This window comes from Topomyia yanbarensis, chromosome 1 (genome assembly GCF_030247195.1).
Source record: "Topomyia yanbarensis strain Yona2022 chromosome 1, ASM3024719v1, whole genome shotgun sequence".
Lineage (NCBI taxonomy): Eukaryota > Metazoa > Arthropoda > Insecta > Diptera > Culicidae > Topomyia > Topomyia yanbarensis.
The window spans coordinates 39,915,499-40,056,523 of NC_080670.1; the positions used below are offsets into that span (position 1 = coordinate 39,915,499).

The 141,025-nt window shown below is 39.5% G+C and overlaps 5 protein-coding genes across 12 annotated transcripts; 2 read left to right on the top strand and 3 right to left on the bottom strand.

The window, feature by feature from the left end:
* Positions 1–7,425: 7,425 nt before the first annotated feature.
* Positions 7,426–11,769, bottom strand: LOC131677418 (protein O-GlcNAcase). Its single transcript, XM_058957229.1, has 5 exons — positions 10,376–11,769; positions 9,401–10,314; positions 9,091–9,164; positions 8,507–9,030; positions 7,426–8,443 (listed from the first exon to the last, which is right to left on the bottom strand). Exons 1-5 carry the CDS (start codon positions 11,529–11,531, stop codon positions 7,641–7,643), a joined length of 3,471 nt encoding a protein of 1,156 aa, XP_058813212.1. The 5' UTR covers positions 11,532–11,769; the 3' UTR covers positions 7,426–7,640.
* A 4,578-nt stretch (positions 11,770–16,347) lies between these two features.
* Positions 16,348–114,411, bottom strand: LOC131677419 (3-hydroxy-3-methylglutaryl-coenzyme A reductase). Of its 3 annotated transcripts, XM_058957230.1 has the most exons (6): positions 113,484–114,411; positions 58,573–59,275; positions 20,660–20,747; positions 19,597–20,169; positions 17,208–18,899; positions 16,348–17,148 (listed from the first exon to the last, which is right to left on the bottom strand). In XM_058957230.1, the coding sequence occupies exons 2-6, from the start codon at positions 58,904–58,906 to the stop codon at positions 17,034–17,036; spliced, it is 2,802 nt and encodes a 933-aa protein (XP_058813213.1). In that variant the 5' UTR covers positions 58,907–59,275; positions 113,484–114,411; the 3' UTR covers positions 16,348–17,033. The 3 variants fall into 3 exon arrangements, with proteins under 3 accessions (XP_058813213.1, XP_058813215.1, XP_058813214.1); XM_058957232.1 differs by lacking the exon at positions 58,573–59,275; XM_058957231.1 differs by lacking the exons at positions 58,573–59,275; positions 113,484–114,411 and adding an exon at positions 29,691–30,657.
* On the top strand, positions 84,603–88,916 carry LOC131694986 (uncharacterized). The gene has a single exon (XM_058983527.1). The coding sequence runs from the start codon at positions 84,603–84,605 to the stop codon at positions 88,914–88,916; it is 4,314 nt and encodes a 1,437-aa protein (XP_058839510.1).
* Positions 114,412–123,130: 8,719 nt separating the features above from the next.
* Positions 123,131–125,723, top strand: LOC131677420 (T-complex protein 1 subunit alpha). The gene is made up of 3 exons (XM_058957233.1): positions 123,131–123,334; positions 123,821–124,509; positions 124,565–125,723. The coding sequence occupies exons 1-3, from the start codon at positions 123,262–123,264 to the stop codon at positions 125,474–125,476; spliced, it is 1,674 nt and encodes a 557-aa protein (XP_058813216.1). The 5' UTR covers positions 123,131–123,261; the 3' UTR covers positions 125,477–125,723.
* Positions 125,724–133,027: 7,304 nt separating this feature from the next.
* On the bottom strand, positions 133,028–136,376 carry LOC131677421 (probable elongation factor 1-delta). 6 transcript variants are annotated; one of them, XM_058957237.1, is made up of 5 exons: positions 136,166–136,376; positions 135,787–135,897; positions 134,675–134,824; positions 133,892–133,972; positions 133,028–133,845 (listed from the first exon to the last, which is right to left on the bottom strand). In XM_058957237.1, exons 2-5 carry the CDS (start codon positions 135,874–135,876, stop codon positions 133,189–133,191), a joined length of 978 nt encoding a protein of 325 aa, XP_058813220.1. In that variant the 5' UTR covers positions 135,877–135,897; positions 136,166–136,376; the 3' UTR covers positions 133,028–133,188. The 6 variants fall into 6 exon arrangements, with proteins under 6 accessions (XP_058813220.1, XP_058813217.1, XP_058813218.1 ...); XM_058957234.1 differs by having other exon boundaries at positions 134,339–134,824; XM_058957235.1 differs by having other exon boundaries at positions 133,028–133,824; positions 134,339–134,824; positions 136,166–136,374.
* Between the last annotated feature and the right edge of the window lie 4,649 nt (positions 136,377–141,025).

Here is a 141,025-nt window from a genome sequence, read left to right on the forward strand (position 1 = left end):
CCTCCGCTAGTTGGACCGTTGTCCAACTAAAAAGCATCTGAACGTCAAAATCTCATGTCAAATTAACTTTGACAATCAAACTGACAATATTTACTACCCATGATCGCATATTTGTCCCGTTTTCTATGGGATTTCCTATCTTTATGGGACTGGTTTGCGATCATGGGCAGTTTAGAGATGTGAACAGATGCATTCACACTGACAACATTTTCTTTGGAGAGTTTTTGACATTTGTCAGTCGGTCCAACTAGCGAATCAAATTCGTTAGTTGGACAAGGCTGTGGCCCAACCAGCGAATCACGACTGTATCATCGCATCATTTCCGTTAAATTCCGGTTCTTCCTTTCAGCAACTTCGTTCTGCTGAGCACTTAAGATACCATCTGCTGAGTGCCGTTGTTTTTCAAAAAAACCTTCTGAAGACTGTTCTATCTGCCGTTATCCGATCGAATTATTCTAGGCGTGTGTGTGTTAAGGGGGTCCTCTACTCGCAAGGCCCAAATTGAGCACTTTTTTGAGAATAAATTGTAAAGCATCTACTCAATGGATTTTGAAACTTTTTTTTATTTTGAAGATACACTTTTGACTTTTCAATTTTACATTTCAAGGCGAAAAGAAACATCTCTAGCGAGCTTGAAAATTCATTGATGACATTGATGCTGAAACTGAATGAGTCCCGCTTAAGTAAAGTTCTAGCAAATTGGATAATCTGTGATCAGAAAACTCATATTTTTTATAATCATAGTCACGTTGGCTATGTTTAGACGCGAGGGATTTCTGTTAATTTTATAATTTGTAAAAGTTATGTAACGATTTGTGAAAATTTTCAATATTTACGTTATTTTTTGGCCTATTAAGGGCCCTAAAAATGGAACAAATTGACATTTTACAAATCCCTCTCGACCAAACATAGCGGTATATTTTCTGAACAGTTGGAGAAAAAATTATTGAAATCGAACCAGTACTTCTATGAAAAGTCTTGCTTGACCGCTTAAAAAACACTACTTTTGAGAAAACACGTTTAAGGTTCAAGTTACCTTTTTTGAGCATGTGTTAGATTTTAACGCTGGGTAGTATGGGTAAGAAAAATTGTGTTCAGCTTTGCCACCAGATTATCCATTTAAACCTTTTCAAAACTCTAAAAGAAGAATATCAGCCGATTTATTAGATCACAACGATTCAAATCATACAAAATAACTGCAGGAAAAACTATCGGTTTCGCTAAATGGTGCTTTTGAAAAAGTGGCTGTGATTTTTTGTCACACTACCACACCGTGCTGGGGTACGCAACACAACTGCGCAATGAAAAAATCACAGCAACTTTTTCAAAAGCACCATTCAGCTAAGCTGATGGTTTTTCCAGCAGATATTTTGCATGAATTGAACCGTGATGATCTAATAAATCGACTGATATTCTTCTTTTAGAGTTTGGAAAAGGTTTAAATGAATAATCTGGTGGCAAAGCTGAACACAATTTTTCTTACGCACACTACCAAACCTTGAGGTAACTTGAGCCTTAAAGATAAAGTACGGTGTATAATTCGATTGTAGTACCTTACTAGATAATCTATTATACCGGGTCCGCAGAGCTCACCTTCCTCATCATGAAAATGTTCTTGGCTTTGCACATTTTGCGCTCTCTCTCTCTCTCTCTCTCTCTCTCTCTCTGTTGAAGTCGGGCCTGTTTTGCCGCAACACCCACTTTGCTTTCAGAATGAGTTATACGTTCACTGTTGAGTCGAGCAGCACATCTTTCAGCTTCAGTCCCCAAGGTAATTCTCATCACCTCCATAGCTTGTAAGATCGATGAAAATCCTTGCTTGAAGATGCTAACTGCCAAATAAGTCACAACATTGACCACCTGCCTGCCAAAATTTGTGCATGTGTTTTGGCGCTAAGGAACAGATTCCATTATTCAGAGACTCATTGATGTTTTGGGTGTGAGCTCCTAAGCATCTTTCTAATAAATCATTAGATGATAGACTTTCGTACATCCTGACATGTTCGAATGTTTCTAAAGTTCCTTTTACTTCAGCCTGACGTCACTTGCACCAACTGTCCTCGCCGGGTGAACACTTTGAGTGTTGGGGATTTTCGTTCGATGGCGAGCAGTGTTCGAGGGAAGCTCAGAATGCATTTCGCATATGAAGACTTTTTTTTTCATTAGGTCCAATCTGCAAATGAGAGCCCTCTTTTTTCGCTTGCTCTTTCGTCTTTTACTGCAAAACCATAAAACTTTTTAAACATTTATCAGTATGTTTAGAAAAACCAAGGTTTTTACTAGCTTATTATGCAAACAGTTCAGGGGGAATCAGGAAGGTGACCGAGTATTTCACGGAAGGAAAGTAAACAAAGAGAGGCTCTCTTTTGTTGATAGGACCTATTAAAAAAAAAAGTCTTCATATGTTCTAAAGAATTTGAGTTTCTCCGAATCGCCAGCCCATAAAATTTTGTTAGCTGGCCGATTGATTTGTCCTCAACTTTCCCTTTCCTTTCCCACAGATACCTTTGTTTTCTTTCTTCAGTTATCGTAATCTCGTTCCCATACATGTCCGACACATTCTTTCTTCCGTACGATAATCTCGTCCCAAAAAAAGCAAGAAACCATTCACAACCGCTCACATATACATAAACCGTAAAGAATAGACCGGTGAATTCTTTAAATAACGATTTTTCAATAGACAAGCGCCATCGTGGTGCCGCCGCGCTTAGTATCTCAGAAACGGCCGGAGATGGGTACCTTTCGGTTCCCTGAAACATGCCAAGGAATATGATTTTCACCAAATCCTTTCTGTGGCGTATTCTCAGATACATAGGGTAAAGTGCCTATTTTCACCATACTAAGGAGGGTGCCTCACTGATTCATTAATTACTCGGTCTACAAACAATGGAATGCGTACTAATTGGTATCAACAGCTTTGCTTCGTTGTGTAGAACCATGATAATAACACACATCCGCTGAAAATAGTGAAATTCTCGTGTTTGAGCGCAACGAAAACACGAATCGAGTGCCCCTATTTGACTCAATGCGTTGAACAAAGATGGCAGACTAACCTACGGCTCTAACCAACGGCTTCAAATGGGTAGGGTGATAATAGAAACATAGCAATAATAGGCTCATCACCCTATAGATTGAAATGAAACATCGAAAAAAACTAATTTTTTGAAACCATGAGAGTAGAAGACCCCCTTAATCATCCTAACTTCCACTAGCTGGTAGTTAATGTACAGAAAAAAGGTTTTTGCATGTATTTAAACATATTCATGCAAATAACGTGGATCACGAATTTAGGTTGGTGTTAGCTAAATTGACTTTCCGATGACCCATTTGGGACCATCCATAAATGACGTAGCATTTTTTGAGCGATTTTTAACACCCCCCTCCCTCATCGTAGCATTTCGTCACAAACTTCTAAATACCCCCCCCCCCCTGGTAATTACGTAGCTTGACGGTAACTCTACCCCCCCCCTTGTCCCCGCAAAATTTAAAAATAAAACTAAAAAACGATGATAGTTATTCCCCTTTAAAAAGCTACGTAGCATGACAAGACCCCCTACCCCCCTGTCATCACACATCACAAAATACAAAACACCCCCCTCCCCCATATAATGCTACGTCATTTATGGATGATCCCTTTCGTGTACAGCGCCTGGCATGTTCCGAGGGCATCGTTCCATCAACCAGCCCCGCCTTAATTTAATGTTTGTTTCATTTGTATTTTAACATTACAGTAAAACCTTCGATTCCTTACAGGCAGGAAGAAATCGACGCGTATTTAGTGAATTGGTTTGATTTGTATATATCATTTTACACATGTGTCTTAGAAAACTTACCAGTTTTTTAGTGTTCTACCTTCATTCCTATCTTCTATTTATGGCTTTTTCAACTCCTATCCATATTTCCTACAATTCTTGTTTATTGAAGAAAGAAAAGAGAAAATAAATAGAATACCGATTGACATCGTATCTTCCTCAGCGCATTCGTTTGTCTTAGCCTGATGTCACTTCTTGTTGGACTTATGTAGGTCGTTCCATTGGAGATCTCCAAGGAAAAAAGAGCTGGCTGCTATCCAGCCGTATATAATTTTTAGAGTAATACATTATTATTTATTATATAACCAAATAAAATGTGTAACGCTTCACGATTTTGCGTGTATCTGTCGAACCGAAACTAGGACTATAGTCCATATATCATCGCTGTTGTGCTATCTTATGACAAACGCCATTTTGGGGTAAACTGAGTTAGATATGCCACATTACTTGTCTGAAAAATCTCTACAAAGTGGCGTTTTCAAAATTTTGAAATTCTACTTGGTTACGTAGATATAGCGAGAAACATGATGAGAAATTGAGTTTTTTGCTTCAAATCACTGTATCTAGGGATTTGCTCAAGTTCTATTGAAGTTTCAGATGTTTTTATGTGTAAAAATGTCTGAGGAACACAATGGCATAAAAATTTTCAAAAGAAAAATACACGAGTTGTGAGAAAACCACAGTTTAAGTTTTAAATTGGAAATGTAGCATATTTGGCAACACTGTAACCAAAAATAACTATTTTTTCTAGATTCCCTGACTCATTTCCATTAAAATGCATCCCACCAATTCTTTATAGACCAAATAAAACCAAAAATATGAATAAAAATTAAAAATTGATGATTTTTTTCTATGGAAAATTTTCCATGCACGATTATGACACATCATACAAATTTTGTCATTAATACACGTCTATGACACGTGTGAGTGCGACTTTTGTTTACATTCATAGTAAAAACTCGCAACATAGTCAACCGATCTTCGTAATATTTGAAATGTTAATACAGAGCAGATAGATGCATCAATTGTCTTCTTTGAATTGTTTTTACCAGTTATAAGTTTCAAGATATTCAATCTCAAACTTTAAAAATCGTTTTTCTCGAAATGTGCTAAATGGCGCCATGTCATAAGATAGCACAACAGCGACGATATACTGAATATAGTAAAATTTGATGTTAATTGGTTATAGAATGACTCATCTTTTTAAAATATGGCTAAGCAATCTGTTGAGTATACCTAGCTACCTGTAAGGATCAACTTGCGCCGCTGACAGACACCGACGGCACGCATGCTACCTCCAATCGAATTATTTTAGGCTTCTTCCCAAATTGGTTCAAGAATAACAAACTCCTTGATCCTTTGATTTTGTTTCAGATGCTGGAAAAAGCGCCCTCCTCATTTTTCCTTCGCAGAATACTTTACAAATCGATCGGATTCCTCAGTCAACTATGTCCAAGTTCGTGCCATTTGAGCCAATATATTCTGATTCTGATTCTGAGTTCGGATGACCAAATTTGCAATGCCGTATATGCTGTCAATTGTCCTGATAAAGGGTGTCCCACAACAAATTGCACCACGGAAAAAACGCTGTAGAAAATACCTAGTGGACCGATCCTTTTCAAACTTTCAGCACAGAGAACAGACATCCATGATCGAACAAAAATATTTAAAAAACGTGTGTAAACATTTGAATTAATATACGATAAACACTAGCGCCGCCACACCAACCTATCCCAACTATCCGTCCAATCGATTCCGGAACCGGTTCGAAATCCTGAATGGATTCAGCATGGAATCTAGCTCAAAGAAAACAACCGATTCCGACTCTATCGGTTGATGCATTTGAGCTGGAATTCATGCTGGAAGTCCGAATCGGTTCCGGACTAGTTTGACTGGGTAGAGGAATAACCGCTGTCAATTCTGTCGCACTCAGCCACAAAAAAAACATGACGACAGTAGCGAACCTGGTTTAGATATCCAAACTACCTTCGAAACCGTTAGAGATTTTACACAAGTTGAATGCTGAAGATGGACGTCTGTTCTCTGTGCTTTCAGGTAATAAATAATAACCCATTAGCAAGCTTTTGGTGTTTATTTCATTCAACTTAAATACCATAACCGTACGCTCGCATCTTACGCTTAACTCCACCCATTAGGTTCTGTATATCTGGCTGCAGCTTCTTCTGTATGGAAACCCACTTTTTATTCATGCCTTTCTCAGATTTGGTCTCCTTAAAAGGCTTTCATAGTGCCTGTGTTATATCCTTGGGTACGAAAGTGACCCCGTTGGCTTTATACCACTCCAGGACAACATTTGAATAGTGGCACGAAGCTGGATCCGCTCAGAAGATCGTAGCGTCCTCGTGTTCCTTCAACTGAGGAAGTATACGCTTCTGTAGACACATCTTGAGGTAGATCTTAGATAGGTAGATCCGTTTACAGTCTCGGTAGTCACGAACGGCGTACTCCGTTTGCCACATGAGCAGATCACATGCCAAATCATGGCAATTTGCATTTATTTGAAAGTTTCTGCTTCCTTATTTCATCCGGAACATCAAATTTGTGCTCCCAAGTGGTGAAGGACAGTAGCTCTGGTAACTGCTGGAAGTCCGCCTTGACATAAGTCTCATCATCCATCAGGAGACAATGCTGGCTTCGTCAGCATCTGGGCGTACAGTTTTCGGGCCCGTGGATTTCCCACCGTATTTTGCCGTTCATCACGATTTGGAGCCTTCTGCACTTTGTACGTATGCAATACCACCCGGTTCTTGGCTCTCTGAATGAAAGACTTGAATAGATTCAACTTTTTGGCCACATTCCTGGCCCAAGCATTGGGATTCCGCTTAAACGCTTTCAGTACACGCATGTGATCCTAATCACTAATTGAACATCCATTCTGACCGCATTACTCCTTCCATTCGATGCTCAGAGTTTGGTAGTAACGTTTAATCACAAAACTCACCGTTGACTGCGCGATTCCGAGTTGTTTTGCGATGCCGGATAAGAGGGTTGAGGATTTTCCAGGTGCTTACGCAAAACCCTCACAACGTTGCTTTTCGAATGACGCCATTTTTGGAAAAACTGACATCAACGATAAAAATACAGTGTAAACAATACACTCTAAAATACTTCTACCCAAATTTTCAAGAGAAATACCCAATGTGTCATTTTCTACAACGTTTTTCCGTGATGCAATTTGATGTGGGACATGCTTTATCCGGCATTTTATGAACTGACCAAAGCAAAGCAAAACTGATGGTTATAGAAGCATGCTTGCTTGTTGTACACTAGTATTCTAATTTTGTTTTCCTCTTGCTGAAATTGAAATAGTATATGAGTGAATGCGGTATTCAAGTTAATGACTTTCGGATAAGTGCTCTATTCTGGTTTATGGCATTCGAGTAAATGGTCCAATCTGAGTAATGACATTCGGGTAAGTAACTTTTTGGCGAACGTCATTCGGGTAAATAACTTTAGGGCGAATAACATTCGGATGAATGTCATAGAACCATTAGAAACACATTCGCTTTCCTTCATGTTACGGAATCAAATTGGGCCATTGGAAACGTGACATTCACACCACTAAACAAGCAAAGCAACGTATTTCCTTTTCTGAAAAAAGTTCTACTTTATTGAACTCAATCTCGAAACTTTCTTGCTATTTCGATATTCTATATTCACCATTTCGAAGAAAGTGATTAAAATAAAATGTTAAAATAGACCACCCTGGGAAAGCGTCCGGTACTGTAGGCAGTGTTATTGGACGATGACGTATCAACCGGTGGACAGCACAAGTGTTTGAGAAATAGTCAATAAAAAAAAGTTCTATCAAAAGTTTCTTCCTAGATAAACTTTTGAGTCATAGTCTTCCTTGTAAATTTCTATGAATCCGAGCTTGGAGTAAAACTGATTGAGGAACCTGTCGGAGCGGTTGATACATACATGAACCCCATATGATGGACCATTGGAGCGCAGTGCAGCCAACAGGACAGTGACCACTCGCTTGCAAATGGTTTCATCTTCCGCCAGATGAGACTTTAGAATGCGACAAGACATGACGGATGGGTGCGAATTCAGAACGGCTACCGGGTATTCGTTACTGAAGTTATGGAAATACATGATACAATCATGAATTTGTTGCGGGAGCGTATTAGTTGTGCTAACCGAGCCATCGATGATGGAGAGTGGGTACTTTAGACACATTTCCGGTATCCAGCATTGCTCTAGATTCCGAACGTATGTTGTGGTGTCAAGAGCAGCGCAAGCGTATCCGATCACATCATGATTGTTGTCCTCAATTACCATACAGAATTGAGGTGCAAGCGTCAAAAACGATCCAACATGTCGATCCGCCAGAATGTTTCTCAACCCATCCGGCAGGTGTTCACTGAATTCATCGCCATCCTTCATGGTACTGTGACAAACGTTATACACACTTGCCTCGTCCGTGTTTAAATAGGGTCGGATGGTGTACAAATTAACAGCCGATGTTTCGGGCAGCTTATACAGGAACAGATCGTTACCGGCATCTACCGGAATGAGACGTTGCAGATCAGCAATCAAACCACCTCGAAAAACCCACGGTTCCTGGTCACCGGACATAAATGTTTCTTTCCAACCTTTGCTGAACCCTGTTAAAGGAAGATTAGCTGGTATTATTTATCTCAATGTAGCTGTATAAGCGCACAACTTACATGTGTATCCTCCCTGGGTATACGAGTTGATATTAGTTGGAAAATGGCCCAGCGCAAGCCATTTCACGAATGCACTGAGCAACGAAAGCACGGCTACGATGTCCCACACATAGGAAAACAACTCGAAACAGATTTCTTTATTCGCGCAACGTGCAACTTTTCGTGCCATTCGAAAAATACTCTGGCAGAGATTCTCAAACGACTCCGATCGGCGCAACCATTCCTGCACTTCACTTTTATTACATCCATCTTTAGTTTCACTGATATGCTGAGGGCTGGCTCCATTCAGCTGATGACAAGCTACAGGCAGACTGGTAGAACTTGTGCTTCCGTCAACAGCATTCCTTGTCGTAACGGTAGTATTCTCCTTTCGTATGCGTCTGCAAAGAACATGTGCATTTGTTTTTAGCCAATAAAACTCCGTCAATAGCTGTAGCGCCCTGCTACCATGCTCAAACGGTAGGTAGAACAGATCGCACAGCAGCATAATGTCGTTGGTGGTGATGTCTTTGTCGCTGATACTTCTGGAAAGGAGAAGGAAAAGATTTTACAAACTGCAAACGGTGAAACTATGGCGACCATACTTATCATCTGTCATCTCTGCATTAGATGTGAGGGAAGTATCAGAACTCTCCACCTGCATGGCACCAGAACAAGTCTGCGAATGTAGAAAGTTTTTTGATAGCTGTAATTTCATTGAAAAGGTTTTCAATGATTTACGTCCAAGTGTGGCTTTTCAAAGAAAAAATCAAAATTCTGATTTCATTGGAGATATGCTCCAGAGCAAACGAAACATTTGATTTGATTATTTTTGAATCCGATGCAACTCAATAAATTACAATACAGAAAACCAAGAAAATTAACAAACAGAGTGGTATTGCCACAAACGCTCACCGAAGTAGTTTCCGACATCAGCACGTCGTCAAAATGTGTTTTCATCACGTGCTTGGGCGAAGTCAAATTGCTTCCACACTCCATTGGCTCGACACAGACTCCGACTGTTGTCGAGCACGGGCTACTACGGTTGAATACTTCATCGACCTTTACGTCATCATCTTCAATGTGTATTTTCACTTGGTTGACAATAACTTCATCGTTGACGGTCATCTTTTCCTCGCTCTCAGTCGCATCTACCATTTTCACCTCGTTCTCTTCTAGATCCAACATTTTAACCTCATCATCGGGTCTCTCTTCACCACCTACCATCATACCCAGTTCGGCCGGGTTGGGTCCTTTCAACCTTTTGGCCTCCTCTGCTTCGGCTTCCTCCTTTGTCTTGAATTCTTCGTCCACCAGCAGAGGAATATCCGAAGATGGCGACACGCGTTTTTCAGTCGATTCGTCTAAATGTTTTTGCTCTAGATCATTCTCGATTACTTCGTCCGCTTCCAGCGGTTCAATAACTCGACTGTCTGCATTAATTTCCAGCCCTTTGTCCTCGTCGGTGGCAGTTTTTTTGATTGACAAATCTTCGCATTCGGTTTGTTTGATACTCATGATCGGCATTGGTATACTGGACACCGGAATCGTAGTGGGAATGGCAATGGAAATAACCGCAGCCATTGGGTTAGGAAGAGACTCGTTAGTAACTACCTTCGTGGCGGATACAAGAGAATTCATAATGGGAGCGGAAATACTTTCCGGGGCACTTGTAACGGTACTGCAAACGTCAGCAAATAATTGTAACTGTGTGGTGTTTACTTCCGGAACAGGTAACGCATTGGTACTTGTAGTAGTCGAAGTGCTAGTTGAAGTCAATGTCATACAGGTGTTAACGGAAGGAATAATTGGAATAATTGGCATAACAACTGAAAGTACAATTGAAAACATTTTCCTATTGATATATAAAAAGATGCAAAGACAACTTACTCGTGACAGCCGGTTGAGGTTTACTGATCGGCCCCCAAGCTTCCTTTTCCTGATAAAATTCCGGCAACCAATTGGCGATTGCATTCTTCAGGGCCAGTCGAGGATGGTAAACATTTTTTGACAGGAAAGCAGGTGCATCCTCCTGACAAATACCTTCTTCGTTTTCCGTTTCCAGCTTCACATCCGAGGAAATGGAAGAGCTAATCTTGGTGTCCGCGCTACACTTACTCCAGAATGCGAGGGTCTGAATGGCAATGGAATTAGCATGGAATTCACAGTTCGGATTAGTTACAACTCCGCGAAGCAGAGGAATGAGTTCCGGCGAGCGACCCGAGTATGGGCCAAGAAAAACGCGTTTTTGATCATAGTCGTTAGCATGCAAATTGTCCCAGATTACTGGAGGTCGTTTAAGAACCTCTGTGATTTCTTGAATGCATTCCACGGTTAACAGCTTTGAAATAACTTTTTGTCCAGTCCATAGAACGTCAATATTACGAATCAGTTTAGATCCCAGCGTGTAGAGATACTCTGATTGCTTCACAGTGGGGACGGCTTTAGAACTGCAGTATTGGGTGGGACAAAAGAGGAATCGAGGGCAGTTCAAGTGATTGTATATTTCATTTGTAACGGAGACCTGGGCGTACGCAAAGGTTTGAAAAACCTCCTTGTCTGATTTGCACATCTCCGGCTCAATATCATCAAAGAGCAAAGCAAAAGCTTTACAACCAAATTGCGAAACCTGATCTAGTTTTCGTTTCAAAGTGGCCAATTCTTTGCTATTGCTGTAAGTTATATCCAATCCTGGCGAAAGCGCATAATAAAAATGAATGTTTTGCTCGTGGGCAGCCGATATCAATCCCGTCAAATGATCCGCTTCTTCAACCGTGTACAACTCCCTCCAGTATGCCCGATGCTTGTAATCATCTTTCGGAGCGTAAACGTAAGAATCCATTCCCCATTGTTTTAACTTTCGAAACAAATCCTTTCGCTGCTCCGTAGTCCATGGTCGACCATAAAAACCTTCCACTACCCCGCAAATGAAACCGTCCTTTCTTTCCCCATCGCAGCCCGTGTTGACTGGTTGCTTCATTGGAACACTCAGACCCGCAGAACCCGTCTGCTGTTGATCCAGTATATCTTTCGACATCTCGGCCATTACTGTATGCACTTTTGTTATCACACACCTTCTTACAAAAATTGAGATAAACTCAAGTTCAATATATCTAACAAACGTTTTTTTGTAGCTTTCAATCACAACTTTGCTTCAAGCATTCGTTTTCTTTAATTTTTGAGTAAAATATGAATTTTCAGCCGGACTTTGATAAAACAAAATTGCACAGTGTTTACGTTTTCCAAAGAAACTATTTTTTTGATCAATCGCTACACGGAAACGAAAAACTACCCAAAATTGAGTTCCTTTGACTCAATCTCTTGGTATCGTGGGGGAACTTAAAATTAGGTAAACCGTGTTGAAGGTAGTTTCCATTTAACCACGGCAAAAATTACAACTCATTGATAGGTTTTTTATACTCAAATTTAAGTTGAATTTACCTAATTTTGAGTTCAACCCAAACAACTCAAAAGTACCTTCCTCCACGGAAGACCTCGACTGAGTCGAATCTCTCTTTTTGTTTTTGACAACACTAATAAGTGCGAAAGCGACGAACAACTCAAAAGTAAGTTAAAAGAACTTATTCTGCAGGTTGTTTTATTTAACCGTGTAACTTCACTTTGACATTACTGCCGAGTACCGTTTTCGGAAATTCGTTCCATATCATTCTGGTCCTTCTGGTCCAATTCAATCCGTTCCGATCAGACCTATCAGAAATTGTGGCTGATTTCCATAATAATTCTGGCACAAATATAACCGCTTAAGAGCTAGAATCGGTTGTTGTATTAGAACAGGTATTATTAGAAACCAGTCAGGTTTCGGATTCAAATTACGGTTGTAGTTTGACTGGGGTAAAGACTACCGATAACATCACCCAGTTAAACTCAGGGACCCAGTTAAGCTCAGCCGGAAATGAACCGGAATTCTGGCTGATTCCAGTTCGTATTCCGGCTCCAGTGACATAACACGATTCTAGTTAGAATCGGTTGTGTCACTGGACCCCTTGTGCGAACTGGAACCAGCCAGGATTCCAGTTCAATTCCGGCTGAGCTTTACTGGGGATGATACCAGGTATATTTTTCAAATGTCTTCACAATTCATGAAAAAATGTTTTCATTTGTCTCCCCCGACCAGGGGTGACATTGCGCATCTCGAAACAAAAGGTTTATTGTATACAAGCCCAGCAAAGTTCAGCCGGAAACGAACTGGAATTCTGGCTGGTTCCAGTTTGTATACCCGCTCCAGTGACACAACCGATGCTAAATTCTACCAGGTAGGAATTACCATGATCTTTGCACAGTTTATGTCCGAGTTATGACAGGGTTTTGCTCGGTTCCTGTCAAAATTTGCCAGAAAACGCGAGCGAAACCGAGTTCGCCCTAGCTCAACTAACCCGACAGGATACGCGCAAAAATCTGACAGGGCTGCCAAACCAAGCCTTACAGAAATCTAGCAGAGTGGTCTCTGCCAGAAAATTTTCTCACTGGGTGTATCCCGGTAAGCGTGGCAAGCAGAAAGTTAGCAAAAGTTGAGCAAAGCGAAATTGATGCTGGCAGAGTTTCTGCGAGCATTTTGCGCGATTTGTGTGAGAATTCTGGCAACGAATTCGCTCGAATGCAACAACGCGGTTAAACCAACCCAGTAAAGTTCAGCCGGAAATGAACTGGAATTCTGGCTGGTTCCAGCTCGTGCACCGACTCCAGTGACACAAACGATTCTAGTTAGAATCGGTTGTGTCACTGGAACCGGAATACGAACTGGAACCAGCCAGAATTCCAGATCATTTCCGGCTGAGTTTAACTGGGAACCGATGCTGCTCACTTTTATCCAGAATCCAGTCAGAAATGTACGGCCAAGATCTCTGCACGCTTCCTGCCACATCTTTGTCAGATGTTTTGCTCGATTGGTGCTAAATTCTACCAGGTAGGAATTACCAGGATCTTTGCACAGTTTATGTCAGAGTTATGCCAGGGTTTAGCTCGGTTCCTGTCAAAATTTACCAGAAAACGCGATCGAAACTGAGTTCGCTCTAACTCAACTAACCCGACAGGATACGCGCAGAAATCTGACAGGTCTGCCAAACCAAGACACAGAAATCTCCCACTGAGACGTCCAAAAAATTGTTTCAAAATCGTTCGACACGGGTCCAACGATGGACGTTTGTTGAACGGTTATTTGGACGTTGTCCAAATTGGTCCAACGATCGTCCTTCATTGGACGATTTTGAAACCAACCGTTCTTAGAGGGCTAGCTGAGCGGTCTCTGCCAGAAAATTTGCTCACTGGGATGGTTTCCAACGCAAATGCGACCACCGATTCCGACCCAATCGGTTCCAGAATCGGTTGTTGCATTTGAGCTGGAATCCATACTGGTTTCATTCAGGATTCCGAATCAAATCCCGAATGGTTTGACCAGGTCCGAGTTGTGCCGGGGTTTTGCTAAGTTCCTGCCAGAATTTTCCAGAAAACGCGAGCGAAACCGAGTTCGCCCTAGTCCAGCTAACCCGACAGGATGCACGCAGAAATCTGACAGGGTTGCTAAACCAAGACTGACAGAAATCTAGCAGAACAGTCTCTGTCAGAAGATTTGGTGACTGGGCGTTCAATACTTTTGTCAATACAATCTAAAATTCTTTTTAGTCTCTCCGCTTGGGCGAGAGTGGCAGAATTTCCGCATGATAGCTGGCAGTTAAATAAAATGAAATGTCCGCTCGAATTTCTGGGGGTCTGGCTGGCTGAAATTTGGCAGCCTGCCGGCTCAAATGCAAAAACCGTTTCAGGCGGCATTTTTCGCCTTACGGTTTTTCCTGCCGGATTTCTGCCAGACACGCATCGGCAGCATCGGTTTAGTACCGCTTTGGGTTTTTTTTATATATCTTCTTATTCTTTTTAAATTTTAAATGTATTTATAATGAAAACATGTCTTCTTTAATAGGAGACATAAAATCTGTTTGAAAACCAATTGAAGACTTTTTTTTTCAATAGGTCCAATCTGCAAAAGAGAGCCTCTCTTTGTTTACTTTCTCTTCCGAGAATTACTCGGTCACCTTTCTGATTTCCCTTCAACTCTATGCATAAGAAGCTAGTAAAAACCTTGATCTTTCGAAACATACCAATAAATGTTCAAAAAGTTTTATGGTTTCGCAGTAATAAGCAAAAGAGAAAGCGAAAAAAGAGGGCTCTCATTTGCAGATTGGACCTAATGAAAAAAAAGTCTTCAATAATTGAATAATTATAATCATTCTGAAGTTTGAAGAAAAAATTGAGCTAGGGTGACCATACGTCCTGGTTTCCCAGGACATGTCCTGGTTTTGCATTGACTGTCCTGGTGTCCTGGGAAGTAGAGGAAAATGCTTGATTTGTCCTGGTTTTTATCCTGTAAGCCTAATATATTTCTATATTTATTCAGTCTTCGCTTTTCACTATGCTCCAGATCGCAGTTACGACCGAACGCAACCATAACTGCAACGTATACTTATCCTCAATCGGAATGCGACAAACAAAACTTAATACAGTCGAATCTCCCAATTGTACCTTCCGATGTTTAGGTAGGTAGGTAGAATGGAAAAAAAAATCGGTTTCCTTCTGAAACCGAATATGTCCGAACCTGAATGCTCTGTGTCGGGAGAACGAATGACGAGAGAAACTTACCAAACATTTCATTCATCGTGACAGGCGTGAACTGAATTTTGTTTTCTTTCAAGTTCACGCAGGGATGTCCATTTTTTCAAGCTAGGGCTCAAACTGATATTATTTACACCAAGCTATCCGCCAGTTTTCATATAATAATCAATTAAACGGAGAAATTTTTGGTAACGACGGAACGGTTTTGCAGTTCTCAAATCGAGAGATGATGGTTGTCATTGGAGATTTCCAGGCATAGAGCAGGGGAGCTACTTAGGATCGCTGATGTTTCTGATTTACGTCAATGTCGTGTTTTTAGTACTGAAAACTCCTCGCTGGTCCTGCACAGAACATCTCAGCATGAAACGTTTGCTGATGGTGATGTAGCAAGAACTGCCTTGGTGTAAATCTAAAAAGTTCTTGGTGATCGAATTCCGACGAGACTTTCTGGCAGAGCTCTTCCTCCCAGACTCCCAGAACCTTTTTACAATCGAAGCATGCAGAAAAGGCAATGCCGATTGAGAGGTAACGGGAGGAAGCAGTACCCTTTCGACTGTCCTGGTTTTTTACTCGCCTGATATGGTCACCCTAATTGAGCTATATCGATTTAAGTTACTAAACAATTTTATTCTTCTTTTAATAACCCATTTTCAGGATTTTTCTTCATACGCGCAAAAAATATAAATGTTGGATTTCACTTGAGTTGTTTCTGAAATGACAAATAATAGCACATTGCCTAATGACACAATTCTTTGAATTTTGTGTCCATTTAAATTACATTATAGATCCACTCCACATATTTATATATAAAAAATAAAAACAAATATATTAAGAAGGGGGTGGTTGATGGAACCATGGCTTCGGAGCACGGTTTGCCTTGTATACGACATGGGTCATCGGAATTCAATTGAGCTAACACCTACCCAAATCCTGGAGCTAAGTTATTTGCATAAATACATGGAAACAATTTGTTCTGTGAACCGACGCCAGCTAATGGGAGTTGGGATTGTTAACACACACACTCTAGATAACCGTTATCCCCAAAAAATATCTCTTCCAGCTAGATATGTCGCCACGATGGTTTTCTCCGGGTTCGGGTATACATTTTTGATCAATAAAAAGTGACAACCGCTTAAATGAAGGAATAGTAATCAATTTGCTTCATCGCGACAGACCCCCTTTCTTAGTGGCATTGGCAACTATGGATAGTTTTAGATGAAACAAAAACAGTAAACACATCGGCATCTGTAAGAATTGTTTGTATTTATTCTTACCTTTTCAATTAGCACCAAATATTCATGTTTAGTAGTTATAAATAGCTTACTTGTAAGTCGTTCCGTTTTGTCAAATGCCCCTGCAGTACATCTACTCTAACTTTTCCCTAAGGTTTGGCATACACTTCTCACACTGGCCAAACGATGCGATCGGTACCGTGTGCTTCTGATGTAGATCCGAGCCGTGCATTGGCGCAATTTTATTTTTCTTACGAAACAGTAGAAATTAGTCTACGTTATGTACAAAAGCAGAAAAATTTTCTAATGAAAAATGGTTTCGATTTTGCAAGCGATCATTTGCTTTTTGTTAAAAAAAAAATAAAAAAATAAGTTGGTTCTTCACTTGCATCTTATGCCTGGGGTCTAATATGTACAATATGACCGCAATCTTTTATACTTTTCGATTAAATTTTGATTTACTTCACTTGTCGCTGTACAGTGTTTGTTAAGGTTCTTATCAATAATTTATTTTCTAGATTTCGAACATTTGCATCTCTTACACAATCCCCGTTTTTCTGATATCCGAATTAAAAAAAATCCACTTGATTTCATTCGACAAAGCAAACTGCGATCATTTAATCAATGAGAACCTAGACATTGTTCGCATTTCTCGTTCGCATCTCTGAGGTAGTTCCCGCGAATTGTAAATATCAGTGAATCACAACAGACGTAGTGCTTGGACTGAGGCTGCTGCTACTAGTGGTGTTGTTGTTATTGTTGATGGATGGTATAGCCGTTATTCCGGGGTTCATAGCTACCGAGGATCTGTTGAAGAAAACAAAACTATTACTAAACGAACACGTTAGAACGGTTTGGGGATGTACCTATTATGCCGCATATGACTCTTGACTAGATCACTATTGACTAGGGCAGCCATTAAACTTAGCTCACCGGCCATTACAGTGGCACAGATAACACGAGCCAACTGTTTGGAATTCTCGGCCGGATGCGTCGGGTGAGCACCCCTCACGCCAAGCATATCGAGACAGGTTCCCTGGCCGGGCAATCCCGTACCTCCACCTACCGTGCCAACTTCTAGCGACGGCATCGTACAGGTCATGTACAAATCATCACCATTTTCTCCGTAACATTCCATGTTGGTAGAACAGTTGCTACTTGTCACGTTTTGAGCCGGATCCTGACCGGTGGCAATGTAGATTGCCGTAACCATGTTGGCGGCATGTGCGTTGTTTCCACCGATACTACCGGCCACTGCCGATCCGGTCATGTTTTTCAGTCTATTACACTGTACCAGTGTTCGGGAGTTGGTTTTCAAAATGCTTCGTAGTTTGTCTGCCGGTACTATAGTTTCACAAACGACTCGTTTGCCACGCCCCTTAATCCAATTAATTGCAGCCGGTTTTTTGTCTGAACAAAAATTACCACTCAACGAAATAATTTGCATATCCGGGAAGGCTCTTTGCACTTCGCGGAGAGCCATTTCAGATCCTTTCGAAACCATATTCATTCCCATAGCATCCCCGGTAAGTGCCCGGAAACGAGTATATAAAACTGGACCGTCCATAGCTATATGGCATTCCTGCAGACGGGCAAACCTACTGGTTGAATCGAATGCCTTTTTGATCATTGCGAAATTCTCCGTTGTCTCAATCCACCGCTTTGCTTGAGCTGCCCGTAGAACATTGGGGAACTTAATACAAGGAGCACGTGTCATGCCTATATCCTCCACGAAACTGGTTACACCACGGCATGAAATGGCTTTACAACCACGGTTGGTACTTGCAACCAACGCTCCTTCCGTTGTGGCCATCGGCACATAAAAACGAAGACCGTCTAGCATTAGAGGACCAGCGTAGCCAACCGGAATCTGCACATAACCAAGTACATTTTCACAGCAAACATTCATAACCTTAGAGTAGTCGTAATTCTTGTATGACAAATGCTTGAAGGCATTCACTGGTAAACCAGCCTCTTTCTGAATTAAATCTCTTCTAATTTTCACGCCTCGTTCCGCGTCACCGATAATGCTTTCAATCTTGTACAGTGGACAATGTCCATCTCCAGCTCTAACAATCATTTTGATTTCCTCATCTGTCAATTCTACTGCTCCTTCTTCGGATTCGTTCAGAATACTCAAACAGACATCCAGTGGTCTTGGTTCTTGTTCCACCAACTCATCGTCCAAATTGTCTAAATCCAGCTCGTCCTCTGCTCCCATACTTTTCGATCTCAGTCGTCTGCCTGACAGTAAACTGAGCTCGCTTTGGGTAGCCTTCTCGGCCACCGGAACCATTTCGGCTAGGGTGAATGTAGCAACGGGATGCTTCTCCTGTTGCCTGTTGCTGTTCTGTGCTTCCAGTTGTTGCGCTTCGGCATTTAGGACGAGCTGTTTCTGTCGTTTAGCTGCAGCAGCGGCCGCTGCCGCAGCCGCTTCGTTCGCTACCGAAAGCAGAATCTGATCGGACAGATTGTGACGGTCGAAAAAGACAAACTTGACGCCCAACGCGATGATCAGGATGTACGTCACGATCTGCTCGGTGCTGATCGAGAGCCACCTGGAAGATGGAAAAAATTGTTTTATAATACATGGTCAATGTTGAACAAAAAATATAAGGTTTATCAAAAGGATACACGCCCAGAAAAAAAGTCGTCAAAAAAATTTACCTTTTATAATTTTGTCGCTAAATATTCGATTACCGCATTTGGAATACCAATGAATACCGCTCAGTCCCACGCGCCATTCCATTCATTCCTTCATTAATACGGCACGGTTTAGACTATTAGATAATACATTTGAGAACGCCGGTAACACGTTCGTAAACAAGTTCGCAAATATTTGCTGCGTCGTTCGCTGATACCGAACACGGAAACGACAACAGAATGTCTGGTACCATCTAATGATATTCCCACCAACCTTGTGAAAAGCAGGAAGTCTTCTGACAAAAATAAAATTGGTGAAGTTCCATTGATAACAATTGATATTTAAGAGTGATAGGTACTTTCTACGTTCAACGGGATTCGTTCAGTTCAAAACATTCCACACTCACAAGTCATATCATTTTTCTTACTGTATACGAGAAAGATATTACTGAAAGGGACATGTTTTTTTAAATCAGCAAAAACCACTACTTGTGCGCCCAAAAAGAACAAAACCAAACAATCACATACAATGAGTTCCGATTACAAAAGAGTAGTTGACGATATTTGTACAAACGATGTTTAAGGATATTAAAAACAATTCAAGCAGCTTACCTTATAATAAATTCGGAGATTTCGTTTGGCTCAGTCTTGTTCAGCGCTGCCAAATGTTCGTGGCTATGAGATGAAATAATTTGCTCGGCCGTATCAGAATCCTTCTCGGAGATAGTTAACCGACTAAGCACATGAACAATCATCAGTCCGCTGGACATAATCAGCTTCACTCGCTGAACCACAGGGTTCGGTTTTTGATCTTCCTCGGTCAGTACACGAGCCAGCAGATTTTCCTTCTTATTTTTCTGTATCAAGTTGCCTGCGTTTCGTGAGAGATCAAGAATGAGGGACAGGCAAGCCGGATAGAACGTCATGAAGACGATGTAGTTGACTATAGCGGACAGGACAGCAAAGCCGCTCAATAGCTCCAACCGTTGCACACCGGACAGCGTTCCAACGCCAATGACCAACGCTTCGACCAGCGTGTCCAGTGAGATAGCCGGACCAAGGATTTCCATGCCTCTGGCTATGTTCGTAGTGACTTCCGACTGGCTCGAACCGCACAGGGCCAGCTGGGCAAGAATGCCAGCCTTGGATAGATCGATCAGAAGCAGAAAGAAGAACAAGGCGTCCCTGAAAACAAAACAAAAGAAGGGTATTTTATTCAATTATTAGAATTTAATTCTATTAAGGCAATGATTTAACGTAATTGTCACAATTTAAATAGGTAGTGCCATCCATTATGCTAACATAATCTTTCAGTGTCGCGCCATAACACGAAACAACCACCTTGTTGACATTGTAACCTTTTCCTACCGGTATTTCAATTAAGTGGATGCAACATTAATGGGCCATGAAACCTTTAAACTGCCAATAGTTTAACCCGGAAATTTCAAGCAAGTTTCTTCACCCCTGTCAAAATTGTGGCTAACACCAATTCCGCAAAGATCCATTGCAATCAAGAATACAACAGCTGTTTTTTGTTGCTTACCGTCAACATTTGAACCGGTCACAAAAAAACACTATTACCTAGCTGAAGGTCGCCCATCAGCCAGTATCTGAGCTACGCTACGAAAAATCGCTGACCAACTATTGACCGTACGGTATAATGACATATACTCACTTGAGATCGGAGACTTCACTGCCAAGGAAGTTGATCACCGTCGATGTGAATATGAAACTGGAGAACACCGTGAATAGTCCGGCAATGCCTGCGAAGGTAGATAACAAAGAGATCGAAAAAATTAGTTGAAGTAGGTATATACTAGTATGTAAACTATATTGGATGAGGCTCACTTCAATCATGATAGTAATTACAGTAAATGAAATTTAAGCACCGCAAGGAAGCTCCGAAAGAACTATGGGAATGATTTTTTTGTGGTACTGTTGCTATTTGAACAATTTTACATAATAGTAATAAATTAAAAAATGTTATCCACCCCTTGCATTTTTCTTGTACGGCCCTTCATCTATGCCGATTGTCATTCGTCTCCGATTATTACACGAAGCGACCGGCATTTGAAAACATTTTCCTAGATAATTAGTGAAATGAATATATTGTACGATAATCAACTGAATGAATAACATGAATATTTGAATGAATATTTTTTCTATTCACCGCGAGTCGCATCAGGTTCATTTTCAGCCGTCAAAAAAGAGCTTCGATTATTTTTAACTCTGCTCAATACGTTAGGAGGAGCCGTGGGTCTTTAATATTTTATGTGAAAAATAAAAATTACAATGTTATTAGAGCCTGTGAAATTCCGGCGCAACTGTGCGGATGCTTTTTTTAGCGGCGGAAAATGTTCGTTTTCTCGTCAACTTCGGGGTCATCCATGTCTTTCTCGTTATCGTTTACGTCCGTATCATCATCTTGATTACTTCCTTGATACTCGCGATCAGATGTTCTTCCTGACTTCTTGCGGATCGCGAATGTGAACTCTCCAGCCTTGGTGGTAGCTTCTTCACTGAGTTTGAAGTGCTGGACACAGCTTAGGGACCAGTCATAAATTACGTAACGCTTTTAGGGGGGGGGGGGAGGGGGTACAACAAGTTGTGACATGTTGTGACATAGGGGGGAGGGGGAGTTAGCTAGATCGTTACGTAACATGCTTTCACCGAAGAAAAAAAAAATTTCTGGGAATTTGTTACGTAATAGGGGAGAGGGGATGGAGAAATTTGTGACAATTTGTTATATGGGGGGAGGGGGGAGTCAATTTTGGGCAATTTTTGCGTTACGTAATTTATGAATGGTCCCTTATGCAGTTGTCATTATTGCCTGAACACCGGTTTCAATTCTCAAATTTGGCAACCGTTTGTGATCCAGGTAAATATATTGGAGCAGGGTTGAACATTTTTAGCTGCAGGTGAGCTTTCCTTGGCCGTTTCTGGGTTGTCCGTAATGTTCCCTTTGTTCACAGAGCTGACACGTATTGGTCTGTCCTTGGTAAATACAAAGGGTTCGCTGTGTAATTGTATCACCCCTTCTGATTTGTACTGCAGGGTAAGGTAGAGGGAATGGGTTGTTATATCCGTATTCTCACAACAAAAACACCATTTGAAATACTTGGAAAGTAGTTTCCCCATGTGTCCTCCGTAATAGATTTCAATTCTACGAAATACGATATGAACCTTTTAATTGCCACTTTGCAAGTAAGTGGAGCGAGATCATGTAATTTGACTTCAATATTTCCATTGTTTATTTCGTTTCGTTTGTTTGGAGCAGGGAAAAGCCCGTTCAAGCAGAACATAACAAATTCTCTCTTGAATAGGCATAAAACCTCCTCATCTTTTCGCATCAACAGATTACATCAAATCCTAATGATACACATAACATCATATTCAACTTAAACTAACAGATATTCTACAGGTAACATACGCTAACAAAACAAACATGGTATACTCTTATACTATGAACTAGATAGGATTCGTTTAAATTTACGGTTAAGTACAGAACGGGAGAGGTGAAAATCGAAAACATCACTACATTGATTGAATATGCGACAGAAGCTGGAAATGGGTTTATTATAACCATAGTTAGTCCGTGAAACAGGTAAATGAAAGAAATTATGGGTTCGCAAATTTCGGCTCCTGGTGTTGAAGTTTAGAGTCCGAAGAAGCTCTGGACAATCAATATTGGCTTTCATTAGATCAGAAGCAAATGAAGCTTTAGCGACATTTCGGCGAACACTTAGTGTATCAAGCTGTATTAAGTTGCATCTGCTGTTGTAGTTCGGCAAATTTTCTGGATCATTCCATGGGAGATGACGAAGGGCAAAGCGTACAAACTTGTGTTGGATTGCTTCAATTTTCTGTACACCATTCTGGTAAAATGGTGACCAAACAACCGATGCATACTCAAGGGTGGAGCGGACAAGCGCACAGTAGACCGATTTCAAGCACTGTATATTTTTAAAGGATTTTGTGACACGAAATACGAAACCTAAAACTTTGGAAGCTTTCGCGGTGATGTATGCGATATGTTCTTTGAACGATAGGTTTGAATCCAGCATAACCCCAAGATCCTTCACCACAGTTTCTCTTTTTAAAACTATCCCAGATAAATTATAATCATACGACAGAAGTGAACGTTTACCTGAGAAAGATATTACCGAACATTTCGAGGCGTTAAGGACCTTTCGGTTTGCTATACACCAGGTAGCAAAATTATCAAGCTGTGATTGGAGAAATTCCTGATCAGTTCTACTTTTGATGATGTGGAATAATTTGAAGTCGTCGACATAAGAAAGTTTAGGGACCTCAATACTATTGTGAACATCGTTCAGATAAAGAAGGAAAATAAAAGGTCCGAGATGACTCCCCTGTGGAACTCCGGAAGTAGCGGCAAAAAATGATGATGTTGAATCGCTTATTTTCACAGCCATTTTACGGCCGATTAGATAGGATCGTAGCCAAAGCAGCAGTGAACCATTGAATCCGAGACGTTCAAGTTTAGCAACAGCGATACGGTGGTTGATCTTATCAAAGGCCGCAGAAAAATCGGTATATATAGCATCAATTTGATATCTCTGTTGCATAGCACGCGCAATGGTAGATGTGTAAAGGACAAGATTACTGCTGGTCGAGCGTTTTGGCATAAAGCCATGTTGTTCCTCAGCGATATAACTGGAGCAACTATGGGTTATGAACTCTAGAACGATAACTTCTAGCAATTTGGAAATATATATTGTTATCTTTATTTTAGCGTCGTCACAAACAAGCACGTGTTTTCGCCACATCCGCCCAAACCGAACGGAACAATGGTGGGACTTGAGAAAAAGCAACAGATGTTCTTCCAGGCACTACTGCACATCCCGGTTGCGATGAAAATGTTGCCCTTCAAACCACAGGAACAGATGGTCTGTAGACAAGATATTCCAAGAACTGTTGAAGTTCTTCCCTTCTGTTTAATTTCGTTTATAAATGTTGGTAAATTATTTTGTATTTGACCCATCCTTTTAGCGAAATTTGACTAACTAATATTGTTATGCATACGGGAATATGCTGTTTCTATTTACTCATATTAGACCAGCAGTAGACGAGATGAAACAGTTATTGGAGCTTAATCTTAAGCACATATACAGCACCACTCCGTCCGTAATAGTTACGTCGAGAAGACAGAAAACGTCATTGCAAAGAGTTACGTGAGCTTGAGCTTGTATGACCACCCCTGGCTGCTACTCCGTTATTGATCGGGACTAGCTGAAGTTGCACAGGGAATCAGTAAATAATTATGCTTGGGAATAGCGAAACATCTTTCAATGTGCAACTTCTGGTAACCCTAAAGTGTTTTTTATTGATCAATGCCGGCACCGGCCAGGCCCGAACGTAGATCGCGGAAGGAAAAAGAAGGAATTGTTAGTCCGATACTTGCTTTTGCTAGAGGCCGTATATACTACTGCGCACTCCACAAGTATCACGGGACCACAGATTTTTTCACCTCAGAAAAATCTCAACGACCTCGGCTGGAATTGAACCCAGGCCAACTGGAATGAGTGGCGGTCACGCTTACCACTCAACCACCGTCAACGTCATTGCAAAGAGTTACGTGTAACATTAAGTCGAACATGACAACGTTAAAATCCAGATCTGTAATTCTATAGCCAGATGGTACATTACGGAAAGCCATACGCCGAAGCTAAGAAAAAACAACACTAACAAACAGTCTTTGACATACGCTGCTAAAACAAAATCAAAAGGCCACCCTATAACTGATACATTTTGTATCTCGAAACCTACTGGCAATACCAACTGAACAGAAACAAAATTGCACCTAGTGCCTTCAAAGCAATAACCAGCAACCCCAATAAAGAAGCAAACGCCGATGACACAACGACAGATAGTATTGTCATAGTGTAATGGCTCGTTCGTCTTCTCTTAAATCGCTGTGGCAATCACTGACAAAATATTCTGTCAATGGGCCTATGTCTGCTAAACAGAATACGGAAGAGTAGCGCAAAAAAAAAATTGAGGGACGTTACATCTCGATAATAATTATAGTCGATAAGTCATGACGCCATCCAACCATGCAAACTTTTCCATCTATCTTCATGATCAGGTGGTTGGTTTTTCTGCAGCTCCCGAATATCGTTTTACACTGCGTCTAGTGCGCCGATCCATAATTCTCAAGTTTTATTCTGTTTGTGTGCATTTGTTGTTCAAAAACTCAAAGTGCTTCCTTCACTCCTATATAATCGGTCAACAGGTGATCGCCCGTTCGTTGATTGTTATCGGTACCGGGTACTTTTATTCCTAATGATGCTCTTTTTCAGCTGGTTTTGCCTCACTACACTGTTCCGACATGTAACCACCGCGAGCATTGAGCTTCTGGTTTGATTCTGCTCATCTGTTGCTTGTTGGCACGCCACATCGAACCAGTTGTTCCATTGATTTCCTCGTGTGACTCAGTTGACTGCTGTACTGATCGCCTTCTGAACCTTCTGTTACGTTTCGTTCAGGTTGGTTGTTGGTCGTTCTTCAAGAACATTTTTCCTAAAGGCAGCATTATATATCACATACTTTCCATGAAATAAGAAATTTAAACATGCATTTTTTTTTAGTTTATATTACACTGTATTCGTTATTATAATTTTTCCAAAGTATTCATCGGAATTTATTCAGATGTTCTAAAAGCAAACTTTAAAAAACTACACGACAGCTTGGAAATGTGGCTTATATGCTAGGGCAAATAACCCAATAGTTATTGTAATGGGTATTGCTTTCTTAGCAGACCACACTCAAATATATTGTTTTAACAAAATATTAAATCAGTTATGAAATTTGCGTTTCGACTTCGTATCATCAGAATCCGACCCTAACTTAGTGACAGGATTAAGCTAGCGCCTTAATGACGCAAGCTCCAAAAAACGTAGACACAATTTGTGTTCCTGAGCAAACCCCTAGTCAAGTGTGATGTCCCGCAAGATCCAGCGCTAGCTTAGTCCTATCACTAAATTAGTGTCGGATTCTGAGCTTGAGCTTGTGCGACTACCCCTGGCTGCTACTCCGTTATCGATCTGGACTAGGTGTAGTTGCACAGGGAATCAGTAGATAATTATGCTTGGGAATAGCGAAACATCTTTCAATGTGCAACTCCTGGTAACCCTAAAGTGTTTTTTTTATTGATCAATACCGGCACCGGCCAGGCCCGAGCGTAAATCGCGGAAGGCAAAAGAAGAAATGTTAGTCTGATACGTGCTTTTGCTAGAGGCCGTATATACTACTACGCACTCCACAAGTATAACGGGAGGAGGAGATATTTGTTAGTAAGTATAGAAGTTTGATTTTACATCTTCTTTACCGACGCCAGAGAGGCGATTCCACTCTCTGGACTAGATATCGATCCATCAAACTCATGGACCGGGGACTAACGGCTGTACTTCCCTTCCGAAGGAAGACGTGACCACAGATTTGTTCACCTCAGAAAAATCTCAACGACCTCGGTTGGGATTGAACCCAGACCAACTGGAATGAGTGACGGTCACGCTTACCACTCAACCACTGGCGCCGTCTAAGTTAGTGTCGGATTATGATGAGACGAAGTCAAAAAGCGTATTCCTTAACTAATTTGGTTATAGGTTTTGTGCTTTTCACCGCCAGAGATGGTTTTAAATTTTCTCCTTAATAGAGAAAAAATAGTTTTTATCAAAATTGTTCTCCAATAAGAAGAAATATAGCATAGTGGAAAATATTAACCCATTCATGCCCTTGTTGTTTGTGGACAACAACGTTTTTAAATAGCTATAACTTTTGATTAAGGCAAAATTTGCTCACAAAAATAAGTAAAGCTAATAAATGAGACTATTGCCTTTCATTTGAGTATTAATAGTTTCAAGGACCAGCTCTAACTTCATTGCAATTAGTCTGATTGGATTCCGATGGAGCAGTGCTGCCAGGAACAGTGTACGTTGACGACGGAAAATGAATTTTTCATATATCTTCGTTATGTTGCAATATTTTTGAAAATTGATAAAACTTATCAATTTAGACTGTCTTTGGCTACATTTTCCACGCAATTGGACTATTGTAAATATTCTAAGAGAATTGCATTGAGCATTGAAAGATAAAAATTGAGCAGCCTCTAGCACTGCGAGGGAAGCACCTATCTTTATGAAGGCTTTTCGTGTTTCTTGACCCCACCGTTTTCAAGGAAAAATTGTTTTGAAACCCTATATACCAGAGAAAAAAGTTGTGCATGAAAGGGTTAAAACTGCAAACCGAAGAAAATCTTTTTTTATTCCAAGATGCATTTCAAAACTTTCTTTTAGTTCTAGATTTCTCATTTGTATAATGAAGATTACTTGCATACTCAGCTGTAACTCAGAGATTGCACTTCAGCCAAGAATTTACAATACAAAGCTGCATTTAAAATTTATTTTTTTTATTCATCTCTTATCAATACACGTAGTTATATCGTCATTCAGGACTTTAATTCAATTTGCATGACATGTCGATGTGTACAACAAGTAGTCAGAATTCAGCACTGTTTTTCATCCCATTTGTAAATATTATGAACGCTCTTGACTGGTAAAATGGCCACTCAGAAGCTGGTTCAATGTAACCCTTAAAACTTTGAAACTCATTTTTCCGTGGTACTCATTTTTCTGGATGGATACGATATATCTCTTGAAAAGGCTTTTTATCACGGAATTCGGTATGTTGCCAAATGGAAACAGTTAACCCATTCATGCCCATGTTGTTTGTGGACAACAACGTTTTTAAACAGCTATAACTTTCGATTGAGGCGAGATTTGTTCACAAAAACAAGTAAGGCTCATTAATGTGATTATTGCCTTCATTTTGAGTATTAACAGTTACAAGGATCAGCTCTAGAACTGAAGTTATTGCAATTAGTCTGATTGCATTCCGATGAACTTATCAATTTAGGCTATCGTTGGCTACGTTTTCCTCGTAATTGGACTATTGTAATTATTCTAGGAGAATTGTATTGAGCATTAGAAGGTAAAAATTGACCAGCTTCTAGCACTGTCATGGAAGCACCTATCTTTATGAAAATAGGCTTTTCATGTTTCTTGACCCCACCGTTTTCAAGGAAAAATAGTTTTGAAACCCTACATGCACTAGAAAAAAGTTGGGCATGAAAGGATTAAAATTAAGGGTTAAAATATCAAAAAAATAGAACATTAGGGGGGCTATAGCTCCCATCCCCTTGCCACCCCGTGCGCACGCCAATGGGCATATCTAACTCACTTTACTCCTAAATGACGTTTGTCATAAGACAGCACAACAGCAACGAGTTGCTTTGGGCCAATAATGTACATAACTTTTGCTATAACATTCTTATGCAATAGTGGGATCTCGTTAGTTTCGTTGCCATTTTTTCAGTTTTGACGATGCTATATTATATATGTTAGAACACTCAACAAATGTTAGCAGTCATTCCAATCGCCCCGGTGTACATTCCAGACGAATGAATCGAGAAGTGCCGGTCAGCCTTCCGTGCCTAAAATCGTCGCCCATCCACTTATACTATCAAAGTGTGGGAGGCATGAATTCCTGTGCAAATACCTATCGTCTAGCTACCTCCGACTGCTGTTACGACATCATCGCATTGACAGAAACATGGCTAAATGAGCAGACTCTATCCAGCCAGGTGATTTGCTCTGACTACGAGGTTCTCAGATGTGATCGTAGCCCTCTCAACAGCAACAAATCCTCCGGTGGCGGTGTTTTGCTCGCTGTGCGTCGTGGATTAAAAGTTCAACATATAACAAATGACGCTTGGAGCAGCATCGAACAAGTATGGGCAGCGATAAAATTGGGAAATCGAACATTATATATATGTGTGGTTTATTTCCCTCCCGATAAAATTCGCGACTCTGCACTAGTTGATTCTCATTCTGAATCATTGACTTCTGTTTCCGCGATGGCGCAACTCACCGACGAAATCATGATTATCGGCGATTTCAACCTTTCTACAATAAAGTGGCGTTCCGTTCATAACGGATTTCTACAACCCGACCCAGACGAATCTGTTTTTCATCCTGGCAGCATCACTCTTCTGGATGGCTATAGCACGGCTACACTTCAGCAGATCAACAGCACCACGAACGAGAACGACCGGATTTTAGATCTATGCTTCGTCAATGCCAGAGATCAATCGCCGTATATTTCCACCGCCCTCACCCCGCTAGTAAAGTATGTTCGCCACCATCCGCCTCTACATCTTACACTCCAGGACGTACCGCTTATGAAGTTTTCGAGCCACGCGCCCACCGTGTGTTACAATTATAAGCGGGCCGACTATAGCAGCATTTTGAATATTTTACAAAGTATTAACTGGGATTCTGTGCTAAGCAAGGATGATGTGAACTCCGCCGCTGAAACGTTCTGCCATATAATGAGCTACCTTATCGACCGTCATGTCCCAAAGTGTAATCAACGAAGTGATCAATCCCCCTGGCAGACAGCCGAGCTACGTCAGCTAAAAACTGCGAAAAGAGCAGCATTACGAAAGTTTACCAAACGCCGTACCTTGTCACTTAGAGCTTATTATGTAAGGCTCAATAACGATTTTAAAAAACTGAACAGTTTTTGTTTTTCAAACTACCAACGAAAAATGCAACGTAAGCTTAAGTCGGATCCTAAATCGTTTTGGAGATACGTCAATGAGCAGCGGAAAGAAACCGGCTTACCTTCTACAATGTTCTTGAATGGTGAAGTTGGGCATGATTCACAAGCCATATGCAAATTGTTCGCCTCTAAATTTGCGAGTGTGTTCGTCAGTGAGACTCTGTCCTCGCAGCAGATTGACGTTGCAGCTAGCGGCGTGGCCCAACTCGAACGGTCAGTGAGTGAGATTCATGTGGAGCACTCGGATATTGTATCAGCAGCATCCAAGCTTAAAGCATCGTCATCTCCTGGGCCAGATGGTGTCCCTGCTGTGTTTTTGAAAAAGTGTATATCTGGTTTGGTGGAACCTCTCTGTCAACTATTCAAAATGTCACTGACAACCGCGATTTTTCCTCAATTGTGGAAAGCAGCTTTCATCTTTCCTGTCCACAAAAAAGGTGATAAGAGAAACATTGACAATTATCGAGGAATATCTGCGCTCTGTGCCATTTCCAAGCTCTTTGAGTTAGTCGTGGTGGAGCCAGTGTTTTTTCACTGTAAGGAATATATTTCTAAAGACCAACACGGATTCATGCCGAATCGATCTACGTCGACGAATCTACTATCTCTAACCTCTTTTGTGTCCGAAGGGTTTGATGCGAATCAACAAACTGATGTTATATATACTGACTTATCTGCAGCTTTCGACAAAATCAATCACGATATCGCAGTCGCTAAATTGGAAAAACTTGGCTTCAGTGGATCACTCCTGCGATGGTTTCAATCCTATCTCGTTGGCCGTCAACTCAGTGTGAACATAGGTGATGCATACTCCAAACTGTTCTCCGCAACGACTGGTATTCCGCAAGGAAGTCATCTCGGACCATTAATATTCACTCTCTATTTCAACGATGTAAACTATCAGCTGAAAGGACCACGGTTGTCGTATGCAGATGATCTAAAAATTTTCAACAGAATTAGGAGCCGATCGGACGCACAATATTTGCAGCAGCAATTCGACACTTTCAGCAGATGGTGTGAAAACAACCGAATGATTCTGAATCCGGCGAAATGTTCTGTGATATCGTTCACCAGAAAAAAAGATCCCATTGAGTTTGAATATAACTTGTCTGGAGCTCTTGTTTCCCGGGTGAGCTGCGTTAAGGATCTTGGAGTGCTGTTAGATTCGAAACTTACATTTAAGAATCACATTTCGTATGTTGTTGGTAAAGCATCGCGAAGCCTGGGCTTCATTTTCCGTACGGCTAAATCCTTTACAGACATTTACTGTCTCAAAAGCCTATACTGCTCTTTAGTGCGCTCTACGCTGGAGTATTGTTCGGCGGTCTGGAACCCGAATTACATGAACAGCAGCGATCGAATTGAAGGCGTTCAACGAAAATTTATACGGTATGCTCTTCGACGCCTGCCTTGGCGCGAACCTGTTCGTCTACCAAGCTACGAGAGTCGGTGTCAACTCATCCAGCTCGATACTCTCCAGCGTCGTAGAGAAACTGCAAGAGCCTTATTCATCTCTGATCTTCTGTCAGGACGCATCGATTCTCCAGATTTACTAGAGCGAGTTAACATCCAAGCAAGGTCCAGAACGTTACGCGGAAACGTTCTTCTGAGAGTGCCGTTTCGACGAACTATTCAAACAGCTAATGCCGCTATCACGGGACTACAACGCCTCTTCAATCGTGTGTCGCACTTGTTCGACTTTCATTTGTCTCGAATATCATTGAGAAATCGATTCCTGCAGTTTTTTAGATGTAATTAGTTTAAGTTTCCATCATTGGGGCCGAGTACGGCCTGTTGATGTGCGTGATAAATAAATCTATCACTGATAGTTTTCGAGTTAAATGTTGAGCATTATTTGGAGTTCTGTAAATTTCTGTAGTTATACACTGACAGCAAATTGTACGCTAAAACGTGACTAGACTAGACACGTTAGGGTGGATATACTTTTTCTCGCCGTTTCATCAGCTACTACGATTTCCAATAGCATTGAATCTCACATAAAGAAAAATTCAAGTATGTCTGTAATGAATTTGATGAATTAGAGCATAAACAAATGAAGCAAATAAAGACGTACCTTTGAACAGTTGTCAAAAATATATTGATTTTTCGACGGGATGGATATGTGAGTCGATTTGAAGTACATTTTACCTCGTTTTTAAATAGTTTATTTTCATTTCTTGCCGTTTGATATTAATTCCATTTTCTATTCTATCCTAAATGGGTAGGATGAAGTAGCCTGTAGTGTGTTATTTTCTATTCCAAACCACCGAATAACCTGGGACGTAAAGGTCTCCCGTTTCCATAAACATCTATCTTCTAAAATAAAATTGAGATTCATCCGGCCTCCCTCTACATCATCACTATAGTGACAGAACAATTCGACTGTTCCGAATCAGGCTCCAGAACTTCCAGGTTGCTTCATCTTGACTCGCTGCTATAACCAACCTCCTTATATGGCTACCGCATGCGTTTCTTTCTCGATTGCACATAACAACGTGGATTTTGAAGAACTAAATCCAACCACCGCTACGTAGATTTTTGGACCCGCCAGAAGTGTTTGGTTCAAATCGATCAACTCTAATTTCAGGTACAACATCTTTGTGGTTTGTATGGAATTTTTCGGTAATCTGCATTGGCATTTTTTTAAACCATACATATAGCGGAGTTACCGAGTTTGAAACAGCATCGTTTGTTCAGCATTTTGGAACAACGTCAATTAGTCAGCGAAAATATATCTTGTACGTGTGTATCACCCGCACGCAAGTACTACCAAGTGCTCTGATTGGAGACTGTGATAAATATGGTTTTGCATTCACGCATTAATGTTTACTGCACGTATCAGGATACAAACGCCCTTTATGCATTCTCATCCAGTTGAAGTTGAAGCGATAGCATTCAAACACACCAAAACCCGGCGAATGAAATGAAGAAATGAATGAAGTCTTCGTACTGTCCTCCAACAGCCACGGAAGGTTATCCCAAAACGGCACATGTGGGGAAAGAAATGTCACTGCGTTTGTTGTTATGTAAATGCATATCTTATCGTTTGGGACACCTATCTCCATTTGAAGCCGCACAGACATATCTATGCGGCATGACGTTGCTATTTTACTTGTGCGGGAATTTTTGTTCTGGAAACGGCACCGAGGATTGTAAATTTGGCCAGCATATCAAAGCCAGAAAACATTTTTTAAAGATACTCCATTGTGTCGTTGTTTTATAATGTTTAATATATGTTGGTATTTTTCATTGATTTCATGTGTTACACTGCTAACCCCATGCCTAAAAAAGTTACGCGGAGTACCAAGCCTCAAATTTGTAGATGTGTTTAGATACCAATGATGCGATGGAAATTCTATTTTCCCGTGACAAGTTCTTTTGCGTTCTAATTGTACTGCATTTATGTAATGCACAACGCATTTTTCCAGAATTGCTAAAGCCCTAGCGAAACACGAGCATTGCATACATACATTGTGTTAAAAAAAACTTGTCACAGGAAAATTGATTTATCATGTCGTAATGTTACCCGATTTTCGATTTTGTGGCATCTAAACACATCCATAAACTTGGGGCTATCGATATGTGAGTTTTGGATCTGTCGGAGGAGAGTGGAGGTATAGCAACTCGAAACAGCGTTACTACTAATATTGAGGTTTGGAGTTAGGAATGTTAAGTAATCGGGTTGATTCCCATTTACGCTTATATTTTATATATATTTTCTCTCTCATTCATTTGAAGGTAGATCCAATGATAGACGATTGAGAACCACTAAATAATAGTGAATGACAAATAAAATTTGTACCACAATGTAAACATGTTGCCAGCTCATTTTTGAATCTGCTTCAGTTGCAAGTTTTAAAAAAGCACGCGTTGACTGTTTTGCTATCCAAACAAAGCACACTTGATCAGAACTGGCACTGGTGCGACACGCTCGTAGTAAATTCATTTCCTTCTTCCGGAATGTTCGTTTAGTCAACCATCGTCCGTATGCCGTAGACTTTTCCAGCTATGTACAAAGATAATGGTATCCAACTTTCACTGAATATACCATATACTAGTTTAATACGATACTTTGTAGGTCAACTTATTAGTACTGAGCCGGTTACAGTTTAAATTTAAGTTGAATGAATTGTTCCCAGTCGAAAAGAAATGAACCTAATGATTGGGTTTCGATTGGGAAACACTCATGTAGTCATAATATATCCATTACCCTTTCTATTGCGCTATTGGTGCTGCTGAATTTCTCTCCCGAACCATTGGTTTCCGCCGGCACGGCCCAGCGAAACCGATGATGAAAATACCCACCAAATACGAACATGAGCGAAAAGCAATGCACAGGCAACTGCAGAATTGCGTATAACTACTGACCAAAGCGACATTGACATTCTGCACGGGCTCGCTCGTTGGTAACTGCAATGAATTACCGGTTCGATAAATACGTAAGTCAAGTGGTTGTCGTGGACATATTAGAAAAGGAAACGTATCAAATCGTTTTAGTGATACTAATTACCAAGTCTCCACAGCCTGGAAAGAAAGAAACCAGCCAAGGCATCCTGTACAGTGGACAAATGTCTGTAGATAGTTAAATGAATAAGTTAACCCATACACACAGTGAGAGTAAGAGTTTCGGTTATTTGGTTTATTAGGCAAAAAGTTCTCAACCATTATGTGACCATCAAAATCCCAGAACACAAATATTATTTCTCTAAATTTTGACTATGGTACGATATTCGCATCGTACAACAATATGTTGCCATTTCCAACATTTTGCATTAATTTTAGAATTTTTTATGTATTCATTCATGTTTATTTTCTGTTGGCCTAGATTCTTCTACACATGAACCGGGATCAACGGTTGCATTGCTTCGTTCCCAATAACACATTTTTGCCATTGAGCGAACAAACAAGTAGATTAAACACTAACAGAATGAGGACTAGGGATTGTCGAAACCGGAGCCGTTTAGACCCATCTTGTGTGTTTTCGATGGACGTTCTGTGGATATACCCACGCTAGCCGAAGTGCGAAAGGTAATTCGACGGCTGCAAACGGTAAGGCCGTAGGGAAGGATGGAATCTCGGCCGAACTTCTAAAAACCGGGAGTGACCTGCTGTACGAAGCAATCCACTGCGTGATCGAGATGATCTAGGTGGACGAAGATATACCTTCGGATTAGTTCGATCTAGGGATGTCCGATTATCGTTCGATGAATCGATTAGCAGCTATGGCATTCGATTAATTTTCAATCGATTAGCAATTGTTAGATAAACCAAGTAATCGATTAATTTACTTCGACTATTGTTACGTTTACTGCCAACAAACGAAAAACATTTCTGTAATTTAATTTGAGCGTGTGATACGTTTACTGGGTTGTTTCCGTTAACAACGTCATGGAATGTTCTCGCGGTAGGCGGTTTGAGATACAAACGAAGCGTTTTCAATGTTCAGCACTATTCGGAACGAATCTTCGGATGGTTCGTTACCATATTGAGCTTACTTTTAATTGTAAGTAAATAGAGCAAAAACTCTGAATATTCTTGCAGACGTATTAAAATATATGTTTAAGATTAGCATTTTTCAATCGATCTTTCGATTTTCTTAACGATTGGGTAGTCCCCACAAATTAGTATTTTGACGTTTTAGTTCTATAATATTATGAATTTTTAATTTGGAATAACCTTACTGAGGAAGCATCAAAGGCGACGCAGTTTTGTAGTGGTAGATACGGTATTTTCAATTGAACTGACAACCTTAAAATATATTTCATCTGCATGAAGTATGTTTTGGAGAAAAAAAACTTTCCAACCTAAAGAGTCGCTTTAGCAAATATGTGCGCCATCAAAGGTGCTAGAATAGTCCAATAAAAAGGATTCGTGGAAACCGAATTCACAAAAAAATAGTTAACGAAATTCACTTTTAGGCATCATTTTATCTTATTTAATAACAGAGGATGAAAGCACATGAACAAATAAAACCAGGTGTTTTGTGTCTTCATAAAAGTTACTTCTATCACATGTCTTACAATGTGGTAGTTCATTGTTTCTATTTTCAGATACACGGCTTAAAACAACAAGAACCACCCTAATCAATTAATAATAATTCAAAGATCAGAGGATACAAAATGAACCAACTTCTAAAAGACATTACATCTGTTACTTGGATCATTTGATTATTACAATCAGGTACGTACAATCAAGTAATTCAATATGGCCACCCCAAATATTCCGCAAAAGTGTACATTACAGCACATTTCACAAAATGTAGCATTTACCATGCAATTTGCAACCTTTGTTATGCTATTTAGGCACTCCAAATTCTTGAGGAATCTTGATACAAATCCGCCCTGCCGTCTGAATGTGTGAGCAGATTTCACGAACGAACTAACTCATTGGTTGTTTGTAAACATTGTGCACCTTATGGCTGTACCGAACCCGATGGTGAAGATGCAACAGACATAGCTCGCGCGCGGTAGAGCTAAAAAAGAAACACAATCACGTGCGCTATTACATCTTACGTAATCTATTACTAAACAGATAATGCAACTGGCGCATTCATTTTTCATTTCTGCCGCTTCCACTTGCTCGATGTTTGCTGCCATTTTCAGGATTTAGAGTCAGCGTAAATAGAAGGTGCATATGGTTGTGTGACGCTAAAATACAACATGCATTGCGCTGATGAACCGATTTTGTCAGCACTATTTTAGACTGACAAAACTACCTTGTTTCTTCCTTTCAACGCTAATATCATTTTTCAATTTTTGTATAAAAAATTGAAAATGACATAGATTTTATTTTTTATTAATGTGATTAAAATCTGATTTATACAAATTTAGTTCATAAGCTACAGAACATCGCTGTAATTTATTTTGTTGTAAGTTGTATCAGTTGTACAAAATGTAAATGTAAATGGCAAGACATATTGTCATGTGAGTTGACTAAACATCCTTCTATTATGTCACGTGACATACCGATTTTCTTTGATTTAACCACGTATTTTATAAAAACTGCTTAATTCTCTTCCGGTAAAACCTGTCGATATTTATGGATGAATTTTTTAAAACCCTAAATAAACCTTCGAAATCTAAGCATAAGCCGATGATCGTATCAATTTGAATGTTTCGAGACTATTGAATAGGGGGTAGAGGTGGCATAATCGGATCATGACTGTGTTAAGTTATCTAGTCGCAAAGTTTCTAAATATAAGAAGGTACTAGCATAAATTGAAATTAAAATTGTTTCTGCGTCTAAGTATGTGATAACAATCAATGCACAGGGAATACCGACCCATTTTTGATACCAAAATACCGATACTGAATATGAATAAGTACCGGTATTTTCGGTACCATGGAAAACTTTTATAAAAAAATATAGCTCACCTAGAGCTGAAACGCCACGCCATCAATTGCCATGATCTCTAGAAATCTATCCGGTAATCACGGGAGTCAAACGACAGACTAATCAGTAAAATGACGCAATATAAATAAATACAAATCACGACAATAACGTTGTTGTAATTTGTATCCAGTTCTCCAATCCACACTGCACACTCAAAATTGTATGTAGACAGAGAACTCAGGAGCGACATGTAGTTGGAATGGGACATATTGTGACAGAAGCATCAATTTGAAACGATACAAAACTCACATATGGCAAATGTAATTATGTCTTACAGAATTTGAACGGTAAGAGAACTGTTACTTCAGTTATGCGTGCAGTACATTCCTACATAGCGTATAGATGTAAGCTAGCAACTTTCGAACTGGAAACTCTCATTATTGCACAGTTTCACTCTAAAATTTCAAAGCATTTACAACGAGCAGAAAATAACGGATAACATGAAAGTTTTGGCCTTTTTCTATCATCAAATTAAACAATGTTCAGATTAGTTCCCCTTCGTCACGTCTGTAATGCCGTTTAATTTTTATCTATAAAAGAACGAGCACCGTTTTAGTACCATTTGGATTTTAAATCTACATGAATCGTTTCGAATGGCGTGAAAAGAGTAGGTGTACTTAATAGGAAGGAGCCATGGTGTTCAAAGTAGAGGAGCAAGTATACCGTACTATTGCATTAGGCCTTTCACTGATTTGTGTTCGAGAGGTGGTAGAAGAAAGAATCCTTTTTTGGAGCATCTAGCAGCTATCGAATCTGAATAAACTGCGCTGCTGAAAAGCAATTGATTTCAAAGGAAATCTCGAGATCAAAGGCGCTATATTGCTAAAATGTGAAATATTGTTGCGAAAATACACTCTGGAGTGTTTTTCGCTTATTTGGAAAATTTGGTAGTTTTTGCTTATTTGGTATTTTACCGGTACTGAGTAGGGTTCGCAGTGCCGACCCTTTTTGGCGAGAACCGGTACTACGGTACTGAAGCCCTCAGTACCGGTACTCGAATATTTTTTTTTAAATTCGAAAAAAGCTTCAAAATGAAATTGAATGCTCAAACTGATGACCTTCAAAAAAACATGTTTATTGTTTTTATTTGATTCGGAATGGCATGACTCATTTCAGTAAAAAATATTTTTCGTATGCGGAACCTTCTTTTATTTCGAAATCTAGACCACTATGAAATCAATAACTGCTAAGCGGTGCGACTATTGTCGACTTCAACAGATGATAGATGTAAGAAACACTATTAATAACAGTAAATCAAAGCTAGAATGGCAGTAAATCCGAGCAGGTTGCTCGCTTTTCCTTTCATGATTTTCGGTAAATTGATTTCGACCTGCATACCAAGGCTCTTTGCTTTCCTGTAAACTATGGAGTTTTGCTGAATTTTCCTATCACCAATAATTACAAATCGCCCATTTGGAGTAGCTCACCAAGTCTAAAATTGTTAGCTGCTAAATCGCTGTTCGTTCTTTTATAAATAAAGGTTTAAGAGCAAACCAAACACATGACTTAGACCATAGTTTTATTACGTGCCACCCAGTGAAAAATGGAAACCAATCAGGTGTGCGCCGCCACGCCACGCCGCCGCCGCCGATGATTTTGACACGCCGCCGATTTCAGGAAAAAATGGTCAGCGCGCCGATTGCCTTTTTTGTGCTGCGCCGCCGATCATATTTAAACTCGCGCCGAGTCCGTATTTGACTTGAATGTGTATTGAGTGAAAGAATTTTGGTTTATTTTGCGATAATCTTTTTGGTTGTAATAGTTTTGTGTGATTTTTACCATTACCAATCTTGAGGCAGGATATTGTAGTCCATATGGAAACAAAGCTGCTTTCGAACCGCACGGCAATTCAGCAAGAAATTAAACTGTCACCGTGTCTGCGAGCGGTTTGCTTATGAACTGTGAATTTATATAGTGTTCCGCTGTTTAAAGACTGGACAAGCGAATATCAGCCGAATAGGTCGGTAAAAGGTATTAAGATATTCAGAAGTTAAGCAATATACTTGTTCTAAGCTTTTCTTGTTTTACTAATCAATCAATCGATATGATAATAAAATAGCCTGGACAAAACTTTTGCTGACTTCCTACCCGCATAGTCATCCGGATCGCAGCAATCAACCGTCAGTCTGTGGAAACCATAATACTCCCTACTGTCGAGTTCTCAGTAGTTAAAGACACAAGTTACTCAGTGCAAGAAAATATTCGGCTCATGCGGAATTGTCACTTTTTCATGGTTAGAAACAGTTAAAACTTAATGAACCGATATATAAGCCAGTACAATTGTTTCTACAAAATCTGTGTAAATATTTAAATAAAAATACGTTGTAAATTACCATCGCACGCGTGAATCACCATTCTACTCAAATTTGCACGCAAGCAAAGCTCGTATAGCGTCATGCCTTCGATATAGTAATTCAAGCCGTACGACTTTTAACTATTAACCTTGGTCTGGTAGTTCAGAGGGTAAGGCGTTGGTGTCGTATAAGCCACCCGTCGTATAAGCCAGCCCCCGCCAGGAAGGATTCTTAGTAGTCAGTAGCCTCGTAACACTAGCCATGCAGTAGCACTGCACATTCCTAAAACCTGGCTGCAAAGTCTGCCGAAATGAAACTTGGAACGAAAAACTAGTGCTAGACATACTTCTGTCAACATAATGGAAGGTTTTCTGTACGTTTACAACTGGTTCTCTCTAGAAAAATCCGCATTTCAATTGTCTTATCCTTTGTTTCTCTTTTCCTTTAATTTACCGAAAAAGTCTACAAAATCAATACAGTAGAACTTTGCCGCAATCGAAACTACCATACCATATTGACCTATTGTTCGAAAGTGATTCGATGTTTAACCTGTATTGGAAGCCGCACCATTTTGTAATTTTATCATGCTAAGGATTTTTTCCAACGATATACGTGGGCAAAATATTGAGTGCGGTGTATCAAACGATCAGAGTGGCCCAGAAAACGTCCCGTTGATTTCTATTTCAATATTTCAGCAAAAAACATTATTGGTTATCCGCAGAATCTCGTGCTCGTGATTTTCTATTGAGAGTGGAGACCTTCTTTAGCGGTGGGGATACAGTTGACTGCTTGTCTGCTGTATCTTTGGGATTATTTGCTTCTCTCATGTCTGACGTCCAGGTCTTCATAGTTAAAGCTGTATTGGTGCCGACGGTCGGATGTTGTATCTTGCTTCTTGCACTTGCGCGTGAGCAACGTCGCCTTTTTATCCTCACCGATAGTGCTAACAGTTGATTTTGGGGTGCTGGATGCTGTTTAGCAGTTGTCATTATGTCCTGAACAACTGTTACATATTTGGGAACCGTTTGTAGGTATTTGTATAGAGATCACTGTTCAAATAGGTATATCGTCGATGAGTCGGCAATTCGCTGAGATGCATTCTCGTTTGTATATGTATCTTTGTATTGCGCAAGGATTGTTCACGATGTGGCGTCTGATGTTAATACATGCGCGTAAGAATTTGCATGTTATGGGGACAAAGCGTGGTTTATTTAATAGTTCCGTGATTTTTAGTTGAATAATCGATCCGCATTCTCAGCATAAAGAAATTTCTCCAAGTATCAGGTTAATAAATTCTATTTCACTTCACTCGGTTGTATAGGTCTGGCTCAGGTAGAAGTAGAAATTAGACTGAAGACCAGGTATTGTTATTTTATCTCAGAGGAACATTTATTAAAATGAATGGCATAAAACTTTGCATGCTTTCTGAAACTGTGTTAGCATCGATATTCGTAACAGTTGGCATTGCAAGTATTAGGAGCGGTTGTTTAAATTTATCTTTAGTAATCGCAATTTTGGATATTTACTTTTATTTTTTTCCATTTTCTCAAATAAAATTAATTCCCGGTTAAAAAACAGTGTTATGCTTAAAGCTGATGACACCGCTACGTCATCAATATTTGGTTTAATTTTGACACACGCAGACACAATAGTCAATATAGCAAGATGATTGAGCAAATTACTACTTTCCATCCATATAAAAAAATATCCCACGCCGCTTTGCGCCGCCGCCGCCGCCGATGATTTTAGCAAACGGCGTCACGCCGATACGCCGCCGCCGCCGGCCCAAATCACACCTACGCCGCCGATTACGACATTTTTCATCGGCGCACACCTCTAATCAGAATGTCGCTAATAAAAAATCATAGCAAATTTTTACGTCTCTTACGCTAGATGTGAATATTTTGAAATTTAGTACAATATCGTTAAAATTTAATTTCGACAAAATAAAGAAGGAATTTAAACACACCGTTCAGTACAACGGGAGCTAGTAATGTTTAACTTATAGAAGGTAATTAATATAATTAAAAGTCATCTTGCAGACCAATATTTTGAAATAAAATGGTCTTAGTAATCCATAAATATACCAACGTATGGTATTTTATATGGGATCCACCGGACCATGGTGATGGTGTTTTCATGGGTTGAACCCATTTCAAACACCCATGTCAAACCCCATGAGCATGGGGGTATTATGGGCTTATAGTTTGCTCGGGTAGAGAGTCCACATATTTTTCATAAATAAAATTGTATGGCACCGAAAATACCGGTACTGGCTTTTCTTCAGTACCAGTATTACGGTACCAAAAATGGGTCGGTATTCTCGGGATTTTCGGTACCGGTATTACCGGTACCACAACCCTAGTACTGAGGGCTTCAGTACCACGGAACCGGTTCTTGCTAGAAAGGGTCGGTATTGTGAACCCTAGTCAAGAATGCAAATTTAGTAGGAATTATTACAACTTAGCATTATCATATCTTTGGGGGAAAAAGTTTGCAGCATGTGAGCCCCTCTTTTTGTTAAAACAACAGTTAGTGTGGTTCTTACTTTACCAAGATCTAATAATTAACTTTTTAATCACTCTAGATAGAGCCATACAACCTTCAGTGAAGTTGTAGAACGACAAATTTTAAAAAAGTTTGCTGAAGGCATGTTTCCGGTGATTCTCAGAGAAACTGTTCTTTTGTGGTATTGATTAAAAACTGAAGTAGATCAGATAACTTTAAAGTTATTTTCGGGGGAATGATTGAAATTATAAGTGCTTATATTTTTTTAAATAATAGATGTTGGTGTCTTGATGTGCTCGAAAAAATGTTCGTTTTCGAAAACGCTGGAAGTCATTTAATGGATATTATAGCAAAAGATGAAAACTGAAAAAGTTATATTAAAAATTAACCCATGAAAGTATTTTTAAATTAATTTTTCACGATGGACAATATAAAGGATGTAGCTTCGGTCCCACGATAAAATTTTATACATTTTTCTATTATTTAAAATAGTTGGTAGGATGGTTCTAAACTTATTAAATTAGTAAATTTACTTTTTAATGATTCGAGAAAGAGATTCGGATTTTCTTTCAGAAAATTGAAGAAAATCAAATTTGAAAAAAAAACTTCGTCGGAGACACTGAAGTTCTATGTCTTCTACTTTTCTTTCTATTATATATACTTTTTACTAAAAATTAGCTATTTTTTGAGTAAATATTACAAGATATAAAAAATATCGTGCCCTAATTTATATTGATATTGGAAAAAGTTATATTTTTTATGTAACAATTCTCATCATTTTGAAACGAAGTATGTTTTGTAGTTGGTATATAAGAACAAGTTAGACGCCCTAAAATAATCTTCAAGTCGTCCGAAGGTTATTTTAGTGAGAATTAAAAACTACCAAAGTTATATAAATAAAACCGTTTTTAAGAAACATCCTGAAATTATTATTTAGATTTCTCGTGCAATGGAAAGTGTAAAAGATAGAACTTGCATGTCTTCAGCAAATTTGTTTGAAATGTATTGTTCCGCAACTTCATCAAAAACAGTCAAACTCCATCTGGAACCGTTAAAAAGTTCAATTTTAGATCTTGATAAAATTAGAACTACCCTGGCTTTTGTTCAAACGAAAAGAAGGGCCTTGCAAAGTACAACAACTTTCCTAAACATGTTGTAAGGCTAAAATATTTAGCTTCAGCAAAAAGTTAAAAATCCTGCTAAATTTACGTTCTGAACCACTGTGCAATGTTTTTACCAAGACTGACCAAATGTTGCCCTTCAACGCGGTGGTAATAATTCGGATGCTTGTTAGCAGATTCCTATCGAATAGAGCAAGGTATAGCATAGGCACCTTGAAAATATGATTTCGACTGTGATGTAAGATATGGTATACGGAGAATAATAGAAATTCTTGAAATCAACGATCCAAGTGATGAAGCAAAAACGTTTTAAATTCACCTACAGTGGGAGACATCTCTTATAACTATAACTTTCGTTTGTCGAATTTGATATGAACGCATCAAATAAATTACACGTTCATAAATACACTCAAGTTTTTTTACGCGGTTTTTTTCGCGCGGTATTTTTTACGCGGTTTTTTTTACGCGAATTTTGAAATTTACGCGGATTTTGAAATTTACGCGGATTTTGAAATTTACGCGGTTTTCATTTACGCGGATTTTGAAATTTACGCGGTTTTCATTTACGCGGATTTTGAAATTTACGCGGTATACATCAACGAGGTTCCCTTTAACGCGGATTCTTAAATTTAAGTGGTCTTCATTTACGCGGATTTTGAAATTTACGCGGTTTTCATTTACGCGGATTTCGAAATTTACGAGGTTTTCATTTACGTGGATTTTGAAATTTACGCGGTTTTCATTTACGCGGATTTTGAAATTTACGCGGTTTTCATTTACGCGGCCTGTATCCCCCGCGTAAAAAAAACCTGAGTGTATTAGGTATTTTTATAACAAAAAATCTTAGTTGCATAAGTCAAAACTTCAAACAAAATTTTGAAAAAACAAATGCACTGATTTTTGGGAAAACATGGTGAATCTAAATTTGAAAGATTGCAATGTGTCTCATATTAAGAGGTACACTCCATTTTTTTTTATTATGAAGTGGCCTACTGTTTCTTCGGACGTAAACTCCATTGAGAACGCATAGAACATGTTTTTGATAACACATAATACATTGGACAGTAGCTGAGCTCAGAGAAACGATCAAATCGCCATTAGTGACGATCCGGAGGGATCTGCGGTCATATGCCGACAGGAAAGGACACAAAAACAAGGCGCATGTGGAGCTCCTAGTGCATATTTTTTGTTTATTTTAGGCCGTTCAAAGTTATTTCATATTCTTTCCATTCGGTCAAACACGAAGTGCAACTACGGGTAATCTACCTAAATTAACTAAGGTTATCTAAGTAAAACCTTACCTTGAGCAACATATTTCTAGTGCCGTTGTCGTAATCTATATAAATCTTTCCAGAAGTATTCATACGCATAACAGCAAGTAATTTAATAGAGGAAATCCGATTTGAACCATGGTTACGAATGTTAGTGCCCAAAAACAAATTAAAAGGCTCTTAAAATCGAATTTTTGCAGGAAAAAATAATCATCATGCTTGAAACAATTGTAACCAACTATTAAATCAGTAAATAATGCTAAAGACGAAAATTACACGGTAGCAGCAGCATTCTAATACTTTGCTGGGGAATTTCTGGAGTTATATGATAGAAATAGACCTATGCATAGAACTATACCACAATTGCTTTAATATATCATCAACAAACCTTCAATTCGGAGGATCACTGTACAACAATATTTAATTCAGACAATTTCATAGCAAAAATAATCAAGACAGTAGAGAATGCGCCTATTTTCGCAACCTTTCTCTTATCACCCTGCCCATTTGAAGTCATTAGTTAGAGCGGCGTCTGTCATCCTGGTTTGACACATTGACTCCAATGGTAGTACAATAGCTGGGGAATTCTATTCGAGTTTTCATTACGATCAAACAGAAATATTTTACCATTCCCAGGCCATATTGGTTCTTAGGAGTGAAGCAAAGATACTGATATCAATTTATACACATTTCATCTATTGTAGGCCACGCAATCAATGAAATAGTACTGCACTCTCCTTAATAGGGCTAAAATAGGCTCTTTACCCTACTTAAAAATATTGACGCCAAAGAAATGAAAATAATCAACATTAAATGTATTGACGTAGATCTTGTGTCCTACCGCGTATATTCATCTATCATCGCTCAAACTCTCACGTGTTTCGCATTCTGGCATCATGGCATCCCGTGAGAGTTATGACGTAGATTGCATACCACGGTCCACGTGAAACAGCATGGGGCTCCAGTTCGGATACAATATCGTCGAACCAGACAATTGGGTTTACGGTTCTACGTCAACCCGCAATATGACGACGGTACGCAGGGCAGGCGGTCCTTGAGCGATTGTTCGCAAACTAAATAACGTGCGCTGTCCGAAACAGGAAAGATAAAATCTCGCAACAGCTTTCGATTCCAAATCGTCTGGCAGTTAGGACAGTGAGAAGTGTCGATTGAAACTTTTCATCAGAAGTCAACTGCCCTTTGCGAACGGAGGCGTGAAAGTTGCAGGTGCTCTATATCGCTGTATCCCCGCCGCAGCTGAGTCAATGTCAATAAAACTGATCTTGAATCGCCGTCAATGAATCGCTCGCCGGCGTGTACGATATTTAGTTGTGGTAGATACCGTAGTACATAGTGTTCGTGTGAGCTTGACTGACCAAGCGGTTTGAAGGTTTGGGGTAATATGTAAAGTTTTGGATGTGTGAAGTTCACAGCTTAGACATCTTTTATTTTTTTCTTTATTGAAGATCAACCAATAAAAACAATTAATTTATTATTGTATCTTGAGAAATATATTAAATACTGTTACCTTAATACAGGTTGAAATAAAATTAGGTAGAAAAAATAGAAATTTTGCGGCACACTGCACTGCAGAATATTAAAAAAAAAAATTCATTCAACAGTAAACACAATTCGCCGTCTGGATCATTAATCACCCAGGCACGGTTGGTAGTTAGTGGCATAATTAAAATCGCACCTATATATGTACGGACGCAGTGTGCTACCGGCACATGTGATATTTGTTTCACTGCGACAGTTGATCTCTTATGCAATGAAGTAACGTTTTAATGTGTTAGTGTTGTTTTGTTTTCCATCTACATTTGCACGTAGATCATTGACCCACTTTCCAACATACTTGACAAAGTAAGGGCAATCGTACTGCGTTACCGTCAATTTAAACTGGATCCAACTGTTATCGCATGGGAGTTTAATGGTATCCATGCTCAATACCAGGGCCTAAATATTTGATCGCAGATTATGTATTCTTTTCGGTCAAAACCGTCAAACTCAAGTGCTTGAGTATTTTCGGTACTTCGTACCACTACACGATTGTTCAAATCCTTTATTAGCATCCACTTTACTCAACCGGGGAGACATATTTAAAATGATTTTACTTATGTTTAATTGATGTTGGTGGTTACTAATGAGTTGTTTGGGAATACAGCCGCGCTGTGTGTGTGTGGGAAGGAGAAGAGTGCTTGGTAATTTACTAACAAAACAGAACGGTAATTCTGTGTGGCCTTGGTTCTGCAGAGCTTCCTCAAACGCTTCGTTGATGTTGATCGACGCGATCGTTACCGGTTGTGGTCACAAAAAAACAAGAGCAAGTCACAGTCGTACGGTACCAGGATCTTTTTTTTTTAAATTTGCAGATTGGGGCTCTGACGAAAACGAAACCGATTTAATTCTAATTGATAGGGGAACTGAAGGTAAACCCAATACCGGAAGCATAAAAAATTGTACAAGGCTGCCGCTAAAATTAAATGTTCCGTGTCGAATGCTTGTTTAGATACATCTCAACAAGGCATCATTTTACGAGCTCGTCGAAACAGTCATTTCATTAAAAAGCATTGCCTGGTAACAAAAAATTGGCGAAATCATATTTTCCATACGAGAGGGCCGAAACCTAGTTTTACTTAACACTGTTTTGTTGATCCTAACGAATCGAGTTCGTAATAAAAGTATTCAAGTTACATAGCGATTTTCAATGCTGCACCAAATAAAGTAAAGTGGTGCCTAAAATGGTTTTATTTCTCAGTTTCACAGAAATATTTTGTATTGAGCATTTTTAGAACTTTTTTGGCTCATATTTTTGCTAAATTATTATAATTATCTTTTTTAGTTAATTTTTGTTTTCATAAAAACTATTTCTCTCTTCAAAGGGTAATCTCCAAGAGAAACAATAAAACTAATACCACAGACTAACAGACATAACACTCGAAAACAATGCTTCGCCCGCTTTAACGGTCATTTTAAACATATTTGTAATTGGGACTGTGGCCGCATTTGAAATTATGGCGCCACTGACATATGAATAAGCATATGGGGGATAGACCACTAGTGAAAAATTGTTCCCAAGCCTGAGAGGTAGCCCACTAGAAAATGAGTGTTTGGGACCGTGAATAAAAGATGGAGCTAATGTTCCGGGAAAATTGCCGGACCAATTTTTTTTTAGGGAATTCCCTCATATTGTTATGTCTGTTAGTCTGTGCCGATAGCCTCAAAATCTATTTGCTTGTTTTGGTGATTAACCGTTTAAAAGAGCAATAGTTTTTATGAAAACCGCAATTCAAAGGTTACTTCAACAAAAATATGCGCCATTTTTCGTTCTAAACTTGTCCAATATAAAATATTTCTGAGAAAGGAGAAAACACGATCAACTTTCTAATTACAAAAGATGGCAACTTAGTTATTTTAGCAAAAGTACGCGTCATTAAAAGTTCCAAAAATGATCATGCAAAACCATTAAATTTTACTCCTCTACTGTGAAGTTAAAGTGAATGAGCCAAAGAATAGAGAAATACCCTTACTATGGGCTAACGCCTACCGTGATTTTTTAATGTACCATCAACAAACCTTTCATTCAGGGGATCACTTTTTATATGATTTGATAACCAAATTAATCAAAACAGTAGGGAAGATCGATAGCGAGAAATACTGAAAAATGAGTTAGTTTTCACTTGCGCTTATAGGGCAATGAACCTATTTTTGCATTGTTTCTATTATCACCCTACCCATTTGAAGTCATTCTCGACATCTGCCATTCTCGTTTGACGCACTAGCTCAAATGGCAGTTGGATTAACTGGGCCATTCGATTCAAGTTCTCGCTACGCTCAAACAGAAATATTTCACCATTCTCAGGTCATTTTAGAGACTATATTGGTTCTAAGGAGTGAAGCAAAGATGCTGATGCCAATTTGTATCATCGCTTGTTGGCCGCGTAATTCGTGAAATATTTCGGCACTCTCCCAAAATAGGGCAAAAATATGCTCCTTACCCTGCATACAAAAAATGACGACAAGGAAATGAAGATAATCAAAATTGAATGTATTGACGTAGATCTTGTCATCATCTTGCGTCATCGCTCAAGCTCACACGTGATTCGCATTTCGGCATCATGGCATCCCGTGAGGATTATGACGTAAATTGCATACCACGGTCCACGTGAATTAGCATGTGGCTCCAGTTTTCATACAATATCGTCAAACCAAACCATAGGGTTTACGATTCTACGTCGACCCGCAATATGACGACGGTACCCACGGTAAGGCATGTGATCATTCAGAAAATTATAGTGTAGTTTCTCCTCTACTGAGAAGGATGACTCAGAGAATAGTAAAGGGCCCTTAGTACGGGATAATATCCACAGCGTGCGACTCTAGGAACTGTAGATAGAGTTGAAAACGGAGCTTAAGCTTACGGAAATGACCCAGTTACATGTTCACCATTCGCGCAATGTTGTACTGGTTACTTTTAGAAGATTGACGGCGACAGAAAGCGAAGAACAACATGCAACACGGCTTCTATTCAAAAGACGGTAAAACGAAGATAGTCGTGTATACATTCCGATTATCTGAAGACTCGATTATCCGTAGAAAATGACTCGATTACCTGTAGAAAATGACTCGATTGTCCGTAGTTCGAATATAAGGTAACATTAACACGATTATTTGAACAATTTATAATTTAGGATTTACATTACGAACTTATTATTTTTATATTATTTCAACTATAATTTCAGGAAGGATTGATATTTCCTAAAAAAAATGAAAACTTCGTAGAAGTACATAATTTTAAGCGTTACTGGAATCAAAATTACTTTTCCCCAGTTTATCCAGTCTGAGTATCCATGCATATTTTTCAAAAAGTTCATAAGTGTAATTGATTAATGCCAAGAGGAAGAGCCCTTAATTTATTATGTAGCTCATAACAGTGCTATATAATCGAAAAGCAGTTTTTTATATGATAGAATTGGAAATAGATTGCTTCCAGTTTTTTCTTAAATTAGTTTATATACTTGAAACCTACTTCATAAATATTTGTGAGAAAGCTTTTGAATTTAAGCAGGTTAACTAGGTGATAGGGAATTAATAAAATATCTATTGGCGCTGTCGAGATCAAATCAGATGAAGTGTCATCAAATAAAAAACTTAGCTTTTATTCATGGAATTAGTATTTTTTCAAGTGTATTTTTAATAGAGACTATTTAAGATTCAACAACACCTAACCCGTCGAAGTAGCGTTTTACTGGTGATGATAGTTGAAAAATAGAAGTTTGTTTTCGTGGATACGTCTTATTCAAAGCTAAGTGTTAGAAAGAGTGAACACATTATAATGAACTAGTGTCAACCCATCGCGCGTTGCTGCGACTTTCAACGTAATAGTAGGAAAACACAATTTGTTCTGTAGCGCCATCTAGCGGGCAGATAATCCCCAATCAATAGCACACAAACACGCTCCATAACGAATGCCTACTATGTATAATTTTTTAACGGAAATCGGTTTAGCCGTTTGGGAGTCTATAAATCATATACATACAAACTTTGACTTTTATATATATAGATAGATAGATAGATAGATAGATAGATAGACAGATAGATAGATAGATAATGCAATCTTTGGTAGTCACAAACTAATACACGAAGTTTTGCGAAATCGAACGGTGCGTAGCCTTCCGGCATTCGATCATACATGCTCTACCAATTCTTGATGCTACACTTTGCAGGGATTTAATCTTTCGTTTAAACAGTATGTTAGCGTTACACAATCTTACTACCTGGGAAACTCGTTAACATGTCGATTGATATAAGTCTTACTTCGGCAGCACTCTATCACTATCACTATCTTAATGCAAATAAAGGTCGCGAACATCCGTGTGCTACAATCAAGTCTATACTGGCATTGATGTCTTTGTTTTGCACGTATCGAAAGTTTTACTACAGCTTGTGTCAACTGACCAACTTGCGAACATACACCATTGCCAGCGATAACCGATGCTCTCGCTGTAGGTGCTGATTAATTATTTGCTATTCTGGATTCGTCGCGTCGTGACTTTAACGCGTTTGATTGCAGGAACTTGAACACGGATCACTGTGGCATAAACCGTCTGATATGAGTATTCTTGGTTAGGAATTTTCGTTATGTTTAATTGGTTCTCAACAGAAGTACCGTCAGATTTGCTTGACATTTTTTCTATGAGATTACCGATGATCCAGTACACAGTAAACTGAATAAAATATTTGAATGACACTAATCTATATGTAATTGAGTAATCCAGGATAGTGAACGGTTTTTTTATTATAAAATTACAGTTATTATTGTGGTTATCATATCAAAGACAAAGACAAAGAAATAAACCAAAATTAGATCACTTTCAAGATAGATAAATCTTGATTTATTAGAAGTTTTAAGTAGTATTAATAGTGCCAAATAATAATAATTTGCATCCATCGCTATATTCTTCAAAGTTGTCATAAATTATAGAACATCATAAGTGTTTTGTAGTTAGTGGTTAGGTAGTTTGGAAGATCTTAAAGTGTGTTACAGTGGTTCAAAAAATTAAGTTTTTTTGATTAGTTCATCGAGTATGTGTAGTATACAACATGAATTCCCAAAAGGGGAAAATTGGATTAAACCAATTTATGCATTTAGGGTACAAGACCTAACTTAAATTAAGTTTGATTTGTGTGTTTCGAATTTATCTCTTCAGTAACTAGCACCAGCTTGGGGCCAAGCTGGACGATTTTTCTAAATTTGTACCCAAATTAACACAAGTTAGACACAATAATCTAAACAGTCACACGACGCATTTGGACGCCTGAAGAAACTGGCTTGTCTCGAAGTCCCGGGAAGCGAAAACAGAAGCTCTGATTTGTTGAGAAGAAAGCTAAAATGAACTCTTGTTTCTGGTTTGGGGACCAATGAATTTGAAACACAAAAATCAAACTAAATTTAAGTTAGGTCTTCGACACTTATAGCCGTAAGCACAAAGCCGTACTAACTGTTTTTAAACCGGACTAACTTTTAAACCGGCCTAAAATATTTGGTAAGCTTTAATCATATATGGCTGCGTTCTGATCTGCGTTACACGTCAATGTTAAAAAAACAACAAATTCAAGTTAAAGAAAATAAGTAAATTCATTCCGATATTTTCTTGCAGTAAAATAGCTTTTCTTCGTCAAATATCTCGTTCCATAGGGTTTGAGAACAATTTTGTCAACTTGTTGCCGATATGTTTCTGAACATAGAACTTTAACGTGTTGGATAGTTGAAAGTTGGCCGATGATGTGCAGTACTTTGTAGTGACATAATATGCACAAAAGAAAATAAATTGATATACATATGGATGTTTTTATTCAGTTTGAATAGCCGCTCGTCGAGTTAGAGGTGGCTAAACTACAGACACTTTATACACAGACTAGCGAAGTGTCAAAAATTGCAGCCAAACGGACTGTCAAAAAGTGCAACCAAAGGAGCATGAGGGTTTTGGTTGCTAGTTTTACTGTTTTTCTCTCCGCTAGTCTGTTATATAAAGTGTCTGTAGGTTAAACCATCGGTTGTAATTGGTGCCATGATAGTTATTTCTCGACAAAAATATGATTACTGGTTAAAACCCAACTGTCAAAATTCTCTTTGAAGGGAAATTCCGGACAAACCGTCGCTGGTTAAACACAGTTCATAGCAGTTAATGGAAGAGAAATTTTTTTCTCTTTTGTTTACTGCCAACATCTGTGATTGGTGAGTAACGGTTTGTCCGGAATTCCCTTTCAAAGAGAATTTTGACAGTTGGCTTTTAAGCTGGAATTATATGTTTGTCGGGATTTCATACTTTGATTAAATAATTGGTTAATATATTTCAATTTGAATTTAAAATGAACTGTGAGTGTCATTCTAATTGAACATGATACCTATCGACGTGGGGGAGAACATTTATTTTCGTTTCAAGTGAATTTTCACAAGTTTGGAATAAAGATCAATTATCAATGAAGGTCTGCGAATTAAAATTATACGTTTTTCAGCGAGGTTTAAATAAAAAGAAAACAAAGATCAAACAGAAAATTAAACTTTGACAGAATGATCATTTATATTCTTGAGCGTTTTTTTTTGCACTGTGGCAGACAGAATATAGATATATTTCTATAATGCATCAATGCAAATTGGAACGATTTATGCCAAAAATCGAAATAAATATATTGATCACCGTTGTGTTCACAGTAAATTTCAAAACATTTTGTATTCAGAAGTTTTATGTGATTTTATTCTTATTGGAACATTGCACATATTTAAAATCTATTATTTACTCTTAGCTTAGGGTATTTGTGGAGCTAATTTCTAAGCTGTTAACATTCTGATTCAATTTGCCAACGACCAGTGTAAGTAAATTCATAAAATATTGCATTTTACGATCTATATCCAATTGTCATTTGTTTGGATCTATCCCCTAAAAACAATAATTTTCTTTCGTTATTTACTTTCTTTGATGTGTGATACAATAGATATATGGGCAATCATTCGTGAAAATATGTTATCGATTTATATTAACGAATTAAATGGTTCCGCTTATTCCCGCTAGATAAGCAAAAAGAAAATAATCAAAACAATTCTTATTGTAGTTCTGTTTCTAATTCACAAAAACAACTTTAATCTGAATTGATTGAATAGATCTCAATTTATCTTAACGTGCTCTACTGTAACCCTTTGATGTGCAATTGGAATCAAGCGTGTAGAGAGAAGGAAAGAACGAGGAAATAAAAAAAATGCGGGTAGATAAACACGGTAAAAAAACTTTACACATTTTATGAGCTGTCAAAAAATGGGTATTTTATTGCTTATAACCATTGGTGCTTTTTATTCATTTCACAACTACTCGATGAGATAATGTCAATGGATATACTGATCTTAATAATGAGTTAAAAGTCATTAAGAATTATTTTAAGCGAGTTAACCTGCAAACTAAGGTTCGTAGCGGAAGCTGCAAATTACCGGCCTGCATGTTTAAACTACTGAGGATGTTGCAAATATGCGTTTGGCATTTTTAGAGCAGCCAAAAGATCCAGCCATTGGGTTTTATTTTGTTAAGTAGTTAAGGAGACAATAATGTGAAATGAATGTTATTTTATGTTTTTTTTTTAATTCAGAAATAATTCTATTGACAGAATTTTTCATTCTGGCGCGATTTTCATGAATGGATATTTTTCACGCGATTTGTTGTAACAGGTCTGCGAAAAATAAAGGGTAAAACATACCCAGGTTGACGTACAAAAGCTGTATTCATTTATGGATACGAACTCTTTACCCACTAAATGGGTTATTCCACTTTTATTGAAAATGCGTAGTTTTCTACGCATTAATTGGTATTTTATTTTATTAGTGTAGTTCGACAGTGTTTGTCTTTCCTACCTGATAAACTGGCTTATTTATTGCCATCTTTATTGCGAGCAAAGAAAGCCATATTTATCCAAAAGAAAGCCGAAGAGAGGATTGAAAATAACGAAATGTATGCAAGAGAAGCATGACAATTTTTTGCATATTTTTGTCTTCTTCCGGTAACATGATGCTGCCATTTGCATTGCTGCGTTCTGATACACGGCTATGTTAAAAAACTGTACAATAAAGTTAATTTAAAATTCACTGTTTATGCTATTTAATAGTCTGATTATTTCGAGAATTTTTTTATTGCTCAATAAAATGGTGAATCGACATCTTGTTGAATGGGATTTATAACATAAGTATTGTATCAAATAAAATAATTTCTTCGAGCAATTTCATCACAAGACGGCGGCTCTGCAGCATTTTCACGTCATGCGCGTTTTTTGGAAGGGGTCCACGGTCGAAAATCTATCTCCCGTGATTTTTGACCTGGCGCCAAAAACTAAAGTTTTTCTGATTGCTTATGTCAATAGCGATGTACGTAGGATTTTTTCGATATTTTGGTTTTAAGCGAAATGGCGAAGTTTTGAGTGAAAAAACATAGAGAATGTCATAAAAATCTACACAAAATCGTTATTCAATAAAAAGGTAAGCAATAAACAATTTAATCCTGCGTACCTGACTAGAAAAATTAATTTTGAATATACTGTGAAAATTTCAAAGCGACCAAAAATCATTTGCTCGAGTTACATTTCCGGCCAGTGGCTTCGAGAAAAACGCGGTTAAAGTTTGCAGTACACATGGGTTATACATAAGAGGCGTTGCGGCAAAATTGAAAATTATATTTTTGAATTGTTTTCGTTCTCCATGTTTTGGGATATCATTTTTTACATCCTAAAGCACATTTTAGACTAATAAATAAAAAATCAATTGTTTTAAAATTCTACAGTGGAGTAACCGCTTAAACAATTTATTATTTAAGATCCATAATTGACTAAAACGTTATTTTGCTAATAATGGTGTATACTATCGAGAACGTTATAGAGTTGTATTGTTAGGCGCTAGCCTCTCCAAGGGCTTGAAGAGTTTCTCTAACATTACACTTAGTAGTTTGTCAGTTCAGCCAAATCTGACTGTTCCAAATTAAATCAAATGCTTATAGAAAAAGAGTGGAAGCTTACATCTTTTGAAAAGTTTGTATCAGTTGCTGTTCTGCAACACATGAAAAATGCCATAAAAATTATTTATTTGCTTCAGAATAGAATAGAATGGAATAGAAATCTGAAATTTTAGGCTGGTGGGGCTTATTATACCATCCTACCCAACTAGTCTACTAACCATGCATATAGAATTTGGCAGACCTACTTTGCTGAAAATGAAGTAATTCAAATTATCAGCACGATTATCCAATCATGCCTGAAATACCAAAAGTCCAGTAATTTTAATTAATAAAAATTATAATTAGTTACTTCCTATAGTCTGCCATCTGTCTGATAATGAATTGATAATTTTAAATTTACAAATTGAACCTGGTACTGGATGCAGACAAAATTTCTTGGACCAATCGTTCTGAATTATGCACAATTCTTCTTCTTCTTCACATCATTGCCCAGGCAACTACAAGAGCTTTTTGCAAACTGCTAAATATTATTATTTTACAATAACATGTTAATCGTTGTTTTAGCAATAATCGGATTTTGGTTTCAAAGTACTACGAAAAAATCGAAAATCGACCAAAAAATAAAAGCTCCCTTAATTACTTGTGAAATGCTGTGAAAACAACTGTACAAATGTCTCAACGTTTATCCAGTAGATTTTGAGTTATGGTATATACCGCAAAACAAGATTTCGATGTGGCGCATGACTGAAAAGACAAAGAATCTTTGCACCCCCTTAAGTTCCGACACGATTCAAGCGATTTTTCCGTATTCAACTTTTTGCGTCATTTTGCCAAGTCATCTGTCTAGTCTCAGCTTTCACAGCTCTTTCATACCCTGTGCGTATCTGTTCTATCATAAAGAATTAAACTAAAATTTGCACTACAGCGGAAATGCAAATAGTACAAGATATACTAGAAAATTATAAATTACGAAACAATACAAGCAAGCTCCGATAACATTTAAATAACGATCAAAATGAGAATATTTGTAACAGTTTGTTTGCCGTCATATTTAAAAGTGTTACTTAGGCTATATGGCATGGCTTCATTTACAATTTTTTATTCAATCTTAGTTTTGAACTCTTTCAAAAGCAGTAAAAATATAAATAAACTTCCACTTTCTTATGGTGTTCTTTGTGAGAAGATACAACTAGAAAAGAGAACAAATTGTGATTATATATTCTTTTCCTAATGCAAAAATAACTAAAAAATTGCGAGCAAATTAAACTTCACTCATTTTGATAGCCATAGGTAAACTAACGAACGAAAACAATTTTCATCTCTGAATCCAATTATAAAATTTCGTCCGTCAGTTTGATTCGACTTCTGCTAACCTGCAATATAACTCTTCGATGTGGCGTTTTGAAATGAGCGTGTAGCACCTTCTAGATATAGGACGATAAAGAATATTGAAAAAAATGCATTTAAAATTCGATTACACCTGTTTTTCGTACGGGATAAAACTTGCTTACTTGCCCTCATATGGTTTGTGTGCAACATGGGCCATAATATTGCACATAAAGTTCGAAAAGTTGATTCAAATTATTGAGATGTATGCAAGAGGAACATGGCGGCCTTTTACACTGTTTTCATTTGGCTTCAGGATGCAGCCATTTCTGCAATGACAGGTACTAACGTCTTAGGCCGGACTAAACTCAGGCCTAAAATCAAAGATAGTACCGTGTGGCGGTACCAACTAGATTCAAGCTTACCGCTATTAATGTACAAATTATTTTAATCCCTTCCCGGGGGCCTTCCGTTAAGTAAGTACCACACTTCCTTTCTCGTATTCTTTCTCAACAGTAAACCAGTGCTTCGGACTTTGCTTCCCGGGGCATCACTCGGGACAAACCAGTTGATTTCGGCGTTTATATGCGTCGTTGACTGTTTGGAATATTATATCTAACTAGTGCTAACTTGAATACTAGTTTAGATACATCGTCTAATTTTGCTTCAAGTTGGTGCTAGTTACTGACGAGATGAATTCGATACACAAAAATCAAACTTAATGTACATGTACATACATACTATAGTCCATCAAAATAAGTCCGGTTATACAGAGATAACATAAATTATAATTATTGAATTTCTTTATCTAGAACTAGCCAAAAAACACTTTCTGTCTAATCGTGATATCCATAATGATAAAATTTTCGTTGAAACAAATTTGCCACGGTGTATAGCACATATTATGTTGCTATCATAATAACTATCGATGGAATAAGATCAATCCACACGCCTTTATGCTTATTGTATACCATCGACATCTGAGCAATGACGTCAACCCAGGCAAAGTAAAGAGTTCATGACGCAAATGTAAAGTCCTGCATCAACAGGTTTTTCGAGTTGTGCCTTATATAAGTATAACGAATGGAGTTCTTTGTGTTGCGACAAATGAAGAATGCACCAGGGGAAGTCTTCTCGCAGTGCGGTGCAAATTGCTAGTTGAGACATTGAACTTCAGAACAAACATTATACATGCGATGACCGCGCTTCATGTTCTGGTTCAATCCAACCGGGGGAAATCCCGTGCTAAATATAACAGGCTTCAGCATATATTACATCCTTTTTCTTGCAATCAGTCCGTATTCTGCTATGGCTAGTGAATTGGAATATTGAATATAGAGTTCTATTTGATACATAATTGCGAATTAGTCATTTATTAGCCTAAACATGACCTGCCTTTTTTATTTTGAAATAAAATCAATAGTTTTATCGACCTTATCGTGAACTGATCTAACAATGAACTTGAATTGTACGTTTTCAGGTGTAAAATGATGTGTGCTTGAAACTCGGTAGCCTTGAAGACCATAAAAAAATAGCACCCCCAAAAATTAATTTACACATTTCATGCCTAATATCTTACTGTAGTAGGTTGAGCTTAAAGTGTGAATTATTTGTTTTATGTGTCCCGAATATGCACACTCACCGCCCGACCCGAGTTGCATGGATGGCAGTCTGGTTAGCATCTCTGTGTAAGAAGGTTAGCTTCAGTTCAAAATCAAGGCTGTTCTTGTTTGTAGGGGGAAGGTGGACTACAGAAGCAGACTAACGTGATAGACTGTGTGAGTCAATATGAACTCACAGAAGATGTAACTAAACATTATCACACTATCAATTAGTGCTATGTAGTAGTATATCATTTGAATCATGTTGCTAGCCCTTTCCAAATGTTAGAGTGATAATTTCTTCGTGCTAACGTGTGTTGTCTAATACTATACATCGTACACCCTGATATGTTCTCTTTTCGACACATGGTAGCGGTTCGATTACTTTCTCGTCACGTGACCTACCGCCCGGAATATTTTTTTCCGAAATCAGTTTTTCCTACTGCTGCTACTTCCTTTACCAGGGTGTCGGTCAAATTTCGGTCAAAGCACCGTGAGCAAGAGAAAGTCAGAAACAGCTGAATCATTTTGAAAGAGTTGAGAAATTGAGAAGCACAAAAAAAAACAATACATCGTTGGCTAGTGTGTATGAATTTTTCCTGGCGTCTTCGAGTGAGAAAGCTAAGGGTAATGACACTGTGTCGAATGGAAAAAGTCAGTTGAATTGGCCCAAAACACGAGCATGCGTCTTTTACTGGATATTTGTCTTGGTCTGGTTGAAGGCTATCGCATCCTGCTAGACAGTGTGACGAGCGTCACGGAATATCTCGAGGTAAGCCGGCTAAAATTCAAATGGATACGATAACTTTCACAAAGTGTATGCTAATTTACACAACCTGTTCAATCTCTGATGCTGATGCCTTGAAAAAAGATTTTGATCGCAAACTAAAATCGTTTGGCGACTTACGTACGGACGGATAGCGCCATCGAAGGCCACTCACCTAGGATGTATTTGGAGCCCAGTTTTTGAAGGTTGCAGAAGTGATAGTAGCAGTAGAGGATCGCCGAACACCGCACGATGGTCATCAGTATCACATCGATGCCGTTCTGTTCCAAATCGTCGCACCGGAAAACACTGTCGGCACCCACCGAGCTGAACCGCCAGCTGGGACAAGGTCTACCGGTGTTGGAGCGGGCAGCTTGCTGGAACGGATCCGCACTTCCTTTGTCAAACGTTATTATGCATGCCGTCAGAGTCACTAGGGCCACTATCACTTCCCATGGGTGTGATGCACAAAACTCACCGTGCGCCCGAAATAACCGACCGACTCTCATTTTCTTCGCTTTACGACACTTTGTACTCTTCCTACACCAATTGCGGCCAATTCGGAACGCACTTTCCCGCGCACTAGATCCTACAACTGATTCACCAAGACCAGGTTTGGGTGGGAGTCGACCGCTCTCTCTTTGCTGGCAAACACTTGGCTATGCGTTGCCACTGTCGAAGAGCACACACCGCGATACCGAGGAGCACTTCTTCACCGTAGCACTGCTCAAGTGATACTGAGAAGCCAGACGCCACCACGAGTAGTGCAGGCGATCGGTCAGAGATCTGTTTCTTCACAGCACGGTTCCGCCACTCTCCGGGCCGCACCCACCTGGCAGAAGACGGCGGCACGGTGATGGCTTTCAAGCAAAACCTGCCTGTGGAAGAGAAGAAGCAGAAGAGTTTGCCAAAATGTTAGTCGCATAGTTGTGTTAATCAATAAAATAAAAATAGGCATCGAGGAATCATAGCGCTTCACAGGCTGCCGATTTCATTGATGATTTTTTAAGGAGAAGATCGATGCAACCAATCCTGTGAGTGTGTGATACTGATATGAGAACGTTAGTTCTTTGGGAAGAAAGGCTACGGTTGTAGATGGTTACCTCTGGACGTTTTAGCACAATCTAAAGTGATATTGATTAGACAAACACGCTTTGGCCCATAGGGAGGAGGGGAGGACTACCCGGATACTATAATTCAATCCTGACATGATCATCGATAAAACTGAAGGTGAAGATGAAATTAATTAGAACGCTGATTCATTATAAACAAGCATATTAGGTCCATTTATTGCAAATCGTCCTCTATTTAAATGTTTATTTTCGGCCTTCGTTTTTCTGTTCATGAAAAAGTTCCATTCATCAGTTACGAGTGAAATGAAGCATTAACTCAACTTATATTAGCGTGGATTTTAGGGTAAAAAGGCATTGTAAACATGTGTATTCTTGCATGTAATTTCATGCATGGTTGCTAGGCTTGTGCATAGCCGATGGCAAATGTTTGGATGTATGTTTTGAAGAAGAAGCTAATTCTTGCGGCACATTGGAATTGGTGGTAAATATACCCCCAACTTCACACATTGTTACGCTTCATGACCGCAATTTAGTTGCTCGAAAAATGGTTGAGCCTAACGCAAGTTCAGTACTCAAAAGCATGAATTAAACGCAAAGGATTTGATTCCATGAACAGATGATAGACAATCAAGGTTATAATTCTAACGCATATGTATTTAGGTATGGTTATTTTCGGGGGTGACTTTCCTCGGTAGTCCTTCCTAGCCTAAAATATGTCATTTTTTGGACTTTTTGTATAAGTTAGCTTTAAGTTTAACTTTATGTTAGAATGAAAAATGATTGTATAAATATCACTCAATGCAATGAACAACAATTAAACATTTTTCGATGCATTTTATCGATATAAAACATACTTAATTCACTACTATGAAAATTGCAATATTATCAAGTGACTTGTGCGAGTGGGTCCGGTTTGAATTATAATGAAGAAAACCTTAAATATGATCTTTTTGCTCAATTTTTAAATACAGCTGAAGAATTATTTTATTTTATTTGCTTATATTTTATCTGATAAATTTTTGAAGGTGCTCAGTTCTTTTCGTCCGCGTCCCTTATCACCTTATCACCCCTTGGTTGTGTAACTATTTTTTCCATTCTTATTATATGGCAAATAAGTAGTAGTTTTCATTTCATCAATTTTGAAACTGCACACATGTTATCGTAAATAATTTTAAATGTTCGTTGAATTGATGCCATTCTAAGGGGTTTAACTCTTTAACGGTCGGTTGGATTGTCTTGCAGTCTTCGACAAACTTGTTCGGCATATCTGTAAACGCTAACTTCTTCCTAGGTCCTTGTTCGGATGTTTTCAGCGACATCTAGCGGCGATTTTGTGAACGGCGAGTGTTTCCCCATACATTTTGACCAAAAATCCCATACAAACTTTAAGCTCTTTGGTGGAGGGGTTAGTTAACGGATTTCACTCAAATTTGGAAAGTGTCATTTTTTCATGATTTCACACGACGCTAGGGGGTGTGTAGATAAGTGATTTCAAAAATGGTCGTCTACCCTAGAGAACACGTATCCGCCGAGAGATGCCAATCGAGCTAACATTTATTTGGACTGAGCAAACTAATTTTCATATTTGTTAAGTGTGACCAACTAGGGAGCACGGCATTAAATGTGCATGGAGAAAACGCATTGTTTTGTCCCAGTGGAATGATGATTTCAATCATGTAGGATGGTTGAGAATTGAAAGATCGCAAGAAGCATCGAAAACTAGTTACCAATTTCCTTCAGTCATATCAACACGAAGAACAAATGTTTTATTGTCATGTTCATTGGTTTGCTTTTAGTTCACTAAATCATGTTCATTATATATTCTTTCTCATTGTATTGAGTAATTTCATATACTTAATTTTTGTGTTAAAAGGGCGAAAAAACAGGAATCTCATTTTATTTCTGGGATCTACTTTATTTTCTGGTTTTGGCACATTGTTAGTTTAAATTACCGAATTAGCTTTTCCTGCTTCCATGTCGTAAGAAGCGACAAAAACAGGACTCTCTATACATCATTTCCTGCATTCTTTAGACTTATAAATAATAAAGATCGCTCGCGTGAAATTGCTAGTATGTCCGTCACACAAAGTAAGGTTTCCAGAACAGTTTATCCTTATTTAGAACCGCTCATTTTTTTAAATATCACGAAAACAATCGATATTTTTTAATTGTAGCGCCAGTTTGTCTTCCACTCTTATTTTTTTCTTCGAAATTTTGTGTTGCTTTGCCTTTTGCTAGTTTGTTCTCTGTAAAATATTATTTGAATTAAGTCTTTGTCTCGTTATTCGGCATTACGATAATCATAAAACGAATTCTAAGTACAAAACCCTTTGCGACGCAGTGGGATGTATACGTCTCACCTACTTCTCCTAAGTTTTTATTGGATTTCTAGTTAGCGTTGTATATAAATACGAATTCTTTCTTTTAATCAACTCTTGGGGATGTAAGAGTACTAGCACACAAAATTATGTGAATTTGTTAATTACTTATTAGTTAAAACAATTAAAACTTGAAAATCTCGTGTTTTTACAATATATTCGGCTGAGTATGAACTAAAAATCCCTGGAAATCCAAAAAATTTTTTTGCAAGTATCTCAAATATTGAACTAAATTAAAAAAAAATAGCAGAATTTTACGTAGGTCCGTTTTTTTAAAATAATTTTTGATCTATAAAAGATTTTGATAGACAGGGATGGTTATTGCGGTCGCTGATTACGATACGATGATAACAGCATCTGGAAATTCAAAATGGCGGCTACACAATGACAGCCATTTTTAACGAAATTTGCCAATTTTGTTACAATGAGCATAAAACTCGATTTACGAGAGTTTTTGGGGTCGCTGATAAAGATTCTGAAGTCAGAATTCGAAAATTCAAAATGGCGCCAGCAAAATAGCAACCATTTTTACGAAATTGGCAAATTTTGTTACAGTTAGTATAAAACTTGATTCACGGAGTTTTTTAGGGTCTCGCAATCGCCATGTTGGATCCGCCATTTTGAATTTTACATTTTCAACGTCAGAATCAGAATCAGCGAGTCCGAAAACCCCCTTGTAAGACGTTTTAGGCCAATATATTTAGCCAAGCAGTTGCCATATTGTATCCACCATTTTGAATTTTACATTTTCGACGTCAGAATCAGAATCAGCGACCCCGAAAAACTATATAAAGCTGAGGGTTAATGAGTCTCCTGGCGGCTGGGCGCCCCAGAGTCTCCTAAAATCTTGAATCGCGCGCGAGCTTCAGCACTCTTTCGAATCCCTATCTTTAGTAAAAATCTCCCTCCTTCTTGAATGTGCAGTAATATATACGCAAATGTCGGACTAACATTCCTTCCCTTTCATGCTGCGATCTACGTTTGGGCATAATCGGCGCCGGTATTGATCAATAAACAACTTGGAATTACCAGAAGTTGTACACTGAGGAATAGATGTGGGTCGGGATTTCATTCGTGTGATTTCTCGGATCATAACCAATCACTACACGTTAGACACTCATCTCTGATGCATCGGGCTCGCTTATGGGGACGATTACCACGATATCGAAGATATTGTCTGGGCATGCGGCGACTACTGTTCTGTCGGATTTCAAGGAAAATCCCCCAATGTTCCGGTTCGGGAAGTACTGGCAAGCCAGTATATCCTCTTTATGTCTCGCGTATACGCCTTCCTAAAAACCATCAATATGCAGATTTAACTGTCCCTATTTATTTTTCTTATCATTCTCAGAAGTGTCCTCTTCCGCCTGTAACTTACACCGCGATGGTTTGATGCAACTTCAAGCCAATATAAAGCATCTTAGTCGACTGAGTCAACAAATGCGGGACCTACAGCAGAAGCAGCACACGCGCAACGCGGTGTGTTGCCGATCCGCATTTGAGCCGTACTACGAAATCGTCCCAATACATGAAGCTTCCTGATAAAGACCGTATGAGTCTGCAATCCATGCCGTTGATCTTCCGATGCCGGAAACTGCAAGTTAATATTTGTCTCCTCCTGGTAGCATTGTGCACTCTCTCTCCCTTGTCTCTGATACACAGATGTTTTTGAGGCGCGATAACTTCTGATTTGGACAGTATATGCTCACAGGAAGTAAGGCTATAAACTGAGACTAATACACCCAAAACTCGGCCGTAATACCTTTACGGTAATAAGAAAAAATTGCTCTGATAGCAAGACGTTTCATGCTAAAACGGTCACAACAAAAAATTCCTCAAACGGCAATACCAACACATTCAAATCTTCACTGCGTCGCACTCATGTTTCATCAATTCTTATTCAATAAATATTATCGCGTCGGATGGTCTGGAAGTGTGTAGCACTTCGCTTGTCATTGTATTGCGCATCAAGTGAAGTGAACACTATGTGGACAAAGACAAGATTCGATTTTCTCTACACGACACATTCCGTATTTGAAGATCGGCTCACTCACAGAAAAAAAACGACTCGGAATAGTGGTGGGGTATTTCGGTTGGTGTTAAATTGAAATTTCTTTTCTATCACGGACGTTAACAGCAAGGTAGCGACTGCACAAAACATGAAAAGTCCGTCCCGTCATGTACGGGAAGCAAGACCTATGGTTTGGATCCACATATACGAACCGAGGGTCCGGATTCAGACACTTGTCTGGATCTAAGCACCAGGTCTGGGTCTGGTTCAGGTCCGGACTTGGTAAGGGGAAAAGGGGATGGGCTGGATCCGGGTACTGGTCCGGATCCGGGTACTGGTCCAGAACCGGGAACCTGTTTGGATCTGGGCACTGGTCTGGATCCGGGAGGTCCGGATTTGGGGACTGGTCCCGATCAGGCAGCTAGGCCGGATCCGGAAACCGCCTAAACTTTTTATTCCACTATCCAACCTACCCAGTAAAAAATCCGTAATTCTGGCTGGTTTCTGCCAATATTGGGCCAGATTCCAGCCTGAATTTGATCAAAGATCTGCCAGGACTTCGGTTGCTTTGACTCGGTACTAATACTATCATAGCAATCGACCGAATTATCCTACTTCCGAACAGAGCCGAGGTTGACACATACTGAAAAACTGTTTGATTGTGTCATGCGCATACATAAACAGCAACCGAAATTCGTCATTCCACCGTTTACTACCTTTACGGGAATATGAGTTTAATACCGCAATGCGCAATTGCGTGGTCTGTTACCGAAAAGACAATAGAATCTTACCCAAAAGTAATAGAAACATACCCGTCGGATTTTGGGTGTACCTTACGTCTGAACACTAACAGTTATAAATATTATCCGTATAACTGAAGCTATTGCAATTAGTCTAATTGCATTCAGCTGAGCATCGGAAAATAAAATTGGAATAGCTTCTAGCTCTCTTGATCAAAGCGAGGTTTTCGTGTTCCTTGAGCGCAACAGTTTTTGGAGCGCCATACACGCTTGAAAAAAGTTGGGTATGGAAGGGTTAAGGTAATTTATTTGGAAATTGTTACTTTTTCGTTAATTACTCAGTCTGTGATCGTTGAATTGCGCATCAATTTGTATAATTGAAATCGAGCTGTTCCTATAAAAGGTTTATGACAACTAAAGACAGTAACAGTAATTAAAATTAAATTAAAGTAATTGAAAAGAAACGGACGATTTCTAAATTGAACACATTTTAAGAACAACGTAATACGTAAGAAATGTATTTGATGCCTCACTTTTCTGCCAACGTCTTAGACAGAGATAGCGATAATTTTCTCTAACACACAGATCTAAATTGGGACGTCAACAATTTAAACCATGCTGACAGTCGGATCGTTACCCTACCGAGCTCAAACTAACTAACATCCAACGCAAGACAGCACCCACGGCAAGTTCCAAAAAGTGCTATCCGGAACAGGTTTAAGTTAGCACACCAAACGCTCCCGTCTGCCTCGATGTCTGCTATCTTTCGCAAAAGTACCATCTTTCGCGCGCGCTTGACAATACAGTTGATTGCATGCTAATGAGCTCCAACTCTCTTGACCATATAACCGGTACGAGCCCAGGTGTCTCCAGTATTTTTTTTCGCAAAAGGCGGATGCTGGGCCAAAGGTAAGATAAGTGTTGTTGCTAGGCGCGTCAATTTTGTTGACTTTCATTGCACGAAACGAAAAAATCTTGAATTTTTAGAGTGTTGGTGCGAGCGAGTTTGAATGCTTTACAGTGTTTGTTATTTCGTTTGCCTGCAATATGATCAATTGAAATGCCCGTTTGATACTGAGCATAAATTGCCTTTTTCATTTCTAATGATTTGATGTCAAGTTTTGGTTTGTGTTTACTTTTATATACATTTAAAGTGTTGGACCTATTGTTGTTTCTGTAGAATATCTCTCAATTAGATACATTAAATGATTTGTTGTCTTATGTAAATAAAATGTTAACTTTCCCCTAATTCGCCAGTTGCAACTTTCCGTGTGTTTGTTCGAAACAGCAAACATAATATGACTTAAAACAGTTAATATATGCAAATTAGTTATAGTGTGGAATTCGCAAGAAAACATCGAACATCTGTGGTTCTATGGCTTCAGTCAGAAGGATGTGATTTCAAACTATTACTGTGGTCTTTGAATACTTATGGCTATGGAATTAAAAGCTTATCTGTATAAATAAGCGATCCTATGGGTAAGGTAATATACTCTGTATCAAATTACATATAAATTCGCTTATTGAGGAAGCTGCTAATCCTTTTCATACTAGATCATCGTACTGCAACTTGGCCCCAGTGTTCACGATGGTACTCTAAAAATGTCCACGTCTTTGACACTACATTGATGCTTTATGTTCCAAGAATTGCTGCCTTTCGTTTGAGCAACTGATGACGTTTCTATGGCAAAAATTAGCAGTCCCGTCACATATTTAGCACAAGCGTTCATATTCAAAGCGTAAAGCCCGCTCTCGACAAACGTGCGGCGGGGGTAAAGAGCGAACAATGTTTCACTTTGCTGGACAGAGCGACACTAACGAGTCATATAGACGTGATGGGATTTCGCGAGTAGTTTAAATATTTACACTAATTGACGAAGGCAGTTCCGGATAGATGTTCCCTTATCAGCGATGATCTTTGACGCAAAGCTTACACAGGATATTCGTCAGAAATATGTTAAGGGAATATTTGCATTCGCAATTTCGCGCGTTGTGTCTATTTACTCCAGAAATAACCTAGAAATATAAAAATAAATATCTAATTGTGATGCAAATCTTAAGTAAACACGCGTCGGGGGGTTTTAAAACTTCGTATAGGAACATGACGCAAGTGAGCAACAGTGCGTCGAACAATAGTCCGTACAGTAATGACTCGAGGATCGACTCGTTAAAACAAAATTAAATCTAAAGTGAATAACCGTAGTATTTATTCCATTAACAGTTAAAGTGTGTACTCCACTGCGACCATTTAAAGGAATATTGTGGTATATTGTATACTAGCATGTAATAAAATTAAAATTATCGCTTTTTTAATGGCATATACATGAAAAACTTTACAAACTTGAGCCTGAGCTTTTGCGACCACCCCTGGCTGCTACTCAGTCATCGATCTGGACTAGCTGAAGTTGCACAGGGAATAAGTAGATAATTGCGCTTAGGAGTAGCGAAACATCTTTCAATGTGCCACTCCTGGTAATTCTAAAGTGTTTATTGATCAATACCGGCGCCGGCCAGGCCCGAACGTAGATCGTTGAAGGAAAGGGAAGGAATGGTTAGTCCGATACTTGCTTTTGCTAGAAGCCGTATATACTACTGCGTACTCCACATGTATCACGGGAGGAGGATATTTGTTAGTAAGTATAGAAGTTGGATTCTACTTCTTCTTTACCGACGCCAGAGAGGTGACTCAACTATCTGGACTAGATATCGATCCACGAACTCATGGACCGAGGACCAACGGTTTTACTTCCCTTCCGAAGGAAGACGTGACCACAGATTTTTTCACCTGAAAAAATCTCAACGACCTCGGGCTGGAATTGAACCCAGGCCAACTGGAATGAGTGGTGGTCACGCTTACCACTCAACCACCGCCACCGTCAGCATATATATGAAAAACTTTACAAAATGAACAAAATCATGAAAGCGATGCCAAATAAACTATTCCTTCATTTACGCAAAAAAAACCAGCAAACGTTAATATCGATAATTTCACAAGAATTGCACTTGTATATTACTTATTTGTGCACTTTTCCAAGTTTAACCAGCGAAAAACGATTTATATCCGGAAACTTATTAATGCAATGAATTCACTATTAAAATATAAGCTGGTTCGACATTTCAGAGAGTATAATCTGTTCGCCCAATAGGTACTTCAAAATGCCCAGGAAAACAAACTCCCGAAAAGGATAACAAACTAAAGCTTACAGGAAGATACATCGAGCTAGCTCCTATAATCGTTAGATTCAAGAAAACTGTTCTTATCGTATTCAGAGCAGAACATAAAAATCGATTCATTTTTCATAACTCCCAGCAAACCAAACATCCATTAAAATTACCGCTTTGTTGATTATTCACTGTACAAACAGTATACATATTATCGTTGCCCCTGGCTGTGAAGGGAAAATGACTTAATCACAGGAGAAGAAAACGACCATGTGGGTGAATACCATTCTGATTGACTTAGACTTTGCATTAGACCTACGATTCACGAGATTGACCCGCTACTAAAGGTGAACATGGAGGCATGGAGCTTATGCTTGCGGAAGTCTCTCATATACAAATCCACCTCGTACACAGTGAAGTTCTGATAACTTTCAATAAGTAAAAAAATGCAGAAAATATCATTAGGCAGAGCAACATTTCGAACATAACCACGTTAAAAGAAAAATTCCCGTTTATATGACAGATGAAATAATGGCAGTACGACCACACGATCCGGGAGCGTGTACTTCGTTCAGAGTATCGCAACGATCATGTTGAAATGCGACTGGGATGAATCCTTTACGAATAATACCTAGAGAAACTTCTTTCCGAATGTAAATATCTTACGACGTTCGTGTATTGAGAATGCGACAGGCACATCTTCAATAATCAAACAACGATGTGCATCTACACAGATCAGGTCAATACGTGCCGGTTCTATAATAAATTGGCACACAACGGAAAAAAAACTGTATTGAAGCAGCAAAGCAAAATTCATCAACTGGAACCAACACTAACATACAGCCATCAATACCTTTTATGAGTCATCTTTTAGTTCGACTTTTACCAAAACCGTTACTTACTATTCACCGAAGAAATATAGAGCATGGGTCTGTTTAGAAGAATCACTGAAAAATGCCTGTCTACAACTTTGCAGAAGACACCTACGCTTTATCGCTCTTCGTTAAAACAGTTAGTGTATTCGGTGAAATGATCAATCAAGCCTTTCGCCCTGAAAAATTGCGTATGTTATATACTAAATTTCTTCGTGAGAATTGATTACTGATCCTCCACCATGTGCCAATAGACCCCGCGCAAGACTGACTTAGCCATCATTTCAATCAGTTTTATAATTTCTCCCAACAAAACTGGATTGATTAGCAGTTTTCGACAAAATTGTCAGCAATTAAAACATACTGATTCTTACTTGAAGTGATAATCTCATGTATACAGTTACAGAAAATACGAACAAGTAGGTTTTCTTCAAATAGACTCTCGAATAATCCCATTACAATTTCAAACGTGTTGTACTTGTCCGATTTGATTCAAATTTGAAGCAGATTCTCTTGGTAGGACTAGGAATCGATTTTTAATGGACCGCTATTATTTTCAAAATTCATTTTTCGCTGCACAGCCTATTGTTCCAGTACGTGGAAATTTGTAAGTACTCCGGAACAAACTAGTAGAATGTTGCTCCTATATTCGCTCCTTCTCCTGTAGCTTCTGGTAACGAGCCAGAGGAAGTATTATTTCCTGATTATGTATGTTTCTTTAACTAGTTGATCTTTAAGCTACTACTGTACGGACAAATTCTTGAAGCACTGTAACTTCGAACTAAAAATGTTTAGCCTTCGATCTCTGTGAACGAATCGAAGGCAATTTTGGGGCTATTTTGTTCGGAAGTAATACTCCTTTGTCTAGTATACACTACAAATTCACACGTTTGGTTGTCGTGGGAGCGATGTTTCTTGTTAGCTGCAGATCATGGCGGGTATGCAAATGAGTCTGCGGCAGCCGCTATGATCTTGAAAATAGGAATCATTCTGCCCATTCGAAGTTGTTTTTTCCTCGTCGCTGTTTATGTAATATTTAATAAGCTTTAGTCTTATTTATTCAATGCCACTGGACTGAAGGCAACTAAAGCATTTAACCTTCTTGTGGTCGATAGACTGACAAATAACATAGATTGCTTAACGGCACAGATTATTTTCACAGATCACAGATTTAAATTTTACTAATTCACATAATGAACATTTAGATGGATGTACAAAGATGCATTTCACATGATTGGCTTAATTTTTTTCCAAACCCATGCGTGCTTTCATCTCTGTGTACAAGCCAGTTGTATTTTTGAAAGCCCAACACGAAGGGTTCTTAGTGTCAATATGATCAAAACACAATTTTATTGTATATAAGAATCGCTTTAAACAGAAGATCCAAACTCCGCAGTAGGATTGCTCAACTAAACTTCCAATAAGCAAACTGATTACCCGGAAACAATTACGTCCCAATTCCCAATACTAGATGCATGTATATTATTTTTAGAACGTATAAAGGCATAGTCAGCAGTTTGTTTGTTTCATTTCCAAAATTTCCCACTTGAAGTGATTAGTCATTTGGAGAAAAGCCAGACTTTCAATATTTCAAACTGATTAGGAGAAGTATGGTTAAGTCGTACTTGGACTGCTTTTAGCTTATGTTCATTGAATAGTCTAATTATTCGCAGTCTATGAAGACTTCTAAAGCACAATTTATGATAGATTAAAGCGATTTTTAACCTTGGATTTTAACATTGGGATCATTCGTTTTTTTCGAGTTTTGAAAATTTCTAACGCAATGTGCAGGGTTCAAATTCGTACCCAGATGAGTCAAATTGTTAACATAACCAAGAATAAAATTGTTTTTTTCAACTATAATATAAAAAATAGAACTCCAAGATGTCCGTCGAAGGAGCAACTCTCCTATTTGTGAATTATTGTCCGCGAAAGAGAAAATGCAAACTTGTGTCCGAATAAGGGGGTTAAATGGGTTATTACGGTAACGTGACAGAATTTTTAATTATAGCAATTAAAATCTAACTTTGTCTAAATATGACAATCCCTTCAGAGCATAACATAACAGAAAGATGGAATTAGGATTAGAATTTTTGACCCGTAAATTAATTTACAGAGCATTTTACCCTAGTTTGCCTCGAACATGCTGTTCTGCTGATTTTACAAACACAAACTTTGGTTAGTGTTTACGCTATATCGGTTTAATGAATATTTGCTCAAAACAGAGTATTAAGCCTGTTTTTCAGCTTTCACTAATTTAAATCAAAATCGATTTCGACTCAAATAACAGTGAGTTCATCGCACTTTGCCAATTATCCCAGGAATAAGAGACTGATTCGCAGTACCTTACACCACATGTTTAGTTTTTTTTTACCAGCGGTAACCGGCTGTAAAGTTTCTGATTCACATTTGCGATATAATTTCATTCAGTTTCGACATACGTGTGCTTATTTTTATAATCGTCCAACTTGTTGATTCTATCACTGTATCAAAGAAGGCAACCGAAAATCGCACTGCAACCGGAACTAGGCACTATTTCGTTTCGTTAAGCGATTCAATATTTTATAATGTTTATTTTATCGAATGAAAAATGCATCTAGTCAGATCGTTAAACTAAGCACATGCAAACAAATCGCAAATGTGCGCTCTTTCATCTAACCCATTCGGCGGCTTACAATAACATCGAACGAAATAGACACACCAGACTTGATTACTCGGGTAAACACGCATGCCAAACATAAATCAACAAGTTGTTTCCTCATGTTGCGCAGCTTTTCTCTCCCTCCACTATACCGATCGGTAATCAACAAGTGTTTAGGTCACACTTTTCATCGCCGGTTTATTGCACGTCATCGTGCGAACCTTGTAACCAATATGCCTCCAATGTCCCATAATCGATTCTAATCCAACGATTAGGATTGCTTCAACTATGTAGTCTTCTGAGCGTACATCAGAAATCAGCTGACCGATGTGAAAGAAAGATAACGAGAAAAACTAGAGCAAAATTAGTGTCGATGATTGGCATTTATTCGTACCAGAAAGTTACAGGTAAACACAGTAAACAGTAAAAATCGCGAATTATTTTTTTGTTGCAAGTAATAAAAAATGAAGTTATATATAAGGAAAAATAAAGTTCATATTATTACCACACTGAGGATTTTGTGGGTCGTTGTGGAAGTAATTTTCCAGTTATTTTTATAGTTATCGATAGTGAACCCCAATTAATTTTACATGTTACTGGTATGATTCTAGAGCATTTATTATTATCAGGTGCTCCATGATTTTTTTTATTTCGATTATAGGGGTTTTAACCTTAAAGCCATTCGCTTCTTCGGATTAGAAAAATCTCTTAGGAAAAATCTCTAACCCTATGTGCGGGGTTGGGATTGAAACCCAGGTGGGCTGAGTACAAGGCAATCGATTTACTAACTGAACTGTCTTCTTCGCTGTAAGTCATTCAAACAGAATTGCAATACGAATTGGATTGGGTTGCCGCGGGAAATACGTATTTTAAAGTAATTTCATAAAAAACGCAACAAAATCATTCTGACTGCTTTTGAATAAAATCACGAATTTTCTGCCACCATCTATACGCACACGTCTCCTGGTCAACACCACCGTCCAGTTGTTCCTGCAAAACATCTCAATTTATCTTGCTCGTCTTCTTCAACTTTCGTTAATGTACTTTTCCATCAAATGCATACCCTTGGCATGGTACCGCTGTAGTAGCTTTCGGCAACAGTGGCACCTTGTCAAACCGGGCCAAAACGGTAGAACGATGTTTGAATGCACACCTTCGTGTTTCCTAGATTTGAGCGTAAACTTTGGTATTATATCTCTAGCTACAAATACCTTGGCAGATCAGTGCAAATTTTACCGAAAAAAAACAAACTTTGCAGGGTTGAATAAATATTTACCTGGATTTTTCCATAATTCTACTTCGCATACGTTGTTTACGAATACTTGTAGAGCAAATAGATGGGAAGTTTTGACCAAGCACGAGATTCAACAATTATCAATAACGTGTTCTATTTGATTCTTAAAATTGTTTTAAAAATATTTTTTTACTTGTTTGGATCCCATCAGGTAATTTTAAAAGTTTAGAGTGAAAAATCCTTTCCACATAAAAAATATTCCGTAATTCAAGAATTTGCGTTAAATGATGCAATTTTTTATCAAACTTTATATGGACATATTTTTTTTAATTCGTTTATTTGGCACGGCTCAAGGCGCTAGCTTCACGGAACGGTGGGTCTTTTACATATTTACATGACGTAAACAATAAAAATAACAAACAATTCATACTCAGTTGCGTTTCGGCTTCGCCTCATCAGAAACCGACACTAACTTATTGTCGGAATAGATTAGCGCCGGCTTGACGCAAGTCCCTTAAAACTAAAACACACTTTGTGTTTCAATCGAACGACTGATCAAACGTGATGTCCCGTTCGAGCAGAAGTCCTGTTTATGCCGATGAGACACAGTGAAGCCGAAACTTGTCTTGGCTTAGCAGGCCTATGCGAAAGCACTATGCTATATTTCACCCTAAGGAGGAAAATTTGGTAAAAACCAAAATTTCTCACTAGGGTGAAAATTTGTTGGTAAAACCAGTCTTTGCACTTGAGTTCGCGATCAGGTGTTGTACCTAACTTCTTTCCTTTTCGGGTCACGACCGTGAACCCTCCGTCATTGCTAGTAGCTTCTTCGTTGCTAGAATTTGCTGTTGAGTTTGTGGTACTTGACGCGGCTTTCGCAGTTGTCATTATTGCTTGAACAGCAGCCACAAATTTGGCAATCGTTTGTGGCTCAGGGAATGATATTGCAGACTGAGTGTTGGTATTTCTTTCTGTAGATGAGCTTTTCTTAGCGGTTTCTGGGCAGGGTTGTCCGTAATGTGCCGTTTGTTCACAGAACTGACACGTGTTAGTTTGCCCTTGATATGTACATAGAGTTCGCTGTATAATGGTATCACCCCCTTCTGTTGTGTACTGCAGGGTAAGGTAGGAGGGAATGGGTTGGTCTACCCGCATTCTCACCACAAAAACACCATTTGAAATACTTGGAAAGTAGTTCCTCCACGTATCCTCCGTGATTGATTCCACTTCTCCGAAATACGACATGAATCTTTTAATGGCCACTTTGCAAGTACGTGGTGCCAAATCATGTAATTTATCTTCCACGTTTCCGTTATCCATATACACAGTGATCTTGATTTTTGCGGTGTCACAATCCAGAACGTGTTTCAAGTTGTTTTGCGAAATGAATCTCTTTGCCTGGGCGAATTTGTTGAACGTTATCAACACCGCGTGTCTGACGTGCTCCAACTGAATGAAACTGACGTCTGAAAACCGAAGCTGCATTTTCTCCTTCAGCAAATGTTCCACATCACCAATACTCGGTCTTATGCGGAAAGACCGGAAGTCAATGGCCACCGTGTTGGCCCGAAGAATCACATTTTGTTGTCGAGACTCAGTCATCTTGATAGAATAATAGTAACGGTTCCCTTTGTTCATCAGACAAAGCTCACAAGAAAAAATCAACTGCTTGCGCTGGCTTGGGTAGCAGCAAAGAGCACACTGGTATTGTGACTTATGCCTTTGGTGGTTGAGAATAGACTGATATGGACATATTACTGATGATGGAACTTTAGTACAAAAGTTGACCTGATTTTTGCGAGGGAGATAGCCTGGGGAAGACATTACCAGTGATAGCGCATCAAACTTGCCGATCCACCCATGGCAAACAACTGACAACGCTATACATTCACAGCTTCAGATTTACAGTGGCAGTCAATGCAGAAGTGAGGCTGGATGCAATGATGTAACAGGGCTATGATGCGTATCGACACCACACCGAGTTGGTATGTGTATGGATGTTGATTTTGTAGGGCCATCTGGTTGTGTAATTGTATTGTGTCGTCTTGAGTTCATTCTAATAAACCATCGATAATACTCGGTACTGCGACAAAGGCAACAAGTGAACTTCTGAGAATGGCGAAAGGTGAGAAGAGCTGAATTTGATTATTGTACACTTTTAGGAAGAGGTAGATAAGAAACATGTAAGAGATCGAAGCTTGCCAGTGCATCATTAACTGAAACATTGGATGATTATCCTCGGTTCAGAGCGTGTGAAGAAAATTCATTGCCTGAACCCTGGCGTCAATATAAAATATTAAACGAAATTTTACTACAACGATATTCTACTAAAAACGAACCCACAGTTAGGCTTCATTTTCAAAATTGCGGCGGAGTTTCGAGATCTATTAAGTTTAGGATCAATGTATTATTCGCGTGTACGCTCGTTGCTGAAATCTAATGCTATTGTATGCTACCCTTACCATGCTAACTGGATTGCCAGGATTGAAAGTGTTCAACGTAAATTGGTGAGGTACGCTCTGCGGTTTTTGCCGTGGCGTGACCTAATAAACTTTCCGTAATACGAAGACCACTAACGTCTGCGAAACATCGAGCCGCTGGAGGTTCGACGGCTCACCTGACAAGCATCATTCGCTGCAAAACAACTTACGCGCGACGTTGCACTTTGCCTGATCTTCTCTGTTAACTGGGAGAACACTTCGTCGTCGTAGCCTCCTGTTGCTGCTACTACAGAATACGCCATATTATCAGCATGACTCGCTTCTATTTGTTTGCTACGATTTAGTCAATTTGCAGATTCATTTAATTTTAATAAGTCGTCTAACGTGTATCGTCAATGACCTTTCTTGTGGTGTTCGTGAGAATTAGTGTTTTTTATGTTTTGATTAAGTAAGACAATCTATGTCAGATGTAAACATCCTCAAATAAACAAACATATTTGCCGCAAGCCCGAACAACATACTCAATATCGTGATAGCCATCGGTACAATTGCAGAAACCACTCTCAACTAGTCCAATGCACCTGAAATGCGCATCCAACGTGTAGTAATTGGACAGGAGCAGGAACGTCACCCGAATGAAGTCACGACCTTGGTTCAATCCCAGCCAAGGTCGTTGAAATTTTCTGAGGTGAAAAATCTGTGGTCATGTCTTCCGTCGTAAAGCCCATGTGATATCTAGAGTCAGGAGTAACCTCTCTGACGTCAGTGCGCGGACAGAGGCCGACGAAAAATAAGCGAAAATTAAAAAAAATACGAAGCGGTTTTAACAGGTACAGAGGTTCTGATTCCGAAGAGATCATAGCGAGTTCATATAGTGGACCGACCAGCAAGCCAACGTCAATGCACTTTGCTATATCTCACCTTAAGGAGAAAAATAGGTTACATCATTTTGTGCATCAAAAACTGAAGATCTGACATGCCATCTGCAGCTGCGTTCGCAATACATTCACAACTCGAAGAGCATGAGCTCGTCGGTAGACACGGAAAAGCTCAGAAACGTATTCAGCCCTTCTTGAAGTACCATGGTTGTACAATGAAGTAGTGGATGAATTGACCAACTGCAACTATTGCCAGGCTTTCATTTAGTGCCATCTGCTCGTGTAATAATTTTAAACAAAACAGTTTTGAAAACGTGTAAAAAGCGGAAGCTATTTATATCGAAAATTGAAACTAAGATGAGAGCACATAATATGTAAAACATTTTTTTTTCGAGAGTTGTCCTACTGGAGCTGTAGAGCTAGGTTCTCGGAAGGGCTCCCCGTCAGAATCACATACTACAATTTGCAGACGAGACAGGCAATGTCGCCCAATAAAACACTGCATTAGGCCAATTGTAGCGGGCCGTGATTCTGAATGTGATATTCATTGTACGGTTCAGGTATGTGCGGGCGTAGGGACTCGCGATCGCGTGTATCATTGCGAAGGGCTCGAACATTTGTACGTTAACGTGCTCTATCGCGTGTGCGTTTGTATGTCGCGTGCGCGTTTGTATGTCGCGTGTGCTAACGTGTATGAACTTCGCGTGTATACATTCTATTTCATAACCGTGTGCCTTTCGCATATTCGCGTATGTTCTAGAATGATCGCGCGCGGACCGTGAATCTGATACTTAATTTTTGATTTTTGATGTACGGTTCAGATTCCGGAAGAAAGTGGGTTCTTACATATCATTAGAATTCCCATTCATGTCGCCGTAGAACGCATGGTCTAGTGGATATGAGCTTTACTTTTTTTTTGATTGGTCCAACTGAATGTATGGACCTAAATTGCTAGAATGAAAGCTAAAGATTTCCGGACGTGACCGATTCATGATCGCGCGTGTTTGCGGGTTCGTGTTTGAGACCGCGTTTGTAACGTCGTAAGTACTAAAACGTTCACACAATTGCCGGAGTGTTATCAAGTTTACGCGATCTCGGGCATAGGTGTGCGTAGATGATCGCGAAGGGCTTAAGCGTTCATATGTTGACGTGTTTGTCGCGTGTGCTCGCGTGTATGTGACTTCGCGTGTATAAATTCGATTTTGAAACCCTGCGGCCATTCATATATTCGCTGACCGTCATTCTGATCTTTAGCTTTCGGTGTACGGATCACATTCTGACAGGGAGAGAGTTACCCCATATTACTAGAGTTTCCGGTCATGTCGCCATGGAACGTTTTGTCTAGTGGATATGGGAGTTATTTTTGAATTCTATTATTTTTTTATTAATTAACAAGGACCTAGTTTGTTGGTACCGAGGATAGAGACTTCCGGACGATCCCGATTCATGATGGCGCGAGCGCGGGAGTTTGTAGGTTGACGCTTGAGATCGTGTTGCTAAGTTTATGAGTGCTGAGATTTTCACCTTATCACCGGGGTGTTATCATGTTTGCGAGTTCGTGGGCGTAGGTTGCTTGGAAAATCGCGAGGGGCTCTAACGTTTGTGCGCTGACGTGATTTTGTAACGTGTGTTCTTGAATGGTCGCGCGAACCGTGAGTCTGATATTAAATTTTCAGTGCGCGGTTAGAATTCTGGCAGAGAGTGGGATCGTTTATATCGATAGGGTTCCCGGTCATGTCGCCATGAGACGTGTTGTCTAATAGGTATGGGCGTATTTTCTTAATTGGTCCAGCTGAAGGCATGGACCTAGTCTTCTAGGATCAAGGATAGACTTTCGGACGTGACCGATTCGTAATCGTGTGCACGATGGCATTTTTGTAGGTTCCCGCTGAGACCGCGTTTGAGAATGTGTGAGTGTTAAGACGTTCACTATCACCATCTTTGTTGACCCAGCTGAAGGCGGGTGTATAATGGAAGTATAGGACTCGAAAAGAAGAAATAAAAGACAATATATGAGAGACGTAATAGATCAGATAGGTACAAGATACAACTGAAGTTATGATCATCACATGAGACATACATTAGTACTTCAAACACTACTAATACTTGAATAGCCAATCACCACACATAGCACATCCTTTCTCAATTATCTATTTGTTACTGGTTGATTGTTGGTTATGAGCTGGTAAATAGAGGAAAGGTATAGAACAGAAAAAAGGCTCATATCAGCCCTCCCGGCCTCCTCGACACACCACTATCGAGGCGTATTGTAATCAACATCTTGAAGCGGGCTTCTTATATAAATCAAATCCTCAGTAGTCATAATGTTTGGTGGATTATTAACATGAGAACTAATTAACCTCTAGTAGTAGAACTTGGTGCAAATAAAAACTAAAAAGAGCGAAGGCCCTTATATTTAGATAACTCTATTGAATCAATTGTGGCTTGATGATGTTTACAATACCGTCAATCCCATCAACCTGCGAGAGGGAGAGCACATAATATGTAAAACATTGTATACATAATCACAAATCAAGATACTAAATTTAAAAAGGAAAAAAAGCGTCTGAGAGCATTTTTTGTGCCTTTTCACTTCACTCGGATGTTGCTTTAGTAAACAATATTTTCGATGACAAAATGAAAAAATTACAACACAATATTGCAAGTTGAGCAGCTTCTACCATGCATGCCATTCACATTGCATTATAGATTCCATCGTGTTTCCTTCCTCTTAAAGCTTCTAACTTGTATTCGGCCAACGGGGTAAAATGTACAGTTATTTTCATGAGAACCATGAAAGGCATACTAAACAGTATAAAGCATAATACCGATGCGTTATGATGATCATTTTAATACACACTGATTTCACAATGTTTTCTGCAGATTTTCTAAATGTTGCTTAAGCTTCCGGCAGTCGCGCTAGTGCACTGAGTGCACACTGCTCTGAAAATCTAGCGAAATCATCTCAGAGCAGCTGCGGTTGCTCGTTCAGCGAGCCATTTGCGCGACTTCCGGAGAATTAACAAACACTTAAGAATTGACATCAATCAAACTCATATTGAAGTCTTAACAGCATGACAGCCACCACACCAGCAGTATACAAAACAATGAGCGAAAAAGCCAAAATTTATAAAAAGCTATTTTACCCCGACGCCCCTCAATAAACCTGTTCCTCATACAATTCTGATGCTAGCCATGAAACATGATACAACGGTTGGCAATCGCACCTAAAGCAGCTTTTCCACTCTTTTTCCACCCCAGACAGACAATTTGTCAATTCCGCACCAAGATATGGACATGCAGGCTACCACACAACTTGCAAAAGCTCTTTAAGAAATGATGAAAACGTATGCGGTATGCATGTGTCGGTGGTAAATTTATGTGTACGACACATGTTTAGTTTCGAAGCCGGATTTCATTGCAAACATATTGACGAGAAGTTCATGATACAAACGGCTTCCATCATGTTTGATCGTTCAATATCGAAAATAAGAAGTGAATAGAAGTTGATCTGATGTCGCTGGTTACCCAAATTTAGCTGGAGGCGAAATTACTATGCATACTCGCTGGTGCGGTTTTGTGTGGGTAATCGAAGACCTTCATTGGGTGAGCTTTAATCAAGAAGGAACTTACCGCATGAAGATAACTCTGTTACCGTGAACAAAAGTTCCATTTAATTGAGGTGTGCGTGCAAGTATAACAGATTCAACAATTGTTTCAATTGCAGAGCTCGAAATTGTTTTTAATTTTCCAGTACGCCGGCAACAAATAGGCAAAATTATCCGCCCTAGACATACAGGTTACAAATCGGTATCGCGAAGTGCATGTTGAAAGTTCAATACTCATTACTTATTACTTCACCTGTTGTGCTGGTGTTGGTTGCGGTTTGCAACTAATATTATATGTCGATATACGATTACCAGTCAGAATGGTTCTTCAAGTCATCTAGTGAAATTAGTAGAAAATTTGAAAAGGCCGACATTAGGGTTGTAGATATGATTTCATGACATCTTTCGAAAAAGGTGCAGAGCTAGGACTGAGAAGTACTGAAAAATCACCTGGAAGCTTGCAATCATGCCCACACTCTTTTCATTTTAGTTAATTGTTTTCAATCTACACCATAACGATCAACAACAAATCTCGATTTAACAGACACAACATGACCATTACGACACTGCGTAAAATTAATGTTGGAGTTTCCCACCCGGAACAAGGGACCATTTGCATCTGATGTAAGATTTTCGCGGTTTCCTCATGTATTCGTTGTTTCGCTCTTTATGAATGAAATCCACTCACTCAAACAAGCGATGCTCGCATCAAAATTTGCTGACCCTGGCAGCACAACCGGATACGCGGAGCAGACCGTCGTCCACTGGGTATGCTTTTTGTGCTTTATCATACACTGTTTCGGTTGGAGAACGGGGTGGTTTTCCTCAAAAGCTCGTTGCTTTGTGCGATGCAGACGTGCTTTGGTACAGGTGTGCCAAACTCTGCTTAAAAGTCAATGCGAAGGCGAATGTGCGGGTAAACTCAAACAGGGGATTTTTACGTGTTAATAAATTCGGCGTCCTTCTCTGCTACAAAATACGACTTTTCGTAGGTATAAATTGGTATCAAGTTGCATATGACTAGTGGCTGTAAAATTGAACAGTAAACAATCGCATCATTATAGTTGTCCTTCGAGTTGTGAGCGATTGCTGATTCCTACGCGGAACCACTTTTAGTACTAACCATTCGACCCAATTAGCAACAAACCATGGTGTTCATCCATTATATATCCTTGATGCTGAAATTTATTGAGCATGGGAATGAACATGATCAATAACTTGTAATTATATATACTTTTGGTGCCATTCTGTTATGTTCCCAAAAACATGCTATTGTCAAAAATTTTATAACTTTAATATGTGCAAAACGCACATTTCCCGTATTCATCGAACTAGTCACTTATATCAGACATAGACGAACAAATATACAGTACTTTAAAACAAAATCGCAATGGTATATAAGTATACGAGCTACATCAAACGCTCGCTATTCTGTTATTTTTGTAGTAAAAGACCCTTTAGTTGCTATTGTTCGGACGCATCGCTGCAAAGCGGGAGCAATGCTACTACATGCATAGCTCAATTTTGAACAGATCATTTTTGGCGCGAGCGATAAAATTGTTGCGTCTGCCTACAGGTGAAACAAATAACCCACCAGACCGTCGGTGGTAAACATATTGTTCGCATTGGATGGTATTCGTGCTGCGTAGTTAATTTGTTGCACACACAAATTATGGTTTTATGTGTTCTATGACGTAATTACACACCGTTTAATCGGACCACCGATGCCTAGTTGGCTAGCCAAGGCTATGATGCTACCGTAGGTGGTGTGAATTTCTCCGCAGTCACAAATGCAACCCACTGACCAAGATGGTTGTTGACTAAGTTATGCTGTGGGCAGAGAAGCCTTCAAGCATAAAATTTCGGTTAATGCGAGTAGAAGATTGTGATATGAAAATTTATGCTCTTGCATTGCGCTTTATGACAGGCATTTACTTGGATTACTTTTGCCTCATTCGAGAATGACTCATTTGTAGCTGGAAAGATGGAGCCACGTTGGGCTCTCATTAGAATACAACACCTTTATGTTTCGAAAATTTGACATGAATCCTAAGTGCTATGCATACACGATAAATTTTAATGTTGGATTTTTGATAGTATCCAACGGAAAGACAGATCGGAATATTGAGTTTAACTACTCATCAGACTTCGGTGGGAGATGCAATGAATGACTGTCGATTTCTGTCTCTCGTCCAGTTGAGAAAGCGTCGCGGAAGTGAATTTCCATGTTGTCCGACAGCTAGCTCGGATAGTACAGTGACATACATTGCAGCAGTTTAGCAATGTTTTCACGACCGAAGCTCCCACCAGACAGCACCAAATCGTCATTATTAGGCTATGTCTAGGAACTAAAGAAGAATATTTTAGTAGCTTTAATTTATTAAAAAGAGAGAAAAAATATGTTCCGGTATTGTTAATATGCCAATTCGGTCAGTCTAGAATTTACTAAAGGGCTTATGCAAATGGGTATCCACTGTATATTCCGAACATGATTTTAAAAACATTCAAGAAGTTTCACACTTAATATTTCTGTAATAGGTTATATTTTTAATTCCGGTAGTAATTCTTTGCATAAATACAGTTATATGGTCTGTACCCGATTTTATCACCCCTTGTTTTCTAGGCCCTCGTCTACCCCCGATTGTCTCAGTCTATAAAATTCGACCAAATTTGAAATTCATAAAGTGCTACTAGGTATCCTTTTTATTGAACTTGGTTGTTAAAAACTGCTGCATGAAGCTCGGAAGGTTGTTTGGGGTTTTGTATAGTTTATTCATCAATTACGATTAGGGGACCGAAAACATGATCGAAAAAGGGAAAGAAATTCTCCGAAGCGCAAACGAGATCGTCGCACAGCAAAGCAACCATATGAGCCGGAATGCACAACTTCAATTCCACACTCTGGTGACGACGAGAACACCGAAGTAATCATTCGTAGGTACAAAGCCACACGCAGCTGCTCAAAAAGCATGTTTTTTCAACATTTACTTCCGCGCTTTCATGATTTTGCGCATCTTTTTGCCACTTTTTTCATTTTCTTACCAGAATGACGTCAATGGATTGCATTTTTATTTGTATAATTATCTGCAGTATTCATACTCTTCAAATAAAAGTTGAACCGCTGATTTTCTAGGCGTGTACATTGTTTTATTTAACCTCAAATGTAGTGACCTATCGTACACCCAGATTTAAAAAAAAAACATCGAAATAAGGTCACCTTATTGGATGTAGCTTGGAAAATATTTAGCCAGGCATAAAATCATTATATCGTGGTATCGGTTTGAAACGGAATTTTTCATATGACCGCACACCACAACCCGTAACCGGCACCGTAAGTCGGATCAGAATGAAATTTAATAGCAGTTTACGGGGTTGAAAAGGCTTTCATTTTGGTTTTCAGCTAGATTTAATCCAACCGGTTTAGCCATCTCCAAGAAACCGATGCAATTGTTATTCTGAATTTGGATACTTCTGCCAGGGCTTCCGGAACCATCGATGCTGGCCGATGTGGCAGAAGAGACTTTGAAGGACGGTCAGTAACAGAGCTACAAATCCAAGCAGTTGTGGTTGCATTTTTGAAAAAATTTCATCTTCATGTATTTATCGCAGTATTCGTTGAAATCGGGATTTTCTGTGTGATCGTAGTCATCACCCTGCAATTCAGGAACTAGAAGTCGGATCCACACAAAATTTAATAGCAGCCGATGGAAACGTTGTATTTTCTATGTAACCGTACTCTTCAACTCATAACTCCGGAACTAGATGTCGGATCAATATGAAATTCAATAGCAGTCGATAGGGATATCATATCTTTTATTTGAATCCTAGTCTGTACAAATCGGTTCAACCACCTTCGAGAAACCTATGTGGACATTTTGTTAATATATTCGCACATACACACAAGCATACATTCACACAGACATTTTCCGATCTCGACGAACTGACTCGAATAGTATATAACACTCGGCCCTCCGAGCCATGAAATCACTCCATTTAAAGCAAAATAAATATATTTGGGCAAGTTCTTTTATTTGGCTCTAAATTCAGTAATTTCTTTTTTTTTCACTAAAATATGTGATTAATACTAAAGAGAATTCAAATTGTAGAACATTAATATTCAAATTTGCTTAACCTAATGTCATTAAATGAACTCAATTTCTTATCTACTGTGAGCACCAGTGGTCCCTATGTATATATATAATAGTTATCATAAAATGAACTTACCGTTAACTTAATAGTGTTAGTGAGTAACCGAAACCTCGATGCAGGGATATGATTTAAATAAAGAGGACAGTTAAAATTGAACCTTAAAACCGATACGTCGTGCACAGCCTGTTTTTTATTCCGAGTTTCCCTACCGAAAGAGGAAAAAACGACCTTGGCAAGGTCGTGAGTTGGAAGTATATGCACCCAAGTGCAGTCAGGTATCCAGCATATAAGCGTTTCCACAACTTTGGTGAGAAAGTGGGAAAGCTAAGACCGGACTGCCACAACACGAGATAAGTGCAAGCTTGTAATTAGCTGGACTCAGGTCGAATTCACGGGCACGTGCTATTAGACAACACGTGGGTCACTTAGTGCAGTGAAACGCTGATCCCTTCGATCGCCGAAACCGGTGAAGTAATCCCTCAGATACCGGCATAAATGTCATTGGCGTTATCATCTGGTCCTTCGAACCGAATCTGAGGACATCCCACCGAAGGTTTAGTGTGCCGTTGTATCAAAGGCCCCAATATAAGCCATTACCGTATTCAATTGCTTTGTGCACGACTAGTCACAATAGAATTGAATGGTGGTTCTATTGTCAGAAGATTGTAATTGTTCGATAAAACGTGGTTGGTCACACCATCGCTTTGTAACTCTAAACACACGTGTGGTGACAAATATATCAAAATCGGTACAAATAAAAGTAGCAATTGTGAACTAAAGTGACTTTACTTGACAACTATTAGTGAGCTACTTACAAAAAATATCCGCCGGTAAGAAGAATTCGTCCGCGTCGGGAAGGGGATTTTTCGTACTCGTCCGCGTCGGGAAGGAGCTATTCGTATTCGTCCGCGTCGGGAAGGAGATACTCGTATTCGTCCGCGTCGGGAAGGAGCAACAGCAATCGTTTGTAAGTGTTGATTTGATCGATACCTCGAGTGCGAGAGAGCAGTGAACCAAAATGCCAGACAAAAAATCGGACAAGAAGGTGCTAGAGCTAACTGTGAGGCGAAAGGGATTGTTTATTCTACGTGATTCCGTTCGCAAGTTTATACAAAGTTACGACGAAGAACGGGATGCATGCCAGATACCAGTTCGAATCGAATCATTAGACAGTGTCTACAAAGAGTTTATGGAGGTTCAAACAGAGCTTGAGCGTTTGGATGACTACGAAAATTTAGAATTTAACCTGATAGAACGAGCGGACTTTGAGACAAGGTATTGTGAGGCAAAGGGTTTTCTGTTGGCCAAACGAATCGATCCTAATCAAACGATCCTGAACGCATCGATCAACGCCAATCATCAACCATCTGCTTCTACATTCCATCTACGGTTGCCGAAAATTGATCTACCCAAGTTTGATGGGAACTTCACTCGCTGGCTTTCCTTCAAAGACACGTTTTTCTCCATGGTACATAGTAACGCAGACATCCCAACAGTCGCCAAACTCCAATATTTACTGCAGTCGTTAGAGGCAGATGCTCGTAAGCCTTTTGAAAGTGTGGACATTGAAGCCGATAACTACACTATTGTCGTCGATGTTCTGTTAAAAAGATACGATAACCGCAAATTTCTGAAACGACAGTTATTCCGGACAATTCACGAACTTGCACCTATCAAAAGGGAGTCTGCTCACGAGCTACATGAGCTTGTAGACGAATTTCAAAGACACGTGAAAGCGCTAGGAAAGTTAAACGAACCAATCGAGCAATGGAATACACCGCTAGTATACATGCTGACCAATAAACTAGATCCAGTCACGTTGCGTGCGTGGGAAGAAAAAACAAGTGAAGATGACGATGTAAAATATGACGAACTCATAGAATTTCTATACCGGCGAGCTCGAATAATCAAATCTGTTGCAACTGATATACAACAACGTTCTCCAATTGGCCAATCGCGGGTACCCTGCACATCATCCAGCAACAAGAGAAATTTACCTTCCAAGCTTGTCGTAAACGCTGCCACTTCTGAAGCCACACACAATATGCCCTCCTGTTTCTCCTGCACAGAGCGACATTTCCTATTCCAGTGTCCTGTGTTCGCAAAAATGTCCATTCAGCAGCGTCGTGAATTGGTATCTCAACGGAAGCTATGCTGGAATTGTTTCCGATCCAACCATCAAGCCAGGAACTGCAGCTCCAAATATTCCTGTCGTACATGCCGCGAAAGGCACCATACACTTCTGCATGTAAGCTCTTCAACCCAGAAAAGCTCCTCCAGCCCAGTTGTAATAGCGCCAACCCAAGAGCCTCCTCCGTTAGCCACATCCCCGATCACTCAGCCTGGCTCCATAAGGGCTGAAGTCAGCGTACCAGCCCTCTCGCATTCCGCAACAGTATTGCTAGAGACCGTTGTAGTTAATGTCGTCGACAATCAAGGCAAAGAGTTTCAAGCCAGAGGCCTATTGGACTCAGCATCAATGTCGAATTTCATGTCGAAAGAATTCGCCAGGTTACTTTCCAACCCCCAGGAAACTACTGATGTCGCTGTCGCTGGTATCGGCCAGTCACAAAGGAAACTAAATCGCATCGTTACTGCCACCGTAAAATCTCGCACAAACCGTTTCTCCACAAAGATGAAATTTCTCCTCATTGATGATCCAACTGCAGATTTGCCGACAATGCCCGTTGACCACCGCTTTTGGAACCTGCCAAATGTTCCTCTCGCTGATCCCAAGTTTCATGTTCCTGGCAGAATTGACCTTATCATTGGAGGAGAAACCTATTGGATGTTGCACACTGGTAAAAAGGTCCTGCTTGGCCCCGATCAACCCTTCATGGTAGAAACCCGCTTTGGGTGGACGATGTCTGGTACTGTTATTTCGGAATCTACCACGCCACCAGTTTGCAATGTATCGACGCAAATCGATCGCCTCGAAGCTGCTATCCAGAAGTTTTGGGAACTGGAGACCCTGTCCTCCGGGCCTGCCCACTCACCAGAAGAAAGGCGCTGCGAAGAGATATATGCCACTACCACTACTCAAGAACCATCAGGAAGGTACATTGTCCGCTTACCCAAAAGTGAAAATACAGATGTCGTCCTTGGTGAATCGCGGTCGATCGCCGAACAAAGACTTTTCAGTCTAGAACGTCGTTTAAGCAAAGAACCTGAGGTCTACGACGCTTACCGCAGATTTATGAAGGAATATGAGGACCTAGGCCACATGCGGAGGCTTTCTGAACCGATCGACAATACAGAACCGCACTGTTTCCTGCCTCACCACCCGGTCTTTAAATCATCCAGTACAACGACAAAGACGAGGGTTGTTTTTGATGCATCGAGCAAGACAACATCCGGATATTCATTAAACGATATGCTAATAGTCGGCCCAGTCGTGCAGCACGACCTGCTTTCCTTGATAATGCGGTTCCGCACACGAGCAATAGCGTTAGTGTCCGATATTGAGAAAATGTACCGCCAGATTATTTTACACCCAGAAGATCAAAAACTCCAGCGAATTTTGTGGCGATCTAGTCCGGACGAGCCAGTATCCTCCTTTCAACTTCAAACTGTCACCTACGGGACAGCTTCAGCTCCATACCTGGCAACAAAAACAATCCAGCAAGTGGCCACCGTCGCCAGAGATTCGTTCCCCGTCGCTGCAGATGCAATTGCCGATGACTTTTATGTAGACGATTTCCTGTCTGGAGCTGATGACATTCCTTCTGCCAGCCAACTTCGTCGAGATGTTACAAACATTTTAGGATCCGCTGGCTTCGCATTGAAAAAGTGGGCTTCAAATGCTCCAGAAATTCTCGAAGAGATTCCAGTGGAAGATCGAGCAGTCCAACCTGTATGCGAGTTACAAGACGAGCAAGCTATATCAACGCTTGGGCTCATATGGGAGCCAGCTTCCGACACGTTAGGGTTTAAGGTACAGCTTCCATTGCCCGCTGTCAACCTAACTAAAAGAAATGTTATGTCGTATATCGCAAAAATATTTGACCCGCTCGGACTTGTTGGGCCCACAATTACTAAAACCAAGCTTTTTATGCAGCGCCTGTGGGCACTGAAAGATTCCAACAACCAACGTTTAGGGTGGGACCAACCATTACCAGCAAGGATCCAGGAGGAGTGGAAGGGATTTCACAATACCATCGACCTACTTCGTCAAGTTCGAGTGCCTCGATTCGTCGCACGCACTGATGTGCCTATTATCCAGCTGCATTTCTTCGCAGATGCTTCAGAAAAGGCATATGGGGCATGCTGCTATGTTCGTGCGGAGAATTCGTCAGGAACTTCAGTACAGTTACTTGCATCCAAATCCAAGGTTGCACCGTTGTCGATCACAACATCTATCGCCAGACTAGAACTTTGTGCAGCTCGTCTTTCGGTTCAACTATACAAGAAAGTCACCGGAGCATTAAAAAGGCCGTTCAGTGCTGTTTTATGGACGGATTCCACTACAGTCCTGCACTGGTTAAATTCATCACCTAGTCGATGGAAACCTTTCGTGGCCAACCGTGTATCCCAGATCCAGCAAGCTACCGAAATAAGCAACTGGAGACATGTTCCAGGTAATGACAACCCAGCGGATCATATTTCCCGTGGTTTAACGCCAGTCGAGATTCTCAACTCATTACTTTGGTGGTATGGACCGCCGTGGCTGTCGTCGTTTCCTGATACGTGGCCTAGTACTCCGTCATATATAGAATCTGTTGAAGCAGCAAAGGAAGGCCGTAAAGTCCCTTTCGTTGCCATGACAATTATCGAAACCAACTTCTGCGAACTATTGTTCTCCCGTTACTCCAACTACACGCGGTTGAAACGAATCGTTGCATATTGTTTGCGCTTTATTAAGAAACTACGTGATCGAGCCACTGCACGCTGCCTAACGTCAAGGGTACATCAAGAAGAAGATACGGGGTGTTCGATTGCAATGTTGGCTTCCGAAGAACTACAACAAGCAGAAGTCACACTTTGCCGCCTAGCACAACGTGAAAGCTTCCCTGAAGAACTAGCCAATGTTGCGGAGGGAGAACGCGTCTGCAAGGCCTCAACATTGAAATTTCTCAGCCCAATTATTGATCATAACGGAGTTCTACGTGTCGGCGGAAGGCTGCGCAATGCAAACATTTCAGATTCCGCCAAGCACCCTATCCTGCTTTCGTCCAAGCATCCACTTTCTGCATTATTAGCCAACCAATGCCACAAGGCTCTTCTTCATGCAGGGCCACAGTTAATGTTAACTACGCTACGTTCGAAGTTTTGGATCTTGGGTGGTCGTAACCTAGTCAGAAAAACCTACCACAAATGCATCACTTGCTTCTGAGCTAAACCAATTCTGGTCCAGCAGAGCATCGCCGACTTACCAGCTTCCAGAGTCTCGCCTACTCGGCCCTTTTCCGTTTGTGGGGTGGATTATTGCGGACCATTGTATGTAAAATCCGTTGTCCGAAAGCAAGGCCCGCGAAAGGTTTACGTAGCCATCTTTATTTGTTTCGCTACACGAGCTGTCCATATCGAGCTCGTTAGTGACTTATCGACAGCTGCATTTCTCTCAGCACTGCGTCGGTTAGTTTCACGGCGGGGAAAAATCATCGAACTTAATTCGGATAACGGAACAGCCTTTAAGGGTGCGTCGCATGAGCTGCATCGGATCTACAGAATGCTGAAAATTGACCAAACTGACCGGAACCAGATTTTTAGTTGGTGTGCCAATAACGAAATACGTTGGCGTTTTATTCCACCCAGAGCGCCCCATTTTGGCGGGCTGTGGGAGGCCGCAGTAAAGTCTGCCAAAACCCACCTTCTGAAGGAAATGGCAAACGTTACGCTTCTCTACGAAGATATGCTCACCCTACTAGCACAAGTTGAAATGTGTTTAAACTCTCGGCCGCTGACACAATTGCCATTAGATCCCGCAGATGCTGAAGTTTTAACACCAGGTCACTTCCTTATTGGATCCAGTTTCCAATCTGTCCCCGAGCCCTGTTACAAAAACACACCAGATAACCGCTTATCACATTGGCAACAAACCCAAAAACACTTTCAACGAATTTGGTCGCGATGGTATCCGGAGTATATTCAACAACTTCAGACAAGAGCTTCCAAGGGATGCAACCCACCAGTCGATATTCAGCCAGGAAGAGTTGTTATTCTGAAGGATGAAAATTTGCCACCGTCACAGTGGCCGCTTGCCAAAATCGTCACGATTCACCCAGGAGATGATGGAATTACACGCGTCGTAACGCTCAAAACGCAATCTGCAGAAAACGTCGTTCGTCCCGTCTCTAAAATAGCTCTACTTCCTCTATCAAATGATCCTACACCGGTTCATCAACTTCAAAAGGACAACTAGAGCAATGTCGCTCGAGGTGCATTGGAATAAATTAAAGGTAATTGCAATTCCAATACTTAAAATCTCCCCGAATGATCTACCTGGTCCTTTGTTTTCCGGTTCACTACGAGAATCACCACTATTCTTCAATGCTCGCACAACTGCATCGTGCCAACTGCAAGGCTAGTTCGACACTTTGAATTTTAGTCGAACCTCTGTCGGCAAAATGGATTTAGGCAGTCACATGCTGCAGTTCAACAAGAAGAGCATTATAAAAATTTGTAAATAGCTGTACATAGTTTTGAAATATCTTAAATATTCCAAGGTAGCCGGAATGATTAATACTAAAGAGAATTCAAATTGTAGAACATTAATATTCAAATTTGCTTAACCTAATGTCATTAAATGAACTCAATTTCTTATCTACTGTGAGCACCAGTGGTCCCTATGTATATATATAATAGTTATCATAAAATGAACTTACCGTTAACTTAATAGTGTTAGTGAGTAACCGAAACCTCGATGCAGGGATATGATTTAAATAAAGAGGACAGTTAAAATTGAACCTTAAAACCGATACGTCGTGCACAGCCTGTTTTTTATTCCGAGTTTCCCTACCGAAAGAGGAAAAAACGACCTTGGCAAGGTCGTGAGTTGGAAGTATATGCACCCAAGTGCAGTCAGGTATCCAGCATATAAGCGTTTCCACAACTTTGGTGAGAAAGTGGGAAAGCTAAGACCGGACTGCCACAACACGAGATAAGTGCAAGCTTGTAATTAGCTGGACTCAGGTCGAATTCACGGGCACGTGCTATTAGACAACTCGTGGGTCACTTAGTGCAGTGAAACGCTGATCCCTTCGATCGCCGAAACCGGTGAAGTAATCCCTCAGATACCGGCATAAATGTCATTGGCGTTATCAATATGTGTGTATATGTTAATTACCAATAGGTTAAATATAAAGTTGAAAAATATTTGGCTTAAAAATACTATTTCTTGGGTGTATTAAGACTCCATCATTGAGGAAGTTTGACCCCTGTGATGAACATTTATGATGGATGGATATTTATGTAAAATTCATGTTTTTATGCAAAACAATAAGTGTTTTAGTTCAGTAAATTTTTTGATGAAAAGTTCAATAATTGTTGAAAAAAGGCCATTTTTGGGATGTTTTGACCATTGTGCTGATCATTGTTACTAAGTCGGATTGAAAAAAGTTTAAAGAAAAAATACTTAATGCAAGCAACAACAATTACAACTTGTTTCGGTATATTGAACTAAGATATAACATTGTGAATTCGTTGAAACGGTGTAAATTGCAATATTTTCAAGTGACTGGTGCCAGTGGTTCCCGTTGGAATTTTAATGAAAAAAGCAGCTAAATTTCTTGTTCTTGCTTATTTTTTCAATATCCGTTTAGAGCATTATCATACTATAAACTTTTTTACCACTGTATTGGGCATGCAAAATGAGTGCTGAAAAATACGAGGTTTCTCATAAATGTGTAGTGCCAATCACAAAATTATTATTAGTATAGGTATTCACATTTGTCATGTTTGAGTGTGTTGGTTTGTTGATAGTGAAATTAATCATGGCGCCCCAAGACCGCGAAACACATAATCAACCAACCGACCAATCGAAACGAAGCTTGTACGCACATGGTGAAAATAAGTATGGCGACCGGGATCGCAAAAGGGCAAATGTTTACATCACTAACCAATCAGAATGAAGTATGGGACCACGCGCTTTTGTTTTCTCCTTCATTTCTTCTTTTTTGCTCGAAAAAAATGACAGCCGACGCACACATAAAAAAATGTGGACACCTGTACATCTCGATCGAGTGGTTAGTGCCCACTTAGAAATCTACTTGGACACAGGGATGCCATTATACCAGATTTATCTGGCATAGCCAGAGGTTTTGACAGTTTCCAGATAAAAGGATGAATCTCTCATTCTGCCGATTTTTTATGTTTTAGAAGCTGCTACATACACATTTTAGAAATTTGGGTAATTATGTCCCAAATTTTACAAAAATCGATTGATGCACTTTCTCTGAAAACTAAAATGTACGTCAAATTTCGATGACTTTGAGGTCACTGTCAAGTGCCAGGTTTTGCCAGACATTTTCAGTTGAACTTCCAGATTTTCTCTGAATAATAGTGGCAACCCTGCTTGAACATCCCACCAATGTTTTTTTTGCTAAACAGTGTTCGATATGGGGCAGGTCCCACCCGGTCAAACCATTCGGAATTTGATTCGGAATCCTGAATGGAGTCAGTATGGATTCCAGATCAAACGCAACAACCGATTCTGTAACCGATTGATTCGGAATCGGTTGTTGCATTTGAGTTGGAATCCATACTGACTCCATTCTGGATTCCGAATCAAATTCCGAATGGTTTGACCGGGGTGCAGCATACATTATCTGATTGTAACTTCCCATTTTTTGAGTAACGTCGCGTTATTCAGGGGCTGAACAGAGTTTGTTGAGCGTGTACATTCGACAACACTAAAACAAAAGAGATTATAACTACTAGAGAGAGCAAAACGCTACTGTCTCCATGTATTCACGGACTGAAACATGGGGTCTCGCTCTAGCATGTTGTATCCCATTACTTTGACATGTGTGTACCCGGGGCAAGAGGTGTCAAACTAATGGGCCTAGCATATTTGAGAGCGAGATGATGAATTTTCAGTGTTAGCAGCGACATGCGACCAGAGTTACAAATAATCGAAGCTCTATTTTGACGACTGAAAATGAACCTGATGCGACTCGCGGTGAATAGCAAAAATATTCATTCAAATATCCATGTTATTCATTCAGTTGAATATCGTACAATATATTCATTTCACTAATTATCAAGGAAAATGTTTTCAAATGCCGGTAAAGCATATGAAACAACAATCATCATCGCTTACATTGTGCCAGGAACTACTTTGATGCGTTTGATTCGTTGTTGCACGACCGCTTCGTGTAATAATCGGAGACGAATGAAAATTTGCATGGATGAATGGGTGGTTTGTTCGTTTGACGTTTTCAGCTGCGTCACTGAATATTGAAAATGAATGTGGTTGAATATAATCAATTTTTATTCAATGAATTTGAATATTTTTAACTCTGCATGCGACCTCTAGTAGTTATAATCTCTTTTACTAAAACTTAATCATAATGGACTGTCAACAAATCAACATCCAACACGTTCTGAGTTAGCAAACGAAGGCGTGTTTATCACCTCTATAATTTTGTATCATGTGTCGAATATGTATATCCACATAACACCTCAACTGAAAGCCTAACATTGGTCCAGTTTACCCCCCCCCCCCCCATTGGTACGATGGCACGTCTTTTGCACAATCATCAAGCTTTATGTCAGATTCTTATCGATTTTATGTTGCATTGTTTTGGTTAGCAGATTCGGCCGAGGCAAAAAAAACACAAATCACCACTCCAATACAAATTAACTCACAATCAATGCGGAGAATAAGACACTTAACCCATTTTTATCGATCGCACTCTCGCTTTCATCTTCGCCTTAATACGACAAGAGATTACGCAAGATTCGTTGTATATTCCACACTGGCGCACCAACAAAACAATAATAAACCGAGGGATCGGCAAGGCCCCGGGAGAGAAACGGTACGCTTCTCCGTAACCAGCGTCACCTTTATTTACAGGTATTTAGCAGCACCTGCACGCTCAGTGACCGTGCATCGTCGCAACCGCAGCCGCAAATGGACGCAATGGAGCGATCTTTGATGGTGGCGGCATGTCAGACGGACCTCCCCGAAAACGACCGCTATTGCGCCCGCATGCCGATCCGATGGTAACAACAATAATGGCTTTCGACGGAAAGGTAAAACAACAGTACTGTTGAAGCATTGCAAAAAAAAAGAAGCGAATGAAAATAAATGCCGTACGTTTTTCGCTGCCGTTCGGTCAACACTTGCAAGCAGCAGTTTGAAGGTCGATTTACGCAACGCAGCAGAGGAATCTGCGTGTGAGCAACTCACCTGTGAGTCTATGCATATGAGGTTGAGAGCTTCGAATAATCAGCTTCGAACCGATCCATAGTACTGCTGCATTCCAGTAGTGAGACTTCGTTCCATAATCGTCATCATCGTCATGTGGAAAAGCATTCCATAACAATCGTAGTCATCGAAGTGGTCAAACTTGATTAGCCACTAGCATCCTATCGAAAATGGGAATTGAACAACTCATTGGAACGAGATGTCCTTGATCTTAATTTCGGGATGTTGGAAGGCCGCCGTAGGGCTACATTCGGTTCGAGAACAATAAAGATGTATTATTTTTGTTTTAGTTTTTGCAGTATGCTCATTAAGCTGACTGTATTTCTGCGCAATATTGTCAATAGGACCTACGTAATATTGAGAGCCTCTCATAGATATGCATAGATTTAGGGGTTTAATTCTGAACGTTATTAACAGAGGAGAAAATAATCAAAGCGAATCTCTCATTGTTACTTGCATTCTATTGGAAATTTCGTCCAGATTTCTTGTTATTTTAGAAAGTTTTTAGGTATACGATAGGATGAAATTGTAAATCAAGAGAATACTTGGGTATTGCTATAAAAAGTGATAAACGTTCGATAGAGGGAAAATTTGATAGGGATCACATTGTACTTAATCTCTCATCAATATGTTCGCAAAGTTATACAATATTAATATTAAATAAACCATTTAATGTTCAGCAGTAATAAGCACTGATAACTAGACTCTTACGAATTTAAAAAAAATATTTGTCATTGTTTCTATAAAATTATGTTGTACAAAGAAATCGTCACGATTACGATTATTCGAGTACCTTGACATAAAAAACAATATGGCTTCGAATTCATAATGGAGATTAAACCTAAACAAATCAGAGTCACGAGCAGTACAGATCTTCATACCGAAACTTCGCTCGTGAAAAAGAAACCATCGAAATTTTGTCCTGCTAACTTTCAATTCAAATCCAATCAAGCTTTCTGCAGATTCCCGATCAGAGCTCACATGGATCAAACTTTTTCCAAAAGCTACACAACGACCCATTTTCAGGTCAATCCGGTCAATCGTAAATCATGTCACTGCGTGGCAACACGCGGAAAGGTAACATTCGTTCGATCGAATCAAAAAGTGGGAGTGGCATAATTTAAAGGTATGACAAGGCGCGCGCTGTGTGGCGATGTCAAAAGGATGTAAAACCCGTCCTCAATCTAGGTCATTGTTTCAGGCGGTATAGATGTTACAGCACCACACCAGCGTTTAGTATAGGGACGACGAACGCACTTTACCTTTGTTAATCCAATGTTCATCTGTTGCCAAACTTGCATAGATTATTAGTTGTGAATTGTGCAGCACGGTACGCCCACTAAAAGTTTGTCCAATTAACGAGGTTATGCTGTATATGTAAATGAAACCTCTCGTCCCGATTGTTTTTGGATTGCACTTTAACTGTAATAGCTGTTACTAAATATTATATGATTTACATTTAACAACAAAAATGTGTTGGGACTTTTGTAAAATGAAACGAATTATGCTGAGACGTTACCTGCACAAGAACAACGACGTTGTAACTATAACACACCATCGGCTTGACTTATGCCTACACAACTTACGCATCGAAGAATTACACAATGAAAAAAGCGCAATTGATTGTTATGAAAATTACGCACGTCTTTGCTACTAGGCAGCGGGCGTATCAACGGCGTTTACGAATGCCACAATCGTTTTTTTGGTTGTTGGTTTGTTTTGATTTCGAATGACTGTTTAAAAACAGGAAATGGCACTAATTCTGATAGTATAAAAACTTGTTCGAATCAGCTGAGCTTTTCATGTTCAATTATCTGCCTTTTGCCTCGTGACAAAAACGACAAAAACCCGGTGGTCATCCACCTTTGATACAGAACTCTCATTACCTTCTGGCGGCGCCAACTGTGGTATGAGCAAATTAAGCAAAGATCGGGTAACCAACCACGGTTGTATGTTGACAGAGAACAGGAAAACCGATGAGCGCTTATTCTCTATATTTATATGGAATTGTCTCAAAATGGCATCTATATCGGAGCAGGCGACTGAAGGAGGAATGCAGTGCCTCGTGAGCTTATTCATCTCCAATCACGAGGCTAGATATAGCGGTAAAACCACATATTTTGGAGGCATATATTTTCCCATTTTTTGTTGATTTTCTTATCTGAATCTGCATTACATTTTGCGAGGTTGTTGGTCGAATAACATTTTTATCTTCTCTTTTGAGAGTGGTCCAACTGGAGTTGTAGTTCTAGGAAGGGCTGCCTGTCAGAATCACTTACTACCATTGCGGACGAGACGGGAAATGTCACGCAGTAAAACACTGCCACTGGACGGTGAGGTTAATTCGGTAAAAAGACACATTTTTTTAAATGTTGTGGCGTGACAGTGTTAGTATATTAATTAAATTTCCATATCATAATGCGAGAATTAAAATATATTTTCCTAAAATTTTATTTCAAGGTACTAAAAAATTCAACGAGTGACAGTGAATCTACTGAGGCGCCTCGTCGAAAACTTGATATGCGGTGTACATCAGAACCCATCTACTAAACCAACCTTTTTAAAAAATTTCACAGTACTTCTTTACATCATTCCGCAGGTAACAATAGAAGATTTTTTTGCTCCATTTTTGGTCTTTTCGCAGCATTTTGAAGCCAAAAGTTCAATTTTTGCTTAAAAAGCTCTTAGGTAACATGTTATCGTAAAAATAATAATACTAAACATGGAGAAAGGTCCCATAGAAGACAAACTGTGCTAAATTTCAAAATGATTGGTTCATCAGATGTTTACGTTTATGTTTATTACCTTCACCAACAGGCCCCTTGGCCCCAATGGTGGTTGCTTAAACTAATAGGCGTCGCCACACTGTTAAAAATTCGCTGGAGTCCGGTAACAGCAACTCTGGCAACCATAGTTGGTTCTCCTGAACGGAACTCGCAGAAAAGAGTTATTACGTAGAGCTCGAACGCGGGCTTGAAGATTCAGACGTCCGAGGATTGTAGGGCAATCCACTCTGGCAGAGAGTAAGTCCGAGACGAACAGGGCTCGAGAGCAGTCCCTCCGAATGCTGAGTGTATCGAGGTGTATTAGCTGGCAACGGTTTTCATAGCTCGACAGCTGAAATCTGTTTCGCCATGGGAGATGCCGAAGGGCGAAGCGTATGAACCTGCGTTGGACAACCTCGATTCTGTCAATCCCGTTCTGGTAGTACGGATTCCAAACAGCAGAACAATATTCTAACGTTGAGCGGACCAACGCGCAGTAAAGCGATTTAAGACAATATACGTCCCTGAAGTTTTTCGCTATTCGGAAGATGAACCCAAGCTGTCAAGATGGCTTATCCACGATGTATGACGTATGTGGTTTGAATCTTAGTGCCGAATCCATGATGACTTCGAGATCTTTGATGTGAGAGTGTCTTGGAATGCTCGAGCCGAAGAAATGGTGGTTAAACTGAGTCGGATGACGTTTCCGCGTGAACGTAACAATTGAGCATTTACTCGGGTTTAAAACCATTCTGTTTAGATCACACCACGTACTAAAGCTGTCCAGTTCCCTCTGAAGAAGCTCGGCATCGGTTTTATCCCGTATTTGTTGAAAAATTTTCATGTCGTCGGCGAAACAAAGGCGGGGTCATCGTAATGTTATATTGACGTCATTAAAGTAGAGGAGGAATATTACTGGACCGAGATGGCTTCCTTGTGATATGCCGGATGTAGCAAAGAATGGTGCAGATAGACAGTCCTTAATGCTGATTTGGAGTTGCCATCCATCGAGTTAGGAACGAAACCAGCGTCCATGAATGCCGAGTTTGTCCATCTTCGCTATTGCGATATCATGGTTGATTTTGTCGAAGGCCGCAGATAGATCCATGTAAATAGCATCGGTTTGCAATCCGTCAGCGAATCCAATCACTACATATGTTGTGAACGAGAGCAGGTTTGTCGTTGTCGATCGTTTAGGCATGAAACCGTGTTGGTCATCTGCAATGTAGTGTTTGCAGTGATAGAAAATAGGATCTAACACAACCAGCTCGAACAGTTTTGATACGGCACTTAAACACGAGATTCCCCGATAATTGTCAATGTTCGATTTGTTTCCTTTTTGATGAACTGGAAACATGTGCGCTGCTTTCCAGCATGAAGGGAATGTACCAGTAGTGAGGGATAGCTCGAAGACTCGCCGAAGTGGTTCAAGAAGCCCGCTGATGCACTTTTTGACAAAAATCGTGCTTTCAGTTTGGCATTTGCTGCAAGAATGGCAGCATTATCGACACAAATTCGGTTGATGGTTCGTCCTAGAGATTGAGTTAAATTGGCGGCGGCAGCGACTTGTTGTGGTGGCAGGCGTTCGTTGGAAAAAACGCTTGAAAATTTGTCGGAGAACAGTTGGCAAATTTCCTTAGTGTCGGTGCCTAAAACTCCATTAAACGACATACAAGATGATAAACCGGATTCTTTTCGCTGCTCGTTAACATACTTCCAGAATGACTTGGGCTTGGATTTCAGTTGACGCTCGACGTTTCGCTGGTGTCTAAAAAGGCGCGTCTGCTTTGTTGTTTGTATTCGTGGTTGAGTTGAAAGTAGTGATTTCGTAATGCAAGTGTCTTATGCTTCGAGAATTTTTTAAACCCAGCTCGTTTGGCAGATTTTAAACGTCTAAGGACGGTTGATTGCCAGGGAGGGTGTTCATCGGTACTAATTGTTCGTTTTGGCACATGGCAGTCGATAAGGTAGTTAAGAATACTAGAAAATGTCATCGCTGCTTCGTTCGCGTCGTCATTGTTAATATTTTCGTCCCAGTTTATATCCAACAGCGTGCTAACGATGCTGTCGTAGTCAGCGTTTTTAAAATCGTAGACGATAGAGCTTGAGACGTTTTCAAAATTCACTCCAAGTTTACCAGCGAATACAAGATGTAGTGGGGGATGATGACGCTTGACTAAAGGAGTCGGTGCAGTACAGCAGTACGGAGCGTAGTCCCGGGCACTTACAAAGCAGAGGTCCAATATACGTCCATTCTCGTTGGTGATATTATTAATTTGCCGAAGAGTTGCGCTGCTGTAGTTGTCCAAAATACAACTGGCATTGTTAATAAGCGCAGATTTTTCGATATCTAATCGTAGAAAACCATTAAGTGCCTGGCACCACGTCAAGCCAGGTAAGTTGAAGTCGCCCAGTATAACAATATCATCAGACGGGGCGGCGATGGAGGCGATAAAAGAAACGGAGGAAAGATGTACATCGATCAGGCTGGAATCACGAATTCTGCCAGGTGGAAAATACACAACACACAGGAACAGATTGCGATCGGCAAGTTTCACTGATATCCACACTTGCTCGGAGCTCGCCCACCGGTCATCGTTGATCACTCGGGCTTTTATACCACGGCGATAAGCACACCACCGCCTGATGTCTTGTGGCTGTTGAGGGCATTGCGGTCACAGCGGTAGACATCGAATGTTGAACCAAAGACCTGGCGAGATGTGGGCGCATTTATATGTATGCGAGTGTAGGTGTGCGCGGATGATCCCGGTTGCATGTTCGCATGTAGAGATGTCCGATTATGATTCGATTATTCGATCAATCAATTAACGACTATGCTAATCGAATAATTTTCAATCGATTAGCAACTAATAGATAATCGACCTAATCGATTAACTCGCGTCGATTATTGTCACGATTAGCGCTAGAAAAATTAAAACGATTGTTTTCATTCAAATTACCTTAATGGGATATAGATCAATGCGCTAGCTTTACTGAACCGAGGGCCTTCTACATACTTTGAAAAAAAAATAAATGAAAACAAAAAACGAATATTAGTAGCTGTCTCCATCTGTATCTTGAGAGTCATTAATTTCTCCTTCGTTGTCATATGCGGTCATGTTGACATCGTTAATACTGTGAGCATGCAGTCAGATCTTATCCTTTGATTCTTATATTTATGGATAACGTGTATGGATTTGCCTTCATTGATATTAGTTCCCTCATCGAAGGTGCTAACTAATATTGTGATAGTTTTGCCATTGTTAGTATTGCCTGCACAGCAGGAACAATCTTGCCACCCTTTTTGATTCTGCTAGCGGTATTTTTGGGTTCTTGACGTTCGATAGCGGTGAGTGGCGGATATTTCAGAATCAACATCGATTGGGTAGACACAGATGAACGGAGAAGGGGCATGTAACCAACATGCGTATCCTCGCAGCCATAGTTGGAAGAAATGGGAATCTTCCCAACCGGTGCCAAATCATGAATCAGGACACAATGGTTCACTCCGAGAACACAACGCACTTGTTACACTGACACGATTTTATTACCAAACAAACTAATTTATTTCAAGTGGACAAACAAACTGCATACTGACATTTGTTCTTAAACCTAACCTTAAACCTATCTTAACTTCTGTGTAATAGACTTGCAGAACCAAGCTTGGGATAGACACAGCAAAGCACCGTTGCCCCAAACTGCGGTTGAAATGAGTGAACCACAAAATAAATTTCGTCTATTACGGGAGAACACAATCGCGATTGACTTCGCAGACTCGTCTTAGACAATCAGTGCGCGAGGTGGAACAGTTGATCAAGATGAAATCAAACTTGTGCTTACAAAAGTTTCACACATGCAACTACATCATACGAGACAAGAAGCATTAATAACGTTCAACTCCTTAGCCAAAGCAGAAAGCTTCGTAGCGAAGAACAACAGGCAACATGATGTCGAAGATGATGTCGAAACCGAGATCCCCGTGTATATGGGCCTTGATCTAACGGAAATACGCTTACATGATTTGACAGGTCGTACTAGCACGGATTATATTAAAAGATTCATGTCAAAGTATGAAGAAGTGGAATCCGTCTCTAACGACATTTTGAGGAACTTTTTTCCTGGCATTTTCAACGGTGTTCGGGTGGTGCGAATGCGACTGAACCAACCTATACCGTCTTACTTGACGTTCGAGGACAGATCATTCCAAGATGTTAACTACATACAAATAACCCTATGTACATACCCTGGGCAGACGCACGCGTGCCAGTTCTGTAACCAGACGACTACGGTAAGCCATGCTCCAAAAAAACTTAAGAAAATCATCTACAACCAGCAGTACCGAACAGCCTTTAACATCTGCTGAAGCACCACAGATAACCGGAAAAAAACATCCCGAACAAACAAAATTCCACGGTATCCCCAAGCCAATAGTTAACATACCTAGGGAAGAAATAAACAAGAAATACGAGCAGATGCTAATGACATGCAGAGTTTAAAAAAAATTGACATCCCTGCGTGAACTTGAAAGAAAAAGAAATTCAATTCACGCCCGGCACGATGAATGAAATGTTTGGTTCGTTTCCCTCGTCATTCGTTCTCCCGACACAGCGCATTCAGGTTCGCAAATGTTCGGTTTCAGAACCAAACAGAATTTTCTTTCTATGCTAGCTCTAAGGGTAACTTTTTTCCTTTTTTATTTCGACTATGTTAGTCACATTTTCTTTTTTACGTTTTAACGACATTCAATTAGCTAGAGATTACTGGGTAGGGAAAGTTATGAAACTTAGAGCCATAGTACTCAAGTGAGAGCAAGGATGTGAAGTAAACAGATCGGAAAACTAGAAGTGGCAGGGTCATTAGAACAGGCTTAATATCGTGCGGGCTTAATTTTTGCCTTCTGATAATGAGGGTCGAGCTTAGGCAGAATAACTACGAATCACCCGAGTTCACTATCATGTGTCCTTGATAAAGGTAGACGTATCTATCTTTACCGTGACAACCGGCAAAAATTAAGCCACGCAAGATCACCACTGAAAACCTGTCGACGATTAGCATCAATCTGAATGATGATTGCTGCTGTTCATCTCTGTATGCCTTTTGCATGCCGGGATAGATTTTTTTTTATTAGACTATTGTCACTGTTCTTACAGTCGTGGCGGGTTTGCTACATTGTGTAAGGCAATGGCTGTGTCTACAGCGACTACCCACCGCTGCCGATGGATTCCCATCAGTTTCTTTTTCTTTTTTCCTTTTTTATTTCGACTATGTTAGTCACATTTTCTTTTTTACGTTTTAACGACATTCAATTAGCTAGAGATTACTGGGTAGGGAAAGTTATGAAACTTAGAGCCATAGTACTCAAGTGAGAGCAAGGATGTGAAGTAAACAGATCGGAAAACTAGAAGTGGCAGGGTCATTAGAACAGGCTTAATATCGTGCGGGCTTAATTTTTGCCTTCTGATAATGAGGGTCGAGCTTAGGCAGAATAACTACGAATCACCCGAGTTCACTATCATGTGTCCTTGATAAAGGTAGACGTATCTATCTTTACCGTGACAACCGGCAAAAATTAAGCCACGCAAGATCACCACTGAAAACCTGTCGACGATTAGCATCAATCTGAATGATGATTGCTGCTGTTCATCTCTGTATGCCTTTTGCATGCCGGGATAGATTTTTTTTATTAGACTATTGTCACTGTTCTTACAGTCGTGGCGGGTTTGCTACATTGTGTAAGGCAATGGCTGTGTCTACAGCGGCTACCCACCGCTGCCGATGGATTCCCATCAGTTTCTTTTTCTTTTTTCCTTTTTTATTTCGACTATGTTAGTCACATTTTCTTTTTTACGTTTTAACGACATTCAATTAGCTAGAGATTACTGGGTAGGGAAAGTTATGAAACTTAGAGCCATAGTACTCAAGTGAGAGCAAGGATGTGAAGTAAACAGATCGGAAAACTAGAAGTGGCAGGGTCATTAGAACAGGCTTAATATCGTGCGGGCTTAATTTTTGCCTTCTGATAATGAGGGTCGAGCTTAGGCAGAATAACTACGAATCACCCGAGTTCACTATCATGTGTCCTTGATAAAGGTAGACGTATCTATCTTTACCGTGACAACCGGCAAAAATTAAGCCACGCAAGATCACCACTGAAAACCTGTCGACGATTAGCATCAATCTGAATGATGATTGCTGCTGTTCATCTCTGTATGCCTTTTGCATGCCGGGATAGATTTTTTTTATTAGACTATTGTCACTGTTCTTACAGTCGTGGCGGGTTTGCTACATTGTGTAAGGCAATGGCTGTGTCTACAGCGGCTACCCACCGCTGCCGATGGATTCCCATCAGTTTCTTTTTCTTTTTTCCTTTTTTATTTCGACTATGTTAGTCACATTTTCTTTTTTACGTTTTAACGACATTCAATTAGCTAGAGATTACTGGGTAGGGAAAGTTATGAAACTTAGAGCCATAGTACTCAAGTGAGAGCAAGGATGTGAAGTAAACAGATCGGAAAACTAGAAGTGGCAGGGTCATTAGAACAGGCTTAATATCGTGCGGGCTTAATTTTTGCCTTCTGATAATGAGGGTCGAGCTTAGGCAGAATAACTACGAATCACCCGAGTTCACTATCATGTGTCCTTGATAAAGGTAGACGTATCTATCTTTACCGTGACAACCGGCAAAAATTAAGCCACGCAAGATCACCACTGAAAACCTGTCGACGATTAGCATCAATCTGAATGATGATTGCTGCTGTTCATCTCTGTATGCCTTTTGCATGCCGGGATAGATTTTTTTTATTAGACTATTGTCACTGTTCTTACAGTCGTGGCGGGTTTGCTACATTGTGTAAGGCAATGGCTGTGTCTACAGCGGCTCATTATCAGAAGGCAAAAATTAAGCCCGCACGATATTAAGCCTGTTCTAATGACCCTGCCACTTCTAGTTTTCCGATCTGTTTACTTCACATCCTTGCTCTCACTTGAGTACTATGGCTCTAAGTTTCATAACTTTCCCTACCCAGTAATCTCTAGCTAATTGAATGTCGTTAAAACGTAAAAAAGAAAATGTGACTAACATAGTCGAAATAAAAAAGGAAAAAAGAAAAAGAAACTGATGGGAATCCATCGGCAGCGGTGGGTAGCCGCTGTAGACACAGCCATTGCCTTACACAATGTAGCAAACCCGCCACGACTGTAAGAACAGTGACAATAGTCTAATAAAAAAAATCTATCCCGGCATGCAAAAGGCATACAGAGATGAACAGCAGCAATCATCATTCAGATTGATGCTAATCGTCGACAGGTTTTCAGTGGTGATCTTGCGTGGCTTAATTTTTGCCGGTTGTCACGGTAAAGATAGATACGTCTACCTTTATCAAGGACACATGATAGTGAACTCGGGTGATTCGTAGTTATTCTGCCTAAGCTCGACCCTCATTATCAGAAGGCAAAAATTAAGCCCGCACGATATTAAGCCTGTTCTAATGACCCTGCCACTTCTAGTTTTCCGATCTGTTTACTTCACATCCTTGCTCTCACTTGAGTACTATGGCTCTAAGTTTCATAACTTTCCCTACCCAGTAATCTCTAGCTAATTGAATGTCGTTAAAACGTAAAAAAGAAAATGTGACTAACATAGTCGAAATAAAAAAGGAAAAAAGAAAAAGAAACTGATGGGAATCCATCGGCAGCGGTGGGTAGCCGCTGTAGACACAGCCATTGCCTTACACAATGTAGCAAACCCGCCACGACTGTAAGAACAGTGACAATAGTCTAATAAAAAAAATCTATCCCGGCATGCAAAAGGCATACAGAGATGAACAGCAGCAATCATCATTCAGATTGATGCTAATCGTCGACAGGTTTTCAGTGGTGATCTTGCGTGGCTTAATTTTTGCCGGTTGTCACGGTAAAGATAGATACGTCTACCTTTATCAAGGACACATGATAGTGAACTCGGGTGATTCGTAGTTATTCTGCCTAAGCTCGACCCTCATTATCAGAAGGCAAAAATTAAGCCCGCACGATATTAAGCCTGTTCTAATGACCCTGCCACTTCTAGTTTTCCGATCTGTTTACTTCACATCCTTGCTCTCACTTGAGTACTATGGCTCTAAGTTTCATAACTTTCCCTACCCAGTAATCTCTAGCTAATTGAATGTCGTTAAAACGTAAAAAAGAAAATGTGACTAACATAGTCGAAATAAAAAAGGAAAAAAGAAAAAGAAACTGATGGGAATCCATCGGCAGCGGTGGGTAGCCGCTGTAGACACAGCCATTGCCTTACACAATGTAGCAAACCCGCCACGACTGTAAGAACAGTGACAATAGTCTAATAAAAAAAATCTATCCCGGCATGCAAAAGGCATACAGAGATGAACAGCAGCAATCATCATTCAGATTGATGCTAATCGTCGACAGGTTTTCAGTGGTGATCTTGCGTGGCTTAATTTTTGCCGGTTGTCACGGTAAAGATAGATACGTCTACCTTTATCAAGGACACATGATAGTGAACTCGGGTGATTCGTAGTTATTCTGCCTAAGCTCGACCCTCATTATCAGAAGGCAAAAATTAAGCCCGCACGATATTAAGCCTGTTCTAATGACCCTGCCACTTCTAGTTTTCCGATCTGTTTACTTCACATCCTTGCTCTCACTTGAGTACTATGGCTCTAAGTTTCATAACTTTCCCTACCCAGTAATCTCTAGCTAATTGAATGTCGTTAAAACGTATCTAAGGGTAACTATAGAGCAAAAGTGCACCACATGTAGATTACGCAGTTCACTTATGCTCGAAAATGTAGAAGATGCCAACTTCTGCCTGCAAACTGTCCACGTAATAACAAATTATTGCTTCGGTTGATGAAGGAATTTATGTTTCCTCTGCACTCAAGCATTCGATTCGGCATTAAAAATTTCAGTCAGTTGGAAAGTTAATGAATGAGAGAGGCGATGAATCTGAATGTTGATTTCGGTAAATACAAGCAGAAATAGGTAACTGATTTTGAATTTTCGCAGCACTGGATATGAGATTACTAATTTCGATCCCGAATCGGTGAAAGTGCTGCTAGGGCAGCCTGACTGTCAGAGCAAAAATAAATTCTTTTGCCGCCAATTCCTTGTTGAAGTACCGATTGTACGCCACACAGAATCACGAAGATTTCTTTTTGGAATACGGTACAGTATCTATTAAGCGAATGGGATTAATCTAATCTCATTTCACGACAGTATACACCAGCACTGTCTCAACCCTCAAAGAACCGCCAGTGTAACGAATTAAGTATTCTTCAAGTTGTAGCGCCATACGGCCACACAGACATTCCTCGCGAAAAAAATTTTCACATTAAAAGTTTTTTAAAGGAAAACTACATATAATGGTTTTAAAAGAAAAACTACATATAAATTGTTACTTGGGATACTGGGAGCAAGTATCCCAAGTAATCATTTTGGGGCCACAGTCTTGGGTGGTTAGTTGTACGATCTATTGAGTTACTGTTCCAAAGCCCTGTAACCTTAAGATGCACAATAAAATGCTTCTTGGCTCGGAAACACGCCATCAAAACCATCCTCTGAAGATGGCTTAACTTTGATTGGATTGTAGTGACTTCTCCCTTCTCCAGCCACACGAGGCACTCATATGCAAGTATTGGTCTAACAATGTCTGCTACTATGAGTAAGTTTGTTTTATGCACGACCTCATCCATGTCACTTGGCGACTCAACTGTTTAAAAAAATGAAACCAAATCATCAAGCCATCTTCGTAGAGGTCCCAGTTCGTAGATTTGACATTACGATATGAGACAAAATGTTTAATTGATCAATTCAATTGATGTACTTATGATCGATTAACGACGATTCGAGCCAGTTCGCCAGCTCCAGCCTAATACCGTCAGAGCAGAGAGTTACATTTAGCACCTCATCTATGCCAGATCGTACAAATGTTGACCAATTTCCTACATAAAGTATATGCAGATTCGTACTACTTAAGCATTCCATCAATTCGGTACCTCTCAAATTGATATCTGAGCTACCCCAAATTATGTGGTGAGCATTTGCATCACAGCCGATTGGAAACCCATTTCTACCACAACCGTTTTGAAATCAACAGATGGTATGCCAGACCTATTAATGTTAACAACAATCTAATTGACTGCGATAGCTTAAATATTGCGAGGCATTTCACGTGGATTTGTCATGCAATTTTTTTTTGAAATCTACGCAAACGGAATTAGGTAGCTTTCCAACAGAAGTTTCCTTTATGGAATTACGGTTCTTGAACCAAAGCTATGGAAGCTTTTCCTTCCTCTGCAAGGCGGGATAGATTCATAGTTACTGTACGATTATGCTTAAGATTAATTTATGCCACTTTAATTCAATTTAAGGTTTAAGGCTACGATGGATGGTGTAAGGTATTGTGTCAAAATTTCGGGCGACCTTTCGGGTCCGTTTGAAACACGCAGGTGACTAAGACAAGGCGATGGGCTGTCCTGCCTGCTGTTCAATATAGTGCTGGAAGGTGTAATGCGAAGAGCGGGGTTCAACATGCGGGGCACGATTTTCACGAGGTCCGAACAGTTCGTGTGCTTCGCTGACGACGTGAACATAATCGGTAGAAACAAGGAGACGGTAGCAGATCTGTATGCCCGACTGAAGCGCGAAGCAGCACGAGTAGGACTGAAGATAAATGTGTCTAAGAAGAAGTACATGCTGGCTGGCGGCACCGATCGCGATAGGGAATGCTTGGGCAGTAGTATTATGATCGACGGCGACGAGTTTGAGGTGGTTAACGAGTTCATCTATCTAGGCTTATTGGTGACTGTGGACAATAACACCAACCGGGGGATCAGGAGGCGTATTATCTCTGGAAGTCGTGCTTACTATGGGCTCCACAAAACTTCACCACCGCACGAAATGCGCCATGTACAACACACTGATTAGACCGGTGATTCTCTACGAACACGAAACGTGGACAATGCTCGAGGAGTATCTGCAAGCACTCGAAGTCTTCGAAAGAAGGGTGCTGAGAACGATCTTTAGTGGTGTGCAGGAGGATGGCGTGTGGAGAAGGATGAACCACGAATTTGCGCGACTCTATGGTGATCGAAGTATCCGGAAACTAGCTCAAGCTGGAAGGGTACAGTGGGCGGGGCATGTTGTGAGGATGCCGGACAACAACCCCACCAAGTTGGTTTTCACTAATGAGATTTGAATAACAAAGAGACGCCATCTTAATTCAGTGAAAACAATTCAACTAGCAACCAAGCTACGGTTTATAAGCAACACTGCAAATGTGCAAGCCTCACAAAACTTGTTTGTTGTTATTCTGTTTGTTTCTTTTAGCCAAAAAAAATCTACCGCGACTTCTGGAATCTGAGTTTCTCGGCCAACTAGAACATGGTTTTATCTGGAATGGAATTTCGCAGCAGCAAAACCACATTAGAACAAGAACAATTGCGATTTTTTTATTGCGAGCGGATCCACAACAAATCCCAAGTAGCAATTTTTGTTTCAGTAACTATTTCATAACCAGTTGGTAACAAAAAATAGGAGCTATTGCAACTGACATCTAACTTCCTGCGCGACCCAAAAAGCGCAGTTTTAGGCCGATTTTCAACATAATTATGATTGAACAAAACTGTAAAAACTAGTTCTCGTTTCGTTGCAATAACGATTCGAGGATAGCTAAATGAAATCATATTGTTGTCAATACGTTGAATACAGATCGCAACAAGATTACTTAATGATATCTTTTTGTCGCTCACCTGGACTGTCAATCGCAACTGAAAAGTAACATATTTTCATGCAAATAGTTAAGATTATGTTACCAGTGAAAATGAAAATGAAGACCAAGTCAAAATACAAGTTGATTATATAAATATGAACAGTACCGTCATTCTTCATATCAAAAATTGCCAATGAAGCATCAAATTTTACTGCGCATCAGAATCTATCGAGTGATATTTTATTCCACTTCTTATTATTTCACGCGCTCTTGGTGAAACCAAATTATAAATAGTATTTAAAAACAATTTTTCAAGGGGAAACCCGAATCATATTAGAAATTCAATGTTATTCAATAAAACACACACTAATCATAAATCTGGAACATAAATTGCTTTAACGGTAGACTTTTATAAATGTTCGCAAGCCGGTTGAGGTTTTATTTCCAATACAATAGAAAATGATGCATTTAAGCAACATGGCTTTCAGGCCATCCAGGGCCAAATTTAGGATGTGATGTGATGAAAACGAAACAATACGCTTTTCGAACAAATTTTTATCAATGAGCAAAGCTTTTAATTTGTAAACGATTATTATTCCAGCATACGTTTGGTCTCCATCGAACAATTTTCAGTTCACATCAAAATATACCTTTCCTTAATATGACCCTGTACTATACTATTCTTGCCGAAAACGTTCTAGTCGTATTCTTGTCATACGCACGTATCAGACACATGTCATTGTTATACCTTGAATCACAAACTCACACGTATTTATGAAAGGTATTCGCAACTCTGAATAGACCAATTCATAACTAAAGTTCAGCAAAATAATAATTAAGTTGTATTTTTGTTTGCATTACGTTGCGAAAATTCACCGATGACACTTCATGCGCTACACTTCATATTATAGAGGCGTCGAACTGTACGGTGGCGCCAACTATAACATGTTCGGTGTATCGGAAAAATGTAAACATGTGACATGAATGATTTTAACGAAATATTTCCGTTGCCGCAGTAGTAGCATTAATACCAATAGTTGAAATATTGGGTTATACTCCTTTGCGAAGCACAGGAAAATATTATTACAAGTATAAAAATAAACTATTTGCTCTAAAATAAAAGCTATTTTAAACCAACAACAGATAGGGATAAGTACTCAATGGTTATAGGAAATGAAATTGGTAATAACGCAACCAGTGTTACACATATGTTTCGTTAGTGGACCACGAGATAACAAATTGAAAAATAAATTTAGTCGCAACTTTGATATTTTTCCAAAAAAACGAACTGAGAGTATTTGATTGCCTCTAAAAATTTTTTCTTGGTAATACATTTATGGATAAAGAGTGCTTTCAACGTTTTATTTTTATTTTGGATTATTTGACGGCTGAGTTGGCATGTGATCATCAATTTTTTCATTATTTCAGTTTTCGTTATCTTCTGAAACATTACAAATGACAGACCGTTGAACCAAACTTTCCCTAGTTCACCAAGTTCTACCGTATTCAATTATGGCATCTAGCTCATCAGTTGTTGAGATTATGAGAGACATAAATTCGAATGGTATCGAAGCGCAAGAGCAGGCGGTCAATCGACATTACTCTTTTTCAATATGATTCATCTTTCGAACTTGGTTTCAATTAATCAATGGTCGGCTGTATGACTTATTACACCAATAAAACTGGAACTAAAGGTGTTGTACGGCAACATTTGGAAACAAGCAGTTCTCTACATAATTTTTGACACAAAATTTATAGGATGCCACGGAGTTTCTAGGATATCTTCAGGCCACTCATCATACCGACAACATCATTTTGTTCCCATTTAACCAAAAAGTTGCCTCGCCTAAAAAGTAATTGTTTTGGGTAAAATATTAAAATTTGTGAAGGTAGTTCAAGCGTAGATTTTTTCATGAAGGCTGCAACAAAAAAAAATAAGGATACTACATCAACTCATTTGCTAAATAATCTCAATTGTAAAATAAATGCTACCTACCTACCTACCCATTTTACCGCCGCACGAATTGGAAAACAATATTTTAGAGCAACATTTTTAAATACTTTTTGTTGGGAAAAGCCTACTCAAGTGTACGAATGGGGAGTGGGTCTAAAAATGCCGGAATTTTGTCTGCACGGTTTGTTGATGGTCCCTTTCCGGGTGACGTTATCAAGAAATTTTTGCATTCATAGACAAAATGTCATTCAGCAAAACAATTACAAAAAAAATATTTTCAAAATTAACATGGAATTAACATATCATGGAATAGTATTTTCAAATGCTTCACATTTTAAACAAGGAATTTTCTAAATAGTATTACTCTTAAGATCACGTTATTTTGTTTTCGGAAGGTACTCTAAGTAAATGATTTGTTTCAAATTCATACTACTCATCCCCCTTCTTATTCTTAGTTCCGAAATTATTTTCTAGTATCTTAATTATATAATCTGCGTGGAAAGGATTTAATCGTTTCGCTTAAAATCAGTAATAACATACATGCTATTTGTTTATATTTTTCCAAAACACCGAAAATATTATAGTTGGCGCCACCGTACAGTTCAATGCCTCTATAATGTCAAGTGGAGCGCATGAAGTGTCGTCGGTGAATTTTCGCAATGTAATGCCAACAACAATACAACTTACTTTTCGTTTTGCTAAGCATTAGTTTTGAATTTGTTGATCCAGTGTTGCGAAAGCATTTTGTTAATACATGTGAGTTTGTACTGAAAGGCGTAATGGTGGTATGTGACGGATACATACATATAACACGAATATGACTTTGTAAACTGAAACGTTTTCAGTAAGAATCTTGGTGTTGGACAAATGTGAAATTGTCAAAATATTTATCACAAAATCAAAATCGTAACTAAATTTCAACAAACTCGGCAGCATCAGCAATCAGTTCGGAGTATTAATGAACATGTTATAGCTGGCTACATAAATGACTATTTGGTGACAAAAGATGTTATTAAATAACCTTGATGTTATCTATGTTCAACCAGTGCAACAAAAATAACTTTATTGCTTTCTCGTTGCAACATAGTTCGGACTTAGACGATTAAAACTAGTTGCGAGTTGCTACTTGGGATAGAGAGGCGTGGTTGAAGTCTTGTACGTGTGTTCCTGTCTTGTGAGTATGTAGAAAACAAAAGAGCTTTGCTTTGTTTTGCTCATTCAGAACAATAACGGAACGACTTTCATTTTAAATGTTTGCATCATTTGATATTCGTAACCGTCATGCTGAATTTCGTTCTCCCATCAAACCATGCCATTTTCTCGTTAGCGTTTCTAAACACGATGGTATTGTAACAACATTTTTTGTTAGTATTGATTTATTTGCCCTCAGACTCTATACGCATCACCGATGCCGTAGAGGCGATCCAACAATCTGGATTTTAGATATCTATCCATCAACACATTTACTTAATAAACCCACACTGGAATTAGAACTAACCAATTTTAATCCAATACACTTCGAAAACTAGAAAAGGTTACAAGTTCAGACAATTCACAATGAGTGAATGAGTTCGTACTATCCATAACAATTTAATGAAAATTGAACATGCTCGAATTGAACTTGCACTGGTTACATGATGCAATAGTCTGTACGTTTAACCGATTAACTCTGGAACATGGCAAGCAACATACCATATGATATTATTGCAGAGAAAGTTTACGTTCCAGAAAACCAATAAACTTGAGATATCATTAATAGATAATTCGTCCAATCTAACGATAAAAACTGAAAGTTACCTACAACGACTATATGTTACACGAAGAATAACTCTTTTATCAACCTCATGGAGAATTACTAAGCCCAGTGTCGCAATCTACACAAAAGGAGGACCACAGGCAGCCAAAGTTCGCACAAAATCGAAAGCTAAAAAGCCACTCCAACCAAAAGTTGTAAACAGGTTTGACCATTGTTTCGTCAGCTTTTGGAGGAAGGAGAAAGTGCAAACACACGCCGTACGAAAGATGTGCCAGTCGGCAGCTTTTAGCAGCACGTAGATACGTTCAGGTGTACGAACCGTCGCACAGTGGTCCGACCGATGCGAGTTTTGACGATTACTTAACGATTGTTTTGTGATTTAACGATATTTAGATTGTGAGCCACGGTTTTGTGAATGCTTTATAAAGGAAAATCATTATAGTTCATATTAACTATCTACAATTTGGCCGTGGTACGTATCACGAATAGAGATCGATAATTAAGTGTATCCTTCGAACAAATATTAGAACAACAAATATTATGATTAGAGTTTTACTGTAGTACTAAAGTATAACAATAGTACTTTATGTAACACTATAAGGCATCGTATTGTTACTCTGATCCTAAATATAAGGGTTTGAAATTTCAAGAACGTTAAACTTAGATCATACCACTTCAACTGCTTATAATATACAGACGAAAAAATGTAATTCAGTGCAAAATATTTCTCTCGATTTCGGTTCAAGAAATGATAAAACATTAGTGTTCTTCCAATTTCTAGATGTATGTCACGCCATATACCATTGTGCGTGGATTGGCGTGTAATTTGTGCGGCTGCCAAATGTGCTAATTTACCGCGCTACTTGCACACATGGCAGGTAGGAACGCCTGCCAGCTTAAGAAAGTTTTCGAATTCGTATTTTTTTTTTAATAAACTGACATTTACATGGAACAGAAATTGAAAAATACGTGGATTAATTCGAATATTTGTGGCCCATTGACCTGACATAAGTCCTAGGTGTTCGACATATTGATAAATGAATTAGTGCAAAATTATGAGTGTGAAATTTGCACATTAATCCAAATCAGACACTGACAATATAAAATCTAACGGAAATGCTACAAAATAAGTTAAAAGGAAACACTATTTCAGACCGCAACGGCTAGATCGAAGGCGTAATGCATTAGTGAAATTTCACAACAGTCGCTATATTTTGAGTAAACTGCTTATGTAGCGTAATTCTAACTTTGTTCAAATAATAAATTCCAGTATGTTCTAGAGAATGTTTACGCATGCCACAAAACATAAAAATAAATTTGAAACACTTACCTTCACTGTAGTGTATTGCAATTTTGCTATACTGTTGCTGGGGATGCAGAACACCAGCACTAATTTCTATTCCAACACTTTTCCGTGGTGCTGTTCAAGCTGACGTTCCACATTCGTACTGTAACACCTGGAACATTGCTTTCCTTGCGGATCTGTAGTTTCTTTAATTATCTGCTCACACAAACTCAACCCGAACGGGACGACTAGATGGACAATAACAGAACAGTACTGCACATGTATGACAGCTTTGCCCCGATCAGCTGCGCGAGATCTAGTACTACACTTTTTTTGACAGCAGATTTACTTTTACTTTCGTTTGCTCACTTGCTTTTTTTTTAGGAAATAAAGTTTATTGCAGAATTATTTATCAAATGAACACACAGTTTTCTTAGCGAATGTTAAGATATTTGCTCAGTTACTAGTGCGGTCGACCTTCATGCAGAATCTCATCCGATGTTGAGTTGCGATCAGGAAAACTTTAGTAAACAATATTATGTAAACTTGATTTTCATTTGCATACTGGTTTCTTTTCGTTGCACAAATAACTTAAAATCCGGAATTTTTCCACGCTGATTGAATAAAAATACCAAACTTGACACAGAAGGTACTAACACGGTGCTATTCTGGTGCACGATCTTTTTTTGTGTTACTTGCCCTGCAGAACTACGGAGCGATCTGGCCAAGCAAACCACAACAATGCTCACGAAACGTCAGTAACAGACTGAAATTGAAAGTTATGCTCTCGCCACTCGCTGCACCAAACTTCCACGAAGCGCGTATAGTTGTGGTCAAACTAATTCAGCTATCAGCGGCGGGGTGAACAATTCAGCCGCTGGTTGATTGGCTAATTTACTTGAAGCTTATTCAAAAGCGACCTATGTTTTTTACTTTATAAAAGCGACAAAATTACTTTTCTTTCTCATAGTCGTTTCGCGCATGTTCCAAAACTTGCTGCAGTGGTGCCATCCACGATGAGTATATAAATATAAAGGTGGAAACATTTTTCTATGTCTACACGCAGAAATTTTATATGCATATTTGAATCAAGCACAATTTCTGTTGCAGTTGGAAATCGAAATAGTGAACTTGCGCCCATAGAGAACAGACGTCCATCTTCAGCATTCAACTTGTGTAAAATCTCTAACGGCTTCGAAGGTAGTTTGGATATCTAAACCAGGTGCGCTACTGTCGTCATGTTTTTTTTTGTGGCTGAGTTCGACAGAATTGACAGCGGTTATTCCTCTACCCAGTCAAACTAGTCCGGAACCGATTCAGACTTCCAGCATGAATTCCAGCTCAAATGCGTCAACCGATAGAGTCGGAATCGGTTGTTTTCTTTGAGCTAGATTCCATGCTGAATCCATCCAGGATTTCGAACCGGTTTCGGAATCGATTTGACGGATAGTTGGGATAGGTTGGTGTGGCGGCGCTAGTGTTTTTCGTATATTAATTCAAATGTTTGCACACGTTTTTTAAATATTTTTGTTCGATCATGATGTCTGTTCTCTGTGAATAAACTTTTAGTTCGAATAAAACCATAATGATTTCCAATAGTTTTAAGTCAAATAAACAATTATTGAAGGAGGCTTTTTTGAACTAATAAATGAATTTGTTTTAATTGAAATAATAAATGAATTTATTTTAATTGAAATAGTAAGTGAATTTTGTTGAACTCAATAAATAAATTCATTGTCTCTCGAACAATTAACTCTCGACAAACATATGATTGGAGCGTATAAGTCAACTGTCAAAATTCACTCTGAGTGGAAATTCCAGACAAACCGTTACTCTTCAATCACAGATGTTGGTAGTAAACAAAAGAATGTTTTCTCTTTCATCAACTGTTGTGAACTTTGGCCAATAACGGTTTGTTCGACATTTCCCTCCAAAGAGAACAGTTGGCAGTTACGCCGTAATCATATGTTTGCTTTGAATTTATTTATAAATAAATCTTTTTCTTGTATGTTAGCGTTTACCGTATTTTTTCGATAAAGCTGATTTTCGTGATTGCAACAATGTTTTTTTTCCAACTCAGGAAACGTGAAAATAATATTAAAATTTAAAATAAAGAAATATGTTGACAGTCTGGATTTGACACTATCAGAAGCATTTGACATATCCAATTTCACATCAAATGATGCCCTGTCAGAAAAAAATTAATACATGTTTTCCCGGTTTTATTTGACATAAACACCAACGACACGACCTGAAACTTCATGAAATCTTCCGATGAAAAAATGATCGAGTAAATTACCACCAGTTACCAGTACATTGAGTCACCCCTCGGTGCCACCGAAAAAATAAGTTTTCCAGCAACGCTTCTTTGTTTATTTGATTTTCGGTTGCTGTCGTTGCTATATAGCAACCATGTTATGTTTTCAACATAAACATCTGCTACCGAGTAATTTGTAGTTTTATTGCATACACTGAAAAAAATCCAAACGTTAATTCTATTTGCTTCAAACCGCTTAAAATTCATATGAAGAAGAAATGCTATTGTTATCACGCGCACACATACCTTCTATGTGTCAACTGTATAAACTATGTATGCACACACATAAGTTATATGTGCATATTGTTATAGAATGGGGTTTTATGTGCCTAATAGTTATGGAATGTGAATGTAAGATTAATATTTCTTGTAAATACACACATTAGGTTTATGTGCCAGCAAATAGTGTCTATATGCCTCCGTTAATTGCAAAAATCTATGTGTAAAATCAATAGGCATAACGTTTACTTTTATCTGAGTGTACGAAAATCTGTTAGTTTACACTGTACATCAGGTCAAGGAAAGGTAGTTTTGGTTAGAGATAATAACATTAGGAGCGAATAAAATTTTCAAATTAGCTTGCACTAAAACTATATGATTCTCCTCAGTGCATTCTTGAAGGCGTATTTCCGTTTTCTTGCTTGATTTCCATCGGCAATCCATTCCAGCATGACGCTCCATATACCAACAGACTTTTTCCGCTGGAGGTTGTGTGTCTAGGTATGTTGAAGCCTCTCGTGCGCTGCTGTTGTCCTCTTTGTAGGTGTTGCAGAATGTATCCGGGAAGCATTTCATCGAAAGCTTGCTTCATAAAGCAACAAATACGCAGGTAATAGTTCGACGGTAGATCTTGCCCAAGAATTGTATTTCTTACTGCTGCCGTTGTGTCACGACGGCGAAGTCAGTAGACGAAACGAATTGCCGACTTGTAACAGCGGTGAAGCTGTTGTTTGAGTGTAGCTGATAGTCCCGGATAGTATACAACGTTGCAGTAGGTGAATATAGGTACTACTACGGCCTGTACCAACTTATGTATTATGTCTTGTTTGCTGTGAAAGTACTGCCGTAAAACGTCTGAAGGTCCTAAAAGTGTTATGTTTTCTTCACCACGTCATTCACTTGGTGGGTCCAGCTTAGATTGCAGTCAAGTTGTAGGCCGAGGTTTGTTACATTGCTGCTAAGAGGAATCGTCGAACCGCTGAAGACTATATCCGCGGTAGGTACAACTACACCTGTCTTGCTGAAAATTATTGCCTGTTTTTTCGGGTTAGGGAACAGGTAGTGTTCTTTGGCCCAACCGACTACTGCTGCAAGATCTTTGTTGATGATGTGCACAAGTCTGTCTATCTCTGCGATCGGTCCCGATAGGTAGATTTGGAGATCATCGGCATAAAGATGCCAACTGCACGTAAGTGTTGTTGGCAGGCTATTTATGTACATGCTGAATAGTAGCGCGCTAAGACATGAGCCCTGTGGTGTGCCCTCTGGTACCCCGCGTTCGTTGTATTTCCGAGACGAACGGCCTGTGAACGTCCACCCAGAAAGGAAGAGATTAAACCACATGCATCCGGAGAAAAGAGGAACTCGCTATTAAGTTTGTTCGCGAGTATCTTATGTTGAACACAGTTGAAAGCTAGCGAGAAGTCCACGAGTACCATGACTGTACAGCGGTTGTCGTCGAAGTTGCTGTAGATGTCGTGAACCACTTTCGTGAGGGCAGTCGTCGTACTGTACCCCTTCCGATAGCCGGATTGGCAGTGCGCAAGAAGTGGCGGGTTCGCCCTCCTAAGGTATTTGCTGATTTGCTCTAGCGGATTTTTTCCAGGATCTTAGAAAAGGCCGGTAGAATGCTAATTGGACGGAAGTCTTTAGGTTCTGAAGGATTCGAAGACTTGGGAATCGGTGTGATAATGGCTTTTTTCCAGATTGTGGGGAAGGATTTGGAGTCGATGATATTGTTGAAAAGGTGGGATAATACTGGAAGGATGAACGGGCATAGTAGTTTAACAAAGGATATCGGGATGTCGTCTGATCCGGTAGCATTCGTTTGGATTTCGTAGAGTTTCAGACAAACAGCATCAACATCGGTGTGGTGAAAATTAAACTCACCCTCTCGCCGCGCTGGTGCTGGATTCGTTGATGGTATAAGAGGAACCTCTGTCAGGAGTTGACGATGACCTTCTGCGAAAAACTGGTTGATTTCATCAGGGATAATAGTGTCAGTTGGTGAGATTTTTTTGAGTTATTATGTACTATTTTGGCGGTATGTATTATTTTGGCGGCTAGATTATGGTCGAAATATTGTTCGGAATAACGCTTCTTGGCTGTAAAAATTAGTGAGTTCGCTCTGTCTCGCTTGCGTGCGTAGTTGAGTATGACGATGGATTGGCTTATGAAGCATATGGTAAGTTATAGTTATATTTCTTGTACAATTTTTCAGAATTTTCAGGTTCACTTCAATGTTGCTGATTTGGATAAACGCGACAACTATTACCAAATCACTGCGGACGAAGATCGGCTGTAGAAACAAAGATAATCAAATAATTTCAACTTCTGGAAGAACAACACTATCACATGTCGGTGCAGAGCGAGGCAATGTAGTTTTACCGCGATGTCCTTCGCACGGCTCGGCTGATTTCGCCAAATCTTAATAAAATTCTACTGGTCTTTTTTATTTTATTTTCATATCTTCGGTATACACCGTACAGACGATTTTTAAAACAAATTTAATAATACTCTACAACATATTGTGAACATTAACAACATTAACGACGTTACAATTCATTCAAAACGACTCAGCACAATAAGAAAAGAATTTGAATAGAAGAAGCGTATGGTATGCTGCTATATGGTCAGCTTGTGATAATCAAACTACAGAGAACAGACATATAAGCTAGAACAAACTTTCCCGAAAAACCTGTGTAAACATTTAAATGAAAATACGTTGAAAATCACCATCGCATACAGGTCTGCATGCGTGAGTCACCATTGTATCCAAGTTTGCTTACAAGTCCCGTATAGTTATTGCTGGCCGATCGAAGCACCGACTAGTGACAAGTGTCTACTTGCTGTTGTCATTTCAAAGCGACAGTTATTTTTCTTACACAAGTTGAAAAGTTTACTTGTATGTCAGTTCTCAGTGATCAAACGGTACAACCTAAGAACCCCGCACCGTCTACGCAACCAATTTTGGCAGGGAACTGCACGCATTATGGAACGACTTTCCGGCGAATATAGGGCCCTATTCTCACAGTCACGTCACTTAGTGATTAGAAGGAAATTTTATTATTTTATATTTTTTTGGCGTGCTGATAGAACTGAAGCTTATAGCTTAAGAGGTCTCGGTCCGTCCCGCGAGACAAAATTTGCAAAATCGGACGAAGTAGCAACTGTCTGTCAAGTAAATACTGGTCCTCGAGAGGACTAAATTTTGCGTCTGTTTGTCTCAAAGTGTGTAACGTCAAGTCCTCTATTTTGTCTAGTCCAAGATATCCTGCACCTAACGCGTGCTAAGTCATCAGTGATGCAATTAAAACTTCGCATTGTTTTTCCTTGTCTTGTTCCTGATCTCCTCTTGGGTCCCCTTGGTCTGAAGCGGATCCATCGACTAAGTAAATAAGAGAGCGCTGTCAACCGTAATGAAATTTTAGGGGGTTTAAGTTCAGCACCGGGTTGAAAGCAGTATCAGATACGGGGCAGGAAGGGTGGACAATGATGACGGAGAAAAGAACATTTAGCTTGCACAGTTTATGGCCAGTAGAGAATCGACGACGTTACCGACAGCCTTTGAATGCCACGATAGCACACAGTGAGGTATCGGGTGGTCCTCCTCGGACATGCGGGAATTCCATCAAATGGGTCAGTCTTTCAGGTCGTTTTCAGTTTCAATTTCGAGTGATGCCATCTCAGTAGACGAATCACCTAGTTTCGCTCGCATTGCCGTCGGTTGAAGGTATTCTTCAGATAACAGGACATACAAGCACGACTATCCGATAATCGTCTTCACTGTGTTATTGATCATCTGCACTGGGTGGTTGGCATTTTCCAGGACGATTCGTTTGGGCGGAAGGTAGGTTAAAGCAGAAATGCGGATCTCGCTTGTTTCAAATATCCCAAATCTTGTTGTGGTTTAGTAAGGGGGGCGGTAGCAAGCGAAATATTTTTGGAACCCACTAGCGTATTTGCTGTGCTTCTCAAACAAGTGTTTGGTTTCGTGGTCCTTGGACGTCAACATTTTTCCATAGTGGAAGTAGACCAACAAATTCACGTTTTCTAGATAAGTGATATATTGCTGATTTCACTTTAGGTTCAGCAAGAATTTTTACGTTAACATTTTAACAACGAATATCCTGTTTTGATTTCGTTTTCTATTGGCGTTTTATCACTATTGCAGTTTACAAAACGTGAATATCCTTTTTGCCGCTGTTGCTGAACATTTGATAATATTAACGGGAAAAAATTTTCTTCTGTAAAACTTTGGGTTTGTTTTGTTGTTTCTATATTTTTCCCTGCGTAGCCAGGGACTGCGACGGTAACTATTTGAAATAAATAACATATTCGAAGGTGTTGCCAGTTTCATGCATTTTCTCATGAAACATCAAATTTGACAGTACCAGTTACCTGAGTCACTGAGGGGTAGTCAGATTTTCGATACACTTTTTGAATGCCAGTGTCTAGTCGTGTCGTTGTAAACACCATCTAATGCATATAGTTTTTTTCATTTTGGGTGTTGTCTTGATAGGCTAGATGTAAACAACCGCAGTTTTCCTATGTATGGTGGCCAAGTTTACATAAGATTTATTTTAAAAAACAAAAAAATCGTTTTTACGTATCACAACGAATTTTTTTTGCAAATAATGTTTTTTTATTTCGTTTATTTGACACGGCTCATAGCGGTAGCTTAACGGAGCCGTGAATCTTTTATGTGTTTACAATATGTAAAAACTAAAAATAAAACCAAATATTATTGATTGTCCGTTGGATCTTGTGCGCGCAACTTTTTATTACGAGCGGAGACCTTCTTTCGCGGCTCGCCTACTGCGTAATGGGGACCATTTAATACTCTCCTGTCCTCCACATCAAGGTCATCATCGTTAAAAGTGCCTTGGTGCTCGCGACCAGCTGTTCTTTCCTGCTTCTTGCACTTACGGGTCACCAATGTAAATCCGTCGTCATTGCTATTATCTTCATCACCGATGTTGCTTACAGTGGTTTCTGGGGTGCTGGATGCTGCTTTGGCAGTTGTCAATATGGACTGAATAGCTGCCACAAATTTGGCAACCGTTTGTGGTTCAGGTATTGGTATTGAAAACTCTTTTTTGGGTTGGTTTACCCACTGAGACGTCCAAAAAATTGTTTCAAAATCGTTCAACACGGGTCCAATGATGGACGTTCGTTGAACGGTTATTTGGACGTTGTCCAAATTGGTCCAACGAACGTCCTTCATTGGACGATTTTGAAACCAACCGTTCTTAGAGGGTTACCTTGGATTCGTTGGCAATCGGTAGAGATGCATTCTCCTATGTATCTTCCGCGCAAGGTTGTCCGAGGTGTGCTGTTTGATTACAATACCCACTGAGAAGTCCAAAAAATTGTTTCAAAATCGTTCAACACGGGTCCAACGATGGACGTTCGTTGAACGGTTATTTGGACGTTGTCCAAATTGGTCCAACGAACGTCCTTCATTGGACGGTTTTGAAACCAACCGTTCTTAGAGGGTACTTACACATGGGAGTTTGCCTCTCATGGGTGCATAACTAGCGGCAGATCACTTGTGATGCATTTTTAAAAATCAGCTAAATTAAATGCATTTCTTTCCATCAAAGTAGAAATTCATAATGTATTTTGCGTTGCGTGCAATATATTTTGCTTTGCGTGTAAGACGTCAAAACCCTACAAAAATTAGCCCTACATTCAACAAAACGTCAAACAAAGTGAATCAGCGTAAGACGTTTGTTAAACAAACTTTTCTGCGAGGGAGTGCAAAGTTGATGCAAAAATGGAAATTAAATGCATTTTTTTTCTAATTTGATGCAAATTTGTTATACATTTCTAGAGTGATCTGCCCCTAGGTGCATAACGTAGTTTGATTAATAGTAGCTTCGTGGGTTTTGAGTTTTATAGTCAAGTGGGAGGGGATAGGATTTTCGATCCGCATCCTCTGCACAAGAACACCGTTAGGTGTACCCGGGAAGAAATTTCTCCACGTATCACGTGTAACTGACTCTACTTCGCCGTATTGCGACATGTATTTTGCGATTAGATCAGGAGGGGTACGTGGTGATAGGTCATGTAACTTTACATCTACCTAGTCTTTTTCTATATACACGGGAATCTTAATTCCAACTTTATCACTTTGAGCCACGTGCTTAAGTTGTTCTGCAAAACGAAACGTTCGGCTTGTGCTAATGTGTTGAATGATATGAGTACGATATTACGAAGATGATGATACTGTAGATACATAACCTCCTTGAGCTTAAGCTGCATCTTCACCTTCAGCAGGTATTCCACTTCACGAAAACTCAATCTTATTGAACAGAATTTAAAGTCCACGACCGCTGCGTTGGGTCGGAGCAGAGATTTTTCGTCAACTTTACTCATGATGGCAAGAATAAATTATGGAGTTTAAATTTTGAAACAAAACTGTACGAAATAATAAAACAAAACGCTCTGCTGGGGATGTGAATGTTGCAGTTCCAGTTCTACTTTGAAACTCCTATATAAAATAAAACGCTCCTGAACATGCCCTTAGTAGTGTAAAAGATTGTTAGATAGATTGTCAAAGTCAATTTGACATGAGATTTTGACGTTCAGATTTTTAGTTGGACAATGGTCCAACAAGCAGAGGTCCAACTAAAAAGCGGTCCAGTTAAAAGGTGTCCAACCAGCGAATCACGACTGTACAAGATAGTCGTTAAGAACGACTGCTTGCAGAATCATCCAATGTAGGAAGTTCGTTGGTCAAACGTTGGATGACATCTCGGATGACATCCAAATAACCGTTCAGCAGATGCCCATCGCTCAATCCTGAATCCATTCAGTATTCCGAGTCGGCTCTGGGATGGGTTAGGCTGAGTGCCAAGCTCGTGACATCTATTACCAGTAAGTCTAGCCGCAATTCTGGCTAATCGTAGTTAGTATTCCTGTCCTCACAAATTTCTACTGGTTGCCCGATTTTCTTCCAAGCGGGCAGCACACGTTCATCGTTGGACCCAGGTTGAACAACTTTGAAACAATTTTTTGGTCTTCTCAGTGGTAAATTGTTTTACCGATTAAAAACAACTTTTTTACTTGAAAGTAAACAGGTTAGAACAAGCGTATAGATATCGATGTCGAATATGTCGACCTGTCACTGTCACATCACCGTGCAGCGTTGAGCTGAAAAAAGAAAAAGAAGTCACAAGTTGAAAAACGCGAGTCGCAAGTGCAGGAGTAGTTCTGTTCGTCGTGAGTAAATTTGTCGCTGAAATTGCCCAAAACTTTTAAAAAGAGGAACAAACGGCAATCATGTCTACTGTCGCAAGTGCACTGTCCTTAGCAGGAACCCGAACATCTGGTGCGCCGGTTCGTACGCAGAATGGTAAGCTAATTTTTCTTTGCTCACCGAACATGCGGTGGGTAGGAAAGCTGTCGACTAACCGATGATGTATTTAAATGGATAAAAATTATCACATGCTATGAAATGTTGTAATCGTGCTTTAAAAAATCGGGAAGAAGTCGCGAATTTCGGAGTGCTCGTCATAAATGTTGAAAATTAGATATACATCTAGTCATTGAAAACGATTAAAAAAAAGAAGCACAATGAATTTCTTGGTTGACTCCCACACACAATCGTATGATTCATTCCGCATTAGATACTCTTAAATTGATTGACCAAAATTCCATTTTCAATTAGCTAAGCAGAAGTGCATAAAGCAAAACTTTCGTTATAATCAATTGGAAGGTTCTGTAGTTTTCCTTCGCAGTGAAAAGATGATTCATTTATATTATTTTGAGGTTAGATAAAAACATCAACGCTATCTGACCCGGTAAAACATTGTTTATATTCATGTTTCGTTACTTCTAGTGATGGCTGCATCGTCGATTGCAAACATTGTCAAATCCTCGCTGGGTCCTGTCGGGTTAGATAAAATGTTGGTCGATGATATCGGAGATGTCACGGTAACCAATGATGGTGCTACCATACTCCGTCTGCTGGAGGTGGAACACCCAGCCGCGAAGGTACTTTGTGAGTTGGCTCAATTGCAGGATGATGAAGTCGGTGATGGAACCACATCTGTTGTCATTATTGCTGCGGAACTATTGAAAAATGCCGACGAGTTGGTTAAGCAGAAGATTCATCCGACGTCAATCATCGCCGGTTACAGGCTGGCATGTAAGGAGGCATGCAAATACATCTCTGAACATTTAACTGCTCCAGTAGATGAACTTGGCCGCGAGTCGCTGGTGAATGTTGCCAAAACATCGATGAGTTCGAAGATTATTGGAGCCGATGCCGATTTCTTCTCCGCGATGGTGGTGGACGCAGCGCAGGCTGTAAAAATTACCGACCCCAGAGGAAATGCGATGTATCCTATCAAGGCGGTTAATGTGTTGAAGGCTCACGGCAAGTCAGCCCGGGAGAGCGTTTTAGTGCAAGGGTATGCACTGAATTGCACAATTGCTTCGCAGCAAATGCCCAAGAAAGTAATCAACGCGAAGATTGCTTGTCTAGATTTTTCGCTGCAGAAAACCAAAATGAAGATGGGCGTTCAGGTAAATATAATTTAATTGTTTATTCTTTCTTCGACACTAATACGTATTTGGACAGGTTCTCATTACTGACCCTGAGAAACTGGAAGGCATTCGCGCACGCGAGTTGGACATTACCAAGGAGAAGATCGAAAAGATCCTGGCTACCGGCGTGAACGTCGTGCTGTGCAGCGGTGGAATCGATGATCTGTGCCTAAAATATTTCGTTGAAGCGGGAGCTATGGCGGTGCGCCGTGTGAAGAAATCCGACCTGAAACGGATTGCCAAGGCGACAGGGGCTGCATTTTTGACTTCATTGACCAACATGGATGGTGAGGAAAGTTTCGAAGCGAGCTACGTTGGCGAGGCTGCTGAAGTAGTACAGGAGTTTATTTGCGACGATGAACTGATCCTAATACGGGGTCCAAAAGCACGTACCGCTGCTTCCATAATTTTGCGTGGTCCAAATGATTTCTATTGCGATGAAATGGAACGCTCTGTACATGATGCTTTGTGTGTAACGAAACGAGTGTTGGAAGGTAAAAAAGTTGTGGCCGGTGGTGGTTGTGTTGAAGCAGCGCTTTCGATTTATCTGGAAAACTTTGCCACATCATTGAGCTCTCGCGAGCAACTGGCGATTGCAGAGTTTGCTAAATCACTGCTAGTCATTCCTAAAACGCTGGCGGTGAATGCGGCAAAAGATGCTACCGATTTGGTCGCTAAGCTACGAGCATATCACAACTCGAGCCAGACCAAGCTTGATCATGCGCATCTCAAATGGTATGGTCTGGATTTGATCGAGGGAATTGTGAAGGATAACAAAAAAGCGGGAGTGCTTGAACCGGCTATGTCCAAAATTAAATCACTGAAATTCGCAACCGAAGCAGCGATAACCATTCTGCGTATCGATGATATGATCAAACTTAACCCCGAGGATAAACCGGGCAAGAACTACGGTGACGCTTACGCCGCCGGCGAGTTGGATGGATAAATACTAACGTTTATGTAAGCTTTCGATTCACCTGTCTCACCCGTTTGCTTCCTGCATTTAGCAGAATCTACAGCCGCGGTTTCTTTCATTTATTATATTTAACATAAGCTGTCTCACGAAACCACAGAGATGCGGACAGCGCGCCAGGTATTAGCTGCACCGTTCATCTGATTTAAGTTTGTGATTGCTTTTGATCATAACAAGGCACCAATTCTGGCGCATTAACACCCAAAAAAAACGATATTGTCAGTGTTCTGAACATACCGAATAGTACAACTCATCCTCATGCAATACGACAGCGTCTTCAGTCCATTTGACCAAAGAACCGTTCGTCGTTAGCTTCCCTGTGCTCAATCCACTTTGTTTACTACGTAACTCTTGTATCTGGAAGGTCAGTATCGAGAGTTCTGAGAACATGCCGCTTCTAAGTACGCCCTGTGCGACCGATGGTCGTTTGGCATGATAGTAATGTGAATGAAGTCTGGGCGTTTTTGAGAGGGGAAGAAGCATGACGTAGGCGATCTAATGGCCCTACCATTATAGAAGACTGTGGTATCATCGACAGTGAAATAGTTCAATGAGAGGGAGTATATCCGGGACGAACATGCTAAACAGGAGTGGGCTTAATATGCTTCCCTGTGGAACACCAACGGAAATATTTTGCGGATTGTATAACATTCCCCCGTAAACCATTCCCCAGAAGAAAAAATACCGAAGCTTTTTCCCCAGAAACACATATTCCAGAAAGCACTAATTCCCAAAAAACTGATACCCAGAAAGTACCAAAGCCCAGAAAGCTTTCACCCAGAAAGAACCATAACCCAGAAAACTGTTCCGCAGAAAGTACTAAAACCCAAAAAATTATTTTACCGAAAAAATTTTTTCTTCTATTTTTTCAATAAACAATTCGATACATTTAGATAATGTGTACTTAAATACATGTTATAAGTTTGCTATTCACAGTATTTTTTTTAATATTTGCGCATTGTGCTTAAATTTAAACGCATTAAAAAAGATGGAAAGATCTACGGATGATGATTATATGTTAAATGAAAGCTTTCGATTCCTATTTTGATAGATTTAAAACCGCTTGCTCCGCATTTAGCAATAGTGGCGCAATTGCTAATTCCGGTTCCTATAGATGCAAACCCCATTGATTACTTTTGGAGCATGCAACAGGTACATTTGGCCCACTATAGCTGCAAAGGAGCTCAAAAATCAAGGAAAACTCACTTGGCCCTATTCTCACCTCACTCTACGTGACTTCTCTCACCCAATTCTGAAGAATCACTTCGGGTGACGTGAGACGCCCATTTAACCGCAATGGGGAATGTCACCTCACCCGAGTCGACTCTCAGAATCTTGTGAGAAAAGTTACATGAAGTGAGGTGAGCTTAGTCGTCTCACGTCACACGACGCGCAGAGTAAGGCCGACTATTTCAGTTGTTTTTTGAGCAAATTTCTATGGTAAATCTTGCGTTGCCTTGCGAGTTTAGTACGAACTACAAAGCAAAAAATAGTTAGCGGCGGTTGGCATTTTAAGCAAACGTTTAGCCTACTACTGCAACTAGTAGTACACCGCGGCTATTGGAGCACCCACCCTATTGTTTGTTAAATATTCAGCAACCATCGATTATCGATATTTGCGGCAACGCGCCGCGGAAATATCCCAAAACTCTATAATACATTTGAGTTGCAAAGACATTTAATATTACCTGAAGATCTAGAAACATAAAAAGAGCTCCATTAGGTTAAATACCTAATAGGACATCTCAAATCTATCGCTTTGCGTGCCATTGCCGGTTAATGGTTGAGCACAAACTTTGGCTGCCTAGAGCTAAAAACTATCGACCCTATTCTGCGCGGCGTGTGGCGTGAGATGACTAATCTCACCTCACTCTACGTGACTTTTCTCACCCAATTCTGAAGAGTCACTTCGGGTGACGTGAGACGCCCATTTAACTGCAATGGAGAATCTCACCTCACCCGAGTCGACTCTCAGAATCGGGTGAAAAAAGTCACGTAAAGTGAGGTGAGTTTAGTCGTCTCACGTCACACGCCGCGCAGAATAGGGCCGTATTTTTTGGTACAATGGCCAGCGACGTAGGATTTTGTGAAATGGTGCACTTGTTAATGAAAAAGCGCTGTAAAAATCATTAAAATCGACGCAAATTAAAAAAAAATAAATGTTATAAAAATATAAAATTTTACATACGTCGCTGCAGATAGCAATTCTGAATACACTGTGCAAATTTCAAAACGATCCAGAAAGAGTTGTTTGACTTACATTTCCGACCAGCTAAAAAGCGGTTTCGAAAAAAATCGCGTTTAAAGTTTTCAGTATGCTCGGGGTATACATAAGAGGCGCTTCGTCGACATATCATTTTCAAAACTATTTAAGCACATTTTCAGCCATTGGATTTTTTTTTGATTTTTTGAAAATTCTAGTAATGTAAACCCTTAATAATTCGATATTTTCAACAACAGAGTACTTAGCATAGATCAATAACAACGTTTTCCAACTTAATAATACTTCATTGATTGCATAGTTTCAATTTAATAAAATCTGTTGCATACGGACAGTTTTTAGAAGAAATGAAACATTTTTGACGTAGGACTACGTCTTTGTTTTCGATATGGGGGTGCACTCTGAAATTCTACAAAAATGGTATGTAACGAAAAGTGGTCCAATTTTAAACGCATATAATTCAGCCATCTCACGATAAATTTTCAAATTTTTTGCGCAAATCGCCCCGAAATACTTCTAAGAATAGATTCCAGTAGATAAACCCAAAGATTTTTAATATAATAGCATTAAAAAATTAAATAATATACAACCTTGTCAAAATATCGCGTATTAACACACAGAAGATAGCGCTTCCCAAGCCCTGTACGACGGATTGGTGTACCTAGCGCGCAACGCTTCTATGAATGACGTCATCATCGACTATTAAAAGAACGGACTTGGCCAGACACGCTCAGTTCCCTGTTGAACGGCTGGCGAAGCAAATCACTGCGCTGTGTTTTTACAGCCAGTGTAGCTGAGCTAGAAGTCCGTTACACTGGCTGTGGAGGGACGCTATACTGTGTCGTCCAACAGGCGACCGCTCCAACTGCTTCCTAAATGCCGCTGTAATGTTGCCAGTAAATTTTTGGTTTAACTAGCACATGTATTTGCTATTTGCGCTTGAAATTATGTAATGTAGTGGTAGTAATAAGCTTCCCATTTTGGTTTAAACGCAAGGACTGTTTTTAAAACAGGATTTGATTAATTAGTTTAGCTCAGCTAAGCAATTTTATCAATTCTGTAATTTAAAAGGAATTTTACGGAACTTGGTGAATTTGGCCCCACTTGCAACTGGTATAATCAACCTGCACAAAGTGTTGCATAACGCAGGGCTGTTTTTTGGAACAAAATGTGTTATCATTCAGCTCTTCGCTATGCAAAATCACGATATTATGACAGATGGGCTAAGCGCGACCGTTCCTTTCAATCGGGAAAGGCCGCGTGGAATTTTGGTGAAATGCGCTAATAGTGTCGTGGTGGTACTAGTTGTCTCTTTCGCTCTACCCATCATCATCAGTGTTGACTCATTTTGCATTGTGCGCTTGGGTTCAATGTTTGGGGCGAATGTAATGTGGCGGTAAAATGAACACGTTAAGCAAAGTCATTATTTTCTAACTAATAAGTGAATGAGATATTACAATCACCTTATGTTTCTTGTTAGACATGTTTTGTACATATCTGGTAAAAATACTTCGTCATAAACACATTTTTTCAAACATGATTCTTGATTTCCAAACATAACCAAAAATGAGACATGTTTATAGCGAGTGGGTAAGATGAACATGTGGCGGTGGTAAAATGAACAGCTTCTGGTCAAAGAGAATAGGGAAAGAGACGAATAGTGTGAAACCAAAAATACCTTATTGAGCAGACCAATCGTGCAATGTAAATAAACATTATTCACGCCTGAGTTGGAGGAGATAAGTATTGTACATCTATTTAAAAAGAATTTTCAATTTTCGTCAGAATTCGGTTCAATCGTGATTGTAAGGTGCATTCTAGAGTATATGTATGAGTAAAAACAAACTTTTGAATAATTTCATCTCTTTGTTTCGAAATGCCATAGTTTGATAAACAAATCCAACGATCAGCATACGGTTTGTTTTCAAAATATAATAGGAGTCATTTAAAGTGCTGCCTAAGGAAGCGGTTGCCAAAATTCTAGTGTTGAAATCATCATAAAGGGAGTGTTGCCGTTTTGACTGATTTTCACTCTTCGTCTCTTTCACTATTCTCTTTGCTTCTGGTGACCTGCAAAATGTCCTGTATGTATGCAATGCGCAGCGTTGGAAAGTATTTTCCGATCAATGCTAATATCCCAACAAATCATGAGCTTTGCATACACACAGGGCATTTTGCAGGCAAAAACAATTGTCACGGAAGAATTGAATTTTCATGACGTAATATTAACCATTTTACAATCCTGTGGCATCGAAACACATCTACAAACTTGGGGTTATCCATGGGTGTTTGAACTTTTAGGATCTGTTTGAGAGCAACTAGAAAGCTTGTTCTATACATGAGATGTGATTATATTATCTAAAATTTGATTTTTCTTCACCGGTCCGGGTGTTTTTTTTCCCACACACTAAGTACTAAGAAAAAAAAAAACGTCTACAGTTCGTGCAACCCCATAGGGCTGCCTCTTGTAGTTTTTGGCAATGGCTTTCGAATTTCACTTTTGAAGACGAAAACCCCATTAGCCGAAACTTTGCTTAAGCGGGGTCCATGTAATTTAAACATCAATGTCATAAATGACGTTTCAAAGTTCGCTGCGACTTTGTTTTCGTCGTTGAAAGTTAAATTAAAAAGTCGAAACATGTATCTTCAAAATAAAAAAAAAATCAAGATCCATTCAGTAAATCTTTCGCAAATTATACCTAAAAACACCTCAATTTTAGGCCTCGAGAGTAGAGGACCCTCTTGAAATTTCGTTGGTACATGATGCAACAAACATCGAAGAATGTTATAAAAATCTTTAATATGATAGTTCGAATATGCTTTTCCTATTTTAGCCAACTTTTTGCTCTAGCTATTCCATAGTGTGCTGGAAAGAATGAATCAACCCCTATGTTTGAGAAAACCGGTCAAACGAGTGGATAACAAGTTTCATTCCGAGGGCTATTTGGCATACATGTTCAAAGAGTTGCTCATGTTTAAAAAAAGGAGTCAACTCCTATGTTCGAATAAACCGAGCATACGAGTTGATCACAGGTTATTGATTTATCTGCTACATAAATTGCCATCCACGGGTCAATCGGAACATTGAGCATTGAACGAACGTTCCTGCCCTTAGTACACATGCTCCTTCCAGATAAATCAGAATCTAACTACAAAAAAGCTCTAGAACTAATAAAAACCATAGCAGCCAACAACAATATTATAATTAATCCGTCGATTGTATTGACAGATTTTCAAACCGCTAAGATAAACACTATAGCAAGGATTGTTCCCAATTTTGTGCGATATGGTCAGTAAATAAGTCATCTTCAGTTAAAATACCTCAATTTCTGGGAAATGTTTTTTTTGACGGCGCCGGTGGTTGAGTGGTAAGCGTGACCGCCACTCATTCCAGTTTGCCTGGGTTCAATTCCAGCTGAGGTTGAGATTTTTCTGAGGTGAAAAAATCTGTGGTCACGTCTTCCTTAGGAAGGGAAGTAAAGCCGTTGGTCATCGGTCCATGAGTTGATGGATCGATATCTCGTCCAGATAGTGGAGTCACCTCTCTGGCGTCGGTAAAGAAGAAGTAGAATCCACCTTCTATATTTACTAACAAATATCCTCCTCCCGTCAAACTTGTGGAGCGCGCAGTAGTATATACGGCCTCTAGCAAAAGCAAGTATCGGACTAACAATTCCTTCCCTTGCCTTCCGCGATCTACATTCGGGCCTGGCCGGCGCCGGTATTGATCAATAAACACTTTAGGATTACCAGGAGTTGCACATTGAATGATGTTTCGCTACTCCCAAGCATAATAATCTACTGATTCCCTGTGGAACTTCAGCTAGTCCAGATCGATAACGGAGTAGCAGCCCAGGGGTGGTCGCACAAGCTCAAGTTCTGGGAAATGGTTTTTTCTGGGGTATGAACTTCTCGGTATTTGTTCATTCTGGGTAACGGTTTTCTGGGCAAATATACTTTCTGGGAAAAGGTTTTCTGGTAATTCGTACTTTCGATGGAATGGTTTTCTGGAGAATGGTTCTTTTTGGGGAAAAAACTTCGGTGTTTTAGTTTCTGGGGAATGGTTTTCGGGGGAAAGTCGTACAACCTATTTTGCGCCATGCAAACGGCTCCATTTAGTGATACGCCAAATACCTTTTATCAGCAAGATTGTATCGTTGAAGCTTGTACACTAGGTCATTGTGCTAGACGTCGAGCAGAGATATGGCAGAGGTTTAGAAGACAGACTTGTTCCTTTAGACTTTTAGAGGATATTCGTAACTTGAGCAAGTTGATAGACCGCCTCGACAGCCAAACTGTTCTATAAGCAATACGATATTTTCCTCGGAAAATGCAAGAAGACAGTGGTAAATGGCTTTTTCGAAAAGTTTGGATAACCCTAAGCGAAGAAACGTTAGTTTTTGGGAGAGAAGGCATCTCCCAGGCATATAATGGCAATACAGATTTTCAACAAAATCATTGGTCAGCTCTGAATTGTACCATTCTCGCAGCTAATTCCAAGCTGAAACCATCTAGTTTCTCGGGCCCAAATGACGTTCCCTCGATTTTTGCCAAAAAGTACATCAGCGGGCTTTGCGACCGCTGCAGCGAGTCTTCGAGCAATCTCTCACTATCAAAATTTTCCCTTTCTGCTGAAAATATTTCTCCATAAAAAGTGAAACAAATTGAACATTGATAATTATTTTCCTTTTTTAACGACTTATAGTGAGTCAATCTATTTCCTTTTTTATATTGTAACGACATATAATTAGCAAGGGACTGGAAGGTGAAGTATAATTGATAATTATCAGGAAATCTCGTGTTTGGGTGCCGTATCCAAACTGCTGGAGCTGGTTGTTTTAGACCTTATTTTCTTTCACTATAAACGCTACATCGCAGACGATCAACACGGTTTTATGCTTTAACGATCGACAACGACCAACCTGCTCTCATTGACAACATATGTTTTCGATGGATTCGCCGACAAACCACAACCCGACGCTATTTACATGCATCTATCTGAGGTCTTCGACAAAATCAACCATGATAGCGATAAACTCACGAATTTCTTCGCTGGTTTCGTTCCTATTTCGATGGAAAGCAACTTCAAATCGGCATTAAGGACTCACCATTTCTTGGTACATCCGGCATTCCGCAAGGAACCCACCTCGGTCCAGTTATTAAAAATATTTTTCCTCTATTTTAATGCCGTCAATTTCAATCGCCAATTAGAAATTGAAAAAAAAATCATGGTTGGAAAATGATACAGGGATAAATTTTACGAAAGAATGTGATTGGTGCGAAAATGTAATGGACAAAAAGACTTTTTCGTTTGGAGCAAATGTATTAGTTTGTAGTTCCGAATTTTAAAACATTACGTTGCTGATGTACGGTAGATATTTATAAGAAACTTTCAATTTGAAAGGAAGCGTGGGCGCATAGTTTGAGTAGATGTGTGTACTTGACCGGGGATCACAATGGCGCTTTAGATCTTGTTGAACGCAGCAATATCCACACTTTGTACGTATTCTTCAATCGCTTCAATCTTCTCCTGCAGCTCATCGACCGATACCTTGTCGTCCTCGATGACACAGGACAGCTGCAATTTGTGGATTCCGTAGGCCAGTGGGACAAGTTTAGAAGCTCCCAAGAGTAAACCATCCATGCTGATTTTGCGTACCTCTTGCTCCATAACCTTCATATCAGTCTCATCGTCCCAAGGTTTAATATCGAGAATAACGTTGGACTTGGCAATAAGGGCAGGTTTCTTCGATTTTTTGGCTGCATATTCTGCGAGGCGTTTTTCGCGCAATTCCGCGGCTTTGTCATCTTCTTCCTCGTCGTCCGAGCCGAACAGATCAACGTCGTCGTCATCATCGTCCTCGGCAACGGCAGCGGTTGAAACTTTCTTCTCTGGTGCCGGTGGTGCTGCTACTGCTGTTGTTGGTGCGATAACCTTTTTCTCCGATTCCAACGCTTTGACACGCGCATGCAGATCAATCACCAGATTGTTAAGGCCATCAATGACAGAGCGCAGTTTGTCATTTTCCTTTTCAACGCTGGACAAACGATCGAGCAGCTCGGCGCCTGGGCTTGCGGCCAGGGCGGCAATTCCATCCATCTGTGAAAGCGGACAGGGAAACTATGATTAGTGAAAAAAGTTATGCCGTTTTCTTAGGCTAACATACTCGCTCTAAGGAGTTCTTGATGTGCTGTCTAGCCTTGGAAATTTCCGACGCCAGAGTGCATTGTGTCGGGAAAGAATTCATCTACGGTGAAATAAAAATAAAATGAAAACAAAATTATAGATTAGTTAGATATCTACGCTTTTTTTCTAGAAACAAATGGTGCAGTAAGCTAAAAACACGTGATACTAATATTAAAGAACACGAGAAGATAAAATAATTAAACTTAATTATTCAATGTTGTGATGAAAATAACCAATAATTCTGATCAAGAATCAAAACACATAAACACAATATTAAGATTAATTGAAACCAAACTGATTCCGGGTACCGGTTAACAATTGTTTGTCATTTCGATATACACAATTTAGAACCGGACCCGCTAAGTTACACACAATAGCCAACAATAGAAGGAGAGCAGTTCAATTCATAAGTATAGCAACGATTAACCTTGCTCAACTCCTCGGTAATGTTATCGCACAGTTTGTGGGCCAGATTTTCCTTCTCCTTCAGATTCTTGGCATTCTGCTGTAGGACCTTCTCAGTTAGTGGCTTATTGTTAGTAGCAGAGGAATGCTCAGCACCAGACTGAGCCTCATGGACCGGCTTGTTCTTTTTGTTTTTCTTGCTCTTTTGTTTCTTTGGTTGTTCATCTGTTACAATCGGTGCGATTACAGCTGCTGGCTCTTTCGGTTGCACTGGATGAGTCGCAACAACCGGAGTAGGGTCAGGTGATTGAGAAGTGTCCTTCTTATTCTTCTTATTTTTCTTTTTGTCTTTCTTTACCTTGGCTTGTTCCTGCGGTACGACAAAGTCGACGATTGCCGGTACGGGCGATTGATCCTTTTTGACGACGATTTCCGGTTTAGGCTGAACCGTTGCAGACGCGATTTTCTGTGCCACGGTAGGGCATACCGGTTTCTTCTCTAGTGATAGCTTGCATGTTGATAGACAGGATAATAAGGAAGGGGTCATTTACAGGTGTTTATTTATAACAGGAATTTGAATATTAGTAGGTTATTTGGATTCTGATTAATTTTTGGAAAAAAAGAATGGAATCGGACGACTGAACCTCTGTGAAGTAATAGTTTATTTTGTCTTATCCAAAGCTAACGAACCCAATATAACGACGGATCATTTTAATTACATGAAATTGTTATGATTGTTTAAATTAAAACAAGCAATACGTTTTTAATTCAGACCATCTATGACTCAAACTCATTCAAAGGAATGAAATGTCGGCCACAATTATTTTTTTCACCGTGAATACCTGTCGTAATATCGCGTATTGCACAAAAGTTTGTTTTCCTATGAGGCAGTATACGTTGCATTACATAGCGGTACTTTCCGAGCCCTGCTCGCCCGGAATGACATTTACTGCGCTCTTTGCTTGGCTGAGCAGATGTTCACAGGTTTTCTAAAGAACAACTGATCAGCCAGGTAAACACAGAACGCACCAACAATGTCATTCCGGTCGAGCTGGGGCTCAAAAAGTACCGATATGTAACACAACGTATTTTGCTTGATAGGCAACTGAAAAGAGAATAATTATTCTGTTCTGGTATATAGCAATGACTTAAGTTTAAATCGACAGCAATCGCATACAGGTTTTACAATTTTGAAAATGACAATTATTCATAATGCTCTAATTCCTCAAATTCGAGAATCATCATTACTAGCTAGTCATCCCCCTCTCTTAAGTCAAGTAACAAGTGAGGAATTCCATCTAGTCTCTGCTATTTTATAGTAGTAATCATTTCAGCGCTGTTGATATGAAAATTCAGATATCTGTAACAATGTTAACGCTTAGGGCAGATTTTTTACCCACGCTTTGTTGTTCCTAATCAATCTACCAGTTTGAATTCATGAGATCCTGATTGTGTGAAACTTGTACTCACCTGAGCCAGATATTCGTAGTATTTCTTCTCGGCATTATCGTAGTTCGCTTTGTCCGTCCAGTATTTATCACATGCCATCGGGGAAATCATCTCTCAAGTCGGAAAAATGTTCTGTTGGCAACAAGAGATATTCATGCTTAGGGTTTATTTTTGTAATTTTAACCACCGCAACCTTGAAACTCTCACGGTAGACGCCACATCTATTGAAATAGATATACCTAATAATGCATAACGCTTAAACCGCAACAACTGCAGTTTATTGCGCTAGGTTTATGGCATTCATATGAAATCGATAGGGCTCACCTTGCCACCCGCTGACTTTCCAAAATACCCGTCTTAGGGTCAATAAACCTTTGGAAAGGTTTCGTTTATTACTTACCTTTTCACCGGTAATAGAAACGAATTTCACTATAGAACAGAGAAAATGATTGTGCGAACCAGAATGGCGGATATAGTATGATCAGACTGGAAAATCAATAAAAATTAGTGATTTTTGTCTCGAAGAGAAAACACACGAGGTAGCGCGTGCAGTGTTGGCTGAGCAAGAAAATCTGATAGCACGAAACACGAAGCGCCGTGTAGTGGAGAGCCGACGTCAATGTGTCAGACACGTCAAAGTGAAAAGGCCTTTAAAAAACCGCGTTAGAAGCAAGGGGCACACCAATGGAATTATATTTCTGTAATTTGCACACAAGCGGTGCTCAAGTTGTGAGCATGTTTTTAAATGATTTGTAATAATTATTCCAACTCGATTGCAGGCGGCAAAATATTTATTTCTCGAGTACTTTTTCAAATGGACGTAAGTAACAATGAGAGATTCTCTTTGAGGTCTTTCTCTTCTGTTCATTACTCGGCCATTTCAACATTTACTACTCTACTCTTTGCATAATATTGTAGTAAAAACCGTCGGCTTTCGATATGTACTGGAAAATTAGTACAAAGTGTTGTAATGACGTCGTAATAAACGAAAGAGAAAGTAAACAAAGAGAGGCTCTCAATGTTACTTACGTCCATTTGAAAAAGTACTCGAGATTTACTTATTTCTCGACAAACATATGATTACGGCTTAAAAGCCAACTGTCAAAATTCTCTTTGAAAGGAAATTCCGGACAAACCGTTACTCGCCAATCACAGATGTTGGTAGTAAACAAAAGAGAAGTCTTTGTACCAACAAATTTTCACCCTACACACAGAAAAAAAATATTGGTAAAAGTAAGAGTGTTCCGCTCTTAGCAAAAAACAACCAACGCCAACTATTAGGTTGAAAGTAAAACTTTTAAATTAATCAAGAATAATAATCAAAGTAAAAATTTTCCTTTTAAGCAAATGAAGAATAGTACTCAAAACAAAAGTTTTATTTTTAAACTAAGAGTATGCGTTGGTTGTTTTTTGCTAAGAGTTAAAAACTCTTATTTTTACCAACATTTTTTTTTCTGTGTGTAGTGAGAAATTTTGATTTTTACCAAATTTTCCTCCTTAGGGTGAAATATAGCATAATAAAAGAGAAAAGTTTTCTCTTTCATTAACTGCTGTGAACTGTGTTAGGCCAGTAGCGGTTTTTCCGGAATTTCTTTTCAAAGAGAATTTCGACAGTTAGCTTTTAAGCCGTAATCATATGTTTGTCGAGATTTATATGTGGTTTCCAATTGGATCATTAAATGAGGAATAAAATTCTTCCTTTATTTCATGAACCGATAGATCCTAGAAGCAGATCATTTGTGATGCATTTTTAAAAATTAGCGAAATTAAATGCATTTTTTTCCATCAAAATAAAAATTTATAATGAATTTTGCGTTGCGTTGTATTTTCCGTTGCGTGTAAGATGTCAAACCCCTACAAAACAACTAGTCCTACATTCAACAAAACGTCGAACAAAGCATAGCGTAGAACGTTTGTGTTTCCGCGCGAAGGAAACGGAAACGAAACGATTGGCAGCTGGCACCTAGAGACGTCCTTTCGTGGAATTGGTTCTTTTACTGAGATAAACTTCTTCAGACTTTAGGCTAGTGCTCTACGATATGAGAGCCGGCGCTTCTAAAGTGGAATTGTTTTACATCAATATAAGAACAGTTCTTTTAGCGCTGAGATAGACGTTGAAACCAAAATAGACTAGTATCTCACTGCAAGTGGAGACCTATATTACTATTACGGATTTCAGAACGGTTTTCGCAGCGAAAGAACCTTTAAAACCCTATAGGGGAGAATTTCGGTGTGTATACCACGACGCATCGATTAAGACTAACCGAAAAATTCTAACTTTATTAACAATCTTTGGCCTTATATACTAGTTCCTAGCCTAACCAAATAGACCTCTTGCATTGATTACATTATTTGATAGGCAAACATTTCCCGTATGCATCTCATGCTCTGGTTCTATTTTTAATTCTGTTTTCTTCACCCACGCATGGCTGAGGGCTAGCGCATGGTTTGTTTTTGTTTATACTTTATTTGAGACGTTGCACATTGCAACGTTTGACTCGTCGCGCGGTAACAGTTTGTTAAACAAACTTTTATACCTGGGAGTGCAAAGTTAATGCAAAAATGGAAATTAAATGCATTTTTCTAATTTGATGCAAATTTGTTATGCATTACTAGAGTGATCTGCCGCTAGGATAGAGCTTATCTTAGTATAGCAATATATTTGTTTTACATTTAAAACTCCAAAATGATTTTTAATTCATTGTCTATAAAAATGTAAACACGTCCTCGTTTGACACTATCGGTCTTCCTTGAGTTTAGCCACATGGGTTAGCATTTTTGACGGTTAGCCCAGCAAAAAGATAAGGATCAAAGTAGTTCAATGGAAAGTGCGGTCGTGAAAATTCAATTTAATAAAATAATTTCGCGTACAAAAAATGAAAAAAAAAAGTTTGTTTGCGTATTTTTAACGTCAGCTGCATCGGAAAAAATCAAAAACAGCATATGGCTTATTGGGTCATTAAATGAGAAAAAAAACTCTTTTTTTATTACATACATCGATAAAGCTGACTTTCGTGATTGCAACAATGTATTTTTCCAACTCAGGAAACGTGATAATAAAATTTAAATTCAAATTAAAGAAATATGTTGACAGTCTGGATTTGACACTATCAGAAGGATTTGACATTTCGAATTTCACGACAACTGATGCCCTGTCAGAACAAATGAACACATGTTTTCCCGCAGGGTCATTTTTATTTGACATAAACACCATACAATCACAGAGAACAGACATCCATGATCGAACAAAAATATTTAAAAAACGTGTGTAAACATTTGAATTAATATACTAAAAACACTAGCGCCGCCACACCAACCTATCCCAACTATCCGTCAAATCGATTCCGGAACCGGTTCGAAATCCTGGATGGATTCAGCATGGAATCTAGCTCAAAGAAAACAACCGATTCTGACTCTATCGGTTGACGCATTTGAGCTGGAATTCATGCTGGAAGTCCGAATCGGTTCCGGACTAGTTTGACTGCCCTCTAAGAACGGTTGGTTTCAAAATCGCCCAATGAAGGACGTTCGTTAGACCAATTTGGACAACGTCCAAATAACCGTTCAACGAACGTCCATCGTTGGACCCGTGTTGAACGATTTTGAAACAATTTTTTGGACGTCTCAGTGGGTGGGTAGAGGAATAACCGCTGTCAATTCTGTCGCACTCAGTCACAAAAAAACATGACGACAGTAGCGCACCTGGTTTAGATATCCAAACTACCTTCGAAACCGTTAGAGATTTTACACAAGTTGAATGCTGAAGATGGACGTCTGTTCTCTGTGATACAATGAATATAGTTTTTTTTTCATTTTGGGTGTTGTCTTGATAGGCCAGATGTAAACAACCGCAGTTTTCCTATGTATGGTTGCCAAGCTTATATAAGATTTATTTTAAAAAACAAAAAAATCTTTTTTACGTATTATAACGATTTTTTTTTAAATGATGTTGTATTATGTACATTGGACCTAAAATTTATCGAATGGAACGGAAAACTGTATATAGCTTAATGACCCAATTACCCAATGGATCAAACATTTTCCGTTTCCGGGGTCAAATCACCAAATGGTTCCCGAACCACTAGATAAAGCCTGATGATGCAATTCCAAGAATTTTGATACCCATATTGCCAGTATTCCATTGAGATTCACAAATAGTATCCCAGAACTGGAACATGCTTCCGGAAATTCGGATTTCCGGGAATCGGATGAAGTAACCCGGTTTATTTTCACCAAGTCTAAAAGTGAGTTCCTGAATCCAAAACACCCACAAGTAGCGAAATCGGTTGGAAATTGCTTTAGCTATTGGCCTTTCAGTTTTGTGGGTACCCGGGTACCCTCGTCGGCCTGTTACGTAGTAAAAAAAATCAGGAGCCCCTCCTCACTCCCCCCCCCCCTTACTACTTCAACAATATTATGAACCCAAAAAGAAAACCCAAATTGAAACCTAAAAAGGTAACCGGGTACCGCGTCGGACACAAACGATTAACGCTACGTAATTATTTTTTTATTGTGCACTTTTTTGGGTTTTTTGTTAGTGGGACAATCATACGTAGAATTTCAACAATGGAACAAACAGACTTGGTATTTTTTCACGAAGTCTTCGAACAAACTGTATGAATGGATGTTTTCTGAAAATATACTTCTAAAAGGACTGTTTGATGAAAAAAGTGAAAATGCTCAAAAAGTTACATGGGACAATTATACATAGTAGGTATTTGTTATGGATCGTGTTTGTGTGCTATTGGTTGGAGATTATCTGCCCGCCAGATGGCGCTTCGGAACAAATTGTGTTTTCCTCCTATTTCGCTGAAGGTCGCAGCAACGCGCGATGGGTATTAGCTAGTAGTACAAAAAATTAGTATGATAGTTGAATTATACTAATGGAATATATCAGTAGTATTTGCAATATTATGAGTATTATATGAATAGTTTGGAAATACTTCAAAACGTTTCTGGAATAGTATTTATTGATAAGGGTTGGCATCCATGAGTAAACGAAACTTCTCGGCGCTCACCGCGCTATAAAATGAGTCAGGTACCAGATGTTCTGTATCCAATTTCCTAGCTTACCCCTTATCATCGTAATGTTGAATTTTGCTGCAATATCACTCAGCGCAATCGGGGTTCGAGTCCACCCGAACAGAAATGCACAGAATTACGCAAATTTTTATTGTAACTTTACGTTGCGTTGTGACGATGATTTTGGTGGATTGCACACTGACTTCATCATGTTTGACTGCTGATTATCTAATAAGAG

Excerpts from the sequence above, each read along its gene's own strand:
- LOC131677418 (XM_058957229.1), bottom strand. The coding sequence starts at position 11,531 with ATGGCCGAGATGTCGAAAGATATACTGGATCAACAGCAGACGGGTTCT. Across the intron at positions 9,165-9,400 it reads TGATGTCGGAAACTACTTCG|ACTTGTTCTGGTGCCATGCA; the intron begins GTGAGCGTTTGT and ends CTACATTCGCAG. Across the intron at positions 8,444-8,506 it reads TACCCAGGGAGGATACACAT|GGTTCAGCAAAGGTTGGAAA; the intron begins GTAAGTTGTGCG and ends TTCCTTTAACAG.
- LOC131677419 (XM_058957230.1), bottom strand. The coding sequence starts at position 58,906 with ATGAGAGTCGGTCGGTTATTTCGGGCGCACGGTGAGTTTTGTGCATCA. Across the intron at positions 20,170-20,659 it reads AGTGAAGTCTCCGATCTCAA|GGACGCCTTGTTCTTCTTTC; the intron begins GTGAGTATATGT and ends TTTTGTTTTCAG. Across the intron at positions 18,900-19,596 it reads ATCTCCGAATTTATTATAAG|GTGGCTCTCGATCAGCACCG; the intron begins GTAAGCTGCTTG and ends TCCATCTTCCAG.
- LOC131694986 (XM_058983527.1), top strand. The coding sequence starts at position 84,603 with ATGCCAGACAAAAAATCGGACAAGAAGGTGCTAGAGCTAACTGTGAGG.
- LOC131677420 (XM_058957233.1), top strand. The coding sequence starts at position 123,262 with ATGTCTACTGTCGCAAGTGCACTGTCCTTAGCAGGAACCCGAACATCT. Across the intron at positions 123,335-123,820 it reads GCCGGTTCGTACGCAGAATG|TGATGGCTGCATCGTCGATT; the intron begins GTAAGCTAATTT and ends CGTTACTTCTAG. Across the intron at positions 124,510-124,564 it reads AAATGAAGATGGGCGTTCAG|GTTCTCATTACTGACCCTGA; the intron begins GTAAATATAATT and ends GTATTTGGACAG.
- LOC131677421 (XM_058957234.1), bottom strand. The coding sequence starts at position 135,876 with ATGATTTCCCCGATGGCATGTGATAAATACTGGACGGACAAAGCGAAC. Across the intron at positions 134,825-135,786 it reads ACTACGAATATCTGGCTCAG|CTATCACTAGAGAAGAAACC; the intron begins GTGAGTACAAGT and ends TCAACATGCAAG. Across the intron at positions 133,846-133,891 it reads TCAAGAACTCCTTAGAGCGA|TTTCCCTGTCCGCTTTCACA; the intron begins GTATGTTAGCCT and ends CACTAATCATAG.